The 144,179-nt window shown below is 40.0% G+C and overlaps 1 protein-coding gene across 3 annotated transcripts; it reads right to left on the bottom strand.

Annotated features, from left to right (window-relative positions):
• Nucleotides 1-35,461: 35,461 nt before the first annotated feature.
• On the bottom strand, nucleotides 35,462-127,027 carry NNT (nicotinamide nucleotide transhydrogenase). Of its 3 annotated transcripts, none has more exons than XM_055422085.2 (22): nucleotides 126,803-127,027; nucleotides 121,886-122,090; nucleotides 115,654-115,883; nucleotides 112,570-112,787; nucleotides 107,524-107,611; nucleotides 102,954-103,042; nucleotides 100,097-100,284; nucleotides 80,451-80,584; nucleotides 79,989-80,180; nucleotides 79,077-79,230; nucleotides 75,947-76,108; nucleotides 74,730-74,840; nucleotides 73,693-73,838; nucleotides 72,271-72,466; nucleotides 68,870-69,103; nucleotides 67,186-67,346; nucleotides 65,478-65,657; nucleotides 58,299-58,458; nucleotides 55,965-56,046; nucleotides 39,721-39,839; nucleotides 38,141-38,256; nucleotides 35,462-36,408 (listed from the first exon to the last, which is right to left on the bottom strand). In XM_055422085.2, the coding sequence occupies exons 2-22, from the start codon at nucleotides 122,034-122,036 to the stop codon at nucleotides 36,259-36,261; spliced, it is 3,261 nt and encodes a 1,086-aa protein (XP_055278060.1). In that variant the 5' UTR covers nucleotides 122,037-122,090; nucleotides 126,803-127,027; the 3' UTR covers nucleotides 35,462-36,258. The 3 variants fall into 3 exon arrangements, with proteins under 3 accessions (XP_055278060.1, XP_055278061.1, XP_055278059.1); XM_055422086.2 differs by lacking the exon at nucleotides 126,803-127,027 and adding an exon at nucleotides 126,553-126,637; XM_055422084.2 differs by lacking the exon at nucleotides 126,803-127,027 and adding an exon at nucleotides 126,259-126,409.
• Between the last annotated feature and the right edge of the window lie 17,152 nt (nucleotides 127,028-144,179).

The following is a 144,179-nucleotide window of genomic DNA, read 5'->3' as shown; positions in this document are numbered from 1 at the left end:
AAGAGTCTTCTCCGACAACACAGCTCAAAAACATCAATTCTTTGGTGCTCAGCTTTCTTTATATTCCAACTCTCACATCCATACACGACTACTGGAAAAAAACATAGCCTTGATTAGACGGACTTTTGCTGGCAAAAGAATGTCTCTGCATTTTAATATGCTGTCTAGATTGGTCATAACTTTCCTTCCAAGGAGTAAGTGTCTTTTAATTTCATGGCTGCAGTCACCATCTGCAGTAATTTTGAAGCCAAAAAAATAAAGTCAGCCACTCCTTCCCCATCTATTTGTCATAAAGTGATGGGGCTGGATGCCATGATCTTAGTTTTCTAAATGTTGAGCTTGAAGTCAACTTTTTCACTCTCCTCTTTCACTTTCATCAAGAGGCTCTTTAGTTCTTCTTCACTGTCTGCCATAAGGGTGGTGTCATCTGCATATCTGAGGTTATTGATATTTCTCCCAGAAATCTTGATTCCAGCTTGTGCTTCTTCCAGCCCAGCGTTCCTCTGGATGTACTCTGCATATAAGTTAAATAAGCAAGGTGACAATATACAGCCTTGACATACTCCTTTTCCTATTTGGAACCAGCCTGTTGTTCCATGTCCAGTTCTAACTGTTGCTTCCTGGCCTGCATACAGGTTTCTCAGGAGGCAGGTCAGGTGGTCTGGTATTCCCATCTCTTTCAGAATTTTCCAGCTTGTTGTGATCCACACAGTCAAAGGCCTTGGCATAGTCAATAAAGCAGAAATAGATGTTTTTCTGGAACTCTCTTGCTTTTTGATGATCCAATGGATGTTGGTAATTTGATTTCTGACTCCTCTGCCTTTTCTAAAACCAGCCCGAACATCTGGAAGTTCACAATTCATGTACTGTTGAAGCCTGGCTGGGAGAATTTTGAGCATTACTTTGCTAATGTGTGAGATGAGTACAATTGTGCAGTAGTTTGAGCACTCTTTGGCCTTGCCTTTCTTTGGGATTGGAATGAAAACTGACCTTTTCCAGTCCTGTGGCCACTGCTGAGTTTTCCAAATTTGCTGGCACATTGAGTGCAGCACTTTCACAGCATCATCTTTCAAGATTTGAAATAGTTCAACTGGAATTCCATCACCTCCACTAGCTTTGTTCGTAGTGATGCTTCCTAAGGCCCACTTGACTTCACATTCCAGGATGTCTGGCTCTAGGTCAGTGATCATGTTATCGTGACTATCTTGGTTGTGAAGATCTTTTTTGTACAGTTCTTCTGTGTATTCTTGCCACCTCTTCTTAATATCTTCTGCTTCTGATAGGTCCATACCATTTCTGTCCTTTATTGAGACCATCTTTGCATAAAATGTTCCCTTGGTATCTCTAATTTCCTTGAAGAGCTCTCTAGTCTTTCCCATCTATTGTTTTCCTCTATTTCTTTTCATTGATCGCTGAGGAAGGCTTTCTTATCTCTCATTGCTGTTCTTTGGAACTCTGCATTCAAATGGGTATATCTTTCCTTTTCTCCTTTCCCTTTCGCTTCTCTTCTTTTCACAGCTGTTTGTAAAGCCTCCTCAGACAACCATTTTGCCCTTTTGCATTTCTTTTCCATGGGAATGATCTTGATCCCTGTCTCCTGTACAATGTCATGAACCTCTGTCCATAGTTCATCAAGCACACGGTCTATCAGATCTAGTTGCTTAAATCTATTTCTCACTTCCACTGTATAATTGTAAGGGATTTGATTTAGGTCATACCTGAATGGTCTATTGGTTTTCCCTACTTTCTTCAATTTATGTCTGAACTTGGCAATAAGGAGTTCATGATCTGAGCCACAGTCCACTCCTGGTCTTGTTTTTGCTGACTGTATAGAGCTTCTCCATCTTTGCCTACAAAGAATATAATCAATCTGACTTCAGTGTTGACTGTCTGGTGAGGTCCATGTGTAGAGTCTTCTCTTTTGTTGTTGCAAGAGGGTGTTTGCTATGACCAGTGCGTTCTCTTGGCAAAACTCTATTAGCCTTTGCCCTGCTTCATTCTGTATTCCAAGGCCAAATTTTCCTGTTACTCCAGGTGTTTCTTGATTTCCTACTTTTGCATTCCAGTTCCCCTATAATGAAAAAAAACATCTTTTTTGGGTGTTAGTTCTAAAAGGTCTTATAAGTAGGTCTTCATAGAATCTTTCAACTTCAGCTTCTTCAGCATTACTGGTTGGGCCATAGACTTAGATTACCATGATATTGAATGGTTTGCCTTGGAAATGAACAGAGATCATTCTATGGTTTTTGAGATTGCATCGAAGTACTACATTTTGGACTCTTGTTGACTATGATGACTACTCCATTTCTTCTAAGAGATTCTTGCCTACAGTAGTAGATATAATGGTCATCTGAGTTAAATTCACCCATTCCAGTCCATTTTAGTTCTCTGATTCCTAAAATGTTAATGTTCACTCTTGCCATCTCCAGTTTGACCAATTCCAATTTGCCTTGATTCATGGACCTAACATTCCAGGTTCCTATGCATTATTGCTCTTTACAGCATCAGACCTGCTTCCAGCACCAGTCCCATTCACAACTGGGTGGTGTTTTTGCTTTGGCTTCATCTCTTCACTCTTTCTGGAGTTATTTCTCCACTGATCTCCAGTAGCACATTGGTCAGCTACTGATTTGGGAAGTTCATCTTTCAGTATCCTATCTTTTTCCCTTTTCATACTGTTCATGGGGTTCTCAAGGCAGGAATACTGAAGTGGTTTGCCACTCCCTTCTCCAGTGGACCCTATTTTGTCAGAACTCTCCACCATGACCCATTTGTCTTGGGTGGCCCTACATGGCATGGCTCATAGTTTCATTGAGTTAGACAAGGCTGTGGTCCATGTGATTAGATTGGTTAGTTTTCTATGATTGTGGTTTTCAGTCTGTCTTTCCTCTGAAGGAGAAGGATAAGAGGCTTACGGAAGCTTCCTGATGGGAGAGACTGACTGAGGGGGAAACTGGGTCTTGTTCTGATGGGCGGGATGTGCTCAGTCAATCTTTAATCCAAATTTCTGTTGATGGGTGGAGCTGCGTTCCCTCCCTGCTATTTGCTGCTACTACTGCTAAGTCACTTCACTTGTGTCCAACTATGTGTGACTCCATAGACGGCAGCCCACCAGGCTCCCCCATCCCTGGGATTCTCCAGACAAGAACACTGGAGTGGGTTGCCATTTCCTTATCCAATGCATGAAAGTGAAAAGTGAAAGTGAAGTCACTCAGTCATGTCTGACCCTCAGCGATCCCATGGACTGCAGCCCACCAGGCTCCTCCATCCATGGGATTTTCCAGGCAAGAGTACTGGAGTGGGGTGCCATTGCCTTCTCCACCCTGCTATTTACCTGGGGCAACTACGGTGGAGGTAATGAAGATAATGGTGACCTCATTCAAAAGATCCCTTGCATGTACCGCTACACTCAGTGTCCCCAACCCTGCAGCAGGCCACCACCAACCCACGCCTCCTCTGGAGACTCCTGGACACTCACAGGCAAGTCTGGGTCAGTCTCTTGGGGAGGTCACTGCTCCTTTCTCCTGGGTCCTGGTGCGCAAGGTTCTGTTTGCACCCTCCAAGAGTCTATTTTCCAGCCTGTGTAAGTTCTGGCAGCTCTATGGTGGGGTTAATGGTGACCTCCTCCAAGAGGGCTTATGCCATACCCAAGTCTGCTGCACCCAGACACCCTGTCCCTGTGGCAGTTCTCTGCTGACCCGTACCTCCACAGGAGACGCTCAAACACAAACACAGTTCTGTCTCAGTCTCTGTGGGGTCCCTGGGTCCTGGTGCACACAAGGTTTGCTTGAGCCCTCTTAGGGAGATTTGATTCTAAACATGAATTCGCCCCTCCTACCATCTTGGAGACCAGTCCTGGGTGTTCACTGGAGGGACTGATGCTGAGGCTGAAACTCCAGTACTTTGGCCACCTCATGCGAAGAGCTGACTCATTGGAAAAGACCCTGATGCTGGGAGGGATTGGGGGCGGGAGGAGAAGGGGATGACAGAGGATGAGCTGGCTGGATGACATCACCGACTCGATGCACATGAGTTTGGGTGAACTCCGGGTGTTGGTGATGGAAAGGGAGGCCTGGCGTGCTGCGATTCACAGGGTCGCAAAGAGTCAGACATGACTGAGCAACTGAACTGAACTGAACTGAACTGAACCGTCTTGCTGGGGCTTCTCCTTTGCCCTTGGATGCAGGCTATCTCCTCACAGCTGCTCCAGCACCTACCATCTTACTGGGGTTTTTCTGACCTTGGACTTGGGGTATCTCCTCTCTCCCGCTCACTGCTCCAGTACCGGGCAGCAGCTGAGCATCGCTCCCATCTCTGGTCCCATAACTTCATAGCAAATAGATGGGGAGACAGTACAAACAGTGACAGACTTTATTTTGGGGGACTCCAAAATCACTGCAGATGGTGACTGCAACCATGAAATTAAAAGACACTTGCTCCTTGGAAGAAAAGTTATGACCAACCTAGGCAGATTATTAAAAAGCAGAGGCATTATCTTGCCAACAAATGTCCATCTAGTAAAGCTATAGTTTTTTCAGTAGTCATGTATGGATGTGAGAGTTGGACTATAAAGAAAGCTGAGCACCAAAGAACTGATGGTTTTGAACTGTGGTGTTGGAGAAGAATCTTGAGGGTCTCTTGGACTGCAAGGAGATCCAACCAGTCCATCCTAAAGGAAATCAGTCCTGAATATTCATTGGAAGGACTGATGCTGAAGCTAAAACTCCAATACTTTGGCCATCTGATGCAAAGAACTGACTCCTTGGAAAATACCCCAGTGATGGGAAAGATTGAAGGCAGGAGGAGAAGGGGATGACAGAGGATGAGATGGTTGGTTGGCATCACCGACTCAGTGGACGTGAGTTTGAGTAAGGTCCGGGAGTTGGTGATGGACAGGGAAGTCTGTTGGCTGCAGTCCATGGGGTTGCAAAGAGTCACACATGACTGAGCGGCTGAACTGAACTGAACTGTTTACATGTAATATATCGAAAACTGAAAGGCATAGAAAAGTTGAAAGTAAAATGGTGAAAAAAGATACACCATGCAATAACTAAAGAGGAAATCAAGAGCCAAATTTTGACTTTACATGACATGCTAAGGACTCTGGATTTAAGCACTGTCATGGGTTGGTAGTAAGAGGTACAGTCTAGTTCTTGAGCAAGCGGTTGATGGGTGAGAATTGCAGTCAGGGTGACTGCTGGGTAACAGAGTACTCAAACTGAGATAATAATTGAAAATTTTAATGAAAAGAATACAGCCCATTCAACTGTGAGGTGGCTGGAGTTTATTTTTTTCTGTTTGAATGAAGCCCGTTTATCACTCACACAATCTAGCTTACACAAGGAGGCATTGTGTTAATTCACTTGGTGACAATTCACTAAGTCCAGAATCTTTTTGTTTGTCCAGAACACTTTCCCAACAGTATTCCAGAGTTTATCAGACTCAGTGAAATTTACTCTGACAAAGCGTATCAAATCTTGCTTTATAAAACCAACCAGCTGATTCATTAATATTTAATGAAGATAAAAATAACAAACTTATGGGTCAGGCTGCCTGGCCTATTTTCTTCCTGTACCAGAAGCTGTACCAGAAGATGACCTCATGAACATGAAATTCATATAGTTTTTCACTGCTCCCTTTCCTCACTCCAGATCCATTTTCTGCCCTTCTGTCCTTGGCACTATATCCAGAGAGGCTAGCCTCTATCGCCTGGCACACACACCCCTACTCTCCTAGCCAGAGGCTTTTATTTGGATCCTGCTATTAAAGCACCTTAAAACTCAACATTCAGAAAACTAAGATCATGGCATCCAGTCCCATCACTTCATGACAAATAGATGGGGAAACAATGGAAACAGTGACAGACTTTATCTTCTTGGACTCCAAAATCACTGCAGATGGTGTCTGCAGCCATGAAATTAAAAGACACTTACTCCTTGGAAGAAAAGCTATGACCAACCTTGGCAGCATATTAAAAAGCAGAGATATTGCTTTGCTGACAAAGGTCCATCTAGGCAAAGCTATGGGTTTTCCAGTAGTCATGTATGGATATGAGAGTTGGACTATAAAGAAAGCTGAGCACCAAAGAATTGATGGTTTTGAACTGTGCTGTTGAAGAAGACTCTTGAGAGTCCCTTAGACTGCAAGGAGATCCAACCAGTCCATCCTAAAGGAAATCAGTCCTGAATATTCATTGGAAGGACTGATGCTGAAGCTGAAACTCCAATACTTTGGCCACCTGATACAAAGAACTGACTCTCTGGAAAAGACCCTGATGCTGGGAAAGATTGAAGACAGGAGGAGAAGGGGATGACAGAAGATCAGATGGTTGGATGGCATCACTGACTTAATGGACATGAGTTTGAGCAAGCTCCAGGAGTTGGTGATGGACAGGGAAGCCTGGTGTGCTGCAGTCCATGGGGTTGCAAAGAGTCAGACACAACTGAGTGGCTGAACTGAACTGATTAAATCACCAGCAGGAAATTCAAGAGAGGTAAAAGAGACGGTTGGGATGTTTTTTCCTTGTTCCCTCCTTGCCTGGTTCCATTTCTCTGGCAGGAGCCCCATCCCTCGAGACCACAGCTGCCACTGGGAATCTCATCATCTGTGGTCCAGCTCTACTCTCACCAGGCTCTGACCTGAAAACACCACCTCCTCACTAGGAAGATAATAATTTCCAGTTGTTCTAGTCTCTGTGGGCCACCTCAGTATCCAAGGTCTGTTCTCTCAAACTGCCCACACCTCTGTAAGTGTCTTCATCAGAATTATCTGGGCTGAATTGCATTTCCTGTCATTGGAATGATTATTTCAGATGGAATATTGTTTCAGAAACACCAAGCGTTTCCACTTTCTACTTGGGGTGGCCTATTATCTCAGTTTAAGCAGAACTGAGGAGGGATTCAGAACTTTCTGTTTTCTGGTCATGGTGAGAGACCCTAATCCTACCTGACTTCACCATTTCTACTTACCTATATGATGATTTATTTAATGTTCTCTTGAAACAGGTCCATTTTGTTTTCTTGTTACTTTTAAACTTTCAATCACTGCCCAAAATAGAAAACTAACATCATTTGCCTTTGATTAATTCAAGAAAATATATTATAGAAATAAAAGTAAATGGAAACTAAGCAGTAATATTAAATTTAACTAGAAACTATTACTACTTATGAAGGGATCTGAGCCTGAGGCCTGCTCTGTCTAGACTTAAAAGGAAGATTAGTGAGTATCAGGCATTAAAGACATACTAGCCCCAAAATTAAACTTTCAGCTTGCTGTATCAGAACATCTGGTAGGAATTTTAAGTGGATAACATTCTCACAACAGAAGTCTATGTTGTTTATGAATGTGAATATATTACCGACACCATCTTGATTGTGCCTGGAGTATGCACTCCATCCTCGGGAGACAATAGGTTAAAGGATGGTCAGAAGCTTAATAAAATCAGGACTTTCAGGTGGTCTAGCGGTTAAGCCTCTGCGCCTCAAATGTAGGGGGTGAGGGTTTGATATCTGGTCGGGAACCAAGTTTCCACATGCCAAGCGACAAGCCAAAAAAAAAAAAAAAGTAGCTAACAGAATCTATTCTGACATCCCAATCTTCACAATAGATATAATCAGCAGACTAACTGGATGCTACATTGGCCTGACAGGACCCATTTTATCCATCAGCAGTTGGTTCTGACTTTAGTTCTATGATTCGAACACCTATTCTAATGGACAAAGTTTTTTCTTTAAGTACAGTAATCTTTTTACAAGAAATAGTCAAATATTTTAAACCACAGAACAACTGAGTAAATCTCTGAATATGTGTTTATTACATGTTTTAACTCTTTCAATATAATCTTCTTTCCTTTTCATATTTTTAAAAGGTCATATGCTGTTATATTCATGTTATATATATATAGGTGTTATTAGTTCAGTTCAGTTGCTCAGTCGTGTCCAACTCTTTGCGACCCCATGAATCACAGCACGCCATATTCACCTATAATTACAAAATACTCTGGCACCTTGTTGGAGGGGGTGTACATACATGTATGTGCACAGTCATGCCCGACTCTTTGCGACCCCATTAACTATATCCCACCAGGCTATTCTGTCCATGGAATTTTCCAGACAAGAAATACTGGAGTGGGTTGCCATTTCCTTCTCCAGGGGGAGTGGTAGATATATGAACAGTGGCCAGTCCTAATGTCATAGAAGAAAGGACATTAGAGTTTATGCTATCAAAATGAAGATACTTTCTCTAGATGTAGAGTGGAAGCAAAGTTAATCTAAGCAGGAGGAAGGGCACGGGGAATAATAAGTAATTCTACCTATTTCATAGAGTTGTTATGATGATTAAATTAGATCATATCCTTAGGCCAGAGGTTCCCAACTCATAATTTTGCCCCTCTAAGGTTTCCCTGGAGGCTCAGTTAATAAAGAATCTGCCCACAGTGCTGGAGATCTGAGTTCAATTCCTGGGTTGGGAAGATCCCCTGGAGAAAAGAATGACTACCCACTCCACTATTCTTGCCTGGAAAATCCCATGGACACAGGAGCCTGGCGGGCTATAGTCCACAGCATCACAAAGAATCAGATGTGACCGAGCGACTTTCACTTCAGGGACATATAATAATGTCTGGAGATATTTTTTTTATTGTCATGACTAGGGGTGGCTGCTACTGGCACCTAGTAGGTAAAGATCAGAGATGCTGCTTAATAGTAATATCATACAATGCACAGGACCCACCACCACCACAGAGGCTTATTTGGACCAAAATATGAAAGATGTGGAAGTTGACCAACTCTGACTTATCCTAATGTCTGGCTTACAGTATGCATTCAATTAATGTTCTCCAAAAGAGGAGAAGGAAGAGCAAGAGGGACGATGCTGCACAAAGGAGATGAGGTCACTGCCGCTGCTTTCTGTGAGAGTGACCAAGCCATCATGATCTGCTGTCATCAAGTGCTCTCCCTAATGCCAGCCTCCAGCTGCCTAGCTACATGGACAACTGGTCATAGGTGACAAGATGAGAAGTACAGACCTGGTGGGCCCTGGAGGAGCAGTTAAGCACCAGACCACAATGAAGTTCTATAAAAACAGAGACAGTGATCAAACCTCCCTTTAAACTCTAACACATGGCTACCATCTCCTGTTTTGAGAACAAGTGTCTCCGGCCTGAGAACAATAAATGGCAACACCCAATAACCAAGGTTGGCAATAACCAAGGTTGGCAGTTCATTTGGCCCACTAGCCTTGAAACAGTGAATCATTACAACTCAGATCTAGTGTACCAGACATGTTTTGAAAAGGGACCATAGGGTACTATTTAAATAAGCCTTGCATATAAAATCTGGTGGGCCTAAAGACTTCTGTATATGCATGCTCATTTTCTCAGTCCTGTCCAACTCTCTGCAGCCCCATGGACTGTAGCCTGACATTTTCCTCTGTCCAAGGGATTTTCCCAGCAAGAATACTGGAGTGGGTTGCCATTTCCTCCTCCAGGGAATCTTCCCAACCCAGGGAAAGAATGCACTTCTCCTGCACCTCTTGCACTGCAGGCAGATTCTTTATCACTGAGCCACCTGCGATCCAAAGTATGCTGTGGCAAAGGTAAAAATGGCTGAGAACAAAAAAAAGAGGATGCCCTGCTAAATGTACAGCATCAGTGATAGTGTCGTGTTTTTCAAACTAAGCTTCAGCTAACCACACTTTGGCAGAACAAAATCCAGAAGTGAGACTCTGCCAACAGAGACTGAGCCACAAACCAAAAAGCAATCTGCATGTATACATGATGTGGAAAGAGCTGCTTGTCAGATGTTGGTTTTTCTCAGCCACAGCCTCACATGCAGTGGTATCATCTTCAAATGATGAAGGACAGTTTGATTCTTTAACTGCCCAGGCATGTGGGGAACTAATGAAGGATAATGCCCAGTGTTGACAAGTTAATGTCTCATCAGGGACAACCAATTAGGAAATGTGCCATTTGGGGCACTTCCTATACTTCCAGAATCAACTCAAACAATGTCTTTGTCTGAACTGACATCTCAGCTAAATCCCAAGGCTCTGGAGTCAGACGGAATTGGGTTTGAATACTAGCACCACTGTTCACTGACGGTGTAATCTAGGAAGAGCTATTCAACATCTCCAAACTCCAGTTTCATCAGCTCCAGAATAGAAATGATAATAACAACTACTTTGTGAAATTGCAGTGAGAATTCAATGTAATATTGATACTTCAAGTAGAATTCTTACCACCACACCCAGTACAGAATAACTCTTTGATAAATACTGGATGCCTGTGGCTATTATCTTAAGTTCATATATCATCTCCTACATTTGAGAGCAAAGGACACAAATCCTATCAATTATATCATGTTAATAACTGTGAATTGGGACACAGGGGTCCACATAGACTGAAAATAGAACTGTAAACAAAAACTCTGACCCGTGAATTTGTTCATGATTCTTCCCAAAAGTGGACACAGCCTTTCTTCGATTATCTATTTGAACTCTTGTCTTTCCATGGTTTTTCTCACATCTGTATTGCCATTACTTTGAATACATATATATGTACACATACATATATTCCTGTTCATGGGGTTCTCAAGGCAAGTATACTGAAGTGGTTTGCCATTCCCTTCTCCAGTGGACCACATTCTGTCAGACCTCTCCACCATGACCCATCCGTATTGGGTGGCCCCACAAGGCATGGCTTAGTTTCATTGAGTTAGACAGGGCTGTGGTCCATATGATCAGATCAACTAGTTTTATGGGATTATGATTTCAGTGTGTCTGCCCTCAAATGCCCCCTTGCAATACCTACCGTCTTATTTGGGTTTTTCTTACCTTGGTCATGGAATATCTCTTCACAGCTGCTCCAGCAAAGTGCAGCCGCTGTACCTTACCCTGGACTTGAATAATTTTTCCTTGTGTATTTTTCTGTCTTTTCTGTCATACTGGCCGACCATTGTGACACCTTCAGATATGTGTCAGCATCAGAGCCTCCACTGGGGAAATTTTGCTATTAGTCACAGCAATTATCCAGTCTTGGAAAGTATAATAAGGAAGGAAAACCATCTTTTCCTAAAATTCAGATGTTAAGCTATCCCACACACCACGCATTAGAACATAAATGCCTCTATTGAACTTTAAGCAACAGTTTGCTCCCTAAATAAGTAATTTGATAAAATATAAGTCAGTTTCAGAAACACAGGCTTAGAGAATGAACTAATGGTTGCCTGGGGGGAGGAATTGGGAAAGAAATAGTTAGGGAGTTTCGGATGGTCATGTACACACTGCTATGTTTAAAATAGATAACCAACAAGGACATACTGTATAGCACAGGGAATTCTGCTCAATGTTACGTGGCATCCTGGATGGGAGGGGAGTTTAGGGGAGAATGGATACATGTATAGGTATGGCTGAGTCCCTTTGCTCTTCACCTGAAACTATCACAGCATTACTAATTAACTATATCCCAATACAAAATAAAAAGTTAAATATATATATATATATATATATATATATATATGCCAGTTTCAAGGATACAGGCAGAGTAGGAATAGGTTACAACACTGGAATGAAAGAAAGGAAAGAGTGTTAATTAAATTGGTATTTCCTTGGATTGTTTTGTGACTGGGAACTTATCAGTCTTCATTCAGTTCAGTTCAGTTCAGTCGCTCAGTCGTGTCCGACTCTCCGCGACCCCATGAATCACAGCACGCCAGGCCTCCCTGTCCATCACCAACTCCCGGAGCTCACTCAAACTCATGTCCATCAAGTCAGCGATGCTATCTAGCCATCTCATTCTCCGTCGTCCCCTTCTCCTTCCGCCCCCAACCTTTCCCAGCATCAGAGTCTTTTCCAGTGAGTCAACTCGTCGCATGAGGTGGACAAAGTATTGGAGTTTCAGCTTTAGCATCAGTCCCTCCAATGAACACCCAGGATTGATCTCCTTTAGAATGGACTGGTTGGATCTCCTTGCAGTCCAAGGGACTCTCAAGAGTCTTCTCCAGCACCAGTGTTCAAAAGCATCAGTTCTTCGGCGATCAGCTTTCTTCACAGTCCAACTCTCACATCCATACATGACCACTGGAAAAACCATAGCCTTGACTAGACGGACCTTGGTTGGCAAAGTAATGTCTCTGTTTTTTAATATACTATCTAGGTTGGTCATAACTTTCCTTCCAAGGGGTAAGCGTCTTTTAATTTCATGGCTGCAATCAGCATCTACAATGATTTTGGAGCCCCCACAAATAAAGTCTGACACTATTTCCACTGTTTTTCCATCTATTTCCCATGAAGTGATGGGACCAGATGCCATGATCTTTGTTTTCTGAATGCTGAGCTTCAAGCCAACCTTTTCACTCTCCTCTTTCACTTTCATCAAGAGACTTTTGAGTTCCTCTTCACTGTCTGCCATAAGGGTGGTGTCATCTGCATATCTGAGGTTATTGATATTTCTCCCAGCAATCTTGATTCCAGATTGTGCTTCTTCCAGCCCAGCGTTCCTCATGATGTACTCTGCATATAAGTTAAATAAGCAAGGTGACAATATACAGCCTTGACGTACTCCTTTTCCTATTTGGAACCAGTCTGTTGTTCCATGTACAGTTCTGACTGTTGCTTCCTGACCTGCATACAGATTTCTCAAGAGGCAGGTCAGGTGGTCTGGTATTCCCATCTCTTTCAGAATCTTCCACAGTTTACTGTGAACCACACAGTCAAAGGCTTTGGCATAGTCAATGAAGCAGAAATAGATGTTTTCCTGGAACTCTCTTGCTTTCTCCATGATCCAGCGGATGTTGGCAATTTGATCTCTGGTGCCTCTGCCTTTTCTAAAACCTGCTTGAACATCTGGGAGTTCACAGTTCACATATTGCTGAAGCCTGGCTTGGAGAATTTTGAGCATGATTTTACTAGCGTGTGAGATGAGTGCAATTGTGCGGTAGTTTAAGCATTCTTTGGCATTGCCTTTCTTTGGGATTGGAATGAAGACTGACCTTTTCAGTCTTCATTAGCAAGTGAAAAAATGATAAGAAATGTCATGAAACTTTTTTTTGAGGGCTTACTATGTCCCAGGTGCTGTTCTAAGATTTTTACATATATCAAGGCATAGATATCTTATGAAATGGAAACCATGGCAGCCTAGTTTTGCAGGATGAAGGAAAGGAAAGTTAGAGAGGTAAAATGCCAAGATTACACAGCTAGTAAGTGGCAGATCTGGGGTTTAAACTCAAGCAGAATGAATCCAGACCCTCCCCTTTTAACTTCTACACTTTTAACTTCTAATACCTCTAAACAAAAGTAAAGGAATATTACCTATCAGACACCATTTAAAATCTAGTCAACAATCCATTTCACAAAATAACATTATGAAATCAAATGATGCTCTCATAATATAACAATTTATGTGACTTTGCTTCCTGCCAAATATTAAAGTTGTATTTTAAAGACAGTAGGAGAATTTTTTTAGCTTCCTAGACTTGGACAGTTAGCCCACAAAATGTTCAGAATTTGGTGATTGTAATGATCTTAATGAGTATTTTTTTTCTCCCAAGAACTTAGCATTTTTACCAGAAATGAAGATGAGATTTTTCTCCAAGCAGTCTAACAAATATAAAGGGAGGTCTTAAATTTTTTCTAATTTTTTTATTTCCTTATTCTATTTAATTTACAAATGTCCCTGTTTCCCTTAAACGAATAAAGGAGGAATTCAATCTTTTTTTCTCATTAGCTCATAAGCACCATCTAGTGAAGAAACAGAATAATTGCAGAACGATTCTTGTCGGTGATCAAGATTTAATCTCTATTATGGATAACCAACAAGGACCTGTTATATAGCACACAGAACTTTGTGCAAAGTTATATGACAGCCTGGATAGGAGGGGAGTTTGAGGGAGAATGGATACACGTATATGTATGGCTGAGGCACTTCGCTGTTCACCTGAAACTACCACAACATTGTTAATCTGCCATACCCCAATACAAAATAAAAAGTTTGGGGGGGAAAAAAAGATTTAATCTGCACTAAGAAAGCTTAAACCAGCACAATTTGATATCATTGTTCTCAAACAGAAGGAGATTGGTTAAATGCAAACATTATGGCTAAGCTTTAAAATATGTATTTCAAGCTTTGTTACTGTTTTAAATTTTTAGAAATAAGAATTAGCTTGCTTTGTATTTTCAGCTCCATTGGCCTTTCTACTACTATTGACTGTGAGTCCTCAGACTGCATTTTAAGTGGCACATTTTACTGTATCAATAACCCAAGTTAGTTTTTGGAATGTATTTTTCCCATATCAGCCCATGTTCTACTTTTTCCTCCTTCGTTTCATATCTTAGAAAAGGCAGAGGCACCAGAGATCAAATTGCCAACATCCGCTGGATCATGGAGAAAGCAAGAGAGTTCCAGGAAAACATCTATTTCTGCTTCATTGACTATGCCAAAGCCTACGACTGTGTGGATCACAATAAACTGTGGAACATTCTGAAAGAGATGGGAATACCAGACCACCTGACCTGCCTCTTGAGAAACCTGTACGCAGGTCAAGAAGCAACAGTCAAAACTGTACATGGAACAACAGACTGGTTCCAAATAGGAAAAGGAGTACGTCAAGGTTGTATATTGTCACCCTGCTTATTTAACTTATATGCAGAGTACATCCAGAGGAATGCTGGGCTGGAAGAAGCACAATCTGGAATCAAGATTGCTGGGAGAAATATCAATAACCTCAGATATGCAGATGACACCACCCTTATGGCAGACAGTGAAGAGGAACTCAAAAGTCTCTTGATGAAAGTGAAAGAGGAGAGTGAAAAGGTTGGCTTGAAGCTCAACATTCAGAAAACAAAGATCATGGCATCTGGTCCCATCACTTCATGGGAAATAGATGGAAAAACAGTGAAAACAGTGTCAGACTTTATTCTAGGGGGCTCCAAAATCATTGTAGATGCTGATTGCAGCCATGAAATTAAAAGACGCTTACCCCTTGGAAGGAAAGTTATGACCAACCTAGATAGTATATTAAAAAGCAGAGACATTACTTTGCCAACCAAGGTCCATCTAGTCAAGGCTATGGTTTTTCCAGTGGTCATGTATGGATGTGAGAGTTGGACTGTGAAGAAAGCTGATCACCGAAGAATTGATGCTTTTGAATTGTGGTGCTGGAGAAGACTCTTGCAAGTCCCTTGGACTGCAAGGAGATCCAACCAGTCCATTCTAAAGGAGATCAATCCTGGGTGTTCATTGGAAGGACTGATGCTAAAGCTGAAACTCCAATACTTTGTCCACCTCATGCGACGAGTTGACTCACTGGAAAAGACTCTGATGCTGGGAAGGATTGAGGGCGGGAGGAGAAGGGGACGACAGAGAATGAGATGGCTGGATGGCATCACCGACTCGATGGACATGAGTTTGAGTGAACTCCAGGAGTTGGTGATGGACAGGGAGGCCTGGCGTGCTGTGATTCATGGGGTCGCAGAGAGTCGGACACAACTGAGCGACTGAACTGAACCGAACCCAAAAATTTATCAAAGACATCTCTGTCCTCATGAGTTCATAGACCAGTAGGCACAGACTTCAGGGAGACAAAGTATTACAGGTGTTATGACGGCATATAATGTAATGGAGAATCACAACACTATAATTAATCAATTCTAATCAGAAGGGTCAGAAAAAACTGGCTACCATTCTGTAATTTCCTCAGAGGGCAAGAAGCACGTTATTCTACAGCAGAAGTTCTTTTAATCAACCTCCATTTAACCAATTCATCACATTAACCAAAGCTCTCTATTACATCTATAAAATATATTGACTCACACCCACTGCACAGCGAACACTTAGGGCTAGAAGGCTCTCTAAACACTCATGAACATCTGTTCCTACCAGCTGAGTTGGATGCCTAACAAGAGGCAGTTGGATTTTGTTCCCAAATATGTTTATGCCAGTTTTAGCTGTAGTTACACAATATTAATTACACAACTTAAATAATTACTACATCAATCAAGTGTAAGTTTAAAAATTGGCATCAAATTAGGCAGGAGTGAAACAAGTATAGAAGATTGAAGAGAAACCTAACAATCTAGAAGAATTCTGCATTCAAACTGATTTGAAGATGTTTGCAGATTCTTGCCCTAATTTTTAAAAAAATACTGGTAACCTTAATCGATGGCTGTTTTAAACAAGAAAGACAATGCACAGCATACCTAGAATCTCAAACTCTAAAAGGAGGCAAGGATTCATAATCAAGAACAGTATTACAAAAGTGGCACAGAGGTATAAAAATGGTGTCAAAGAAGGCAAAATATGACATGAGCTCAAGACTGTGGAAGAATAAACCAATAAACTAGGTTCTTTAAGTTATATTTAGAGGAAAATGAAGCATGAGAGGCAAAAGTCTTTGAATCATGGTAGTTGATGCCAACAAGAAGCAGAGACAAAACTGATCTCCTCAAATACTATTCTCCTTTCTTCTGTGTAAAGTATATTGAGATTTAGCTGGAAAAGGTAAAAGAGAGGACTTTATAAAGAAACTCCTAATACTCCTGACCTTCCAAAAATGGCAAGAAGTCAATATTGAAAATGGACTGGGAATACACTAATCATCCTCAACAACATTCTAGAACAAATTATTAAAATCTCAGACTATGAGTATCTAAAACAGGAACAGTGTTACATGTGAATCATGATTAGTTCATAGGAAACAAACCTTACCAGAACTAACCCATTACTGTGTTTATATGTTTATTAGGTTAGTCAGTTTCCTATTTCTGTGTATTTTGGGAAAACATTTGACAAAGCTATTAAAGATACGCTTCTGGACAAAATGTGAAGAAATGTGAGTTCAATAGATTTATTGCTGTTTGTATCTAAAATGTCCTGTTTAACAGATCAAAGTCAGCATTGGAGAAGAGTGTGTAGCATGCGTTGTCCAATTTCCTCCTAAGCCCTACCAAATGAAGAAAATGTTTTTTTCTCAATGACCTCAGTATGAAAATTGATGCCATACTTTCAGGTGACACAAAGTTAGAAGGAACAGTCAACCCTTTGAATGGCAGACTCAAATTCCTGATCCCCAAGGACAGAAAGTAGGCCCAAATAAGTCAAGTTTTAAAAAAAGAAACTATAGAGTATAAGTGGAAGAGAAATTAATCATCAACTGCCCTTGTGAGAAAAGAGCTAAGAATTTTAGTTGAGTTCAATACAATAAAAATAAGTGTCAAAGAGGTAATATGCTCATGGTTGTTGTGGTTTAGTTGCTAAGCCATGTCTGACTCTTGCCACCCATTGACCATAGCTCACCAGGCTCCTCTATCCATGGGATTTTCCAGGCAAGAACACTGGAGTGGGTTACCATTTTCTTCTCCAGGGGATCTTCCCCACCCAGGGATTGAACTCACGTCTCTTGCATCTCCTACATTGCAGGCAGATTCTTTACCACTGAGCCACCACATGACTGAAGTGACTTAGCATGCAGGCACTCTAAAAAGGAGCAGTTGATCAATGGTGTCAAATGTTAGAGATGTCCAAGAAAATGAATTCTCAGATTTATGTTTGATGATAAGGACTCATCGTTGACTCTCGAGATAAGACTGTCTTTGTTGTCTAGTCGCTAAGTCTTGTCTGACTCTTTTGCAGCCCCACAGACAGGAGCCCACCTGGCTCTTCCGTCAGTTAGGATAGGAACCAACAGCAAAACTTTTTGAGGCCTGAAGAGAGTATGAGCTAAAGTAAACTATCCACTGGAGAGCCTGATCAGTAAAGGAAGGAAAATAGCACTGAAATCAGGAGATAAACTAGCATTGGGTTAATTTCTCTTGCTTTAGAGAACTTAGTTAATTTTATGCAATTTCAAGCAAAAGTCAAAACTATAATTAAAACTAAGAAGCAATATGATTAGTGTCCTTAGATTATTATACAGCTTCAGTTATGCTCTGACAGCTTTATATTTTAAATCTATTATATAAACAAGCATATCAGAAAGACTAGCTCTGAAGTAATGTAAAAGAACTAGAATATAGTTTAGCAGATTTATGGGCTAGTATAAAGAAAGAAGTTTAAACTATGGATGGAAAGAGGTTTTTTTAAAAAAATTTGATCAGCTCTACTGTAAAGAATCACCTCTGCAGGGAATCTGGACTATTCTCCAGGCAAGAATACTAGAGTGGGTTGCCATTCCCTTCTCCAGGAGATCTTTCTGACGCAGGGATTGAACCCAGGTCTCCTGCACTGCAGGCAGCTTCTTTACCAACTGAACCACCAGGAAAGCCCCAGCATGGGATAAAGAAGGTCAAAAGATGATGGAGAACCCATATAATAACAAAAAGGAGGACCAGAAAGAAAGGACAGAGAATCTTCCCCCAACCAAACTGGATTACAGGTTTCATAACTTTCAAGTAAAGAAGGTATGGTAGTTAACACCAGAATCATGATGTGCTTTGGTAATCAAATTATTTGTGACCGGTTGTATGGATATGTATGCATAAGTACACAATAAGATCTACAGCTACACTATATATAAAGAAAGAAAGGGAAAACCCAAGAGCAGCCTGCACTTAAAAACAAGCAAGTTCATACTGTAGGAGTGAAGCACATGATCCTTCTCATGGCACCACATCAAAATGACAGATTCTGTATTTCTAAAAGGTGAAGAAATCTTTTGGAAAAATTGACTCTGCCAAACACATGCATGAAGTTAAGCAAATGTCAAACTGGTACATTAAACTGTACTTCTTGCTTCTTTGTTTAGCATCCCAAGGAGTTCACAAATTACAAGTAGTTCCCAACTTACCAAGAAGTTGTTTTCTAAAAGTTAGTTGGCAAGTCAGTTCTATGACAGCATAGTACTGTGGTTCAGAGTGAAGCCAGATGGCTCAGGTTCAAATCCTGACTCCATTTAATTAATTGGACTCTGAGCTCCCATATCTGTACAACAGGATGCCTACTGAAAGGATTGCTCTGTTGTGATTAATGAATTATTACATTGAAAAGCTTTAGAATTATGTCTGGCACATAGTCAGCATTCAATGAATATAAGTATTCTTGCCTGAAGAATCCCAGGGACAGAGGAGACTGGTGGGCTGCCATCTATGGGGTCACACGGGGTTGGACACAACTGAAGCGACTTAGTGGCAGCAGCAACACCAAGCTATTATTATAATTAGAACAGTTTTAGGAACAGGAACAGAGTTATGTAGTTCCTAGAACAGGAGGCTCATAGGGCTGTGGTTAAGGGAAAAGACAGGAGAGAAATACATCACCAGGGATTTGGTAAATGCCTATACCTCTCCTATACCTATGCGTAAGCGGATACTTCTCTCTGGGCTACATCTCCCAAAGTGTTGTTGTGCTTGGTCACTCAGTCATGTCTGACTTTTTGCAACACCATGGACTCTAGCCCGCCAGGCTCCTCTGTCCATGGGATTCTCCAGGCAAGAATACTAGAGTGGGTTGCCATGCCCTCCTCCAGGGAATCTTCCCAACCCAGGGAGCAAACCCATGTCTACCACATTGCAGGCAGATTCTTTACCATCTGAGCAACCAGGGAAGTCCAAAGTGTTTAGTAGAATATATTTAAATTCCAAAGAACATAAACGCAAAAAATAAAGTGCTTAATTAAATTTAAAAATTCAGTGATCAGATGATAATGGGAAATGCTATATATTACATATCTTCTTCTTGGAGATTTACAGTGCATGTTACTAATAGCAGCCCTGTGATTAAAAAGAGAAAAATATTATTGAATTTTGTTTAATCCAGCATTTCCTAAATTTCTGTAATCACAGAACCTATTTTTCTTTTACCTGCCATTCAGTTCAGTTCAGTTCAGTTCACATTTTGGGAAATGTTTCTCCAGGTCAATTACTTCCCAAATATCCTAAACTGAAGAAAAAAGAACAATTATTCCTAAGGAAATAAAACTGCAGGCTTTTGATTCACAACTCTCAGAGAATTATAAACATGCTATTCATAAGTGGAATATTGGCTAAATCATGACTGTGATTCTTGCTCAATTCATTCAAAGTCAGAATAGCCATGTTAAAACAAAATGTAATGCTCCAACACTTCCTTTTTCCTGCTCATATTAGTAAACCCACATTAAGCATTCTTTCTGTTTAATTCTTACAGGCTTTAATGAAGATAAATCTGAGAACTGCAAAGTGTATTAAAGCATTATAGTTCTGACACTGTCATGATCATTTCACAGTGCATACAAATATAGAACCATTGTGTGGTACACCTGAAAATAATACAATGTTATATGGAAATTATACCTCAATTTTAAAAAAGCATTAGGGTTCTTCCTTCATAAATCCAAAATCATTTGATTATAAAAGCAAAAGAAGCTTTAAACTATTATTGCATGGAAAAATAGGAGTAATTTTTATAGCAGCCTAGTGATGTTTGTACAATGCATGCTTGTACTCATGCTAGCTCTTACTTTTCTTGCTTCTGAGAATGTTTTTATCCATGAATTAGGATTTGAGTAAGGGAGCCCGCATTGTGCTAACTCTTAGTTTCCACATTGTACTCTTAGCTTTTATTTCCCCTCTTGAAACATCTCATAGAACTCTGAGAATGCCATGTGCCTGTCCCCTTACCCACAACAGTAATAAAACATCCAGTCCAGGCACAAAAGTTTCTAAATTACAAAAGTAAGAGAAAATCGCATTGTTCAGAATCTCTCAGTTCATTCATTCACTCATATAACAAATATGCTTTGAGTATGTTCCAAGGTCAGAATATATGCTAAATATTGTGGGCAAAAAAAGAAAAAATTTCTTCTTTTGGAGCTTACAGTTCTAGGCAATATAAACATAATTACATATAAGAAAATTGAATTGAAATTTCTCTGGAGATGAGATGTTTGGTTCTATTGAGTTTCAGTTCAGTTGCTCAGTCATGTCCAACTCTTTGCGATCCCAAGAACCACAGCACACCAGGCCTCCCTGTTTATCACCAACTCCCAGAGTTTACCCAAACTCATGTCCATTGAGTCAATGATGTCATCGAACCGTCTCATCCTCTGTCGTCTCCTTCTCCTGCCTTCAATCTTTCCCAGCACCAGGGTCTTTTCAAATGAGTCAGTTCTTCCCATCAAGTGGCCAAAGTATTGGAGTTTCGGCTTCAACATCAGTCCTTCCAATGAACACCCAGGACTGATCTCCTTTAGGATGGACTGGTTGGATTTCCTTGCAGTCCAAGGGACTCTCAAGAGTCTTTTCCAACACCACAGTTCAAAAGCATCAATTCTGCAGCTCTCAGCATTCTTTATAGTCCAACTCTCACATCCATACAACTACTGGAAAAACCATAGCATTGACTAGACAGACTTTGCTGACAAAGTAATGTCTCTGCTTTTTAATATGCTTTCTAGGTTGGTCATAACTTTTCTTCCAAGGAGTAAGTGTCTTTTAATTTCATGGCTGCTGTCACTATCTGCAGTGATTTTGGCACTATTTACACTATTTACACTGTTTCCCCATCTATTTGCCATGAAGTGACGGGACCAGATGCCATGATCTTAGTTTCTGAATGTTAAGCTTCAAGCCAACTTTTTCACTCTCCTCTTTCACTTTCATCAAGAGTCTCTTTAGCTTTTCTTCACTTTCTGCCAAAGGGTAGTGTCATCTTTATATCTGAGGTTATTGATATTTCTCCCAGCAATTTTGATTCCAGCTTGTGCTTCTTCCAGCCAGCATTTCTCAGGATGTACTCTGCTTGTAAGTTAAATACGCAGGGTGACAACATACAGCCTTGACATAATCCTTTTCCTATTTGGAACCATTCTGTTGTTTCACATCCAGTCTAACCTTTGCTTCCTGACCTTCATACAGGTTTCTCAAGAGGCAGGTCAGGTGGTCTGGTATTCCCATCTCTTTCAGAATTTTCCACAGTTTATTGTTATCAACACAAAGGCTTTGGCATAGTCAATAAAGCAAAAGTAGATGTTTTTCTGGAACTCTCTTGCTTTTTGATGATCCAGCAGATGTTGGCAATTTGATCTCTGGTGCCTCTGCATTTTCTAAAACCTGCTTGAACATATGGAAATTCATGGTTCATGTATTGCTGAAGCCTGGCTTGGAGAATTTTGAGCGTGACTTTACTAGCGTGTGAGATGAGTGCAATTGTGCGGTAGTTTGAGCATTCTTTGGCATTGCCTTTCTTTGGGATTGGAATGAAAACTGACCTTTTCCAGTCCTGTGGCCACTGCTGAGTGTTCCACATTTGCTGGCATATTGAGTGCATCACTTTCACGGTATCATCTTTTCGGATTTGAAATAGCTCAAATGCAATTCCATCACCTCCAATAGCTTTGTTCATAGTGATGCTTCCTAAGGCCCACTTGACTTCACATTCCAGAATGTCTGGCTCTAGGTGAGTGATCACACCATCATGATTATCTGGGTCGTGAAGATCTTTTTTATACAGTTCTTCTGTGTATTCTTGCCACCTCTTCTTAATATCTTCTGCTTCTGTTAGGTCCATACCATTTCTGTCCTTTATTGAGCCCATTTTTGCATGAAATGTTTCCTTGGTATCTCTAATTTTCTTGAAGAGCTCTCTAGTCTTTCCCATTCCATTGTTTTCCTCTATTTCTTTGCATTGATCGCTGAGGAAGGCTTTCTTATGTCTCCTTGCTATTCTTTGGAACTCTGTATTCAAATAGGTTTATCTTTTTCTCCTTTGCTTTTCGTTTCTTCTTTTCACAGCTATTTGTAAGGCCTCCTCAGACAGCCAGTTTGCTTTTTTGCATTTCTTTTCCATGGGGATGGTCTTGGTTCCTGTCTCCTGTACAATGTCACAAATCTCTGTCCATAGTTCATCAGGTATTCTATCAGATTTCGTCCCTTAAATCTATTTCTCACTTCCACTGTATAACCAGAAGGGATTTGATTTAGGTCATACCTGAATGGTCTAGTGGTTTTCCCTACTTTCTTCAATTTATGTCTGAACTTGGCAATAAGGAGTTCATGATCTGAGCCACAGTCAGCTCCTGGTCTTGTTTTTGCTGACTGTATAGAGCTTCTCCATCTTTGGCTGCAAAGAATATAATCAATCTGATTTCAGTGTTGACCATCTGGTGATGTCCATGTGTAGAGTCTTCTCTTGTGTTGTTGGAAGAGGGTGTTTGCTATGACCAATGCATTCTATTAGCCTTTGCCCTGCTTCATTCCATAGTCCAAGACCAAATTTGCCTGTTACTCCAGGTGTTTCTTGATTTCCTACTTTTGCATTCCAGTCCCCTATAATGAAAAGGACATCTTTTTTGGGTGTTAGTTCTAAAAGGTCTTGTAGGTCTTCATAAAACTGTTCAGCTTCTTCAGCGTTACTGGTCAGGGCGTAGACTTGGATTACCATGATATTGAATAGTTTGCCTTGGAAATGAACAGAGATCTTTCTATCATTTTTGAGATTGCATCCAAGTACTGCATTTCGGACTCTTTCGTTGACTATGATGGCTACTCCATTTCTTCTAAGGGATTCCTGCCCACAGTAATAGGTATAATGGTCATCTGAGTTAAATTCCCCCATTCCAGTCCATCTTAGTTCGCTGATTCCTAAAATGTCAACGTTCTCTCTTGCCATCTCCTGATTGACCACTTCCAGTTTGCTTTGATTCATGGACTTAACATTCCAGGTTCCTATACAATATTGCTCTTTACAGCATCGGACCTTGCTTCTATCACCAGTCACATCCACAAGTGGGTGTTCTCTTTGCTTTGGCTCCAATCCTTCATTCTTTCTGGAGTATTTCTCCACTGTTCTCCAGTAGCATACTGGGCACTTACCGACCTGGGGAGTTCATCTTTCAGTGTCCTATCTTTTTGCCTTTTCATACTGTTCATGGGGTTCTCAAGGCAAGAATACTGAAGTGGTTTGTCATTCCCTTCTCCAGTGGACCACATTCTGTCAGACCTCTCCACCATGACCCGTCCATCTTGGGTGGCCCCATATGGCATGGCTTAATTTCATTGAGTTAGACAAGGCTGCAGTCCGTGTGATGTGGTTTCAGTCTGTCTGCCCTCTGTTGCCCTCTCTCAGCGCCTACCATCTTACTTGGGTTTCTCTTACCTGGACGTGGGGTATCTCTTCACAGCTGTTCCAGCAAAGCTCAGCCACTGCTCCTTACCTTGGATGTGGGGTAGCTCCTCTTGGCTGTTCCTGCAGCTGGGGGTTCTGGGACACTTCCCTAAGGAAGTATTAATGGATTCAAGAGCCGGAGGAAGAGTCATAGTGAACTAGATGGCAAAACAGGGGAGCAGCAAAACAGGAGTAAGCAAATGTAAGCACATGGGCAAGGTCCTCTGGCAAGCCAGGGCCAGTAAGCAGTCCCTCTCAGCCATTTACTTGGAGAGCAAACTAACAAACTCATCCTGCCTTAATGGTGAATGACGAAGAATAAATGCTGTGTGTCCAGGGATAGCTGCACGTTCATCACTGGAGATGGAAAGTCTTAAGGGAAACAATCATTAATTAAATAAGGTTAAAGATTCAAGTACCAGGACAGACTGATAAGGGAGATATTCTGGGGTAAGCAGGGGTTCCAAGTGTCTCCCAGCTCTTGCTGCCTAGAAAAATGACCTTCCATGCTTCCACAGGAGAAGGGGAAGTGGAGATAGCAGGAAGAAATAAGGACTCTAAGAACGGATAGAGGGAAAACTATGTGAAGAAATAGGGAAAGACAATCATATACATGCCAAGGAGAGAGGCCTGCGATGGAAACATTTCTGACACCTTGCTTGATCTTGGACTTCTAGTCTTCAGAACTTTGAGTAAATAGATTTCGATGATTTAAGTCATCTACTTTGTGGTACTTTGTTATGGCAGCCCAAGCAAACTTGTATAGAAGTGCATGGCTGCCTTAGAAGACATTGCTGTTTCACGCAACAAAGCATATTCATATAAAAAAGACATGAAAGAAAAAAAGGAACCTAAGGAAGGGATAAAAAAAATAATAGAACTAAGTTAATGCATAGTTTAAGGGGAAAAAAAGAAGTCAAGTTTGCTATTAATGCTTTGTCATAGCTTGTTTCAGTCGTCCATTGCTGTATAACAACCATCCCAAACAACAATCTGTTATATCACTGAAATCTGTTTGTTAGGCATGCTGCCAAGGTCCATCTCTCAAGCTGCCCCTCATGACTCAGCCCAGCTTCTTTATAACATAGCAACAGGCTCCCAAGTAGGAACTTTCCAAATGATGAAACCCCAGTGCATAGGCACTTATCAAGACTCTGTCTGCATGTCACTTGTTAATGCCCACTGCCCAAAGTGGAGTCATAGAGCCAAAGAAGAACTGATCCCCACATGCAAAAATGAGTGCTCTTTGAATTTCTAAAAGTGGATCAGTCTTTCTCTGGATGTGAGCATATACTATCACCAAAGCATCACTAAAAATACCCTTCTTCAAATATTCAAACATCATCCCCACACATCTGCACTCTGACACAAAGAAGATAGATGTTAACGAGTGTTTTAAATCTCCTTTTGTGGTCTATCACGTCCTCTAAAAAAAAGGAATCATTTATTAGAAGAATCATTGAATCTATCACTCAATCTGTTTGTAAAAGGTGGTGAAATGTGTCACCTAATTTTAATATGTTAGGAGAAATGGCTGCAGTCATTAAATGAGATGTTTTGATAATCATACCTTCAATGATTTATGTAAGGAACATATTGTGAAAAATCTTAGGAATATTATTTTTATTTTACTTTTGCTTGACAGCAGCATAAGGAAAGGGAGACAAGTCAGTATCAAAAGTGACAAATGACTACTGAAAAGGAGTAAAAAAACAAAAAAAATAGTGACTGCTTCAAATCATGACCTGAAGTCTCTTCCTCACAGTAACCTGGAAGATAGCAGTCCTCTAGCACAAGTTTTATATAAAACATTGATAGCTATTAATTAAAAAGCTATATTGTGTTCCACATTTGAAGAGAATTACTTCCTTTGAATTTTCTTGATCCAGTTAATTTTCATATGCTTTCTCCTCCATTTTAAATACCCGCTCCTTCCTGTGTGCCTAGTCATCTCTGATTTATCTTCCAGAACACTTCTCTGCAAATGCTCCCTGGAATTTCCCACTCTTCCTCAGGCAACAATAGTCATTCTCTTCTCTAAGCTCCCTCCATAACTTGAAAATGGTTTCAATTTTACATTTCCCCCAATCTATGTTCCTCCATGCATCTCACACTTCACTGCAAGGGGCCGTGGCATGTGTATCTGTTACCGGGCACAGCACAAAGTGCACAATAAATAATAAATGGTTAGGCTTTTCATTGCCACGTGATTACCTATTTTACAGACAAAAGAGACCAAACTAAGTCAATGGTAGACTTGAACAGAATTCAGGACATTTCAAATATAAGCAATTTCTCATATCATCTTATAATCTAGAAAATGTCATTACTCCTATCATCAGCCCATTTTATGGTTTCTTTTACTTTGAATTGCAACTTCTTGCTCCACCATCCCTCCCAAAAACCTCATCCCAATGAGCTCTCTGATTCTTCTCTCCTTTGACATCCCCTGCCTCCAATTTGGAATCTACAAGAACCACTGTTAGTTGACTTTCTCTCATCTCATGAAATGCTCCTTGGGTCTCTCTCTTCGCATGGAGGGTTTCCTCCCCCCATCATGTGAATGAGTGGTCTCCTATGCTCAGCAGTGGCCATTGCACTCTTCTCAGCCTCTGTTCCACTTTGGCAAGCTCCTCTCATCCCAGGTACTTCAGGAACATCGTTTATGCTAAGCACTTCCCTATTGCCTCATGTTCTATCTTGTAGTCTATTACAAGTGGTAGCATGAAAATACTAAATCAAGGCAGTTTTAAATAGCCATGATTTAATATCTTATGATTTTATGTCTTCTTTGTTTTATTCAATTTCCTACAATTCCATGGGGGGGAAATATTATTCCAGAGGAGCAAAAAGATCATGCATAAAATAGGAACCATGATATTTATTCAAACAACCAGGTACTCATGATTTAAGAAAAAATACAGCTAAATGGCAGAAGATAAGGTTCTTGCTGCTCCATCTGCCACAAGGTAATTATGGAAAGATTGTGATGCCCTATTCTCCAATTTCTCCAGCTGAAAATTACAATTACCAACATACAGAGAAATTACTATTAAAAAAATATTTCATTGGTACAAAAACAATTTGTTGGGCTAGAAACACTAATTTGTGTCCTTAAAAAAGATAATAATTATCAAAGGAGGTGTGATTTGACCTTGCTTTGTTTCAGAGGTGCTCCAACTATGAATGAATGTTTCTATTAAACTTTTGACTATAGATTTAACACCAAAGTACTGTTAATAAACCAACAGAAATTAGAGTGCACTTTATATTCCACATAAGGAAGGGAGGGAAAAAACCTCCCCTAAAACAACTCCATGTCTTTAAATTTTTAATAATAGAGATTTCTGAAGCAATTCAGGTATTCACAGAATTAAATGACTCCTTAAAAACTTTTTTGCTGGAAGCATTTGGATCAATTCCATTTCAAATTATTTAAACAATAGAGCACCTTCTACATTCTTTGTAGAAATAACATGAATATTCCATTTTTACACAAAGGAGAAAAAAGTCCCCAAATATAAATTTTATTTTGTTTTCAGAGCTTCACCCCAAATATAAATTGTAGGAGTAGGAGAAATATGCCAAGATGTATTGAGATTCTCATATCTTTCACTTGTGCATTTCTTCTTCCCCATTCCATATTGCTTTAAACAATCTTGTAACTTATTTCATTTAGTAGATGACGTCAATAGGCAAAGATGTTACAAACGAGGACTAAGGGGAATAATATGTATTTCAGAGCATTCCAGACTGGACAGATGAAGACCAAGGATCTAACTCAGCCCTCTCAAACTTTGAGGTTATGTAATTCACCTTGCCTCCAACCCACCTTGCCTCAGAAGCAAGGAGTGCCCCCAGGGGTAGGAGAAGGAAATGTCCTGAATTAAAGTTCAAGTTTCCAATTCCAGCAAAAATGGGAAGTCTGAGGAATCCATTTCATTCATGGAAAAACAGTCATACTTTGGCACATCTCAAGTTTTTGACCTAGGGGACAAAAATTCACAGCAAAAAGCTTTGGCCTGACTGGCTGTCAGCTGGAAAGGTGTCAAGAGCCCAAAGCAGGCAAGGAGTTTCAGCAGGTGTGATCCTGGAAAGCAAAGCCCAGAAAACTAAAGCACCTGCTCCAAAAGTTCCTTTATCCTGCTCCTGAGTAGGAAGCATCCTCAGGACCTAGGTGCTTGTGTACGAGGCAAAGGAGAGAATGAGTGGAAGCACAAACCCTGGCTGGATAACCAGTAACTTGTGGAATGCCGTATAAAGCCAGCAGGCAGCTGTTCCACATTTTTTCCTGTAAGAAGTTGGCTTCTTCTGGCTGACATATTAACTGTATTTTTAATAATTTTAATTATTATAATTTTATTTTTAATAATAGTGTATAAGATAAACTTCCCTCCTTCTGTCCTGCCCGGTAAAATATTTATTAAAATGGCTTTGTGCTTAATTTACTGAAAAGCGATACACTCCAAAAATGAAGCATGACCAAAAGTGATTCATTACGTAGAAAACAATAACATCTTTTATAGTGACACCACTAAAAACTATTGAACCTGGGTTCATCGTTAAAACCCACCTTTGGTGCTAATTACACAAACAGTATTTGGGGTGAGATGCACTCTGTGTATGTGTTTGTGTGCATGAGTGTGTGTGTGCATGTGCTTGGTCGTGTCCACCTCTTTGCAACCCCAAGGACTATAGCACTCCAGGTTCCTATGTCAATAGAATTTTCCAGGCAAGAATACTGGAGCAGGTTGCCATTGCCAGCTCCAGGGAATCTTCCCAACATAGGGATCAAACCCATGTCTCCTGCATCTCCTGCATTAGCAGGTTTCTTTACCACTAGCACCACTGGGAAGCCCGAGAGGTACGACAGCAAAGACCAGAGCCAGTAAAGGTACTCAAATTCTTATGCATACAGTAAGCTCATAAGATTTTTCGCTATGGTCTCATTTACAATAATGATTCCAATCTTTATGAGACCATGTTTCCAAGTTACTAGAATTACACCCAACACTAATGAAGCAGTTATCCCCAATCAGACACAAGGGTGTGGACCTGAAGTATGCCTAAGCCGTCATGCCCATATATATCCCAGTGGGACAAAACCACAGAGCTAACTATAATTTTCAAGAACAAAATTTTCCATGAATCAGTAAAGCCCTGAAAGTTTTAAAAGGCCTTCTAGAAGGCGTGACTTCTGAAGCATAATGTTCCAGTAAACTTGGGAGAGTGGTGACAAAACATTCTAAAGTCATGACACTGTCTTATCCCTCTGGGGGAAAAAAACCATCTCCCCTGCAGACATAATACAAAGGAGTTATTTATTTAGTCACACTTTCTCCCATTTCTCTAGAGAGATTTAGATATAATCTTTCAGTTCTAAACGTGTGTGTGCAGGCGAGGACTGGAATCGCATGGTCTAAATAGAATTAACCAGCACAAGACACTGGTTTAGCCACTGTATTGTACTTCTTCAGAAAGTGCACTCCCTAATGGGGGAAAGAAGGAAGAAAAAAACCAAGGCTGGCTGATAGCAACCCACTGGTATTTGGAAAATCAGTTCCAGGAAAGGACTGGTTTAAATCAAAATCCACAGGCTAAATCTAGTCCTACACCTTGTTGTAGAATTTTCCCAGTGCTGCTTTTTCTATTGTAAACCAAAAACAAAGCAGTAGGGTGGGGGGAAATGGCCTTATTTCAATTCATAAATGATTCATTCCATGGGTTTTTTTACTATCCCCTACATCAGATCACATTGCTGCTGTTTTTCATTTTCCCAAATGCCACAGGAAGGAGAATGAGAAAAAGTTATGAGATCCTCCTATTCCATCTTTACTACAGAGGAAACAGGAGCACTCTTGATCCCTTGGTCAACAATGGTCAACACTGAAATCAGATTGATTATATTCTTTGCAGCCAAAAACGAAGAAGCTCTATACAGTCAGCAAAAACAAGACCGGGAGCTGACTGTGGCTCAGATCATGAACACCTTATTGCCAAGTTCAGACTTAAATTGAAGAAAGTAGGGAAAACCACTAGACCACTCAGGTATGACATAAATAAATCGCTTACGATTATACAGTGAAAGTGAGAAATCAATTTAAGGGACTAGATTTGATAGACAGAGTGCCTGATTAACTATGGACAGAGATTCATGACATTGTACAGGAGACAGGGATCAAGACAATCCCCAAGAAATGCAAAAAAGCAAACTGGCTGTCTGAGGAGGCCTTACAAATAGCTGTGAAAAGAAGAGAAGTGAAAGGCAAAGGAGAAAATGAAAGACAAACCCATTTGAATGCAGAGTTCTGAAGAATAGCAAGAAGAGATAAGAAAGTCTTCCTCAGTGATCACTGCAAAGAAATAAGAGGAAAACAATAGAATGGGAAAGACTAGAGAGCTCTTCAAGAAAATTAGAAATAGCAAGGGAATATTTCATGCAAAGATGGTCTCGATAAAGGACAGAAATGGTATGGACCTATCAGAAGCAGAAGTTATTGAGAGGAGGCAAGAATACACAGAAGAACTGTATAAAAAAGATCTTCACGACCCCGATAATCATGATGGTGTGATCACTCACCTAGAGCCAGACATCCTGGAATGTGAAGTCAAGAGGGCCTTAGGAAGCATCACTACAAACAAAGTTATTGGGGGTGATGGAATTCCAGTTGAGCTATTTCAAATCCTAAAAGATGATGCTGTGAAAGTGCTGCACTCAATATGCCAGCAGATTTGGAATACTCAGCAGTGGCCACAGGACTGGAAAAGGTCAGTTTTCATTCATTCCAATCCCAAAGAAAGGCAATGCCCAAGAATGCTCAAACTACCGCAGAATTGCACTCATCTCACATGCTAGTAAAGTAATGCTCAAAATTCTCCAAGCCAGGCTTCAGCAATACATGAACCGTGAATTTCCAGATGTTCATGCTGGTTTTAGAAATTGCCAACATCAAAAAAACCAGAAAGTTCCAGAAAAAACATCTAGTTCTGCTTTACTGACTATGCCAAAGCCTTTGACTGTGTGGATCACAATAAACTGGAAAATTCTGAAAGAGATGGGAATACCAGACCACCTGACCTGCCTCTTGAGAAACCTGTATGCAGGTCAAGAAGGAACAGTTAGAACTAGACATGGAACAACAGACTGGTTCCAAATAGGAAAAGGAGTATATCATATTGTCACTCTGCTTATTTAACTTATATGCAGAGTACATCATGAGAAATGCTAGGCTGGATGAAGCACAAGCTGGAATCAATATTGCTGAGAGAAATATCAATAACCTCAGATATGGAGATGACACCACCCTTATGGCAGAAAGTGAAGAAAAACTAAAAAGCCTCTTGATGAAAGTGAAAAAGGAGAGTGAAAAGGTTGGCTTAAAGCTCAACATTCAGAAAACTAAGATCACAGCATCCAGCCCCATCACTTCATGCAAATAGATGGGGAATCAGTGGAAATAGTGGCAGACTTTATTTTTTGGGGCTCCAAAATCACTGCAGATGGTGACTGCAGCCATGAAATTAAAAGACGCTTACTCCTTGGAAGGAAAGTTATGACCAACCTAGATAGCATATTAAAAAGCAGAGACATTACTTTGCCAACCAAAGTCCGTCTAGTCAAGGTTATGGTTTTTCCAGTAGTCATGTGTGGATGTGAGAGTTGGACTATAAAGAAAGCTCAGCACCGAAGAATTGATGCTTTTGAACTGTAGTGTTGGAGAAGACTCTTGAGAGTCCCTTGGGCTGCAAGGAGATCCAACCAGTCCATCCTAAGGGAGATCAGTCCTGAGTGTTCATTGGAAGGACTGATGTTGAAGGTGAAACTCCAATACTTTGGTCACCTGATGAGAAGAACTGACTCATTTGAAAAGACCCGGGTGCTGGGAAAGATTGAAGGCAGGAGGAGAAGGGGATGACAGAGGATGAGATGGTTGGATGGCATCACCAACTCGATAGATGTGAGTCTGAGTAAACTCCAGGAGTTGGTGATGGACAGGGAGGCCTGGCATGCTTCAGTCCATGGGGTCGCAAAGAGTCAGGCACAACTGAGCAATTGATCTGTACTGAACTTGATCCCTTGGCTAAGTTCTCACTTCCCTTTTCCCTTCTCTCCACTGTGATGGGAAGGAACCAGCCACCATCACCCCAGGTGTTACCTGCATACCCCAAATCCACATCCCCGTCTCAATTCTTCTCAAAATCCATGACAACCACTTCTGGCCCCTGCCATTCCATTGCTGCCACATAGACTCTCCCACACACATCACCCCACATCACAGGCACCCTCTCCATTCCAGCATCTTCATGATTATTTTACTTACAATAACCCAGACAATGCAGCCCAAGCACCCAGTTCTCAGAAGGTCTGGTTTTGTCTTTGAAATTTGAAATATCAAGGGGCAAACTGTGACTCCATATCCTTTAAGCAATCTTTCCATTGGCATTAATTTTCACAAATAGGCTTTTGGAAAGAACTGAAAAGCAGAGTTCAAGGTTATAACCTTTTGCAAGAATATGAAGTACAAATTATTCATATTGAATAAGGCAGTCTTATGCTTTGACGATCAACATGACTGAGATGTAATACACCTCACTTTTCAAGTTCTCCATAATCATAAACTGACCTTTCTCTATACAATATGGTTTTCCACTGTTTCCCCAAATGAATTATCTACTATAATCTAACTATTTTTTTCTACCACTATCTTAATCATTATATGTAACAACTTCAAATATTGGTCATTCTAATTACTGTCTCATCTATATCACTATTTTACCAGCATCCAAAAGATTTCTGTCCAGAATTACAGTATATACCATGTTAAATATCTGTAATTACTTAAATACTATAGTAAAGAAAATAGTTCAATTCCTCAGCCCGTTACATAAAATGTCTAAGAGATAAGAGTTTAACAGCAGCAATCTTGAGTGTTTTTAAATTCAAATGTTAATATTTCTGCTGCCTTAGTAAACCAACACTTTAAAAGTTTCACTTAAAAAAATTTTCTTTTTTCCTCTTTGTTAATTAACCTAATTATTCTTTCCCTTGAGAAGCTAAAGAGCAACGGGGTTATGCAAGTTACCACCACTGGAGTGAAGTTTGGAGTTTGGGTTTTTTTCTTTTTAACCATTCTGCCCTAGTACTATTTGTTGGCAAAGACTCTCAAAAACTGGCAAGAGCTATAAATTAGCTATCTGAACTATTCTCCCCTATCTACACAAAAGAGCTGTCCAACTTTCCAGTGCTAAAATGCTTTAATTTACAAGACTTATGCCTTCGGGGACTAGAAAATTTGCCTCTAAGTCATATAAACATATGGGTTATAAGTTATTATACAAACTAAGGCTTTGGGACCAGATAAATTGAACTAAACCCTAAAGCTGACTAATACATAATAACATAATATGTCCCATATTTGTGTTGGATAAGAAAAGAATAAAATCTAAAACTCAGGGTCATGACTTAAATGGACTCAGAAAGACCAAGGCCCACCTTCCAGATTCATTACCAAATACTTAACTGATATCCACTGGCTCAGAAAAACTGACAGTCTACTGAAGAGATCAGTCCCCTGTCTTAATCTCTCTATTCCAACCATAGAAAGAAGAGCATATAAAATGATAAAAAGATTTATGTACTAGAAAACTGTTCAAAGTTAGATAAATATACAGATAGAATATATAAAAAATGTATACATTTCCTTATATAATAAGCTTTAACTAGATTAGTAACTTAAACACAAACTCCCAAATTGAGACAAATGTAAGAAAATTAAAGGATGGTTAATAAGACTAAAAACACAAATCAACATTACCAATTCACTTCTTTTTTTTTTTTTTTGGTAACAGACTGTAGGATATAATGGATTTTTAAAAATTATTTCTAGTTGAATATCAAAAAGACATACTGAACAATAGATCAATACAGAAAAAATAAGTCATATTTACCAGCTGTATGACTTATCAGAAAGGGAGGAATAGTAAACTAAGAGGAATAAAAATTATTTTGTTGATCTTAGACCTCACCATAATAATAATCCAAGATCAATAATCTTTTAGAGTATTACTTTAGGAAATTATGTATATACATATATTCAAAAATCCCTTAAACAATAAAGTAAAATCAACCAGAACATGAATTTTCAATGAACACAACTGAATGATTAGCTAGTATCAAAGAAATAAGTTCATCCTAAATCTTAAAAATATTTGCTGTAAATGATGGAAATAATAAATCCAAGTATAACTATTTTAGTTTAAATAGAATGAAGGAATTATCTTCCCCCCCAAAAAAACCCCAGATACACCTACAACTACTTTGAGAAAAGGAAAGGGAATGAATCAAGATACTATTTACTTTCTCCAAATAGAACTTTCATGGTATAAATCACTCATGAAGTTACAAATGATCTGAAATCCATTAACAAATACATTGCATTTACCACTTAAAAATTAAAAAGGAGTCTTTGCTGATTTAAACACATGCACACACATGCAAATCTTAATCTCAGGCACAGCCAAACAGAAACTGATGACCAAACCAACAAATACTATGAGTTGTAAACTCAATAAACATGAGCATTATAGTAAAAAATTTCACACCAGTTATTTCTTTTTATGATTTACAGATAGTGTTTACATGTTAATAACTGTCTCAAAAAACAATGCTGGGAATTCCCTAGTGGCTCAGTGGTAAAAATGCAGAAGACACGGGTTTGATCCCTGGTCCAGGAAGATCCCACATGCTGTGGAATAACTAAGCCCATGTGGTACAAATGTTGAGCCTGTGCTCTAGAGTCCAGGAGCCGCAACCACTGAGCCCACATGATACAGAGGCCTGCTGAAGCCTGGGTGTCCTAGAGCCCATGCTCAACGCAACAAGAGAAGCCACCACACTGGGAAGGCTGCACACCGCAATCAGACAGCAGCCACCACTCCACAACGAGAGTAAGCCCACGCAGCAATGATGACCCAGCACAGCCAAAACCAAGTAAAAAGAAACTTAATGCCAAATTAATTATATAGAGAAATAGGTATTCCGAACATTCACCACACATTCAACCTACATAGAACTTTTGGCACACTAGCATAGACACAAAGAAAATTACACTTTTACTGTAAAAGGACAATCTTTACTGGTGCTAAAAAGGCAGAATCTTTACTGGTGCTTAAACAAAGAGGTAGCTAGAAAAGTGCCACCATTTCTCTCAAACGTTATCATTTACATAACACCTTAAAATACACAATGATTTAGGGGGAAAGTCATTCTTCCAAAGAGGTAAGACAAGTTAATCTCATCTATTTCATGATAGCAATTCCTTCCTCAGATGTTAACAGGCAGAATTACTTGATTTTAGCCTTTTGTCACCAGTGACAACTGCCACATCACTATGCAAACATGATGAACTCATTTTATTAGGCAAATAGTAGAATTTCATTCAAGTGCACTTAATACAGTACTACACATATAAACTGAAATTAAAAGAGATCTCCAATTGGAAATGGGGTTTAAAAAAATACAGCTAATACTGATTTCAAGTTACATGTTTCATTGGTATTCTAATGAAACATACAAAGCAAATGATTTGCTTCCAGCATCTCTGAAAGATTATCTAGTCCTTTAATGTATTAAAATAGAAGTGAGAAAATATACCCTTGAAATACAGAATTTAAAGTACAGTTTGAAAAACTGAAACCAATTTGATATGCTTAATTCAGATTACGGTTAAACGGTAAGAAGTCAGCTCAAGAGTTGATAAAAGTTTCAAATTAGTCACACTTGGTGAAAAAAACATAAATGCATGTGGCTGTAATGTTTACACTGTCAGATTTTTTCAAATCCATGTATAATGTAAGTCCCCAAAATCACAGACTTAATTTCTTAAAAAACTGCTTACTATTGAGGAAAATCCAAATGGATTACACCTAAAATGAGACTTTTTTCTTCTTTTGTAAAATACTTTTGGAATTCATAACAAAAAAATATGCACAGAAAGACATTTAGAATTATCAATCCTTTTTTAAAATTGATGGATTGCAAGCTCTTGAAAATTTTCCCTTTATTTGCTTTGCTTCTTCAGAGTCTTCCATTTCTTCCAAGTGTTTTGCTACAGATGTGTATCAGCTGTATACGTTAATAATTTATTTGCCTGTTCCCACAAGTGAAGAGGTGGTTTGATCTTTATATTTTACTTCTGGTAGGATTCTCTAACTTTCGCCTGCAGGGCATCACACGTCTTCTTGGCATCGCCTAGAAGCATGGCTGTGTTAGGTTTGTAGAAGATTGGGTTGTCCACTGCAGCATAGCCAACACCTAAGGACCTCTTCATAACAATGACCTAAGAACCAAAGATTAGGTGAGAGAGTATATTTAGCAGACCTGGCCAGGACGTGTCAGACACACAAACTTTGTCCTGCCCTAACTTTGAACAAAGCATGTACCACTACTGATTCTTTACTGCAAAGACTTTTAAAATACACAAGGAGTATTTTTAAATGCACGTTTACTTTGTATTAACTTGAATTCTTCAAATATGCCCATACTCATATCCACTAGAGAAAAGGTCCTGTTAACAACGGTGTATCGCTGAGTGATAAGTGATTTTCCCCCAGTGCTTTTGTCTATAAAGACAATGTATAACATTTTCCAACAAAAATAATAATAATAACCATCTTTCTCTGAATGAGCTAAGACAAATTTAGTGCATAAATTTCTACTACCAATCCTAAAATAAAAGTAGTTGAGTGGGAAAATGGTATGATTCTTAGCCCATTGATTTAAAGTAAAGAATATCGGACAAGAAAGATGTAAGACAAGGGCCCAAAGAGTCATCCAGTGTGCCCCAGAACAGAGCTAATGACTAACAGAATGCTTCCACAAAGAAAAATGAAGAGGTAAGTCTTTCTCTAACACTGATGTGTTCGAGACATTTACAATTACACAGATTGTAGATGTTGCTATCCTGTTGAATATCAAGTTAATTCTTCAAGAAATAAAAAGCTTTTCTACGTTCTTCTAGGACACAGAGTCTATTCAAAAATGGAAGCAGAGCAAATGTATTCATGTCCCCTATACCATTAATACAGTAAGGTACTGTGCAAACTCTCAAATACTGATGACTGATGCAGTAATTGTTTAAATACATATGAACAAGCGCATGTCACATCTACTCACCCACCACAGATACTACGCTTAAAACTCCACATTTTTACAATAAAGAGAGACAAATTAAAGGGAAATATATGTTATAATGATTCTTAAAATCCAGATATGAGTTGAGAGTGGTGAAAAGAGTTGCCCACAGTTGGGACAGAACAAAATTATAGGGGCTAGATTTCCCTACAATCTAGCAGTGAGCCTTTTCAGAAGTAATGTGCTGTGAGCTTGCTTCCTTATGCCATGTTCCTGTTTGGATTTCTAAATCACCTTTCTTCTGGATACTCCATAACGTACAAGGGAAGTGAAAGTCACTCAGTCATGTCCAACTCTTTGTAACCCCATGGAATACACAGTCTATGGAATTCTCCAGGCCAGAATTCTGCAGTGGGTAGCCTTTCCCTTCTCCTGGGGATATTCCCAACCCAGGGATAGAACCCAGGTCTCCTGCATTACAGGCAGATTCTTTACCAGCTGAGTGACAAGGGAAGCCCAACCCTTTCAAAAAAAATTAAATGAAAAATGTGCTCATCTTCACATGTGAAGGTGATGATATTGACTCACTGTCCCAGAGGGAAGCCATCTGCTTCACTGGACTCGGCCTGGAATTCAGCCAGCCTCATCCCCAAAGCTCACAGCGCCTTTTTCAGTTGTGGCTACAGATTGCGTTAATCCACCCAGATAATCTCCTCTAGTTCTAATTGAGAAGGCATTCAGGGCATTCACTCAGTTTCTCTGGTGACCACAGAACAGACAGAAGCTGGATCTAGAGAGCTGGACCCTAAATCTCCTCTTAACTCCTGAGCCTCCTAAAAGGCATCATCATTTCTCATCAAGTGACCAATGAAAATTTCTGTGTGTGTATCTTAAGAGACCTTTAATTCTTAGAATGAAATGCAAGTCTGAAACTTTACCTGCTTTGATTTCCAGACTTCAAGGACTGGCATGCCTGCAATGATGGAGTTGGGGTCTTCTTGAGCTGCTGAATTAACAGTGTCATTAGCTCCAATTACAAGGACCAAATCAGTGTCTACAAAAGAAAATAAAAATATCACAGTGGTCACTTCAGGCAAATGATGGTGATATGACTTTTTAAAAACAATAGTTGTTATAATAAGCTAATAGTCATAGGATGAAACTTGTGCCAGGCACTGTACAAACAGCTTTATCAGAGAGGTTCAGTAACTTAGCCAGCATCACACAGCTTAAAAGCAACAGGTCCTACATCTGAACCTGAGCACCCTGATTGCAGCTTGTATTATTATGCTTTCCCTCCCCTCCACGGATCTACCCAATCTGACCTTTGTTGTTGCTTTTGTTCAGTTACTAAGTCATGTCTGACTCTGTGACCCCACGGACTGTAGCCCGCCAGGCTCCTCTGTCCATGGGTTTTCCAGGCGAGAATACTGGAGTGAGATGCCACTTCCTTCTCCAGGGCATCTTCCTGACACAGGGATCGAACCTGCATCTCCTGCATTGCAGTTGGACTCTTTACCACTGAGCCACCAGGAAAGCCCAATCTGACTTTACAGCTATTATCTCAAAATGATCTTGCCAGTAACATTAAAGATATGCATTCCATTTTCAACTTTCAAAATGACCACTTAATATGCAATCTGACATCTAAAAGAACATAGTCTGAGAGTCTGTACTATATTAAAGCTGTGTCCATAATTCCTGGAACTGCCAAGTTTCACACATAATTTAGCAACAGTGAAATCTAAAAAGGGGACATAAAATTAAAATGGCCTAAATTCCCTCTTTAAGGACTGTAATTTAAATTACCTTAGAACTTTGCCAAAAATGCCATGTGAATCTAGACATACACACAATTTCATTATTTTTCTCTAATAAACAGTATTTTTTTAAGTTTACAGTGGATACTTGCCAGAGGGAACTGGTTTAATTTTAACAAACATGATTTTGGGTCAAATGTCATTAGCATTCAACATCTAGCCAGTGAAAGCCACCAAGTCCAGCCCCTTATTAGTGAAGTCCCAGTACTTCAAAGAAAACAGGAAAGTACTGACTGACCACGAATTGGTGCAACTGAAAACCAGTAAAATCTCAAGACACTGGCAAGAAGAATCAGATACTAAGTCATCAATGGAAGTGATTTTATAAACGAGAAGCCTGAAGTTGAGCACCAAGTTCAAGGGCACGAGCAAATCAGAGTCAGGACCTGGATTCCAAAACCGGGTCTGTTCCTAAAGCCTCTGCAAGGCATTCCACTCGACCGCACCATCCCCCAAGACTCCCACCACCCTTCAGACCTCCTCGCAGCAAGATGACTACTCACGGTGCTCACAGATTCTGTCTCACTATTTTTCAGTATCATCTTTCGTTGATTTAATTTCAACTGCTTACTTACTAGGAGCAGGTTACTCTTCCTCTGGGAGCAGGTCTGCAGTAATCCCACAATTTATGTCCTCAGACTGGCATTGCTCAATTCATATTAAGAACACTTGAATTTCACCAGTACCCCATCACTTACCTGGGAAATCATGATTGATCTCATCCATTTCCAACACAATATCATATGGCACCCCAGCCTCAGCCAGCAGCACATTAAGCTGACCAGGCATCCGGCCTGCAACTGGGTGAATTCCAAACCTAGACAGGAAACAAATGAACAGCTGGCCTTACTTGATGGGCCAAAATGTACAGGGACCCCAGTATCACCTCCAGACCTGCACACTCTGTTCTTGGCACCTCTGCTTCTCCTGGTACTATCTGATCTCTGCAAGAAGGAATAGAATCAGTCCAGATATATAATTAATCTACAAATAGTAAGGTTGGAGATTCAAGATCTCAGTATAACTATAACTGCTCTCAAGAAAATAAGTGTAGCTTTAGAACCTGACTCTTCCATATATGTTTTAAGTCCAATGAACTCCCAACAACATTAATAAATAATACCACCTTACATTTAATAAGTATTATGTTCTCTCATGATACTTTCTGATATTTTTTTAATCTTTCTGAAGTCAGCCTGGAATTAAACATTTGCCATAAAAATACTGTCATGCACATAAGTTAAAGGCCTACTTTCAAAGAGAAAGTTTTCCAACTATGTTATCCCAATTTTCTATGAGAATGAACAGATTTACAGTGGAAAAAAATTAACTTCATTTAAGAGAAATTAACACTTCATGTTTTTATATTGTGATACAATTTATAAATTTCTTATATATTATTTCATTCTATCCCTAAATCATCTTTAAAAATCTCCATCAAAAATTACAATTCAGAGCACCTGACTCAAATTTAGGACTTCGTTACATAAACTGAGCTATAGAGCTACATTCCTATATCTAAAAAAGAGCGAAAGAGCAAGAATGTAAATAACAGGGGTTGCTTGCATGTATTTTGGCATAATGGCTAATGCTGACTCTTCAAGATGTGCTATGCAACCTGACATCTTTTTTAGTAAACAGGTAACCTGAGATTCAAACTCAGGTCTCCTTCAGAAGTCTGTACTTTTCACTACTATACAACACAGTCAGTATGGTCAGGCAACTTAAGAGGTATTTTTGTTATTAGCTCAAGATAACCAGTTATATCATGTTTGGTAAATTACTAATCAGCTCTCTCGATTTTCCCATAGAGTACTAAGCAGCTGTTATTACAAGCCCACCTCATGCAGAGGGTTATATAAAACCCTGCAAAAAAGGTTTGAGAAATACCTATTTATCTCTGCTTAAATGGGTGAAATAAGGAATTCTAAGAATCCAAATTACAGTATTCTCTGAGAAAAATTGAGAACACGGAAAGTTTCAAATAATAATTTTTTTTTAATTTTTAAATGTTTGCATGGACACAGGAGGGAAAAAAAATGTTTCAGTACAGAAAGTACCTGCAATAGTGCAAAACGTTTACCAGCACCTCTACATGCTGGGAAGTAGGTTCTGAAAAACTGCTAGGGGTGGGAGGTAGAATGAACTGTATAGAATGGACTATTAATAATCTAAGACTCGAGAAAGAACGTCAGGAGCCTGTAACTTCGGGAACGACCACACTGTGTTAAGGCCGTTTTGGGACTATGGAACTTTGTATGGTGGCATACACAACTCTTCAACTATAATTGTTTTTGTCACAGGAATGGAAAGATTGGAAATTCTCTCCTCTCCACTCCACTCTGGGCTTACTCCCTTGGGGGAACTGAGCCACTCTGGGTTCCCTGAGTGCCCGCCCTGCATCTGCTCTCAATCTGGGAGTAGAAGTGGAATCTTTGGGCTATACTCTGTTTGTGGGACAATGTTTTATTATTTGTATGTATGTGTGATGGTACTTACTTTGACTGGCTGAGCTATATTTAATTGACTTAAAGATAAGTGCTTACAAATTAAATCTAAATATATAGAAAAAATAATCCAAGACTTGGATTTTTTTTAATTTTTACTGGAGTATAGTTGATTTACAATCTGTGTTAGCAAAGTGAATCAGTTATACATATATTCATCTTTTTCAGATTCTTTTACCATATTGACCATTACAGAGTATTCAGTAGAGTTCCCTATACTATAAAGTAAGTCCTTATTAGTTATCTATCTTATATGATAGTATTTTATATACAGTAGTGTGTATACTGAAGACTCTGTTGAAAGGCATTTATCATTTCTTTCCTCGGTAAGTTATTTAGTTTTATTTTAGTGAGAATAAAATTAAAGCAGTCATTAGTTTACTCCAGACTGTGGTCACCCAACCTCACCATCTAATAAAGCTTAAATTCTTTAACCACAAATTCTATCATTTTTGGAAATGTAAAAGTTCAATACTTGAGTAAAATTTTTAAATGTTCTCTAAAAACAAGACTGTTAAGACTGTTCTTTTTTTTTTTTGGCTAGACACTGCTGTCCTAGTATCACTGTTTCAAATGAGAGTTTTTAATCACCCTGGAAACAACAGAAATGAGGCAAAATAGTGACAATTCATGTTCACATTCATGTAGTAATATAAACTATATTCGGCACTTTCAAAATATCACAGACTCTTGGGTTGAGATATCTACTCTAAAATTTTAACGTTTTCACAATGGCAGTAAGATAAGACATATGAAAAAAATTTCTCCAGGCACCATAGTATATGTTCATTAAATGGGAGTTATATTACAAACCCTCAAACCTGAAGATAAATGTCACTTTAATACTCTAACAATAATATTCTAAGCATTAATATAAAAAATGGGAGAAAATGTAGTATATTGAATCAACCAAAATATACTCCGAAGCCTTCTGATTGCATGAATGTAGGAAAAGAAAAGATATGATGAATGAAGTTTTAGAGGTGACTGATTTTATAAACAAGCATCACAGTCTTCAATTCAGAACTTCTAAACCTTTCTTCGGTGATGGGAAGGGATGAATAATCCCTTAGGTTCACAAGTAATAACAGAAGCAGAAAGAAAAAATGATAATAACAGACTCAGAAAAGGTAAAGCTCACTTATATGGACCAAAGAATTTAAATTTCATAAAAGAGGAAAGATTCAATTTATATTTATATTTATGTAATCCTCACAAAAACTGAGAAAGAAGGCAGAGCAAGAGAGGGACATGGATGCATCACGCATGACATTAAGGTATATAAAAATAAGAAAGTAATTTGAACATCAAAATAAATAAGGTTAGTAATGGACTACAACCCTCTGGGGGAAAAGGCAATTCAGGAGTCAAGACTGATAACAGCGATCTCCCGGGTGGTCCAGTGGTCAAGACTCTGCACTTCCACCACAGAGGGCACGGGTTCAATCCCTGGTTGGGAACCATGATCCCACATGCCTCTCAGCATGGCTAAAAAATAATAAAATAAAGCTATTAGGAACTTATTTTTAAAAAAATACTGATAACAGATTAGGTCAATAATGAAAGAAAGAAATGTGTTCTACCCTATAGTGGTAGAACACAAACTGATAAATGTAGTGGGTTATAAAACCACCATTTTGCATCAAGATTGGTTCAGATAAAAAATCATCAGCACACACTCAATCTACGGCGTAAAGCTTGAATGAGAAGCAGGATTTTGCTAGGTCTTAAAGAGAGCTCAACAGGAAAAAAAAAAATCAACAAAGACTTTCAGCATGTTCTCCTAGAACTACTTCATTGTAATTGATCAGTAATAGCTAGTTCTTAGACACAAAACACCTGGATACTCTGCTGAATGGGCACCTGGTTAAGTGGGCACAGTCCATATTTCTTTTTCTCCCCAGCTAACAGTTCCTTATAATAGCTAAAAATATATATATTACCAAGATTATAAAACCAAATCTCAGCCGAGAAATTAAATTGAAATTGTAGCTCATTATGTATTTTAATGCACTGTTTGACATGCACAGATACTGATAGAATATTGCAACTTGATGTTCTTCTAAATATCATATAAAAGTGAAAGTCGCTCAGTCGTGTCCAACTCTTTGTGACCCCATGGACTATATAATCCATGGAATTCTCCAGGCTGGAATACTGGAGTGGGTAGCCATTTCCTTCTCCAGGGAATCTTCCCAACCCAGGGATCAAACCCAGGTCTCCTGCATAGCAGATGGATTCTTTACCAACTGAGCCACCAGGGAAGCCCAAGAATACTGGAGTGGGTAGCCTATCCCTTCCCTAGGGGATCTTCCTGACCCAGGAATAGAACTGGGGTCTCCTGCATTACAGGCAGATTCTTTATCAGCTGAGCTACCAGGGAAGTCCAAACAGCATGTGGAAGAACTAAAAGCACAAAGAATGTGCCCACCAAGGCAGAGATTCTGTAATTAAATTTGGGGACCCTAACATGTCATTATTTTTGAATAATAATATAACAAAATAATTTCCAAAAAAACACATCCTAAAATCAAAAATTTTCGTTTGGAACGGTCATTTCACTTCACAGAGGTTCTTAGTAATACAGCTGATATATCAAATAATATTGTTAATCAGCTGACTTTTATTCAAAGTCAATGCCAATTTGTATTTCAACTGTGGTGATTTCAAGTCAACATTCAAAATTAATGCAGGGTTGTTTTCAAATATCAGTAAAAGGTACTCTATCTTCCACCACTGACCAGATCCCATAATAAAATAACTAGATTTAGTTAGGGAGTTGCAGCTTAAAAGGATCACAGGGCACTGGATAAGGTTCAAGAGAAACATAAAATACCTAACAACTGAGAAAATAACCCACACTAAGTGAAAAAGATCAACTGGCTGGCAGAACTGATTTTCAAGCAGACCGAATAAAACAGAAGTTGACCAAATATTCCCCATTTTCATTGAACAGAAGGAAAGAAGAGGGTCTTCAAATGCAAAAGAAAGAACTGGAATTAAATTTTTAAAAAAATACTTTCTGTCAAAAACTTAGGAAGTGAAAATCGCTCAGTTGTATCCAACTCACTGTGAGTCCACGGACTGTCCATGGAATTCTCCAGGCCAGAATACTGGAGTGGGTAGCCTTTCCCTTCTCCAGGGGATCTTCCCAACCCAGGGATCAAACCCAGGTCTCCCGCATTGCAGGTGGATTCTTTACCAGCTAAGCCACAAGAGAACAAACTCCCTAGTTAGGGGAAGTTTCAGGCCTCTTTTCTGTGGATCAGGAAGAGACGGTTTCACTCATCTGAGCTGACGTTCAAACCACCAATTTAGTACAAAAGTGGATTCAAAGGATTTCACAAATAAATGCTAAGGATGGTTGGCCAGCAGTGGACACAGTCAAGGCAGTTATGGCAGCTGAGACAGCTCCTTATTTAATGGTGGGGAAGGGGGGCTCAAAACCACCAGGAAGAGAGAACAACAGCTTTGGTAAAACTTATGATTCCCAGAACAACTGCAAGACACTGTTCTACCTCCGTCCTATGCCACTAACTGCAATGAATTTGTGCTCTTTTGAGATCCTCATGGCAAATTTTGGACACCAAAAATTTCTCCTAATCTCCCAATCCTTCTGAGCATCAAGTGCTTCCTGTTGCACCCCGGTCCATTCCTCTCCCCAAAACCTGATTCGTGAGGCTTGTACTTAGTCATGTCCAACTCTTTGTGACCCCATGGACTGCAGCCCGCCAGGCTCCTCTGTCCATGGAGATTCTCCAGGTAAGAATACTGGAGTGGGTAGCCATGCCCTCCTCCAGGGAATCTTCCCAACTTAGGTCTCCTGCACTGCAGGTGGATTCTTTACCATCTGAGCCACCAGGGAAGCCCAAGAATACTGGAGTCGGTGGCCTATCCCTTCTCCAGGGGAACTTCCCAACCCAGGAATCAAACTGAGGTCTCCTGCATTGCAGGCAGATTCTTTACCAGCTTAACTAGCAGGGAAGCCCAGGTGAAGCTCAAGAAAGACTGAGTCACTGTGCTATAGGACATATAAGGTCTGTATTAGTGTCCTATTAGTGATATAACAAATTGCCACAAATTCAGTAGCTTAAAACAATACGCATCAATTACAGAGGCCTGACATCCAAAATCACCCCTGTGCTAAAACCAAGGTGTCCGCAGGACTGTATTTCTCTTAGAACCTTGAGGAGAAAATCCACCCATCCCTTGCCTTTTTCCCCGCTTCTGGAGGCTGCCCCCTTTCCCTGGCTTGAGGCTGCATCACTGACTTCTACTTCCATTGTCATATCCCCTCTTCTGACACTGACCCTCTTCCTCTCTTTCATAAGGACCCTAGTGATTGCATGGACCCAAACAAATAATTCAGAATCATCTCTCCATCTCAAAATCATCACTGGCTCTACAAAGTTCCTTTTGCCATATAAGGTAACATATTCACAAGTGTGGGGTATTCAAGGTGGGTTTCTCTGGGGGTCATTAATCAGCTTACCCCAAACTCCCTTTCCAGTCCTAAAATCCTTGAACCAGGGATTCCATTTTAGCTGAATAATCAATATACACTTTGTGATTTACTTTTGTATTTTGTAATTTACTTCTGCATCCCTCCCTGATTCCAGTGATTCTGTAAAATGTTACTGCCTTTGCTTATCTTTAATCCATCTGGCTATCATCTTCATGTTTTAACTGAGGTGTCTTGGACCAAATTAGAAGTTAAAGACCTCCAAATGTATTTGTTATTACTGTAATATTTGATTATCTACAGACTGCATAAAGACAACGTTTCTGCTGAGCTAGCTGGGAAGGGTAAATAGCTAACCAGCACGTTATGCTGAATATCCCAAAGGACAGCTCACTTTATATCTGTTTGTATAACAATTTATTACACTAAATTTTAAGACTCTGAAGTTGGAGAGAAACACACACAAGGCTATTACAAGAGAATGCCAATGTTTTGAGAGAAATGACAGAACACACTAAATTTGTAAGAATATATATGAGCACGTTGATGAGTCAATGTGAATTTATAATAATTCTGGCCCATGCAACTGGCTAATCTTCAAAGTATGGATTAAAGCTAATTATATCAGACATTGGTTGCCCATGACCAGCAATTTCCAGGAACTGATGGCTAAAGTTCATCAATGTTCCATCATCACATGAAGAACATCCAGAATTCGGAAATGTAAAGCCTACCAGCCTTTTGGTTCTCCCCTTTAAACCACAAAAACTATCTTGATTGTATACTTGCTTATTAACAAAACAGGATCAGCTGTCCCTGTCCACAACCTAATTTTACAGAAGAGGAATAACTACTAAAATAGGATCACAGGAAAATCATCCAGGCTCTCAGAACTCACTCTTCATGCTCCTTCTCCTTACAAAGCACTGCATTATAGGAACTGGCTGATGACTGTGCTTTCCAAACTGGGAGCAACTTGAGAACAGGGACTGTGTCCTATTTATCAGTTCCCAAAGTACCTGGCACTCTAGTAAAGCAACTCAAATAAAGAGAGGGAAGTAAGGACGGGAGGGATGTAGGGAGGGGAGGAAAGGGTTTTAAGGAACATAGTGTGCCCAATAAAGTGCACTGATTCAATGAAGTGCACACTCACTATATCTCTTTTGAGAAAAAGATTTCAGAGAAGTAGTAAAGAGTAGCAGCTAAAAGCTCTAGGGTGCCACTGCCTGGGTTCAAAACAGTCAGACAATTTACCTCTATGTGCCTCCCTTTCCTCCTGTGTACAATAGGAGTGATAATAAAGACTTTTCAGAGGATTACTGTGACATTTAAGGGAGATAATTCATGCAAAGAGCATTTTATAAAAAGTACTTTAGACCAATACCTGGCACACATGAGCCCTTAATGAATGTAACCTGCAATTATAATACCCCATTGAAACATATTTTTGTGATATCAATGCTCTTCTGTATTGTTCAAATAAATGCACATTTTTAATTATCATTTATATAAAAAGAAAGGCATATTTTCACATTAAAACGAATGCTGATTCGTCAGCATTGTCTAAACTGGTTTTCTAATTTTTACCTTGAAATCCCAATAAATATCAATATGGCCCAATAAAAGCCAGAAATTCTTTGTACTTGCAACTACATGCAAAAGCTAGAGAAATTATATAATCAAAACAGACTGAGGTCAATAATTGTGACCAATGGACTCGTTTAACACTTGGTCGTAGCTAATATTTAAGTTATTTTAATAGCATCAAATTTCAAAAGCCCACATTTAACTCTTCTATAGATACTATTAAGGCAAAAAAGTACTGTTTCCTTAAGTGAAAGATACAACAAATGTCACTGACAAGTCAAGGTAATCTTCTCAATTATCTCGAAGATAATTTAAGAAAAAGTTAAACACTTTTTGCTATTTTCCTCTCTCAAGCATAAAAACAACAGTCTTTTGTGTAACATTATATAATAAAAACTAAGGCCTCCATCACCAGTTAAATACAGACACAGGCACAGTTCCAAAAAGGTGGAACAATACACTCAAATGAAACAACTATCTTCCGAGCCTTTTAATCAACCAAGAAAGAATAAAAACAAAAGTGCATATAAAAGCTATTCATAAATTCCACATGAAATGGCTAAATTTAGTAAAAGAGCAATTTAAAAAAAACTATGAATTGTAAGCCTCTTTTATACTTGTTCCTATTGTTCTGTCACCAGGCTTTCCTGTCCTTCACTGTCTTCCAGAGTTTGCTCAAATTCTTGTCCATTGAGTCGGTGATGCTTTCTAACCATTTCATCCTTTGCAGGCCCCTTCTTTCACCTCAGTCTTTCCCAGCATCAGAGTCTTTTCCAAAGAGTGAGCTCTCTGCAGCAGGTGGCCAAAGTAACACACGATGATATAAGTCCCACTCTTAAAAGTTTTTCTGCAACTTCAAATTAGATTTCAGACATTACATGTGCTAAACGGAACAACATGAGTTCCCATGATCAAGGGCCATGGGGACGATATGTCCTGACCACAGTGTATCACAACAGTTGTTGACTTTTACAGAGTAGAAACCCTTTACTACATGATCCTAGCACAACGTTCAAATAAACTACATTTCCATGCTTGCATTATGGAAATATCCAGATTTAGTTTAGCAATAACACATGATGAAGAGCCAAGCATCCCAACTCAGTCTAAGACAAAGAAACTACAGAGACAACTGGGGCCCGTTCTAAAGTATTTAGTGTGTTTTCTCCATTTTGCAGCCTCTTACTACAAATAGTGAAAAGGATCTCCAGATTTTAAAAAAGTCTTTTTACAACCTTCAACTATTTGGTTATATGTTTTGTGAGACACAATGCAAAATTTATTCTCATACCCAAGATATTCAAAGGGTTAATATCCTTTCTTTTACTGTTTCATATTTTAAAATTGAACTTTATACAGAACAATGTATGCTGATAGCATTTTGAAATTCTGCCTTCCCAATAACATCATTGCACAATTTTCCTAAATATATCATTCTCAGCTCCTAGATGGCTGAAAAATTAACTCGGGAAAAGATATAACAAAGGGAAAATAAAAAGCCTACTTATTCTTTCTGTTTTTAACCATAAATATCTATAAATCAATAAAACTTTAAGAGTTAAAATAGACTTTAAAGTCTCTCTAATACAAGAGAGACTTGTATTAGCGTCCTAAGGCAGGACGCTTTTATTTAGAGTAACAATTACACATACACTGTGTTCTGTCACAAAACAAACCGGGAATTTCACTACAGATGTAATAGAATCCCTGCTAGGAGGTACGCAAAGAGCCTTTGTATTTGTATTTGATGTTTGCATGGAGGAAGGTTCATAGAGGTAATAAAAAGATTTGTTACTATTTTCAATATTTTTTAAATTAAATGTTTAAATATTTAATTAATTTTAACCTTTGAAAAATATGCCAGGATCTGGAAAGACAGGGTTCTTTGGTTTATCACATTCTGACCAGAACTTCTGATTGACTACTGCTGCTGCTGCTGCTGCTAAGTCACTTCAGTCGTGTCCAACTCTGTGTGACCCCATAGACAGCAGCCCACCAGGCTGCCCCGTCCCTGGGATTCTCCAGGCAAGAACACTGGAGTGGGTTGCCATTTCCTTCTCCAATGTGTGAAAGTGAAAAGTGAAAGTGAAGTCGCTCAGTCGTGTCCGACTCCTAGCGACCCCATGGACTGCAGCCCACCAGGCTCCTCCATCCATGGGATTCTCCAGGCAAGAGTACTGGAGTGGCTTGCCATTGCCTTCTCTGGGATTGACTGCTACAGGTCACTTATTAAAAGCACACGGAAAACTTATTTTTTTAAAAGAAATAATTTTAGTAAATGCATTTTAAAGTAAAATCTTATAAAATACAAAGCAGACTAAATGTCACACACAGTATCCTTCCTGGTGAAAAGGCTGGTACCAGCTGTGTGGGGTTAGTCTATCCATCAGAAGAGAAGCATAGAAACACAGTGGGAAAAAAATGTGCCCAGCAATGCAGCTGTCATCCACAAAAACTGATTAACAAGAAAGGTTGTGGAATCAGTGTTTTAGCAAGTCTTCTTAGGCAAAAGGAGAGAAACGCAACTTTTTAAAACTGTGAGTCCTTTTCAGAAGCAATGGTTCAGATAAACACACTCATACAATTCTGAATGAAAAAGAAAATTCTAATTTCCTTGAACTTTCCAACTGCCAGAACTGGAGAACACTAAGTACTTTTCTCTTTTTTTTTTTGAAGGTGAATAAAGGCTGAACTCTGATCTGAATCTGGTATTCATCCACGGCCTCCCCTTCTTCAGGAAAAAAATAATGAATGTTAAAGGGCTTACAAGAATGTCTCAGGGGCAGTTTTTCTAACACAGAACAAAAGAACCTGTTCTATGAGTATGAGTGAAGAAATGTTTGACAGGATGCTATGGTCACATGTTCCACGTGTATACATGGCCCGTGACAATGGGGCCACCCAAAAAAAAAGCAAGAAGTCATCTAAAGAGGACCAGGTCAGATGACTGGTGTGAATGTGAGTGCAGAACCCTGTCCCAACACTTCCTTCTCCACTCCAAGGAGATTATTATAAATTGTGCCCAAATCTGCCTTTTCCTTCGCTGAACCAAATCCAGTGCAGTCAAGAACAGCAGCTGTATGACTACTGACACGGTTTTTATTTCCAAATAACTACTAAAACTATGATATCAGGGGGAAAACTGAAATTCTATTTGCAGCAAAGTTCTAGAATATATATGCTTGCACATTGGAGAGATGTAGTGAAAATTATACATAATTTCTTCTTTCTGACGGAATAATTTTAAGGATGCTGAATGACTCTTGAAATGCAATGGCTAGTAAGTAGCATGAAATGGAAATTATTAACAAGATACTGAAGAACTTGAACATGAAATGTCAAGAGGGCTTCCACTTCTCCTCTGCCATGTTTACATGAACCTCATTGACAAAAATCAGCTCAAAGAGTTTATAATAATTAACAGTAGACCTAGAAGCCAAACATCACTCTGATGGTCAGAGGCACTGGTTTCCATCAATAGTGAGAGTTTCTCCCCTTGACCATTGGAATGCCTGTGATCATCATTTCCAAGGAATGGGCCCTAGAACAGCATGGCTGGGAGAGGCTTTCTAAAGCACCTAAATCACAGCCTTTAACATAGTCTTCTGTTCTTTCCACTATATCAATATGCTGTGGACAGCACGCAGTCAGAGGCAATGTGATCTACAGTCAAGAGTCTGGAGGGACGATGGCCCTTTTCTAGGGCCACAACAGGCACCTTTGATCTGAGGGATTCCTGGACATTTTATACAACAGGTTGGCCAGAGATGTAAGTGAATGCACACACACTGGCTTTCCTCTCTTCTACCAAAAGTTTCACTCATTTGACTAATTACACAAATAATTCCCATCACCCATCCTCCTGTCACCATGTTTTATAAGAAGACAGGCTCAGTGCAAAGAAACACAGCATATTCTTTCAGAAAACCAGAAGCACTGGCTAATTTATCACCCAAGAGTGCCAGTGGAAACTTGGATATAAAGATCAATGCTCCTGCTGTTCTTCATCATTTCAACTAGTGACTGAACTGAAAACACAGTAGGGTTATAAGTGTCAATTCAGAATATCTTAACACCTATTAACTAAGTTCTCTTTAAATGTCAACTCCACATGGGTCAGGAATTTTGATCTTTGTATTCGCTGATGTATTCTCAGAACCTACAACAGTGCCTGGCACCAAGTACTATGCAGTTATTTGTACAGCGAAATGGTCACTGACATGAATAGTCATGGCTAATAAGAAAGTAATTCAAAGCTGGCAAGAAACTCATAAAAAATATCTTTTTCCTTCCTCAACTGCTATACTGGATCTTTTTATCTGGCCTAACCTCTGTTCTCTTCAGAAGCACATACTTTTATTACTTAACAAATCTGCATGTCCTAGGTTTTCCTGCACCCCAAAATAAAACAAATCCAAGATAGCTGAACTCTGTTTATTTGGATTGCACTTAATCCATGAAAAACGGGAAAATCCAGTTAGATCAACAAAATATTTCATCTTCAAGTATCTTCAGAGAATAGATTTCCGAGCAAAAATAACATACATTTAAACTTATAGTCATGTCACACAAGACTGTAAAACACTATTAAACTGCAAATACCATTGGCAGCTAGATATGTTTAGACAGAAGATGAAAAAAATAATTAAATATTTTTTAAAACCTGCAAAAAAGTTTCATGTTATGAGTAGAACAAAAGGTTTAAAATATTCCCTTGACAGCTATCTACTCTTGTCCTTTGCCTGCCTGCCCTCCTCCTACTCCACTCTTCTTAGCATATTAGTACATCAAATGGAATTCATTCACGTGTTCATTTGTTGATCGATTTGTTCTCTATCTATAAACTTTTGAGAGCGGGAAATGAACTTCTGCATTCTTGTATTCTCAGTACCTAGAAATAAATTTCTATCAGCAAATTATTACTAGAAAGACAGAGTTGAACATTAACAGGAAAGCCATATATAACATCAGTTAGCCAATCACAGAAGTTGACAAATTTTAAAGCAATAATGCTTTATATAAAGAAAATCAAGCAGTGATTAATTAATTGCAAAAAGAAAAAATATACATCTTTCTAAGGATTATTTGTTGGAAACACTACCTCAGCTTTATAATGAAAAGCTTGTATTGACCCAAAGACTGGGAAACGAAGAGAAAAAAATGTCTGTGCTCTTGTGTCATAAAATTTTTATAATAAAATGCTTTCAGAGATCAAGCATAAATTAGGTATTCTAGAAGCAACAATATCCTGGCCAGTAAAGATGGCTAAGTCAGTGAACTTCCAGGACATTCTGAAATGAGCTCTTTTCATGAAATGTCATGTGCTTCATTATATAACCTCAGCTCTCTGTGAGCATGTTATGACTATGGCCAAAGTAAAGGAAAACAGGAGTGTCTCTAAATCAATCATGGGCCATGAAGCCAGACAGACTGTATGACAGATGCAATTTTTCTTGGCACCACTTGGGCATAACTAATTGATGACAATCGTATGTCCACACTGGCACATTTCCATGGGGAATGTGTGAGAGTATGTCACCACATCTGGATGCGAGGCATGCCGGGGTCCTGAGGCACAAACATCTACTAACAGCAGAGGCCCAGCAGCTGTGCTCAATGAACACCGTGGGAGCTCCACAGAGTGATGAAAGGACCAAATTACCGCAAACTGTAAATACAGATTTATTTCATTAAAATACGAGGTAACCGCTGCAGCCATCTCTTGTTCAAACAGACATGTGCCTCTTAAGAAAAAGCCAGCACCTAACTTCGTAAAGAAAATCTACATTTCTGCCACAGAAAGACGATGACGCACATAAAGCGAATCAACAAAGCTGCTACGATTCCCTTTAAAATTAAAAAAAAAAACCTCCCATGGAAGCTAGAAAGGAAAAATATGATAATCTACTGTCATGTTAGCAAGAATAGCTCTCCTCCATTTAATACAAATGTGAGACTTACATAACTTACTACAAAGCCCATGTTGAAAATTCATTATAGTAAAAAAAAAAAAAACTTGAACATATTAATATATAATTTCATCTTTAATCTGAAACAGAGTAATCAATATAAGTGGCTAACTCTTCCTAACTCACAAGTAGAAGTTAGGCTGACAAGTAATATCATTCACATAATAAATTATTAGCATTTACTATTAACAAATTATTTTAAAAATTGATGATTATACAAAACTATTAAAAGCTCTCATGAAAAGCCTGATGTTCTGGTCACAAAATTACTTCTTCTTGGGGCGGGGGCCGTGCATGTGGCTTGCAGGATTAGCTCCCCAACCAAGGATCAAATTCGGGTCCCCTGTAGTGGAAGTGCAGATTCCTAACCACTGGACTGCCAGGCAAGTCCCAAAATTATTTCAATTAAAAAAATATTATGACTGAGAAACTATTCATACATGTTTAATTAAATACCTGCCAGAAATCTTAAGTCAAATAGTTACTTTTTCAATGCAGTGTGACAGAAATCCTCCTAAAACAGTACTTTATATTATGTCTTCATGGATAAAATTCTAATTTTAATGAGGTCAGAGGCTAAAATTTCCTTTGTTTTATCGCTTTTCTTTATCCCTGATTTTTTTTTCCCATCTCTCTTAATTCCTTCCCTTTCACATCCTGCCTTCTGTCAAGCTTCCCATCCTTGCACCCACAACCTGGGCTGACCAGTGGGTAACAAGAGAGGTCATGTCGAATTAATCATTCCTTTCCCTAAGAATAACTAAGACAAGAAAGCCATCTTTCTGTTTTATTATAATTGCCACTCATCTCCTAAACATTTATGTGGTGATAGAAGGCATCACTAACACATTATACTTTTTCACATGTGGATCAAATAAAGAGAAAAAATTTCTTTTTAGGAAAATCATAAAAGATTCTGTAACACATCCTTTCCACTTGTAGGTCTGCAAATGCTTTAAGTGGCAAAGACTACAACTGAAAGGGAAGCCCCATTTAATACCCTCTACGAAAAGAAGAATAAGCTACCAAAGTGAGACCTCTCATGTGAAAATTAGAAAACAAAGACAATGCCTTTTCTCGTCATCTATCAATTCATCTTAGACTTTACTAAACATGGAAGCCATCTACATGACAGAAATGCTGGATAAGATAGTATTTTGATTCTGAGTGTTTAAAAAGCACAGGCTCATTATAGATCACAGGAAGGTGGAGAGTGAGAAAAAGACCTGAGAGAAGGAAAAAAGGGTGGGAAGAAAGAAAGAAGATGCAGCTGACATTAAAACTGTTTAGATAACCCTTTGATTTCATCACCTAAGTCTCGTCTACAGCTATTAATAGCGGCGACATTCGAGCTAAAGATTCAGACTCTGCATCTAGTCTGCACAGATAGTCGGACTAATTCTAGGCACTCTGGCGTATTTTCTTATCATCTTCCTCCAGGCAAAAGTGTAAGATTGACATCTCAAAGGAATTTTATTAACAGACATAAATAGTTTTGTCAATATGCAATGACATCTTGGTAAACGAACCAATCCTATTTAACAATAGAGTTATCCTGTTGCCCTGACTTCCATGTCAGTGAAACTGCTAGTGAACCAGTCTCCCCACACGACACGCAGCAGCTATGCTCCCATGGACAACTCCAGCCGGCCCCTTCGCTGCCTCCCAACAGCAGAGTTCCAGAAGGCGGACCCAAAGGGACATACGACAGACATAAAGTACTGCAAGGGCTCACCACCCTGACTCCATTTTCACATACCACAACCCTTTATCCAAGGTCAGGGGGAATAATCTAGAAACGCAGAGTCCTTGACTTCACATTCTGCTTAATAACCATCCACCCAAGAGCAGAGTCCAGGGCCCAAGTAGCACATAGCAGCAACAAGAGCTGTTCTAACTCACAGTTCAAAAAATGTATGGCTTTATTATCTTATACGCAGAAAAAGAAAGTTTTCTGCAGTCTTTTCTAGCCCAAGTGTGAGAGCTAAATCCATCAACTATTAAACAGTCACGGGTTCACCACTCGGGCTCACACCCTTCGGAGACCCTCCTGTTTGAGATGTTTTCCTTCTATGTAAACAACAGAAACCCAAAAGACACAGCTTGATGTGACTCAGATGCCTTGATGACCTCCTTCCCCAAGTCAGACCACAGAGAAACCAGGTTTCCATTTTTTCCTATTGATAAATATCCTGGAATGCAGTACCATAAAAATCTCCTTTTCTAAAATGAGACTATATTGAAGTTGGACGCTATTAGAGACAGTGAGAACTAGGAAGTAAGACTAAGGCTAGAACAGGGTCTGTCACAACTTTCTCGACCTAGTATCACAGGTAAAACCCCACTTGAAGAGACGGTCACCTGAAAGGAAGTCATCCCTCTTCCTTTCCTTTCACACATGCATGGCAAGCACTTACCTGACTTTTTTGCCTTGTTCAGAGAGCATCTTCACCAAATCAGCAATGGGGTACTGAGCTTTGGCTGCGCAGAGACCGTAGCCTACAGGAGCAATGAGGATACAGAAGAATGTGGTTTTATTTCACATTGTATGAACTACAATCTCTCTCTTGATTGAAACGTATTTTTATGCCAAAAAGGGCAATCAGTTAACAGGACTAGAAGTGGAAACAAAAAGCTGACAATATGGACTTTAAAAAATATTGGCCTAAATTCAAAATCTCATGGTCCCTCCTCAGTCCCCTACAGGGTCTAACAGTGCTGGGCACTCCCTCCCCCATCACACACACACACACATGCACGATGTATATGCTCTCGCCTGCTCTCAGATAAATGCTTTCAAATTGTCAACCCTACTTGGCTTTGAAATCATTTCCACCCCTTAGTGACCCTCCTAACTTTTCCTCGATTTCCTTGAACAGATCTTTTCCTTCTATATTCCCACTCTTAAATCCTGACTCTCCCCAGGGCTTTAACTTTGCGCCTCACTCTCTCCCTGGAAAACCTCAGCCGATCCCACAGCTTCAACAACCTCCTGAAAGTAAAAAAGTATTAGTCGCTCAGTCTTGTCCAACTGTTTGTGACCCCATGGACTGTAGCCCGCCAGGTTCTTCTGACCACGGAATTCTCCAGCCAAGAATACTGGAGCAGGTAGCCATGCCCTCCTCCAGGGGATCTTCTCAACCCAGGGATCGAACCCAGGTTTCCTGTATTGCAGGCAGATTCTTTACCGTCTGAGACACCAGGGAAGACCCAACAACTGCCTGACAGCTCCCAATCTGCCTCCAGGCTCCACCCAACACTGAGCTCCAGTTCAGCCTGTCCACTGTCCAGCTCCACTGCAAACTTAATGTTTCCAAATAAGAACTTAAGATTTTCCCCCTCTGCCAAAAACAAAAGTGCTCCTCAGTTCTGATGTTCTTTCAAGTATGACCAAAAACATCAATCATTTCCCTTCTCCTTCAACACCTGTGTTCTGTCCCTCCACCCTTTCCAGTGAATCTCATATCGATCCCCACTTTCCTACCCTCATTTTTTCAAAGACCGATCTCTGCTCAAGGTATTCCCCCTACTTCCCCCACCCCAATAACATCCACCCTCTGGGGTCCAACAGAAAAACTGACTTCCCAACAATCCTTAGGCTCCCCGTGATAGAAAACATGCCTACATTGTCCAATGCAGCCCTTATCATAACCCATCTTGCATTATTTACTGATCTGACTTCTCCACTAGACGGAAAATGCCTAAAGGGAAGAGAATATGTCCTTTACTCTCCACTTTCACACCCCAGGACAGTGTTTCTCAACAGGTAACACCAAGGCACTCTTGCTGGGACAACCCATGCTGCAGGAGGGTCCAAGGCTTATAGCATATTTGGTTTACCTGCTCCCACACACACCAGCTGACAGTAGCAGCCCCATCTTTGAGAAGCCAAATCCCCAAATCCATGTGTTCCAAATACCCAGAGAACAATAATGCTGCCCCCACTTGAGACGACTGTCACCTGAAGTTTCAATTCTGCTAATGTTTGTTGTTCACACCTTAGTACACAGTCAACCAACAAACTACCCACATGACAAAATCAATTGATTTGCTTTACAGAAAACTTCTATGATAGCATGATAGAGTTAAAATCCTAATCTGAAATCAATGTATTGCCTGTAAAAAATGTAATGGTATTCTTTGATGAGTAAAGAAGTACTGGGCTAAGCCTCAGGAAATTGGGAAATTGCAGCCTAGGGAGACGAACTGACTTGGGCCACATGTCAATTATTAGAGGTAAAATGAAAAACAGAAGTAAGGTGTTATGACTTCGAGACCAAGTCCTTTCTACTGGACTTGTTACCTCATCTTGTTGGAAATCACATGATTTTCAATTATTTTTTTAAATATTTACTTTTATAAAGAAAGATATTAACATTTACCAACCTTTACAGGGTGAGTCTAACAAATGAGTTGAACACTTTCATATACTATCTAATCCTGACATAGGTCCAAAATTTATCAATGAGAAAAAAAATAATCAAGACTCAAAGATGATTTAAAAATTTTGTACTGAATCACAGAAAAACACAGGTAGAATCCATTACCTCAACTTATAAAATCTCTATATGATTCCCAAACTATTAACCTAAGCCAAGAATTCTCAGAACTGTTCACTTGGTAATCACAGGGCTGTTTCTAAATTTCCATTACATTTTCAAAAATGAGCAAGTTCCAATTTGATTTTTCCTATTACAAGAAATTACTTTAAGTGATTATAGGTTGTTTGCTTTCAGGTTTTGGTTTTTTACCTGGAGTAATAATAATGCTATTAGCTTCTCGAATCATGTCAATTGCATTGTCAAGGTTGATTTCTGTATGCGTGCCAGAAATTTCCATGGGTTTTCCACCAGCTGTTGAAGTGGTACCATAGCCTCCAAGAATCACATTAGCCAGGGAGCGATTCATTGCCTGAAGAGCAAAATTATCAGCTGTGAAGATTTAATCCACATAAATTTTCTGTGAATACGACAGTCAGAGTCCATTAAAGACATTTACTTGATCACCTAAAACATTTTAACCAAATAAATTTGATCAAGTGTCTGAAAATTATTTCAAAAATTTAAATGATAAAAAGACATCTAGGAAATCACATCATTGTTTTCGACAAAATCAACTTCACACTGATATATTTTCCATCAAAATAAATTTTAGAAAAGCATTTAATGGAACATTACCAGTGACTTTAACATATATATTAAAAAAGTGCTAGTTGCTCAGTCATGTCCAACTCTTAGCGACCACATGAACTGTAGCCCACCAGGCTCCTCTGCCCGTGGAATTCTCCAGGCAAGAACACTGGAGTGGGTAGCCATTCCCTTCTCCATGGCGTCTTCCTGACCCAGGTATCAAACCTGGGTCTCCATCATTGTAGGCAGATTCTTTACCATCTGAGCCACCAGGGAAGGCCTAAAAACTCTGATCCAGTCATTCTTATCTGTGTACTGACTAAGCAAGTTCTATCTCCATATTGGCATGTATTTCACCTGAGTAAAAGAGAATGAAGGCTATAGAAATTTTACAAGGTGACTCTACCTACCGATATCTCACGTGAACTCTGCTACAAGTTCAAGCTGTCAAGAGGCAACAGGGAAGAATCAAGGATAGAGACCCCTATCATTTAGAAGTCTGCTGCCCTCTGCCGTCAAGAAAAAAAAAGTGAAGGTGCTTTTCAAAGCACCTACAGCTCCAAGAAGCAAGAACAGAAGTGACTGGATTCATCATTAGCCTTTTTAAATAGTTCACTTCCAAAAGGTAAATGAGTAAGTTTATACCCTGCTTCACTAAAATTTACACCCACTTTTTAACTAGAAAAATCATCTAAGGAAAAAGTAAGTGGGAGGCATTTATTGGATGCTCATTTATAATCATCCAATCTGGCGTGCTGTGGCTCATGGGGTCGCAAAGAGTTGGACACAACTGAGCGACTGAACTGAACAATGGACCATACAAACACGACTGGACCATGTGACAATAACGGATCTGAAAACTGCAGATCTCGAGAGGTGTGGTGGTTAAAAAAAAAAAATTATAGGAATAAAATACCAGAAGCTGGATGTTTTTAGTAATCAAAAGCATTTTCAGAACACTATATATGATCAAAGGAGTCATCCTAAATGATCATAACTGATATCATTTCATTAAAAAATTCCAAACAATTAAATCTTATTTTAAGGGTTTTAATAAACATATCATTGATCCATCATTTATATTATTTTAAAGCTATACAAGTGTCAAACTATGCTTTTTTTAAAAAGACAACCCTTTATTATTAAAGAGCAAAAAGTATCTGGAGACTTTCAGTGATAAGTAACACATCAGAGGAAAAAAAAAAAAACTCATCCAAAGATAGGCCAGCCTGCTACCACCTTAGGAGAGAGATTTACATAAACTGCTGAAGTGGGACAGAGAGAAGGCAGGAAGAGAAGATGAGCGCCTCACTTATGTTTCAAAAATGTGGATCAAAAAGTCAGAATTTTTAAGTTGTTCCTTTGACCTAACCTCATTTATCAGACACTCACATTTACAGAGCCCAGAGTCTGGTAAATCTGTCTAAGATTATTACATATAAAATAAAGCTCAGAATATCCTTATGCATATTACTAACAGATAAGAGGATCAGAGAAAAATTAAAGTGATGCTTTTAAGTTCTTCATCCTAATCCAACATGAAGTTTCAAATTCTTAACACAACCTCCTCTACTTAAATCCAAGGTTGAATGAAAATCCAAACAGCCATATCTGAGACTTCCCAAACATTCAACATCTGCTGATTCTTATAAATCCTTTCCAGTTTTGAATCACAGGATTTTGAAACTAAATTACTAGAAATACATTCTATCAATTTTTGCCCTTAAAAATGGTTTCAAAGAACAATTTCAAACACTAAAATATTTCTGCTATAATTTTCTTTTAGTTGAAATGTACAAAAAGGGTCTATCACCTGCATCACATAGCCCTATAAACAGATGACAGAGGAATATGATGTAGAAGAATATGACCAATTTACCCTCACTTGGCTTAAAAGGAACCCTTCTTTTCTTCCTATAAAGCTGAATGGAGGAGAAGGAAAGAATTTCTGAGAACATTTAATTAGTGTGTACCCACTTCTGATGGTATCTTACAAGAAAAAATAGGGAACCACACAGTAATTTAACAATCAAAGTCAACTTGTTAAACACATATCCTCAATTATATCACCATTACACTAATTCCACATGGTCTCTTAAAAACTAAATCAATCTTCATCTCTGAACTTACCATTGCAACATCATATTTCCAACAAACGTTTAGGGTTTAGGGCTTTGTTTTGTTTCCTTTTTTTATTTTTTCATTTTTTTTGCTTGCTTGCTTAAGAGACTGATGAGACTACCCTGTGACCACTGATCCACAGCCTGAAGAGTTCCCAAGTTCCAAGACAAAGCATTTGCAACACTGTCCAGGACTGTTCCTTTTAAGTTATTAAGTCCCATAATGAAAATTGTATGCTACATTAAAGAGATCCTTAATTCACATAATTCCAAGCAAACTAAGAAATAAATATGAAAACAAAGGAAGATCATAAATAAACAAAACCAAAGCAATAATAACATGTATACCATTGACTAGCATCCCCTGGTTTCAATGCTTTGTAGGTGCTAATTAGTTGATCACAAGGCAAAAAAAAAAAATTATTTTTGGTTTGGCTTTCATTTACTTTATTCTGCTTTATTTTCATTTGGAAACAAGCAGCAAAGTACAAAAATCAGAGAATTTAGTCTGAGAATGCTGTTGCATTTTTGTAAGCCCTCTACATCCCAAACCCTAATTTGGACACTATCTCAAGTAAATGACCTATAAAATCATAAAGAGGTTAATGTCTCTATGACCTCTGGATATAAAGCAAATCATTCATTTGAGCTGGCTATTTGGACACTTTCGATATTTTCTAGTTTTTATAATATTGGGTGTCGTGTAACCAAGCATTACGCTCAGAGGATACCCAAAAGACTTCTTTGTCAGAACAAAAATTCAATTTTCAGGATGATGGTTACACTTAGGGTCCATTCCATCCCCTCTCACATAATAAAACCACTCTGCTCTGGTTTTGATTTGGATATTTCCTTCAATAAATGATAAAATTATGAAGGTAAACTTACTAGTAATATTAACAGATATTGATAAGAGGTAGTATTTCTGCTACCATAGCTTCTCGAAGATAATTTCAAACTGGGAAATGAGCTAATAAAACATTCATTTTAAAATTGCTATATTCACTTGAATGTGGCAGGTGCGAGGGCAGGCTCCACAAACACAAAGGCAAACAATAATTGGTGTCTTAAAATATCTTCCTTGTAAAATGAGAATATTTCCTACCTCCAGAATTAGTTTGAGAATTAGGAGTTTACATTTGTAAAGCACCCAGCATAGTATACTACATCCAATTACGAGTAGCTATTTCACTTTTACTATTATCATGAACCACTCTAAGGTGCTAAGCACAAGCCATGGAGAAACCATTTCTTATAATAAACTAATTGCTTATTACAAGAAATAAGCAATTTCTTATAATAAAGCTAAGAATCAATGAAGATTAATGTGAAAAGTCAGAGAGCAGGAAAACTGAGAAGGAAAGGAAATTTGTACTTTTGAAATATAAAACACGGCAGGCGTGTTTTTGTTGTCTTGTTTGTTTTGCAAGAAGTCATAGGAATGGACAGTGAGCAGTAAAACAAGAACCCCACACATCACTGGTGGGAGCTTTGACTGGAATGTCCTTTGAAGATCAACTTATCTACAGCGAACAAAAAAATCTTACTCCCTTTGGTCAAGTAATTGTACTCACAGAAATTTGATCTATGAAAATAATCCATGATGCCTAAGGAGGAACACTGCAGCAAAAAATAAAGTTAAAAACAACTAATATCATGGACTTGGGTAAATAAATTATAATATATCTTTGTGATATAATAATATGTAGACACTAAAATTTATTGGTAAGAAAACTAAATGTTAACATAGAATGCATTCAAACATATAAATATGAAAAAAGATAAGAATTAAGACTAATGTTAACAGTTAAGTGGTAATGGGATTGTAGATTATTTTATACACTTATTTATCCTTTTCTATTTTTTTAATGAAAGATGTTTATTAAATATCATTTATTTTTGTAATCGAATAATATTTTTAAAAATTAAAGGTTCAACTGTTCTTGATTCCAAATTACTACAATTTGCTGTTATAGAGTAGCAATCTGACCCAGTGTGATTTCTTTGGTCACAGACAGCTATGAGACCTTGTTAGCCTTATATACAATACAGGTATTAAAAAATATCTGAGGTATGCTGACAGTAAATGACATGCCTGAGGCAGTGAAAATAGAAAAGAACAGCAAAAACGGGTCAGTAAATATGAAAGAATAGATAAAAATTTAGAGAAAGATGACATAATTGCAAAAGTACATTGGAAGGACTGACGCTGAATCTGAAGCGCCAATACTTTGGCCACCTGACGCGACTGAAAAACCAAAGAGAAAGACGATATAATTGCAGAAACACATGTAGAAAAGAGTACTTTCAACAAGTGCCTTTTATACCTTATTCTAGTTAAAGCTGCTGCTAAGTCGCTTCAGTCGTGTCCGACTCTGTGCGACCCCATAGACGGCAGCCCACCAGGCTCCCCCGTCCCTGGGATTCTCCAGGCAGGAACACTGGAGTGCCATTTCCTTCTCCCTAGTCAAAGCTACAGAAGTGCTATTTCAAAAGTTATTATAGTTACTATGACAACAGAAGAAGCTAAGTGAACAAGGGAAAAGAGAGGAAATAAAAGACACAGAAATTTGGGGAACACTGCTGATAAATTTAAGAACCTAACTGTGGTGCTGGAGAAGACTCCTGAAAGTCCCTTGGACAGCAAGGAGATTAAACCAGTCAACCTCAAGGGAAATTAACCCTGAATAGTCACTGGAAGAACTGATGCTGAAGCTGAAGCGCCAGCATTTTGGTCATCTGATGAGGACAGCCAACTCATCGGAAAAGTCCCTGATGCTGGGAAACACTGAGGATAGAAAGAGAAACGGGCATCTAAGGATGAGACGGCTGGATGGCATCACCGATGCAATGGACGTGAACTTCGGCCAACTTCAGGAGATGGTGAGGGAAAGAGAGGCCCGGTGTGCCGCTGTCCACAGAGTCACAAAGGGTTGGACACGACTGGGCAAGTGAACAACAGCAAGGAAAACCATTTAAGAGAAAAAGAATAAAGATTAGAAGATACCCATGCTGACTTTTCAAGAACTATATACAAGTCCCCCCTTCCTCTCCCCACTGGCCTTGTAAAAATTCAAATCCTCCCATTTAATTTTAAAATTAGTATTTGACATTAACCTTAAGTTTAAGTGGGACTTCCCAGGTGGTGCTGGGGGTAAAGAATCTGCCTGCCAATGCAAGAGATGCAAGAAATGCGGGTTCAATCCCTGAGTCAGGAAGATCCCCTGTAGTAGGAAGTGGCAACCACTTCAGTACTCTTGCCTGGAAAAATCCATAGACAGAGAAGCCTGGCATGCTAGAGTCTATGGGGCCGCAAAGACGACACAACTGAGCACACACATAAGTTTTAAGTATTAGTGACGATCTGCTGCCCCCCGCTGGTCATTCAAATTCACCAAATGAAGCAAGAAAACTATTTCTAATACAGCTGAATAAACTTTTCTTCTTTATAAACATTTGCTTTAAAAAAAATACTCCAAAGCCTGACACTCTTCCAATAAGAAACACCTTTCCAAACTCCTTGAACAACTTGAAGGATTTTATTTTTAAACCTCTCAGCTGGTTTTGAACTTAGGCTTTCACATTTTTGAACTTACAGTATGTCCAAAGAAAACTAATTTTTTATTATGAAAAGATAATTTTTGCATTCAATTTTAAATTAAAACATAAAAGAAATTCTGAGTTGTAAAATAAGTGCTTTTAAACTCCTAATAAAAGAATGAAGGTGGAGTCATTTTTCTGCCTGAGTGATCGATCAGTATAAAGGCAATTCTGACTTTACCGAGTTTCATGCTTGTCCTTTCACAGGGATTCAAAACCATTATTTAGAGAATGATATCTATTATTTGAAAAAGTGCTTTAGTCAAAACTTTACATTTGCAGGTTATTTTCTTGCCATTAAGAAGAGAATTAGAAACCAAAAAGAAGCTAGGAAGTATTTGTCTTAATTTTTTTTTTCAAACCATGCTGACCACAAAACTTCAAGATAGGAGTGTAAATTGCAGCAAGCTTTCTGGAAACCACATGACAAAAAGAAGACAAAGCCCAAAAAATGAGCACACCCTTTCACTTCTAGGAATCATCCTAAGACAAAAATCAGAAATGCCAAAAGTGTACTTATGTACAAGAAAGAAATATCAAACAACATTAAAGGTAAAGCATCGGGGAAAAATAAATCTTGAATATCCATATGATAGATTAGTATGAAAACCTAAAAACAGTATTCAAACAGCATTTTTAATATAAGCAACAAGACTATCACTTCGAAGATTAAAAAAGTTAAATATAAATCCTATGGACAGAGGAGCCTGGCGGGCTACAGTCCATGGGGTCGCAAAGAGTCAGATACAGCTGAGCAATTAACACACAATACACAATATAATCAGACAAGTAAACACAGAGATCTGTAATACACAAAGAAAAAATTAAAAAATAAAATCTTAAGTGTTTTAATCACCAGATGAAGTTAGAAGATTTTTGTCTTGATATTTAATTTTGTAAATTATCTACACTCAGGTACTTTACAAGCAGTCTGGCAAACTCATTCAAACGAAACACTCCAATATTTCTGCTAGAGAGAAAAAGAACTGACATGGTCATTTCTACTGCAAATAAAAGAAATAACAGAGAGGTCCTGATTCTCAGAACAGTGTCTCCTCCTCCTCACTGGCTGCTTCCTTACCACACACATGATGTAGGACAGGATCGCGCCCGAGGAGCCAATAAGCGCACCCACGATGGTCAGCAGATTGTTGTTGAGCAGGAAACCCTCTGCACACAGGGCCCAGCCTGAGTAGCTGTTCAGCACAGTGATGACCACAGGCATGTCGGCACCCCCGATGGCAGCCGTCAAAGTCACACCCTAGTACGAAAACCAGAGCGGAATTCAAAATTTACGCATTGGAAAGGAACCTCTGACATGGAGCACTGTGGTTCATTATCATTCCAGTTTTCCAATTAATATATGTACATGTAAATTCCATGCTTGGGAATGACCCCTATCAGACCGACTCTCCTACAGATATAACAAGTGAAAACACTGAACCACGTTTTCCACCTGCAAAAAGAAATCCCCAAATCCCTAAGAGGCACTAACCATGAGCAGGCAGAAATTGGAGAGGGGTCTACACTTGGGAAAAAGTAATAGCACTGAGTTGATGTTACATTTTTATGACTTTAGCTGACGAGCAGGGAGGGTCCTGTTGGTGCCAAGTGAAGCAGCTAAAACTCAAATACAAGCCCAGTCTTATTTGGTTTGAAAATTTGAGGGTAGAGTTTTGGGTGACTAAGCAATTACTCACTCCTGTCCAAACTGTCACGTGACACTTTCATTGCTCTGGAGTCTTCTCACTGGATCAATGTTTTGGTCAATAGGAATTTAAAGAGACAAGGGTTTCAGTTCTGTTCATTGGTGCCTGCTGTGTGACAAGCCCTCTAAAATAATACAAGTGTCAAAGAGACTTTGCCCATTCGTTGCTCTCACACTTGATGGAAGCTCCGATATCAAGCCAAATAATCATATCAAATGAAGGGACAACGGAAGATGAGATGGTTGGATGGCATCACCAACTCGATGGACATGAGTTTGAGCAAGCTCTGGGAGTTGGTGATGGACAGGGAAGCCTGGCATGCTGCAGTCTATGGGGTCGCAAAGAGTTGGACACAACTGAGAGACTGAACTAAACTGAAGCAATTACTATATGTCGAACTTTGTGCTAAGCACCATAGATGATTTTTTAAATTTTTAACATAAACTTTGTCAATGAAATATACACTCAGAGTATACTAGACAAGCATGAAGCAATCCGTGAACGACACAGAGCTAATACAGCAGCGCCATACACTGCTATAATAGAACGCTAAATTGTGACATACAGACACACAGAATACTGTATGTGCCCACCTACTAAATGCAGTAACCAGAGAGGAAGAGGAAGACCAACCTATCCTAGGAGGTTCCCCTGAACTCCCCCACTGAACACACAGGGTTTAATAAATGCATTTCATTTTATATGACTATTTGGCTTGATATCAGAGCTTCCGGCAAATGTGAGAGCAACCAATGGGCAGAGTCTCTCTGACACTTGTTTTATTTTAGAGGGCTTGTCACACAGCAGGATTCCTATTGACCAACACACTGATCCAGTAAAAAGACCCCAGAGCAATAAAGGTGTCACATGTGACAGTCTGGACGGAAGTGAAGAGAAGGGGAATTTTATTCTTACACTTTTCTATATTGTTCAAACTCTATGAAGATGAATACATAACAGCATATTAAAACATTTTTATTCCATCAGGGGTCTTGATGACACAGAAATAAGGTCAGACTGGAACCTAATACAACACTTAGTTCCTCACTAAGAACGTGCTTTCCATCTCTGACCTCTTACCATGACAGCAGAGAGGGCTGACACAGAGCCCAGACAGATGATGCCAGTGGTGAAGCTGGGGTCCATCATGAAGGGGATGATCCCACCCACGCTAGCGGCCAGCAGGCCTGCGTTGAGGAGGTGCCTCCCAGGGAGCAGGAGAGGGGCGGACTTCAGGATTCCTAGGGCAGAGGATGGGGCCATCAGAACCCAAGACATGTCCCAAGAAATCCCCTCAAACACTCTAAGTCATTTAATCATAAGCTATAAAATGTCATCTTAGGATAAAAACATGCCACTTAAAATAGCACTTTATATCACCAGCTACTGAAACATGAAAGCATACATTAGAGTTCTTACATATAAACATTAACGGCAGTGGGAAAAGTATGGCTCAGCTTAACTGTCCTTTGATCATACAAGTTCATTACTCTTTGTCATGGAATCATGAAAAGTAATTTTTCTTCCCCATATGACCAATACAGAAGTTCAGTTCAGTTCAGTTCAGTTGCTCAGTCGTGTCCGACTCCCCGCGACCCCATGAATCACAGCACGCCAGGCCTCCCTGTCCATCACCAACTCCCAGAGTTCACTCAAACTCATGTCCACAGAGTCGGTGATGCCATCCAGCCATCTCATTCTCTGTCGTCCCCTTCTCCTCCCGCCCCTAACCTTTCCTAGCATCAAGTTAAGTGTGGTCTTATTTATTTAAAACTTTAAAACTGAGTCCTAGACCATTTGTTTTTCTGATTCTATCAACTGAGCCCAAGGGAGAAGGGTCCTTGTTTGCTAGCTGCTTTTAACGACAGAGCATATCATAGGCATTAAGCTCGTCTGTGATTTTTAAGTTTCACAATGTTCCCCACTTAATTCTAATGACTTGATTACTGAGAGGCAAGACCAGGTTTTTAAATCACAAACTTGTTTTTCCAGAGACTCGCGTTTTCATGAAAACACTGAAAGCAGCTATGAGAGCTTTTTTTTTTTCCCCTCCTCTTCTATTTTCATGATTGGCTTTAATGGTAGCCAAAGTTGCCACACTAGACCCCTAAAATGTGTATTTGTTTTCAAAGTAAGTACTGTACACTAAGCACACAAATTTATTCAATAAGCCTCTCTCTATTCTGGGAAATGTATAAAGTTCATTTCTGTGAATGCTAAACAGGTATCTCTAACCAAGGATTACGAAGACATCATTTTGTTCATGTGAAGTCGCTTAGTCGTGTCCAACTCTTTGGGACCCCATGGACTGTAGCCTACCAGGCTCCTTGGTCCATGGGATTTTCCAGGCAAGAATACTGGAGTGGGTTGCCATTTCCTTTTCCAGGGGCTCTTCCCAACCCAGGGATCAAACCCGGGTCTCCCGCATTGTAGGCAGACACTTTACCGTCTGAGCTACCAGGAAAGCCCATTTTGTTCATATATATCATCAAACGTCAGCTAGTCCCTGTAGGCAAATTTCTGTACACTAGTTTCCTCCATGAGCTGTCTGCAGAAGCCTTGGCTTCAAAGCTTTGTGAGATTTGTAAAGACCAATTAAGATAAGCCATCTTTATTGAGAAAAAAACTTTCATAGTGTTTCCCAGTCATACAAATACTCTTCGCCTAATAGGTTCTACTACTAAGCCATTTTCTGAAATTGAAATGGACCCCTGAACACCCTAAACAATAGATATTCACCTCCATGTTACACTGGATCACTTACCCTGCAATTTTCCATAGGCAATGAGAGACCCACTGAAGGTGACCCCACCGATGTAAGTACCGAGGTAGGCCACGATCTTGGTAAGGTTGGCTGCCGCATCCGTAGCAAAATGTGGATATTCTACAATGTACTCAGCTATGCAAGTAAGCACAGCTGCCAATCCCACTAAACTGTGGAAAGCAGCAACTAACTGAGGTAAATCAGAAATCTGGATGCGTTTCGCAATTGTCAATCCTGTCAGGAAATGAAAGTCCAAGAAAAATTAAAGCATGACAGACCTTTGAGAAATAATCCATTAAAGCCCACAATTAAATATTACTTGGCTACACGAAAGAAGGAAATTGTGTCACTGGAACAACATGAATAGAACTTTAGGGCATTATGCTAAGTGAAATAAGCCAGACAGAGAAAGACAAGTACCGTATGATCTCACTTATAGGTGGAATCTAAACAAACAAACAAGCTCATAGATACAGAGAACAAATTGGTGACTGCCAGAGGCAGGAGGTAAGGGGTGGGCAGAATGGGTGAATGGGATCAAAAGGTACAAACTTCCCATTTTAAAATAAGTAAGTCCTGGGGATGGAATGTACAGTATGGTGACTACAGTTAATAATAAAGCTATATTGCAGATTTGAAAGGTGCTAAGAGAGTAGATCTTAAAAGTCCTCATCACAAGAAAAAAATTTTATGTATGGTGACAAATGTTAGACTTATTGCAGCAATCATTTTGCAATATATATATATATATATATCAAATCATTATGTTGTATATCTGAAACTAGTGTAATATTATATGTCAATTATTCCTCAATTTAAAAAAAAGACAACACTAAAGTTATCCATCATTGTCATTAATAACTATTAATCTACTTCCTAGCAAAATACTCTCTGACAGGACTATCCAGGCAAGAACACTGGCTTAAATACCCTTTCATACAGCAAGTTCTTTCAACCACTTCACCAATGCCAGCTCCAAAGAACCCAAACACATAGCATCAACTTTTCCTTACAACCTCTGAACATTCCCCTGGACTAACACTTCTTCAGATTACTTAAAGTTCCAACTAATCCCCTTAAATTCTCCCCACTGCATGAACAGCCCAGGCTCCCTTCCCTATTAGGTCATCACTTGCCCCTTAGCACACAAGAAACAGCTGGAATGAAGGAGGCCTAGGTTTTCAGGTGGGCAGAAGGAAGCCAAGTCCAAAGGTAATGAAATGCAAATATCTGAATAGAAAACCACCAAACCAGGAAACTCTGAAGGAATTATCTGGCTACAGGGAGATGATACAGAGGCCTGGGGCTCATAATATTTGCAGAGACCACATCTAAAGGTTTTCCTGCCATGAACCTATAGTACAAGCATTTTCCTTCAAGTGCCTTTCCAGGGACTGTGAGAAAGTATGCACAGTTTTCCCGGAGACGCAAAGCTAAAGCTGTGCTGGTAAGTATTGAACCACCAGCCTCCCAGGAGAAAAACAGGTGCATGTGCCTGGATGGGAGGGGAGTTTGGGGGAAAATGGAAACGTGTATGTATGGCCGAGTCCCTTCACTGTTCACCTAAAACTATCACAACATTGTTAATCAGCTATACCACAATACAAAATAAGTTTAAAAAAATGAATAGATTAGAGAATACTCCTTTTTCCTATTCTCAGAGAAGATTCATGTAAAAGTGGTGTTTCATTTTTCCCTTAACTATTTAGAAAAATTCACTAGTAAAATTGTATGAACTTAACTTTTCTGAAAGAATGCTTTTTGTTTCAATTTCAGTAGATGTAAAACTTTACTATAAATTTTTAAATCTCAGCCTGTATCATTCTTGGGGATATATAGTTAAAAAATTAAGCATAACACTATTTTATTACCATTAATATAGTTTATTAACTTTTTATTACCTTTTTAATAGCTGTAGGTCTAAGTCATTACTGTCTTATTCATTGAAATGATATATACAATTATATATGTATAATTATACATATATTTTTATTACTCTTCCCAATCTTAGAATATTGTCTATTTTATACTTAAATAAACCAACTTTAAGTTTTTTAAAAAACTGTGTGTGTGTAAATACAGGAGTTTTTACTCATAAAAAGGTATGTAGTACACAATTTTTCAAAAAATAAAAATATATACAATTTTCTTTATTGTAAGCTTCATCTAGCCAATTGACTTTCACAGAATGCTTTTGTTGATTTTTGCCAAACTCTGGTATCTGCAGCCAACCTAGTGTTTGCAACTGATGAATGAGTATAGTCCCCACATGAACACTGGTTGAGATTTTTGTTTACTTTAACAAATAAAATGACAGTGAAACGACGAGATGCATGTAAGAACTTCACTCATTGTCAACCATGTGAGTGGGAATTCTGCTGAACCTAAAAATAGTTTCCAAATACTAGAAGAATATTCAACTTTTTTGTGCAATTCACAATATAACAGCTACAGACAAAACACACATTTAAGTTTAAACTGCATTAACATTTTATCCATCACTTTCTTAGGTCTGGACAATCAACAAAACAGTTAAATGAATCCCCAGATTTGTAGCATTTGTTGACTTACATGGTATAAATACAACTGCCATGGCTGATCTGAAGCTACAATGTGATGGCACTAAATATGGATTCAGGAAGAGATGCACAGAAGCCCATAATTACATAGTATTTCTACCCCACAGCCATAAGACACATGGATAATCTCAAAAGTGGAGATAATAAAAGCTAGTTAATTCATTAGAAAGTCATGAGTGTTCAGGATTATTACCTTTGTTTCTAATTTATTTAGTTTTAAGTTTATATAATTTAATTTTTTATAATGGCTGTGTTAACAACCAGTTCAAAAGATTCCTGAAAATTTAACAATCAACCCCAACACATCACTGAATAAAATTAAAACAGTGGTTTGTCTGCCGGCACATGTTTTCCATGTTTTTAACAGGTCTGAAGCCAGATCGTCTGCTGTTATTTAAACCCAGCAGAATAAAACATGAGCCTACAGACAGTGCACACATACAAGGATTCTAATCTCCTATTCTATTATCAGCTAAATGAACAGCCAGTAAAGGAAAACAAGAACTGAGTAAAGGCACTTCTTAGCCCACTTGTGTGACACAGTTTATATTACTCAATGTTTCAAAATGTTTATTTCTGAATGACAATTATAATACCAACTGTGATGACTTTTGCCAAAATATTTACTGAAGCAACTTTCATAACAGGAAACTCAATTCCTTTATCAATATGGGCTTCAAACAGATACATATATATTCAGAAACTGAAGTGCAACTAAAAGTTCTTACTCCTAACAACGTATTCCTAAATCTCTGAGCCTAACTGCCTTCAGGTGTTCAAAGGGCATGGGTTTATATAAAGGCAGAACCCACAAGTGCTTACCAATGGTACCGCCCAAAGCCATTGCTCCAGACATCTGAGCTAACAATTCTGGACACGGTTTTAGGCCTCCGAGGGTGGCTGCCAGGCCTCCAGCCACCCCAATCATGCCCAAGGCATTACCAAGACGTGCAGTCCCCTGCGTGGAAAGCCCGGCCAGGGCACCAACACAGCAAAGGCCGGAGCCTAGGTACATAATCTTTTCAAAGGAAAAGAAAGAAACAGAGAGAGAAGTTATCGAAAACTTTCAGTCCATCAGCTTAAAGAGAGCTTCCTTTGAGGAAACAATTCTCTAAAGACATTTCTAAGGACCATTTTAAAGTCAGACAGTTTTAAAGTTAAAAGAGCCAATATTATCTCTTCTTTTAATATTTCAATATATATTCCTATCCATTGGGGATATTAACATACTAAATAATTTAAATTGTACTTGCAATTAAACCATTAAGTACACTGATTTCTTCTGGACTTGATAGCATACAAATGCATATAAAAGTACCTAAATTTAAATGGTGTTGTTATGGGATCTAGACCTGACCCAGTGTTATAAGGGAGCCAACCCCGTGAGGTTGTAAGTGCCGGAGACCATGCTATATACGTTGCATAAGTTATAACCCAGTCTCATGAGTTTCACGGGAGGAGAGAATCAGCATCCTCATTTTATAAAAGAAAATCAATGCTTAAAGAGGCTACATAATTTTTCTAAGGGCAAATGATCAGTAAATAGCAAATCTGGGATGCTGACATAAATCTCCCTGACTCACTGCTCTAACTCTTCGCAAAGACTGTGTTCATTCAACAAATACATGTTAGAAACAGCAGAAATGAAGGGAGACGTGATTTTTCAGCTGTCAGAGAGGCTGCACTCTACAACAGTCATTGAAAAGAAAGGTATGACTGAGCTCAGAACAAAGCTGAATCCCTCTTATAAATTATATTTAGATACGGAACTTTCAAAGTTCAACTTGATTATTTCTGTTTTCCTACTCAGCATTCATTTCAAATTTTTCTTTTTAAAATGCGCTGGCATAACATCTGCCAGATCCATAGAGGAAGTAAATAAATAGGAAAAGGCCTGACAGTATTTTAATAAAAAATTTTCAAATTCTTAACTGATTATTTCATTGTATCCCCACAACAATCCAGCTAGGTACATAAAAAGGACACTTATAACCTTATGGACTCTTTTTACATGTGGAAAAATATAGGGACAAACAGGTAAAGCCGTACTTGCAGAGTTAGCGGGCAAAGCTGCCTCTAGAATCCAGGGTCCTGATTCTTAGAGGATGAGAATGTTCTATTTGATCAAGATGCTTCAAGAGTTACTATCGTATTTGACTAGTTGAATTAGAATTTTGGTAATGGTAATCTCACTGGGACGAAGACACAGTACCAAAAAAAAAAGCTTTCAAAAGAGATTCTCACCTGTTCAATGTTATAACCACTGTAGAGGGAGGCTAAATATCCTCCAACAAAGGTACCAGCAGGGAGCAGATACAGGTAATTATACTCCGGAGGGTCAGTGGGACGCTTGAACATGTCCAGCATTCTCTGAGTCACCAGAAAGCCACCTTATCAAAGTAAATATAAAACAAAAAGAGGTATCTTAAGCAACATAGTTTTTAAAGTGCTACAATTTTTCTATGTTAAGTATACCTTTATCATCTAGGAATAACCACCATTTGAAGTTAATATTTTAAAACCTCAAAATCAAAAGTTATTCTATCATTCAAGCCAGTTACATTGAAGGGTGAGCCCTAGAGACATTCAGGAAGAAAATCTGCTGTCAGAGCACAGAACGAACTATTTCTGCATGACTAAAAATAAACAAGCTATTTAAACAGCTCAGGAAAGTAAAAGATCAAAAGGCCAGTATTTTTTTTCTTATAGGTTATTCTATTTGTTAAACCCTAGAATAAGTGATTTAAAAAAATACCATATCAGCAGGTACTAGGTCTGCTAGACATATTAAAGAATTTTTAGCTACAAAACAGCATCAAATGAGTTTCATACACAAGTTCATGTGCTAGGCTTTCAGTTTTCAGGAACATGGGACAGTATAAGGCAAAAAGGCTGAAGTTTTATCTAAAATTATACTTATTTAAAGATGCTATGGTGATAGATCTAAGTCAGCCTAATTCAAAACTATGCATGCAATAACCTTCCAGTTAACTTGAAGCAAGACATCATTTTGTTTGTTTTGGGGCACTCAGGGTTTAGGGGTGCTCTTTTATCAAATAGTTTCTAAAAATTAACAATGGGCAAAAATAACCAATTCCCCTTCACACAGAGCATTTATAATCTGAGTGAAACATTTTTTAAAAGGCACAATTAAATTCTTAAAATCAGAATGCTTATTTTATACTTATGTTCAATATTTAATATATATATTTTAACAAATATATATCATTTTATATTTGCTTCTCGTGTCTCCACTCTGGGTGCTTTCCCCGTCCTCATACCTGCAATGTTGACTGAGGATATGAACGTAGCAAGAGCAGCAAGCCCCTGAGAAGTTGTGGAAGGATACAAGTGTCCTCCCATCAGCACCAACCCACCGACTGCGGTCAACCCTGGGAAGAAAGCACAGATGGGGTAAACACAAACAATCACGCTGCCAAAGCAAATGTCATTGGTGAAAAACCTCACAAGCACACGCACCGTAAAGGAGAAAGCTCTCACACACATTCTCACTGAAGTACTTTCGTGGGCAAAGAGTTGACAAAACATTTTCTCTTTTTGCGTAAGAATTTTAACCTTTAACTTTCTGTTCCCCTGATAAAGATACAAAGCAATAACATTATTAGATGACATTGTTTATGGTGAAAAGGGACCTCTGCTGGATACAAAGCATCCGAACTGGAAAATGCTACACATGAACTAAAAATATATGATGGTGAGAGGACAGCTTTGGGCTTTCCTGAGCAGAGTACTTCTTGGAATTGGATTTGTTCCCGGTGGAGATTTCCTGGTGGCTCAGACGGTAGACTCTCCCTGCAATGTGGGAGACCTGGGCTCGATCCCTAGGTTGGGAAGATCCCCTGGAGAAGGGAATGACAACCCACTCCAGTATTCTTGCCTGGAGAATTCTATGAGGATTCCATGAGAATTCCAGAGGCGCCTGGCTGGGCTACAGTCCATGGGGTTGCAAAGAGTCAGACACATCTGAGCGACTTTCACCTCACTGGTGGAGATCCTGAAAGCTATGCCTGTGGCAAGAGATGCTCACCAGGGCCATGCGGTTTCCGAGCCAGGGCGGCTCCCATATCTGTCCAATGTGGGTTTCATTCCTCAGATCTGAGCCATCGCTAGGGACCACAGAGAACGGTCTTGGGAAGAGCCGTGTGCACTACTGCATGAACCATCATGCTCCTGTGAAACACTGCTTCCAAATTTCTTTGGAGGAATCGTTTCTTTAAAGGAAACCGTAACTGAAAGAAGAAACAGTGGCTCTGGCCTGCTTGAAATGGGGGCAGCCTAAAGGCTTGACACACCTCCCTGGCCTCTTACTTCCAACCCCACCCCTCCACCTCTGGGAGCCCAAGTCACCATAACCACCACCATGATGCCAGGCCCTACAATTTGGAAACACAGACTTGATCAACCTCCTGGAAAGCACTCTGTGCGCTGAACAAGCCCTTGAAAACCTAAGGTGCGGGAAAACAAGAGGGGAACACACCTGAGATTGCATTAGTCACAGACATCAGCGGTGAGTGGAGAGCAGGAGTCACTCCCCAGACAGTGTGGTAGCCCACGATGCCGGCCAAGCCGAAAGTGGTCACCATCTGGGAAAAGGCTAAATTGGGAGCCGCGATACCCAAACCTAGTATCCCAGTGAGACCTGGAGGAACAGGGAAGAGTGTGAGCTCACATCCAATTATCACAGGAGGATTAAAAGCACACGTACACCCACACACAAACAAACATGTGGCATACTCAAGGCTTTAAAATTCTACACCCTTGCAAATAATGAGTTTTGGTGTTTTTTTTTTTTTAAGACATTTCATGATTGGGAAGGGAGGTGAAAGAGAGTTAAAGGTATTGTGAGCAAATCTCAACTTCCTGACCACCACCCCCTAAAAGAAATTGTAAACATCTAGTAAAATTTATGAGTCACCTTAATAATAATTTGCACATTTTCCTCTGCATAACTTGTCCTCTTCTCTGCTTTAACTTTCATTGACGATGCCACATGTGTTTATACAAGTGTTTTTATTCCAGAATTATAGGCCTATAAAGGATCTACCAAAGCATTTTCTACTTGGGCAAGACACAACCTTTACGAAACAGACTTTGGGGAGGCCCATTTCACGTCACTCTCAGATTTGGCTGAGGAAGAGGGATTTTAAGAGTAGGAAGGGTTTCATTCACTTCAGCACCTCCCCAAAACATATGGCCTCCACCCACCCGGGACAGAAGTTTTGCAATTGCTCCTGAATCTGGACTGGACTGCTGGCCAGGACAGTCAGCTCCAGCCTCAACACCAAGTCAGCAAACAGGATTTTAGAAAGAAAAAGGGGAAAAAATACAAATTAAATTAAGAATGTGCAGAATACAAACACTCAGCTCTCAACATACATCTTTAATTATCACCTTTCCTAACAGCAAACATGTGGATGACTGTTCTGCAACATAAGAAAGGGTTACCTAGCGGTCAGTGAAAACCAAATGATAATGGGTGACCAGGATGCTGGAATTTAACTTCCTTGAATAAGGTACTTTTTCCCCTTGATATGGACTATTTCTTTACAAGTGGCATAGCTGGAACATTAGCAACTGACAAGTTACTTTAAATTATTCAGTAAGACTGTAGTTTTAAAATTTTTGTTTTGTTTATTGGACACCTCACATGGCATAGTTCCCCATGATCTTAGTTCCCCAACCAGGGATTGAACCAGTGTTCCCTTCAGTAGAAGTGTGGAGTCCTAACCACTGGACCACTAGGGAAGTTTATGCAGTTTTATTTCCCTACCCACATATAAGACTTCCAAGGCTCCCATGAATGGCCTGTTAACCATCTGGAGGGAGAGTTAGACAGAATATTGTTTTGAGCTTCAGTTAAACATCAGAGAATCTGTGCAGGGTTATATTTAAAGACATGTTTTCTTAAGCCAGGCTGCCTGGTTCAAATTCTGGCTCTACTGCTTGCTAACTGTGTGATCTTAGGCAACTTACTTAACCTCTCTGTGCTCCAGTATTCTCTACAACATTATTAATCCTTTCTGTCTTCATCTTAGAAAAAGAAAATAATAATATGCCCAACTCACTGAGTTCTTATAAGGAATAAATGAGCTAAGGCATGTGAAGTTTAGCGTGATGCCTAGCACTCACTAAATGCCCACATTAGTTACGAAGCACTACGTTATCATCACCTGCAATCAACTGTGTTGACCATCTAAGATAGAAACTCCTCAGGTGAAGGCTTTCTTATTAACTATTTAATAAACTAAAGTCTTTTCATTTGACATTCATTAATGTCAGATATGCTACATTCAGTCTCTATGATAAAGGAAAAAGAAAAGAAAAATAGGAAAAAGGAAAAAAAGCAAATCACATTCTTTGAAGAAAGCTAGTTAAATAGACTCTAACATATGATAGAAGTGTTCAAGAAAAACACTTGGCTTTATCATAAAGGAGGAACTTTTAGGGTATGGAAAAATAAATAGAAGGCCATCCCTTTATTCATTGGGATATGCCACTGTTATATCTATTAAAATGCAATAAACTTTGACTGAAACCTAGAAAAATAAATCATTGTTATATCTCACTACATTTCCTTATGAATCCCAAAGAGAAATGGAAATTTACAACCTACTGATCATACTCTCCTTGTACAACACAATAATATTGTTTCTTCGTTTTAGTAAGTAAGTGCAAACAGGGACACTGCTCCATCTAGTCACAATGTTCACAACTAAAGGCTTTTTCAGTCATTTTGCTGAGACTTGCTCTTTATTCAAGGAGAGTTACATATTTAGCTTAAAACATCTGGCCTCACATGGGAATTTGGAGAATGCTGAGGCTACAAGAATTCTGTGTGCTTGGTACCGGTCCTTAATTCTTTATAGTTTGCTTTTGTTTGTATTTTGGCTCTCACAGATCTAAACATTTTTAATTCATTCTATGAGACAGAAACTGACTTAAAATCAAACCTTCATATTTCAAACTCTTAACAATTCATAGCCAGAATGAATATTTATCACTATTTTATGACAATTCTTTAGTGTCTTCATGAAGATTACTTAGAAAATGAAGAATCTATGTTAAACTGTAAAGGAGATAAAAACTTAAAAACTGAATTTTTTTTACTAGGTAACTTACTGTTTATTCTTCAAAGCAAATATTTGGTCCCCCTGTCTTACCCAGAGATGCAGATAATCACAAGTGATGTTTTATAAACCACAAAAAATAAATCATTAAGCACATTTAGATGAACTTTATAACAACACAATCTGACATACATCACTACTCGTTATATTTGGTGCATATATATAAAAACATTAACAATTATATTTTAAATGTTTTTTATAAAAGAAAAGTATTAACCGCCTATGTATTATCTCTCATTTATTCATTCCAGCATTTACCCCAGTGCCTGCATCTCTGAGAGTGGACAATGGAGTCTCCTAGTCCACAGAGGCGGGACAGGTGACATGTCACATGTGAAAACTGCTTCTAACAAGGCCAAGTCCTGAGAATCCAATGAATGACAACTGCATTTCGTTTACTAACTTTGACAGTCAATACATCACGCACATAATGCAGTCACAATTCAAAGAAGTCTAAAGCTCCATAAAAGGAACCCTTACCTGCTGTATAGACAGAAGCCGACGTCATTGTCTTCCTGAAGGGCGTGATAGTAGCTGCTTTTTCAGCCTCCAGCTCTGCCACTGTCTTCTGTTTTACTGGGGCACCTTGAGGAATATTTTTCGGTGTGGGAGCAGGGAAAATCACTTGGCCATCCTAACAGAAATTAGAAAAACAGCACTTTTTAAACCATCTAGCATTCAGTCAATTCAGTGTTGCAGAAAAACTCGTCTCTGAAAAACAATTTTAAATAAATACGGAAATTCATTTAATTTATAACATCACCTTATATAAATATATAACATGTGCATGCACGTTAAGTCACTTCCATCAGTCGTGTCCGACTCTCTGTGACCCTATGGACTCTTGCCCACCAGGCTCCTCTGTCCATGGGATTCTCCAGGCAAGAATACTGGAGTGAGTTGCCATGCCCTCCTCCAGAGGATCTTCCCGACCCAGGGACTGAACCCACTTCTCTTATGTCTCCTGTATTGGTAGGCAGATTCTTTACCATTAGCGCCACATACATTTACATAAATATATAATGGCTGTGTCATGAAAACACACATAGGTGTACAATTAGTATGTGTATAGAACATATAAGGAAGAAAATAGAACTTAAAAGAAGATAGGTGGGGGAATGTTTAATTTTTACTTTATTCAGTTCTGGGGGTTTTGTTTGTTTGTTTTATGTTTTTCAAAAGCAATACATATTTTAGGTGAGTCACATGTATATCTGCAATATTTTTCTTTAAGTTGTTCTGGATTTTTAAATAATTTTTATTGGCATAAACCCAACACACTGATATTTTATTAGCATATACCTCAATTCCAAGATAGGATTCTTCCATAAACAAAAATCCTAGAACAAATGCAGAATGAAAACACAGGAAGGCACAGATCTCTTTACTCACCTTCATCACTACAGTTCCTCTAATGACATGACCCATTGTACCAAAGTCAAAGTCATCTTTCACTTCAAAGTAAAAATTATCTTTGTCCGGGCTGATGGCCTTCAGAAGCTTGGTGATGTTGTTGGAATATAGGGTGCTGGCCTGTGTGGCCATTCGGCTGGGAAGGTCTGTGTAGCCTATGTGAGTAATTCCCTAAATGAATAAAAATACAGTCGGAAAGGTCTCTTACTAAATGCTCACATTCTTTCCAGGACAATTCTCAGCCAAGGCTAAGTTTTGAAATTATACATCTTCATATACATACAAATAAATATTTCAAAAAGAGCTTTAAATGTGACTATTTTTAATTTTAGAAAATTTCCGGCCTCAGTTTCTCTAAATATTTAAAGCAACAAACACCCTCTCACAAATCACTAAAGATGAAGGATCAGGATCATAGCAAGAGGAAGCTCTGAGCTATACCTTATGAACATAAAGTTCTCCTGGCTTGGTGGTTTCAAAGTTTCCGCCAGCCTCAGCAGCTAAATCCACAACAACTGAACCTTCCTTCATGGACTCGATCATTTCTTTATTAAACAAAATGGGAGCTTTTTTACCTAGTAAAACCAAAGAAAACAGAACACAGTATAAAGCACATGGTGAGTTTTTTAAACTCTATATTCTAATTATTATGATAGTCTCTGAGTACTCACAAATTGCACCCTTTCAAGAAACCCCTTAAAGCTCGTAACAAAGGAAAGGCTGGTCACCAAAGGAAGAAACGGGATGAGCATGAGCCGCACAGCCAGTGGGCAGGAAGGAGCCACTGAACTAGCAAACAACTCTTGCCATCTGCTAACCACAGAAACCTCAGAAGCACTGCTCTTCCCAGCTTGTTTACACCCAGCTCCACTCGTGAAAAAAAAAAAAAATCAACATTTTGCCTGTTTCTTGTAAATGCATAATAAATAAGCTAATAAGGAAACTATGTGCATGCAAATTGGACAATTCATAAACATCACAAATGTCAAGGGAATATTCAGTAGTAATCTATGAATTCCAACATAGTATTTCCAGTCATCTGAACCAATGTCACCATATTTTCCCACATACTATATCGTGCTGTGCGTGCCAAGTCGCCTCAGTCGTGTCCATCTCTTCGTGACGCCATGGACTGTAGCCCACCAGGCTCCTCTGTCCAAGGGGCTTCTCCAGGCAAGTATACTGGAGTGGGTTGCCATGGCCTCCTCCAGGTGACCTTCCCAACCCAAGGATTGAACCCCACATCTCTTATGTCTCCTGCGTTGGCAGACAGGTTCTTTACTACTACCACCACTTGGGAACCTTAATTTAATACAGGATAACTTCAAGGAGAGACAGAGGAGTACCATGATATGGAAATGATAAAATACCAGAACTTCAAAAAACCTTAGAAATCACCCATACATTTGTATTCACACTCAACAACTATTCATTCTGTACCTCTGTTGAGTTGAGTTCTGTACCTGATGCTGGGAATTTACTGGTGGATAAACAGCAACCCACTCCAGTACTCTTGCCTGGAAAATCCCATTGGCAAAGGAGCCTGGTAGGCTGCAGTTCATGGGATCGCTAAGAGTCGGACACGACTGAGCGACTTCACTTTCACTTTAAACAGAAAAGGTCCCTGTTCTCATGGAGCATACTCTTCATGAGACATTTCACATTTGAAATCATATACTAATTCTTACATAGAGGATAAAGCACCGAACACAAGGATTTTTCAAGCTAACATACATCAATCAGTATGTCCAACAGGGGCCCACATGGTAGGTATAATATCTTGTTCAAGTTTCACAAAACAATGTAAATATCTAAGCCAAAAGAAAAAGGGCACGAACTTGTGAGATTGACTATCGGAAAGCAGAGAGCTAACAGGCTAATTATTTTTTCTTCTGAAAGTTTTCAACTCTGAGTGAATTTTAGTAAAAACACTGTCAATTTTATAAATTGAAATCAACTAAAACTTGCATTATAATAATCTGTTTTTCAGACTATTTGACTGGAATACATGCGATTTGAAAAAGAAAAATAACCTTTCTTTGTAGCACATGTGAAAAAAAAGTTATTAAGATACAAGTGGGTGTACCTCCTTTTTCGATGCAAACTTAATGATTCCAAGATCAAGTCTCCTATGACTGAAGGCCTTTCTCCCCCAGCTGAAGCACTCTGCCTAGCATTCCTTCTCATTGCTGCTCCACTGGACTGTCTGCTCCAACCATAGTGGTTTGTTAGGGAAGATCTGGGGCTCTCTTCTGAGTCCCCATTGAAAGGAGCAAGAATGAGGAGGTCTTTGCTTCCCTGATAGATCAGTTGGTAAAGAATCTGCCTGCAATGCAGGAGACCCCTGTTCGGTTCCTGGGTTGGGATGATCCCCTAGAGAAGGGATAGGCTACCCACTCCAGTATTCTTGGGCGGGCTTCCCTGGTGGCTCAGATGGTAAAGAATCCGCCTGCAATGTGGGAGACCTGGGTTCGATCCCTGGGTTGGGAAGATCCCCTAGAGAAGGGAAAGGCTATCCATTCCAGTATTCTGGCCTGAAGAAGTCCATGGGGGTCGCAAAGAGTCGGGCACAACTGAGCGAATTTCACTTTACTTTCCCAAAGACAACTCCCAGAAGTCCTGGTAGCTTCACTAATTCTCAAAATTCTCTGGGATTTTGCATTCCTTTCCTCTAGCCTCCAACGCTACAGTCCAACAAAGGCACCCTCAATATTTTAACCTTTACTAGAGCATGGGAATTTGGGGATGCAAACCACACACATCTGAGGGCTCTCCAAAATAAAGGTCAAGCTGCTTAGTTCTGCAGTTATATAAAGCGATGGGTGAGAGAGTCGCTTCCACGTAAGGGAGCAAATTTAAAGGGCTAAATTTGACTGTCATCACTACCCACCTCTGGTGCCTCATCTCTACTAAGTCTCATCTAATAGAACCTCAGCTCTATTAACCAGACTCATGTTTGTCACAGTTTTTCCTCCACCTCTCTTGTGCCCTCTGGTCTTAGGTTGACACGCCTTAAACTACTCTTTTGGCTATAACCAGATTAGATACAGGTCTATCCCCTTTGACTTCTAACTGCACCAACTTTAGAACCATCGTCCTCACCAATTTGATTTGGCATCTAACTAACGTCTCCTGCCCCCAAAATTCTGAATTCCTTCTTCCTTCTGAGATAACTACAGCTACAGCTCAGACCCAGGATCTGTAATGCTGCCCACTTTATTATAAGATGTCAAGCGGCCAAAACCATTTAGGCTTCCTAGAAAACATCTAACGTACCACCTAATTCTCTTCTTCGATTTTACTTATTCAACCTACACAAAGCAATTCTACTGTGGCTCACACACACATATATTTTCACTGCAACAGTGATAACAGGTGTTCTGGATGTATTATCACTCTGAAATTCAATCTCTTTGAAAGAATAGCATTTTCTTTCAGTAAAATATTTTATTATTAAAATATTTTATTTAGTATATAGCCAAATAATGGGAATGTAAGTCAAAAAATTATATTTAAAGTCATAGAGGAATGTTTAAAAATATGGAATTATTACAAGTAAAAAGTACACAACAAAACAGTATGTATAGGATGCTCTCATTTAGTAAAAAATAAAATTACACACATATATGTGAATGTTTCAAGCATACACACACACACACACACACACACAAAATACTCCAAATACTATATAGTTCCTGGGCTTCCCTGATAGCTCAGCTGGTAAAGAATTCACCTGCAATGCAGGAGAACCCAGTTTGATTCCCGGGTCAGGAAGATCCCCTGGAGAAGGGATAGGCTACCCACTCCAGTATTCTTGGGCTTCCCTGGTGGCTCAGACGTGGGCTGCAATATGGGAGACCTGGGTTCGATCCTTGGGTTGGGAAGATCCCCTGCAGGAGGGCATGGCAACCCACTCTAGTATTGCCTGGAGAATTCCATGGACAGAGTAGCCTGGAGGGCTGTAGTCCATGGGGTAACAGGGAGTCAGACACGACTGAGCGACAAGTACACACACACATAGTTCCCAGCAAATTTTATACCGTATGTTTAACAGTATCAGGGTATCTCTGAGTGGTGAGACTAATTTATTTTCTTCTTTATGCTTTTTCTTATCTCCCAAGTTTTCCAGAAGAGCTTGCATTAATGTTATTGCTTTAAAAATTCAATAAGGGCTACAGGGAATACAATGATGAACGTAACAGTGCAGCTGCCTTTAAGAACTCACATGTGGACTAATTTTTTGAAAATTCTGAAAAGTGCAGAAATGCAAATTAAAAACAGAAGGGAAAAAACAGAGCCAAAAGAGGAGCAGAGTAGTACATAAAAATTCCAAATGAGCAAATCCTCAAAAGATTAGGTCAAGAGAGGGAAAGACTGAGAAGGAAATTTCAAAATACTATCTTACCCTCATGGCCTACTGTGACAAAAACGTAATATATGCTAAGTGCGGCATTACAAAATGGAAAGAACAAAAAAATAATAAGATGATTAGTTAGCTTTTCATGAGGAAATCTGCCCAAACCTAACATTTATTTCAAATTAAACTCTGAACTCTATAGGTTAGAATTAATTATAAAAGAATCACCCCACAAAGAGAAGAAGAAAAGATATCCTTGGTAAATCTCTCTCTTTAGACTGAAAAGTACTTCTTAAATATCAGCAATGGGGAAAATTACAAAGGAAAACATCAAGAAATTTAAATATGAAAAGGTATATATTACTATCCTCAGAAGAACATAAACATGACAGAAAGTTAATACAATAAAAAGTTCACGGAAATTCAAATAGAAACAAAACATTACACTAAGATCCTAATAGATAAATGAACAGCAAATGCAAATGGCTAATTCAAAGAGAAAGGTAACAACCAAATGAAAACAGTTCACCCTCAGTAAGAACCAAAGAAAAGTGAGAACAGACATATATATATATACTACCATGTATAAAACAGATAGCTAGTTGGAAGCTCCTATATAGTACAGAGAGCTCAGCTGGGTGTTCTGTGATGACCTAAAGGGGCAGGATCGGGGGTGGGGTAGAAGGGAGGCTCAAGTGGGAAGGCATAAATGTACACATATAAGTGATTTATGCCGTTGCATAGCAGAAACTAACACATTGTAAAGCAATTATAATCCAATTTAAAAAATAATATATTAAAAAAAGAAAGAAAAAGAAATGTGAGTACAAAGAATGAAATATATTTTTACCCTCAAACTGAAAGAGTCAACAAAATCTTGAATACTGCTGAAATGAAACAATTAACTGGATGATCTACTGATGAGATTATGAACTACATAATCTTCCAGGAAAGCATAGTTTATCAAGTGTTTACCAAATTGCCAAAAATACTAATATTCATCTACTAATTCTACTTCCCAAATTTGATTAATCCTGGGGAAATAACTGAAAATACAGATACAGGAATAAAGTCAAAAAAAATGTTAGTATATCATTTTTAATTGACAGAAACTGGAAATACATAAAAAGCTTAACTTTGGGAGAACAGTTAAATAAAATACAGTACATTCAAACAAGAAAATTCTAACAAAACCATTAAAATATATTTATAGGGAGTTGGTGATGGATAGGGAGGCCTGGCGTGCTGTGATTCATGGGGTCGCAAAGAGGCGGACACAACTGAGCAACTGAACTGAACTGAACTGAATGACTTATTATATTAAGGGGGAAACTTAAAAGAGTATTTAGTGGGATAAGTAAGAAAGCTATTTTATCTTCATCTAATGTGATAAAAATGCATGGGAAAAAGGCTGAAAAGAAATGGTAAAATGTTAATAGTATTTTTCACTGAGTAGAAGGATCACAAATGATCTTTATTTTCTACTTTGTATTCTACTGCATTTCCAACAAAAGTCACACACTATTTTAATAAAAATAAATAAACAAACAAAGCATAATCACAACCAGTTTCCCCTTTAAGTAGAGGACAGAGATTAAAGAATTTTACTAGAAGAATTAAAATAATTAAGAAATACCCTTACCCAGTCTGTTCACTAACCAACAGAAAACACTTCACTCAAAATCCTCTGCCCTCCCTGCGACAGCAAAGGAAGCTATACAGTTAGGAAAGCCTTTCAAAGAGTGAATCCAAATACTTACACAGGGAGACAGAATCATAACTAAGGATGGATAACAAACAGGAAGATGCACACGGATTTTTTATATATATATATATAACATATAACATAGAAAAGAATAAATTCAACATTTAGAGATGTCCCATAATACCCCAGTGACAGCCCGGTACAGATCCTAGACACATGGATCCAAATGAGCATATCAGGTGTTTCAGGACAGGCCTGTATAAGGAAGCAGAAAGATTAATAAAAGGAGGCAGATACAAGGGGTTTTTTTTAGAGGCACACTTGGGCTTTCCCCTTTTGACTGCCCTTTTTGTTGATGTTATCATTTATTTGCAGAAGATGGGAAACATAAAAAGATCAAAACTTACATCTCTTCAAACCACCCCCCTCAAAAGAAGAATCACTATGATTGAAAAAACTCAACAAGGAGAAAAAAATATTAATATATTTCCTGGCACAAAACAAACTGTGGGTAAAAGGTTTGGAAAGATGTCCAACTTCATGAACTATTTTTTGGTTTCTTTTGATTTGTGAACATTAAGTTCCTGGTAAGATTACTCAGTTCCCTCCCAGTTGGGAGTTTACTTCCCTACTCTTGCCAAGACAATCGCAGAACATCATGCACTCATAGTCATCATTCAAGTATTCATCTATTCATTGACTCAACTAATACCCATTCAGTGCCTTCCATGTACAGGCTAAATGGGGAAGGAAAGCTGTACTTATAGCTCTGAGGTCTAAGAGTTTAGGACTAAAGGAGGTTGCATTCAAAGATTAGGGAACATTTTTTTAGGAGAATAACTGAGATATTTATAACACTCATCTAAAAATTTTAGTTACAGAGTTTCCCAATTGGATGGCCATTATTATCACTTCATGGGAAATAGATGGAAAAACAGTGGAAACAGTGTCAGACTTTGTTTTTTTGGGCTCCAAAATCACTGCAGATGCTGATTGCAGCCATGAAATTAAAAGACGCTTGCTCCTTGGAAGGAAAGTTATGACCAACCTTGATAGTATATTAAAAAGCAGAGACATTACTTTGCCGACCAAGGTCCGTCTAGTCAAGGCAATGGTTTTTCCCGTGGTCATGTATGGATGTGAGAGTTGGACTGTGAAGAAAGCTGATCGCCGAAGAATCGATGCTTTTGAACTGTGGTGTTGGAGAAGACTCTTGAGAGTCCCTTATACTGCAAGGAGATCCAACCAGTCCATTCTAAAGGAGATCAATCCTGGATGTTCATTGGAGGGACTGATGCTAAAGCTGAAACTCCAATACTTTGGCCACCTCATGAGACGAGTTGACTCACTGGAAAAGACTCTGATGCTGGGAAAGGTTGGGGGCGGGAGGAGAAGGGGACGACGGAGAATGAGATGGCTGGATGGCATCACCGACTCTGTGGACATGAGTTTGAGTGTACTCCGGGAGTTGGTGATGGACAGGGAGGCCTGGCGTGCTGTGATTCATGGGGTCGCGGAGAGTCGGACACGACTGAGCGACTGAACTGAACTGAACTGAACTGAACTGAACTGAAAGGTGCCATGGGCTTCCCTCGTAGATCAGTGGTAAAGAACCTGCCTGCCAATGCAGGAGACAGGGGTTCAATCCCTGGATCAGGAAGATCCCCTGGAGAAGGAAATGACAACCCACTCCAGTATTCTTGCCTGGGAAATTCCATGGACAGAGAAGCCTGGTGGGCTATAGTCCACGGGGTCACAAAAGAGTCAGAATGACTTAGTGACTAAACAGTAACAGCAGACAAGAGGTACCATAGATTAATATAAGGTATTCCTGAATCTCTGTGTACACGCAGAACTGACTTCAAGATGAAAAAATGCCTCACACATGTGCACGGTTTCTTGATGTGTGCCTATATGGCACTGTGTCACACATACTTATTCTGAAATGTGACTGAATTAATAGTAGCTTTTCATACTCTTGTGTTTTCTTATTAAATGAATACTAAGATGCAGTTTTTAAAGTGGCAAATTCAAAAATTTCTAGAAAAGATTGCATGCTAAGTCGCTTGGGTCCGACTCTTTGCAACTTTATAGACTGTAGACCTGCAGGTTCCTCTGTCCACAGATTCTCCAGGCAGGAATATCGGAGTGGGTAGGGAATCCTCCTAACCCAGGGATCAAACCCATGTCTCTTAAGTGTCCTGCACTGGCGCCACCTGGGTTTATAAAAATAGCTTTAACAACTTATTGCTATCTGGCAAAAGAATATACCACTGGCCTCTACAACACTAAATTCAAATAGGGAGATTTAGCTTAAACTAAACACCAACATCTAAAACTTCACTGGAAAGTTCTACAAAATGTTATTTATACCTCTCTGAGTAAATCAGGTCTAACATGATCATATGAAATAATGAATTTTCAGATTCTGTCTTAGCGGAAAAAGAATCAAGCCCTCACAGACAACTTTAATGACACCAAAAAAAAAAAAAAAAAGGAAAATTCAGAGGAAACCACTAAAAATATTAAGAACAACAAGACACCAAGATGAAAAAGGTTTACCACAAAGTTTTATAATAATTCCAAAGAACATTTAGCATTACTTACTGGAATTATTTAATGGCATTTAATCAGATGGGGAAATTCCTAACTTCCTGGCCTGTAAGGCATCAAATTAAGCAGGCTCAAGAACAACTTTCTGCTTTAACAAGAACATAGTATATTCAACAATATAGTAACAAAGAGATTAACAATATAACTTATTAAATATATTTATCCAAACCAAAATAGATTTCTTGTGAACAAGTACTATAAACACAAGGATAATTTTAATGTAACACACTACTGTATTGACTACATGCAAAACAGAGCATGTAAAGATGTTCTGTAGTATTTACGCATTAAGGAATATCATTCAAGAACACAATTTTACATTGAGCACTGGTGTTTATCCAGCATCCTCTTGTCACTACTCTGACTTTCATTTTCTCGACACAGTCCATGAGCTTTAAGGAGAAATGACCTGAAACTACTCCAAAGGCAGGCCTGGCTGGCCTAGGGATAACTTAATGATGACCTGTTCAGAAATCCAGGTGTAAGCTGAGGGGCCCAGCCTACACTGAGTGGTTCAAAAGTGGTGATGTTGGGATTTCTTTGGTGACTAAGACTCTGAGCTCCCAATGCAGGGGGCACAGGTTCAATCCCTGGTCAGGGAACTAGATCCAACATGCTCTGACTAAGACCCAGATAAATAAGTAAAACTAAATCTTTTAAAAAGTGAAAACATTACCCAATCAAAGTAAATAAGAATGAGGGAAAGTGTGCTACGGGCTTCTGAAAAAGAAGTTTCCTTGCTCTTCAAGAGGGAGTCATCAGACTCGGCTTGTCTTGTCCTCTGGTGGTGTAATGTGCTGTGCACACTGAGGCCTGGAGCTACTTCTGCCTCTACCCCTGAGGATGAAACCAACCAGAGAGGGCCAAGCTGACAAGACAAAAGAGCCCAGCAGGGTTCCCCAGAGCACCCCTCTCCAGTTATAACTGGACTTTTTCCCATTACAAATGACAAGTGAAAGTCACTCAGTCATGTCCAACTCTTTGTGACCCCATGGGCTATAGTCAATGGAATTCTCCAGGCCAGAATACTGGAGTGTGTAGCCTTTCCCTTCTCCAGGGGATCTTCCTAACCCAAGAATCGAACTGAGATCTCCCACATTGCAGGCAGATTCTTTACCAGCTGAGCCACAAAGGAAGCCAGTTTTTTCAGTTACAAGACCCAACAAATCTCCTTTCTGGTTTAAGGCAGATTGTGCTGGAACGTCTGCGTCTGGTGGCCAAAGGCATTCTAACTTATATACACCAAAGGCTCTTTTGGAATTTCAAAATCACAGATGGGGTTCAAATATGGAGTCTTAAAATGTAAAAATGTTACAGATCAGGACAAAAGGCTCTTTATACAAATATATGTATACACGAGGAAAAAAGAGATCATTGGTTATGTAACAGACTGGATGTGGCAAAAAACTGCTGAACATTTTGATCCACTGATCTAATAATGAGTCTCTGATTCTGCCAAGTGTGGCAGACAGAGCAACCCACAGATCCAATCCCCCAGCTTTGTTACCACTGAAGGGCTGACAGACAGCTGTGCTTGTGAACAGAAAGAGATCCTGACAGTGGCAGTGCTAGGCGCTCAGTCGTGTCCAACTCTTTGCAACCCCATGGACTGTAGCCCTCCAGGCTCCTCCACCATGGGCTTCTCCAGGCAAGAACACTGGAGTGAGTTGCATGCAACCTCCAGGAGATCTTCCTGACCCATCGGGGTCTCCCACATTGCAGGCAGAGTCTTTATCATCTGAGCCACCAGGGAGTACGGAATGATCCTGACCTAAGCTTAAATAGTCAAGGAGAGTACGTTACATGTGAATGTTATTCTTGGAACTAGACAAAAATTTTCTCTGCCTAATTAATTATTTGTATAAGGAACCAGAGAGAAAGTCAGACTGGCAAAAATTTGACTTTTACAAATTGGATGCCTCAAGATATTTCTAAATGTAATACCTAGCAAAAATTGTAAGTCAACAGCATGTTTTAGCAGATTAGAGAAATCCCTAAAGATTTATTTAAAGAAGAAACCTAAAAACAAGCCTTTACCCAATAACTAGAGAACACATTTATAAAAATTTTTCCAGGATTATCTTAATAATTTACCTGTTATAGCTATAAAATTCTGTATAGATAAAAATTAAAATTAGTCAAGGCTTTACCACAGAATCATAATCTATGGGAATTCTCAAAAAAAGGAGAACAACCTACCAAACTTAAATGGTAACATAAAAAGAAAGCATATATTATATAACATATATGTAAATATATATTACATTAAGCAATAGTTAGTCGCACAGTCGTGTCCAACTCTTTGCAATCCCATGAACTGTAGCCTGCCCGGCTCCTCTGACCATGGAATTCTCCAGGCAAGAGTACTGGAGTGGGTTGCCATTCCCTTCTACAGGGGATCTTCCCCACCCAGGGATGGATGTCTCCTGCACTGGCAGGCAGGTTTTTACCACTGGCATCACCTGGGAAGCCCATTTAGGTGTACATTAGCTACCAAAATCCATAAAAAGATTAATGAGTATTTATTATACACTAATTTATAAAACAATTAGGAAGTTATTTTTTAATAGAAATAATACTGTTTATTTTCTTTTCCATGTCAGAAAACTTAGAATGAGATTGACGAAAAAGCCTTAATGAAACGAATATCTTCAGAAAAATCAGATGAAAAGCAAGTTAAGTCACGGTTTTAAACAGTGAAATCCATGCTAGATTGCCATCTAATGGCAATGGTTTTATAACTTCATGAGTTATGTCCGTAAGCTTGAAGAGTTCAGAGACTATCTCTGACATACCACGAAATGCTCAAGAATGTCCAGACTTTCTACTGCAAAATTCAACAAGCTGTTCAGTCTGGGTACCAACTGCAAGACAAGCATCACCAATGGAAGAAAGGAGATTATGCTAATACTCTATGTGCCAGGCCCTACACTGGGCTTTGTCCCTTAACAAGTCTTCAAAACAGCTCTGTAAGATGAAAATGTATACCTCCTTTTCAGAGATGAGGAATCTGAAGTTAAGAGAGACACATCAGCTGTTAAGTAGTAGAACGAGAATTTGAATCTACTCTGTCTGGTTCTAAATCCACGATCTGATCGCCAGTGAACGGATTAAACATAAGCAGTTATAAGGGACGTCCCCAGTGGCTCAGTGGTAAAGAATCCGCCTGCAATGCAGGAGACGCAGGTTCAATATCTGGGTCAGGAAGATCCCCTGGAGAAGGAAATGGCACCCCACTTCAGTACTCTTGCTTGGAAAATTGCATGGGTAGAGGAGTCTGGCGGGCTACAGTCCACAGCGTCGCAAAGAGTCAGACACAACTGAAGTGGCTTAGCACACACACAGTACAAGGAAGGAGGAAAGCAGCTTTCAGCTCCTCACCAAAATCCACATTTGCTATGGGCTGAACTGTGTCCCCAGAAAAATTCATCTGTGGAAGCCCCAACCCACAGTAACTCAGAATATGTCTATATTTGGAGGTAGAACCTTCAAAGAGATGATCACAATAACTGAGGCCATCAGGGTGGGCTCCAGTCCAACATGACTGGTATCCTTAAGACAGGAGAATATGAGGACACACACACACACACAACAAGACACCAAGACTACACGAGGACACAGAAGCAGAGGCTCTCTGCAAGCCCAGGAGAGAAGCCGCAGAAGAATCCAAACCTGCCGACACCTTGATCTTGGACTTCTAGGCTCCAGACAGTAAGAAAATAAATTTCTATCATTTAAGCAACACCATCACCACCCCCACCCCAAGTCTGTGAGATTTTGTTATGGCAGCCTTAGCAAACTACCACAATGTTCTCTTATTCCTGCGGGCACTGTTAAGACTACAATTCCCAGCTTCCGTCACGGTTAGGTCTGACCATGTGACTAGGTCTTTAGTAAGAGAAATGCTAGCAGAGGTGGTATGTGCCACTTCTGGGCATCCCATGCACACTCCTCCGTGGCCTTTTGCTACTAGTCGGTGGAACAGAGACAGTATCCTGAGTGACTTTCAGAGCCTCATCACCATGATGGTGATACTGTCATACTTGAATCCCAGAGGACTGCAAAGAGAGCTGCCTCCGATGTGTCAACCACCCTATTACTGTAGCAGGAAATAAATGTCTATAATGTCTATTATAAATGTCTATAATAAATAAATGTCTATAATGTCTGAGCTCTGGGGTGAATTTGCTAGGCAGCTGCTGCTGCTGCTAAGTTGCTTCAGTCGTGTCCGACTCTGTGCGACCCCATAGACAGCAACCCACCAGGCTCCCCTGTCCCTGGGATTCTCCAGGCAAGAACACTGGAGTGGGTTACCATTTCCTTCTCCAATGCATGAAAGTGAAAAGTGAAAGTGAAGTCGCTCAGTCGTGTCCGACTCTTAGCGACCTCATGGACTGCAGCCTACCAGGTTCCTCTGTCCATGGGATTTTCCAGGCAAAAGTACTGGAGTAGGTTGCCATTGCTTTCTCTGTGTTAGGCAGCTCAACCATCCTAACTAATACCGAGACACAGGAAAGAAGGAAGAACAGAAATGCACATGGTGGAAGGTGCTGGTTGTAGCTGTAACTCTATTGGGTCCTCCTCACCAAAGCAGCATTAGTCTCCCAATTCTTTTCATCTCAAGGACTGCCAGGGAGGGGAACACGATGCCTCCCAATCTTGCAACACACTTTGGGAGAAACAATAGACCAAATCAAAATCAGAAAGTTCCATGCCATAAATCTTCCTAACGAGATATCTGTTAAATTTGGCCCAGTCTCTCATTAAATGCGCTCAAACATACTCCTATAAACAGTCAAGAATGACACATGATGGAAAGAAAACTTAACAACTTTGGCATCTTCTTCTTGATGACAAGTTGTCCTGCTGTGTTGAAAGTTACAAAGAGGTGTGTAGACAGACTGTGGTTACCAACCTTTGATGTTGCAACATTTAAGTATTTCTCTCTGTCCTTCAAAATTCTCAAAACAAATGAAACTTCATACAAGTAATATTACAAAATTCCACATAATCATACAATGCATTTATTGGAGGGGAAGCTGGTATATGAGTCAGATTAGGAATATTCAATAAAAGAAAGTTAAACCATTCTTCAAAAAAAGTTGGAAATCACTGATCTGTACAGTTCTGTCCACAATACTTACAGAATGAAAAGAATAAATCTGAAAAACAAAGCTTTACTTTAGAGAATAACCTTGAGTAGTTATCGAAACAATAATATCTTTGTGGAATTTCATAAATGAAGAGTATATTGCTGAATCAATTATTCTCCTGCCTAAAAGAACACATTTGAAAATTACTGTGGAAAGTTACTCTTCTGTACTATATTTCTACTCTATATGAAAGATGGATTCCAATAGACAGATGGAGATCTGATGGAGAACCAGTGTTGATTTTCCAGGAGACTGTGAGAGCCCTCAGGTTTGGTCTCATATGTGTAAAGCACTTGCATATCAAGGGAGAACATCCCCTTCCAATTCCCCAGAGTCATGCAAAACTACCACAAAGGTCCTTTGCAGGCGGATTCTTTACCACTGAGCCCCTGGGGAAGCCCCAAAACAAAAAGTACTGTTACCCTAATCTTCATTGTGCCTAAAAAAGGTCCAAGCAGATATGGCCTAAGCCATTATAATTTATAATCAAGCAATGAATAGCCTCCATCCTGGCTGACAGGATACTTCTAACTCCTGAACAGGCCATCCCACTACTTCCTAAGTCTATCTTCTGAGAGGCCTAGCTAATCACCTCAAATTGTAAATATGGCAAGAGTCCTAGTTTCGAAAATTTAAGAAAGCTAGCTTCCTTTCTGAGTTTAAGACTAGCCTCTGCAGTATTCCTACCCAAGAGTATTCTATCTTTCCTTGGATAGTACTGGTAAAATGAAAAGGACTATACCAACTGAGAATAAAGAAGGAACCCACATTAGCTCAGGAACATCTGCTGAGCCACTGTTGTATACAAGGCTCCATGGTAAGCACTATCCATGGCAGAGATAAGCCAGGCACTCTGGCAGCACAGGGAGATGGGACGACAGGGTAGCAAGCTGAGCACTGCTGCCATTCGAGCCACAGGCAAATGCTACAAATGAAGGGGAAAAAAAAGAGAGTGTTCTAGAGTAGGGGACAACAGAAACTATGGAGTAACTACTGAGCTCAGTAGGACTTCAAAAGGCAGAGAAGGGCAGGGACAGCATTCTCAAGAGAAGGAACAATATGTTCAAAGCCTGAAAGTCCTTGGCCTCTTGGTGCAGATCACAGCAGCCAGTGACTGAAATCAGGCTCAGGGAGCGTGAAATTAGTTTAACATGAGGTCCCAAAGCTAAACCGGGACTAGAAACTGAAAGGCAACAAACATTTTACCAAGGGGTGCAAAATTTAGAGCACAGGTAAGGGTAGGGGTGGGGAGGGAGGGCAAGTGCTCCAATCCTGATGACTTTCAGTTCAGTTCAGTTCAGTTCAGTCGCTCAGTCGTGTCCGACTCTCCGTGACCCCATGAATCACAGCACGCCAGGCCTCCCTGTCCATCACCAACTCCCGGAGTACACTCAAACTCATGTCCACAGAGTCGGTGATGCAATCCAGCCATCTCATTCTCCGTCGTCCCCTTCTCCTCCCGCCCCCAACCTTTCCCAGCATCAGAGTCTTTTCCAGTGAGTCAACTCATCGCATGAGGTGGCCAAAGTATTGCAGTTTCAGCTTTAGCATCAGTCCCTCCAATGAACATCCAGGATTGATCTCCTTTAGAATGGACTGGTTGGATCTCCTTGCAGTATAAGGGACTCTCAAGAGTCTTCTCCAACACCACAGTTCAAAAGCTGATGACTTCAGATGCCTTTATCTAACAATGCTGGGAACATGAGCAGTCCAAGTTACTGTCCTTATTAAATAAAATCCCAGGCTTTCCGGTGCCATTACAAAATGAGGGCAGGACCTGAGGTGGGAAAGGGGAGAACGGGAATGTCAAGTGACCCTACGATGTTCATGCTTTGTAAGCAGGTGGCCATCAGGAAAGGTCCTAAATGGAGAAGGCTGTTTCCATCAGGGTGGATTTACTGTGTGCCCCATGGCACTCCTAAGTGTCTCAGGAATCTAGGCAAAATCTGCTTAAACACAGTCAGTGCTAAACCACCGTGAATCCTCCTCACCTGGTCCCTATAAGTCCTAACTTACCAATCAGATTTTCAATCTGATTCAGTCTTTTCCTGATTAACCATTCCAAGTCTATGAAGAGTCTCTCTAGGTACTTTTTAATGATGACCCTAAAGGTCACAAGAAGGTTGGGAGCGCTCCCTGGTGGGTACAGAACCACAAACTGACACTCTCCACTAGGCCCTCTCTTGAAGTTACCTGCCATTAAGTTAAACGCTAGCCCTCATCCATCGCCCAACCCAACTGAGAGGATCTAGAGGATGGTATAAGATACCAGACAGCATAAACCAGATGTCCATTGACAGATGAATAGATAAAGAAGCTGTGGTACATAAATACAATGGAATACTACTTAGCCATAAAAAGGAATGCATTTGAGTCAGTTCTAATGAGGTGGATGAACTTCAAAGTGAAGTCAGAAATAGAAAAACAAATATCATGTATTAATGGCAACCCACTCCAGTGTCCTTGCCTGGAGAATCCCAGGGACAGGGCAGCCTGGTGGGCTGCCGTCTATGGGGTCACACAGAGTCGGACACGACTGAAGTGACTTAGCAGCAGCAGCAGCAGCAACACACATATATGGAACCTAGGGGCTTCCCTCAGAGAAGGCAATGGCAAGCCACTCCAGTACTCTTGCCTAGAAAATCCCATGGATGGAGGAGCCTGGTAGGCTGCAGTCTGTGGGGTCGCTAAGGGTCGGACACGACTGAGTGACCTCACTTTCACTTTTCACTTTCACACATTGGAGAAGGAAATGGCAACCCACTCCAGTGTTCTTGCCTGAAGAATCCCAAGGACAGGGAAGCCTGGTGGGCTTCCGTCTGTGGGGTCACACAGAGTCGGACACGACTGAAGTGACTTAGCAGCAGCAGCAGCAGCAGGGGCTTCCCTGGAAGCTCAGCTGATAAAGAATCTGCCTGCAATGCAGGAGACCGAGGTTGATTCCTGAGTTGGGAAGTTCACATGGAGAAGGGATTGGCTACCCACTCCAGTATTCTTGGGCTTCCCTGGTGGCTCAGATGGTAAAGAATCCACCTGCAATGCAGGAGACCTGGGTTCGATCCCTGGGTTGGGAAGATCCCCTAGAGAAGGGCATCACAACCCACTCCAGTATTCTTGCCTGGAGAATCCTCATGGACAGAGAAGCCTGGAAGGATACAGTCAGTCCATGGAGTCGCAAAGAGTCGGACACGACTGAGCAACTAAACACAACACAGCATGGAATCTATAAAGATGGTACTGACAGTCTATTCATAGGGCAGTAGTGGAGATGCAGACACAGGGAACAGACTATGGACACGGGTGGAGGGGAGGAAGGAGACGGTGAGACGAATGGAGAAAGTAGCACGGAAGCATATACGCTACCATATGTAAAATATATAGCCAATGAAAATTTGCAGTATGAATCAGGGAACTCAAACCGAGGGTGTCTAACAACCTAGAGGGGTGGGAGGGAGATTCAAGAGGGAGGGGACATATGTGTACCTGAGGCTAATTCATGTTGATGTATGCCAGAAATGAAACCTATATTGTAAAGCAATTATCCTTTAATTAAAAATAAACTAAAAAAACAAAAGAGCAGCCAGCATAATAAGCAGCTAGCTATAGAAACATCTCATTCTACCTACGATCCTCCTAAGTACAATGCTATTGTGTGTCCAAGCCCAAAGACTAATGTGTGTCTAGGAGGAATGAAAATGTACGCACTCTACATGATTGCTGCCTGAAGCAAGCTAACTGCCCATGCTCCTCTCTTAATATTCTTATCCTGGCCAGGTCTTCAGCACAGCCGCAAGGATCTCTGTCTAAGGAATTGTTACTTGGGGAACTTCTGACATTTGACTTAATCCCCTTTGGATCCAACTCAAGGAAAACTCCAGAACAACTTATGCTCCAGCAGTCTTCCAGGAGCAAGACACACACCATCAGGTGACCCATGCAAAGGCTTGGGACAAACATCAGTAGGGGTATAATGCCAAGGACACTATTTTTCAAAGGGCACGTGGACCTTTATATAACCTCTTCAATCGTTTTTTTTTTTAATGCTCATACTTTTAAGTTTCAGTCCCAGGGATGTGAAAGATCTTTAGAAAGACCATCTTCCTTATAATATTTGAATTAGCTTTTCTCTTTTGGAGGGCTTACCAAAAAAAAGTAACAGAAAAGTCCTTTTCAGATCAGCTTTATGAGTGCAAGTTCAGGTCAATGGCACTGGTCAAGGACATTGTACAGGTTTAAAGTGCTCTGAGCAGGTTGCTTCAGAAAAGACTGAAAACAGGGAAGACTCAGCAAAACAGACTCATAAAACTTCTTCCTCAACAACTTCTTTTTGTATAGTATAGTGAATATTATATTACACTACCATATAATTTGACCTGTTGCTAAAGTACACTTACTATTGATATTTATATTTTTAAAAAATGAGAGATTAAATTCAAGTCACCTCTTCATATGCCCCTTTTTTAGGTTAAAAAAAAACCCTATGTGGGGTAGGCCCGGAAAGTCCAAATGTGTTTTATAGAAGTCTTGCTTTACAATCAGTAATAATTCTATGCTGTGCAGTAGAAACTAACACAACATTGTAAAACAACCATACTCCAACAAAAATTTTTAAAAATAATAATGCTAATTCTAAATACTACGCCCAAATTATCCTCATTTCTTGATAAAGAATATGGCTTCACTAAAACTACCATTCAAAGCCTCATTTTACTGCATGAGTAAATGCTTTAGCACCCTCTACTGGCCACTTGTTATATCTAATCAGCTCCTAACTCCTCTGGCCAGTAGGTTGCTAACCTTTCAAAGGTCAAATGGTGGCTACAGCAAAGGTTACCTCACCTCCTTCAAAACCTACTATGTAACAGCTGAGCCAGCAGCTACCGCCACAAAAGGAAAGGATGAACCCTAAAGCGCTCTCCGGCCACGGCTCGTCCATGAGTCCTACTGCAGACAGCAGATTTCACAAATAGCAGGCGGAGCTCCTGTCTTGTCTGGTCTGCACCTATCTCCAGTAACCAACCCCAGTCTAGTTTCCACACACAGATTCCTCTAGGGGCCGAGCCCAGATCACCTTCCTGCTATCTGCTTCATCTAGCCAGCTCCAGGGGGATGGAAGTACCTGGAGAGAACAGCTCACCTGTCAGGTACCACATGGGTATACAGAGGACATAACGGAGAGCCTGGGAGGCACAATTTCCCCCACAAGCTCATAGATATGACGCCAATCAGTCTCCTGCTGTTAGGTGTATATTAGCCAGATTTGGCAGGGGGAGGAGTGCCAGAAGAGAACTTCCCGTTTCCCATAACCTCATGACAAAGCAGCTTCCCCTAATCCTCCACAGTCCCCGAGAGAAAGCGAGGCTCCTTTAGTAGGTTCAAACACAAGTAACCTGAACCTGTAAGCTCTCATTATCTGGCCCACTTTCTTTTGGAAAGGGAAAAAAATTAGAGTCAGCTTGGTATTCATTATTCAATAACAGAAGGAAAGGACAGGACAGGAAGTAGGAATAAAAAAGAGGGAGTCTCTTCACACCCAAATCTTGCTAGATCAAGTTACTGTGTACTATTTACTACTGATAAACGCTGGCTGCTTTGATATCAATCATCTATTGAGTGAAAAATATTCTTTAGAAGAAGATACTGCAAAGCACATAAGTGATTCCTTCCATCAAAGAGCTCACAATTTGGGTGCAAAGACCAAACACTTCAAAGGAAGTAATTAGAACGTGACAAAGTATCATATCCTTTAGTAAAAAAAATATATACTGGAAATACCATAAATGCATACACGCAAAGCCGCCTCTCCCTTTCTCTAATGTATAGAAAAACAATCATCAAGATATTAATAATGGTCATCTCTGGTGGAACTTTCAATCTACGCTTTTTCCTTCCTATTTTTTATTAGTTTGGATTTCCTATAATAGGAATGTAGTATCTTAACAAAGAGAACAGAAGTAAATTAAAAACCAATTTTTCAAGGGTGTAAACAGACGAAACTGCTTATAAATCTAATATTGTACATAATCTGTAAACACAGATAAAAATACACAGGAAAAGAAACTGAAGAAAATATATCACATCATGAATGACCATTTTTCTCCAGGGGCCACAGTGATTTTGTCTCTTCTGCCTTTCATGTGCTTTCTTATTTTCTAGAAGTAAAGCAATCTTTCCTTGAATCCTGATGTTAAACTCACGCTCGTTTTAAAATGTCACTCATAAAGGTGCCTGACCAATAACCCCTGATGCAGTGACACACCTGGAATAAGAGCTGTGCTGATAAGGATGTCCACCTCCTTACACTGCTGAGCGAAGAGCTTCATTTCGGCCTCAATGAACTCTTTGGACATCTCCTTTGCGTAGCCTCCTTGTCCCTCACCAGACTCCTTCAAATCCACCTCCAAGGGCTCAGCGCCCAGAGACTTAAACTGCTCCAAAGCTGCGGCCCTGGTGATTATTGAAGGGGAAGCAGTGGTTATTTCAGGTCCTTATACAGAAATTAAGATCATTATTCACAGAACTTATTTACAAAACAGAAACAGACTCACAGACTCAAGAGAACAAACTTAGGTTGCCAAGGGGGGAAGGATCGGGGGAAGGGGTAGTTAGGGAGTCTGGGAGGGACATATTTACACTGCTATATTTACAAAGGATAACCAACAAGGTCCTACTGTACAACACCGGGAACTCTGCTCAGTGTTATGTGGCATCCTGGATGGGAGGGAAGTTTGGGGAGAATGGATACATGTATACCTATGGCTGAGTCCCTTTGCTGTCCACCTGATACTAACACATTGTTAACAGACTATACTCCAATACAAAATGTTAAGATAAAAGGATCATTCACATTGTTAAGAAAACTATAAATTCAAAAGTGGACACCCCTTCTTTTGAGATCTCTGACCAGACTGTTTCCATTTTTTTCTAAAGACAGGTAACATTTTTATGATATTTTTTCCTGGAAAACAAAAGAACTATAGGAAATTCTAATAACTTAGTTAACTATTTAGTTAAGTCACAAAAGGAATTTCACTACTGCCAACTCCAGTCATCAAATTTTGTTTCTTGACAGAGGTCCCACTGTCAATGATGAAGTGAGATCTCATCAGTCAAATCACTTGTAAAGGTTCTGACTTATGGGGACTTTGATCACATAAAGGACTCTTTTACTTAGAAATATTGCTACAAAGTGATTTTTGCCCCTAGTCTTCACTAAACTGTGTTTGAGAAAAGCAATCTATAAATGGCATAAATGGTAACATGTGAAGAACCAACACAATTAACTTATGTAAAAATACATTCAGGTTAAAAATAAATAAACACTAGCCAAGTTCTATGTACTAGCTGGAAAACCAGAGCCAATAAAGCCCTCAGCTCTAGTATGTGTAACTCATCACATCCAGCCCACTACAGTGAATCCCAATCTCCCTGATGACAACAATCACTCCAAGTACTTAAAATTAAAAATTCAAATTGGCAGGCCCCTCTCCAGACCACTGAAATTACCATCTCCAGCAGAGGGACCAGAATCTCTATTTTTGGCAAGAGCTGCAGGTCATTCTTATCATCGGGAAAGTTTGGGAAACAAACTTTCTAAGCCCATCAGCCCCATGGCAACTGCCACGGTCAGGGAGAGGCCACAAACGCAGGATGTAGAAGGCAGGGCAGAAAAGGTAAGGTGGGGTGAACATGAGCTTCTCTCCATTCCTGCCAGCTTGAACAAGGACGCTCATATCTCAGCCAAAGCTGAGGACGGCAGAGAGGAGAGACAGAAAGACCCTGGTCCTGGATGGCACTGATGAGTGATGAGCTGCTGTCTCTAGTGTGAAAAGGGAGTCCTTCCCCTGGATTTTCACTTCAGAGATATAATACATTATCTTTTGAATTATTTTTGGCTGAGCAGCATGCAGGATCTTAATTCCTCAACAGGGATCAAACCCAAGCCCCCTGCAGTGGAATCATGGAGTCTTAACCACTGGACCACAGGGAAGTCCCAATAATCCATTTTCTTACACTTTAAGAAAGCGGCAGGGCTTCCCAGGTGGTTCAGTGGTAAAGAATCCACCTGCCAAGGAGGAAACAAGAGTTCAATCCCTGGTTCAAGAAGATCCCCTGGAGGAGGCAAGGGCAACCCACTCCAGTATTCTTGCCTGGAAAATTCCATGGACAGAAGGAGCCTGGCAGGCTACAGCCCATAGGGCTGCAAAACAGTCGAACATGACTTAGTGACTAAAAAACAACAAAAAAGTGTGTTCTGAAATGAACATTTTTTTTCATGTATTTTTTTTTATTGGAGTATAACTGCTTTACAATGTTGTGTCAGTTTCCGGTGTACAGTGAAGTGAACCAGCTACATGTATACATGTATTCCCTCCCTGTTGGACCTCCCTCCCCACTCCCCCCAACATCCCACCCTGGAGGTCATCACAGAGCTCCAAGCTGAGCTCCCTGTGCTATACAGCAACCTAAAATGAAGAACAATTTTAATCAAACTTCTCTTTTAAAGAAATTCTAGGAAAATGGTGATATGTCTGCTTTAAAGAAATATGCAATGGACATAATCAAGTACTTTCATCTGGGGGCTCTGCTGCTGCCCAGTCAATTTCACCTGCTTCCATCCTCCAACGCAGAGCATGCCTCTCAACCCCCCCACCCTTCACTCCCCCTATTGTTCTCCAAGCTATTGCCCATACGACTCCCCTTCTTCAAATTCATAACACCTATTTTCAAGGCCTACCTAGTACCTAAACACATTTCAAGCAGAAGTAAAACACAGTGGAGAAACACGTTAGAAAGTCAGGAGAGAGATTAGCAAACCCTGCTAATCTGGTCCCATTACTAATCCACGTGAAAATACAAGTCTGAGTGTGAGTTGTTTTCTTTTTTTTTTTTAATAATCTCTGCTGTACTGGGTCTGGATCCTTAAATTTTTTTCCCCACTAGGTAATACATTTTCACTTTGAGTAAACTGTGAAAAAGTAGAAATATTTTTAAATGGAAAGAAGTCATACAGCAGTTTCAATGTACTACTTCAATTTATAAATTCTAAGGAAAACATAATATTCACCTGAAGCAAAATGTTTTTACCTTAAAACAATCACTAGTATAGCACTCACCTTGTATCAAATCCCCTAACAATGGCACCCATGGACTTGGCTGCACCTGCAGAAGCCAGCCCAGCAACGCCACCACCAACTATCAGAATCTAGGAGAGAAAATAGAACCCGCATGTTTTAAATAAAGTTCATGATCAACTACTTATGTAAAATCATCAGCCAGTAACTCTCAGGGCCAGGTATCACACTAAGCATTCACTATTAAACCCAGTGGTGCTGGTGCTGATATTCAGTCCTTAAAAAATGTACTGAGTGGATAGACTACCCTTTAACTGGACCACCACTGTTTTTAAAAAGTTTAAAATAGGGCTTCCCTGGTGGTCTAGTGGTTAAGAATCCACCTGCCAATGCAGGAGACATGGGTTCGATCCCTAGTCCAGGAAGATTCCACATGCCAAGGAACAACCAAGCCCTTGAGCCACAACCACTGAAGCCCACGAGCCCTACAGCCTGTGCTCCGCAACAAGAGAAGCCACTGCAATGAAAAGCCCACACACCGCAAAGAGAAACAGCCCCAGCTCACAACCAAAGAAAGCCCATGCAGAGCAACGAAGACTCAAAACAGTCAAAATTAAATAAATCTTAAAAAAAAAAAAAAAGTAAAGTTTAAAACAACTTCACTAAAATAGTGTGATACCCAGCATCTCACTGTAACAGCTATATAGCATCGGCAGTGTTGGGAATGTTCAAGAAAGACAGGCTCTTTCCCACCACAGCAAAGCTACGTCTAATAGAATCCCCAGTGTAGTATTTCTTTATGCTCATAAAACATCAAAATAAGTTTCAGAGATGGGTACAACTTTGTGAAGCATCTAATCCTATTTTGAGCTCAAATACTTCTACAAGGAAGGGAGGGAACCAAGTGCCTAACTTTGATCCATTGTGAATGAACTGTACCTGAAATCCAAACCAATGTAACTAATCCCCCTAACCAAGGCAGGACTGGAGCCAAGGAAATCAAAGAATTCCTCAGAAACAAGAGTCTCCTCATTCTAAGAAACAAGCTAAGAACCATGTTGTCTAGAGCCTAGAATGGGCCTTCCAGAGAAAAGTCCCTATTATACTTCTGTCAATTGAAGGCAACTCCTTGTTCCTGCTAAAAAAAGAGAGAGACACCCACAGAAACAGTGAAGTTTATAAATTCCCACCCACCCATCATGCCCACTTCTTGCGCCTCTTCAAGAAGACTAGGCTACTGAACTGTGCTCTGGGCAGTGTTTTAGAGGTCTCATTTATCAATCTTCATGGGAATGCTTTGTTTAAGGAGCAGAGGGGATTTACAGGAAGGGAGACAAAGAGGGGCCAGAGGGAATAAGATGCTACTGGGCCCCAAGGCACCATCCCACTCCACACACCGAAGCCCAATCACTGGAAAGGAAGGAAAACAGGAACAAAGAAGGAAGAAGGAAGGGAGAGAGAGAAAGAAAGAAAGAAAAGAGGACTGGGCCAAGTTACCCTGAATCAAGAAATAACAAGAGATCCCATAACTTAAAAGACAGAATCCATTGTCCAGAGAGGGAAGAGAGGCTGGAAATGGAGTAAATACCTACTTACGAAGCCGCCATAAAAATCCCCAAAATACAGGGTTCTGGGAGCTTCCAGGAGTGGGGCCCAAAGAGGGCACTGAAGCCCCACACCCTTTCCCACCTGCCCTGCTCACCTCTCCCAACAGGATTTTCATCTCATCCTTTATCATGTCCTTTCATAATAAACTGGTTAACAGGAAGTAAACTGTATTTCTGAGTTCTGTGAGCAGCTCTAGCAAATTAATCAAACCCAAGGAGGGGGGTTGGGAACCTCTGATTTACAGCCCACCTGTCAGAAGCATAGGTAACAACTTAGACTTGTGACCGGTATCTGAGAGGTGAGGGCAGTACTATGGGCCTAAGCCCTTAACCTGTGAGATGTGACGCTACCTCCAAGTAGACAGTGTGAGAATTCTGTGAAATTGTCGGGTGCCCAGCTGGTGCCGGAAGATTGCCTGGGGTGGGGAAAATCCCCAAAATTAGGTAACAGGAAGTATCAGAAACACGAGCAACAGTAGAGTTTTTCCAAAACAGTCCTAAATCAGACTTTCCCTCATCTGCAAGACAATCTGAATTCTGAAACAAGACCAAGAAGAGAGGAACCACATCACCCAGCCCTACCTTTCCAACATCATCTCAGATCACGCTCCACCTCACTCACCACACCCCAAGACCAGAGGCCTCCTTCATTCTCCTCGGGCACACTGAATTCCTTCCCATCACAGTGTCTTTAAAGGTGCTGCTCCCTTGGCCCAGAATCCTGAACCTCCCTTTCTTTCTTCCCATCCTTGAGGTCCCAACTTAAATGCTACAGGCGCTTTCCCCAGCACCCTAACTACAGTAGCCTGCTCCCATTACCCACCCACCATACCATCCTGTTCATTTCCTCTATATATAAAATGATCTCCTATATTTGTTTGATGGTTTATTTATTTCCTCTCTGTGGCCCCTACTAGAATATAAGTTTCATATGGGAGGGATTTTGTTTGTCTTGTTCATGCCATATTCCCAGCTCCTGCAACAGTGCCTGGCATGTCATAGCCATCAACCGATTGATTTTATCTCATTCTAGACAAGTAAGAACACTCCATGTTTAAAGGAAACTCAAATAAAATATTCATTCTACCCTGAAAAGGCCATCTATTATCTAATTCTTCGATATCAGGGAAGTGTTTGTGACATGTAACTAAAATCTCTTAAGCTGCAGTTTAAATTCTCAGTAAAGAGTCACTTTTCCACCTTTTAAAAGCTGATTCTCCTTCCTTTACTCCTCATCTCCTGTTTCACTTTTTAATCTCTTATAACCACAGCTTTCCTCTCAACTTCCATATAATTCCAGAAACGTTCTAACCAAAACTGAGTAGTGGATTGTGCATCAAAGCATTCAGCCAGTTTAAGAACAGCAGCCAACTTCTGACCACCATGAGGGTTAGACTTTTACTTATGATCCTAAGAAAGAAGTTCGGATGTAATCACTTTACATATCAGGCCTCTGTGTTGTCTCTTTGCACCTTCTTGTTAAGTAGTCTGGCCTCCACCTGGACCACTTGCCATCATCTTCACCTGCTTCACATGGTCTGTTTTGGGGGATTTTTTTTGGGGGGGGTTGATTTTTTTGGCCACACCACAAGGCATGAAGGATCTTAGTTCCCTGACCAATGATCAAACCCCGCAGTGGAAGTGTGACGCTTTAACCACTGGACCGCCAGCGAAGTCCCACCTGGTCTGTTTTTTAAGTAATATACTATATACTAGATTCTATACTATATAATACATATACTACATAGATTTATAGTATATATGCTAGTAGATGTATACATATATCTACTATATATATATACTAATACTAGATATATATGTGTGCTATATATATATAGCAGTGACTTCAGTCATGTCTGATTCTGTGTGACCCTATGGACTGCAGCCTGCCAGGCTCCTCTGTCCATGGGATTCTTCAGGCAAGAATACTAGAGTGGGTTGCCATGCCCTCCTCCAGAGGATCTTCCCAACCCAGGGACTGAACAGGCATCTCTTAAGTCTACCTGCATGGCAGGTGGGTTCTTTACCACTTGCGCCACCCAGGAAGTTATATACTAGGTATACTATACTGTATACTAGATATCTATATCTACCAGTATATGTATTAGCAATCTAGCATATAACTATACAGTGTGTATATATATATTATATAGTATATAAAAACGGATCCAGTATATAATCTATATAATATACTATATATATATATACAGAGAGATATACACACAGCATATATACTAGAGTTCTCAAAGCTGCTGTTGTCTTTTTTCATGTTTTCCAGACTTCTTTCGTGTGAGAGCTCTGGACTGACATTACAAAGTACTTAAGAGCAGAAAGCACCGAGTCGACCTATACCCCACAGAGTGTACTCTGAAGATAGATGACAATGTTTAAGGTCCTGTTTCCTATACTCTGCCAAAGTATAAGGTCCTGTTTCTTATACTGTCATTTTGGATATGTGGCCTTAAAGGTCACAGCATAATCTATTCTCTCACTTAGCCACCCTGACCTCTTATCTCCTGCTCCTCTCTGCTCTAAATATAGATTAAAGAAACTGCAGCCTTTCCCCCTGCCAAATACCCTGACTACACCACCTACTATTTCCTGTCCTCTTGACCCAAAATTTGGCAAAAAGTGAGAAAACCAAGTCTTTCCCAAGCCTAAATGTCACAATCACTGGGAAGTTGAGAGTTTGCTAAATGGTATCACAAAGTTTTAAAAAAAACTAGTAATAAGTCAACCAAATCCCTTTAAGAATTCAAGTTAGAAAGTAAAAACCAGAAAGGAAAAAAAAAACCTTAGAACTTCCAGAAATGTCAAAAATTCTTTTTTTCCCAAGTAATCTTAAGCAACTTTGAAGCGCCACCATATAGTTACACGTGACACAAAAGTCATCACTGCGACATTAACAGAGAACAAAAATTTTTAAATAACTGTATTTTAAAACTGTATATATCCTTGCCTTTAATTAATTCACAGTATGAAGAAACATTAAAAGTTTAACCTACCTTAGCTGGAGGAACTTTTCCAGCAGCTGTGATTTGACCAGTAAAAAACCGTCCAAAATGATTTGCTGCTAGTACAACAGCCTTGTAACTTAGGAAAATAGACAAATAAGTAGATAAATAATTCTATAAAATTAAAGAACTTAAGCTTATGTATCAAAATTATTAGAGAATAACAACTAAAATTTATATAGTAAATACTATCTGTCAAAAACATCCCTAGGTACTGCATATATACTTATACTTTAATCTTCACAACAAACCTGTGGATAAATATAACTATAACCTTCATTTTTTAGGTGAGAAAATTGAGGCATGGAGAGACAAAGAGACTTGACCGAGGTCCCTCAGCTATTAAATGGCAGAACCAGACGTCTGATCCTAGCATCCTGCCTGCAGAGACACACTCTTACCCATGATGCTCTCTGACTTCATAATGAGCGCTACAGAAAATCAGCTAGGATAAAAACAGAAGTGAAGGGAAGACAAGAAAATGGTAACAACAGTTTGCTTTGGCAGCTAGGACTACAGGTACTTTAAACTTTGTTTTACTTTATCATCCAAATTTTCTTTGATGACTGTGTAATATTTATGTAATTTATGTAAGGGGAAAAAAATCTTTAAAATTAAAAAATTAGGTTGGCTATCTGCTCATACACAACAAAATTCCAACCTCATAAGCAAAAATACTTCCCCTGATCTCTAATGGTTGGAACTGTCATATTGTGAGACAACACAATCTCAACTCAAATCTTAGTTCTATCACTAACTAGTTTTGTGACCTCGAGCAAATTTCTTCAATTCTCTAATCCTTGGTTTCCTCATCTCTAAACTGGGGACAATAAGGGTCTCTTAGAGTTGTTGTGCAGAGTACATCATGAGAAACGCTGGGCTGGAAGAAGCACAGGCTGGAATCAAGATTGCTGGGAGAAATATCAATAACCTCAGATATGCAGATGACACCACACTTATGGCAGAAAGTGAAGAGGAACTAAAAAGCCTCTTGATGGCATCTGGTCCCATCACTTCATGGCAAATAGATGGGGAAACAATGGAAACAGTGTCAGACTTTTGGGGGGGGCTCCAAAATCACTGCAGACGGTGATTGCAGCCAGGAAATTAAAAGACGCTTGCTCCTTGGAAGGAAAGTTATGACCAACCTAGATAGCATATTCAAAAGCAGAGACATTACTTTGCCAACAAAGGTCCATCTAGTCAAGGCTATGGTTTTTCCCGTGGTCATGTATGGATGTGAGAGTTGGACTGTGAAGAAAGCTGATCGCCGAATGCTTCTGAACTGTGGTGTTGGAGAAGACTCTTGAGAGTCCCTTGGACTGCAAGGAGATCCAACCAGTCCTGAAGGAGATCAGTCCTGGGTGTTCATTCGAAGGACTGACGCTGAAGCTGTTACTGCAATACTTTGGCCACCTCATGCGAAGAGTTGACTTATTGGAAAAGACCCTGATGCTGGGAGGGATTGGGAGCAGGAGGAGAAGGGGACAACAGAGGATGAGATGGCTGGATGGCATCACCGACTGGATGGACATGAGTTTGGGCAAACTTCGGGAGTTGGTGATGGACAGGGAGGCCTGGTGTGCTGCGATTCATGGGGTCACAAAGAGTTGGACACGACTGAGCTACTGAACTGAACTGAGTTGTTTTAAGGACTAAATAAGATAATCCAGGTAAAGCCCTTACCATAAAACCTGTCACAGTGAGTGCTTGGCAAGTATGTTTTTAGCTAAAGAAACACTCTATACATCAAAAACTAGCAATTTATACCAAGTTTTTTTAAATAGGGTATTTTTATTACACTAAATTACCTATTACATTAATTTCATTTTCATATTATTTTATACTTAAAAGGTACTTTCGCACACTCAGTAACAAACACTCTACCTTAACACTATAATGCAAAGATTATACTCATAATGCAAGCATTATGATGATAAGATCCACTACTAGCTGACGAAAAAGCTACCTGGTCATATTTTTGTAAAAAATTATATAATAATTAATGCAAAAGCATATAATAGTTACTACTATTACTTATAGCGAGAAAAAATATTTTAATGATTATATTATTTGTTAGTTCTGAATCCAAGTGATAAAAAGTTTCAGACAGCAAAGATGATAAAGACTCAAAGGCCACTGGAAGAAATTAATCTTGAAATTAAAGTTTTAAAAGATTCAGTTGCTGTACTGGAAAAAAAGAACAAAACCGAGATAGAAAGGAAATGTATAAGAAAACGTTGGTGGTGGGGAAAAGTGATAAAAGTGGGCCTTTTTTTGATGAGAGCAGAAAGGCTCAGATGAGCACAGTGAACTAGAAGGAGCTTGCCATCACAGTAACACGCCTATGTGTGTGAGTTAGATAATGATTTATCACATATTGTACGGGTAAGTATACTGGATGATTCATCTCTAACTATGCCTTTTGCATATATCAGCTCGGGACATAAGACAGTGATTCTTTAAAACCGTGTCCCTGGATCTCCAAAAGCTCATACTTCAGCCAACTCTTAGAGCATCGTGGGTGGAAAGGAAAACAGAGACAGCGTCTCTGGACATGCTTCTGTCCCTTAATTCAACTGAAGTGAAGTGGTAGTCGCTCAGTCGTATCCGACTCTTTGTGACCCCATAGACTATGGCCCTCCAGGCTCCTCTGTCCGTGGGATTCACCAGTCAAGAATACTGGAGTGGGTTGCCATTTCCCTCTCCAGGGGAATCTTCCTGACCCAGGGATCAACCCCAGGTCTCCTATATTGCAGGCAGATTCTTTTACTGTCTGAGCCACCAAGAAAGCATTAATTTAACTAAGGCCACTTGAATTACTGGATTTGTTTATATTCCCTCATGTTTCATTTGCTCAGAAGATTCTGCAGCTGAAAACCACTGATCTAGAGCTATTGACTGGGATAACCTTTCACACATGTGCAAAGCAACACCATCCTTAAAACTTCACATTGTTCATTTCCTACATAAAGGTTTCCCTGATGGCTCAGATGGTAAAGAATCTGACTGCAATGCAAGAAACTGGGGTTCAATCCCTGGGTCAGGAAGATCCCCTGGAGAAGGGAATATCTACCCACTCCAGTATTCTTGCCCGGAAAATTCAATGGACAGAGGAACCTGGCAGACTATAGGCCTTTCAGACACAACTGAGTGACACTTTCTTTCCTATATAAAATTTTAAGTCCCACACTGCATAACCTAACTCTTTCAGAAACTAATTAAATGTAACAAAAGTTTACTTTGTCCCTCTGCAAAAAAATTCACATCACAAAAAAAATCTTCAAACCAACCATTTGTCATATTACATAAGAAAACAAAATGTGTTCTATTTGTCAATTTTGTTTACTGCGTCTCTTTTACATCAAAAATGAACAGCTGGAATCCACAGTAGAATCTGTGGCACATTTGATATGCTAAATCTAAGATATGAAACCTAAGAAAACTTTCGGCTCCTGGGTCAGCTGTAAAAGTCTTTATTCAGGTTATCTTTCTTCCTGCACCATTTTTAAATTTTTTTTCATTTGTTGGTGCCTCATTCATATTAGCAAGTTGTCACTATTAACAGTTTTCTGCTTAAAATCTAATTCAATTCGTTTCTTAGATAAGCTGATTTCATAAACATCATCTGACAGCCAGATTTTTCCCACTCTCCAGGCAGAGTCAGCAATATACTGCACTTACATAGTTATGCCTATCCCTGCTCTGTGGCAGGCACAGGCAAACATGACTGTTACTCAGAGACACATTCCTCTGAGCTGAATGGGTCCTAGAATTCTTCTCAAAACAGCAGTCCAGGCAATAGATGGGGAATGCATTCAGGTCGGCAGGCAAATGAAGTTTATTGCCATCTTGGCCATAGTTAGCCTTCAGTTATCATGAGTTTTGACCTAAGATGAAACTTCCTCAAGTGCAGACATTTTCCCTATTCATTAAATAATTTATAAATTTCCCTAGGCAAAATCTAATTAAAGTGATAAATCTATCAATATGTACATATTAGATGGGATCATATGAAACTGCTAATGTTCTACCATTTTTGACCCTATGACAACAGTAATTTATGTCAACTAAGCAAAGAGTCGGACACGACTGAGCGACTGAACTGAACTGAAACTTAGTCTGGTAATAATTTCACAATATATACATGATCAAATCATTGTATAAATTTTAAGGTGGAAACAATGTTCTATGTCAATTATACTGCAATAAAACTGTAATTTCAACTAATATATACATAGATAGACACACATACACACATATGAAATACAGTATATCACCATTAAAGTACAAATAAGTTCCAAAGGAAAAAAATTGGAACATTATGTATTCAGAAATCAGAAGTACTTTTAAAGCATAGATTCAGAAGCCTTATAATTAGTAAAATAAAATAAGACTTTCTACATTGTACCCTTTCTCATTCTATATACATAACAGTCTTAAAAACAGTACTGAGAGAAGGAAATGGCAACCCACTCCAGTGTTCTTGCCTGGAGAATCCCAGGGACAGGGGAGCCTGGTGGGTTTCCATCTATGGGGTCACACAGAGACGGACATGACTGAAGTGACTTAGCAGCAGCAGCAGCAGACTTATGTGAATTTTAAACTATTTGTTCTAAATTGTTATCACTACCCTTGCTATTGACTTTAGTAAAATATGAGTTTACTACATTAAAGCTTTTGGATAAATTGCTAAGACTATGGTTTACTTACCATGCAGTTTTTCATGAAAACAGATATTAAGAAAAATAAGCATACATTTCAAAAAAAAGTCATTTCCTTTGGTAGTAAGAAATACTACTTCCCTTCTGCCCATGATGATTAAAAAGTAATGCACAATAGCATGCAAAGTGAATAGCCATTTCCTACTGATGACTGTGGAACAATACGAATCTTAAAAATAACTGAAGTACACTCTCGGAAGGCTGCAATCTCCTAGCCACTACAAGTAAAATCATTCTGAGAGAGAAGAGCTAAAGTGAGCACATTTCTGTAGCACCATTGTGCTTTTGTTCAACTGGAAAAGAATCAACCTACCCAGCAATGTTGGCCATGGAGCTGAGAGCATCATATCCCTGAGCAATTGTGACTCTTGGAACCTGGTCCATTGCCAAAACTGTCGTATTCCTCTTGGACAGTTTATTTAGCAAGTCTGGATTTTGGGCTGGGTAAATAAAACTGATCAGTGTTCCCGATGTCTTTAAAAGATCAGCTTCATGAATACCTAACGTTGGATTAAGCATAGGGGCTCGCACCTGAAAAAAAAAGGTCAAGTCACTGATTAAAAATGTAAATACCTTTATCTTATTTTTAAGTAAACATGACAACTAAAATAATATGCCATTATTGAAATAACACTCCAGAAATTATCTCTCACGAAAAAATTTCTTACTCAATTCCTAAACAAAATAAAGCACATAGCAATCTATGCCACTGATTATCTGACTGAACTTATGACCCAGTCTTGAGTAACAAGCACACATACCTGGAAATAGTGTCAGGACAGGTTTTACAATGACAGGTAGAGGAGTTAAAAAAAAAAATACCTGTTTTTTTGGGAAAACATGTTCTACAACAAATCTGTTCTCCCAAAATCCACTACCCTGGTAAAATTAAGAAACATTAGAATAAACAGACAGTAAGCTTTTGTTGAACGTTCAAAGATTCAATTCTTGTTAATTTGCAAGCACAAACATTTGGAGTGCTTAGAAGTTAAGAACATCATAAACTAAAATCTCCATGTCATGTGTATAGATTTATGTCACCTGAAAGTTTCAGAAAAATCTACAGATGAACACAACTCAAACCAGTAGCCTTGCTGAGTTGGGTTTAAGCAAAAAGCTACAATGTATTCTGTTACACTGAATCAAGTCAATGAACATACACTGTACATGCCTGAAAGTTTCAACTGTCTACTTTTTCAAGCCAAATTTTTAAAACTTGCAATTAAAAAGGTGTTTTAAAATGTGTTTTACATCCCTGTTCAAAGTCAACCTTCAATTAAAGTGTATCATTTCATTAGCTCCCGATCTATAGCAGCAGTGCTCTTGGGCTAGAAAGCACAGAACAAATACAGCTCTGGGACTTCTGTTTTAAAGGAAACAGAAACACAAACACGGGGTAAATACTTTCATTTAACAGCATTTCATCTCAATTTACCTATGAAACACCTTTATCTGTCAATCCCATTTCAGTTGTTGATGTGGTAAAGCGTGTGATTTTAGGCTCTGGACTTTAATTAAGACTCTCTGACAAGGTCTATTTTTTTCCTCAGTGAGAATCTATAATATAGATTTAATAAACATTAGAGGACAACTTTGAATTCTCCTGGCTCCTATCAAATGCTTAGCTGAAACTGTTGACATTTGAGTGAGTGAAGTCAACAGAATGTCTCCCTGAAGATGCTTTTTGGGGTCACGAATTCCTCAGAATATAAACAGGCTTGACTCAAAAGAGAGACCCTAAGGTCAAGTAGTTTATTACTACAAATATAAAATTATTTAAGTTTTCATATTACAGGATTACTCAGTGTCTTTAACATGGCTCATACACATTGTGAAATCTACAAGAAACACAGAGCATGTCTAAAGCTTATGTGCACCCTAATAACCCCTTTTTGTGGGGTATCTCAAAGGTTTTTGATTCCTAAAACATACATTAGAAGGGATTATACTTATTTTTCGATTTTCCCCTAAGCTTTTATTATACTGATATCTCAAGTAACAGTACACCTAAACACTTAACCACTTAAATTACTATTTATTTCCATATCATAAATTTGTTATTAATTTTCTACAGAAAAAGTTTTGTGTCTCCTGCAAAAAACACTGTAAGATCCTATCAAGTTATTCAGTTGACTATGTGTAAAAAAGCCTATTATTGATTCCCCTTTATAAATTAATGTAGGAAAAAAGCTGGTCTATCCTAGAAATGTGAGACTATTTTAACCTGATAAACATGCTTATTTAATCCATACCTCACTACTTGCCTTGGTTGTGTGTTAACACATTTCAGTCTTGTCTGACTGTGCGACCATATAGACTATAGCCCAGCAGGCTCCTCTGTCCACAGGATTCTCCAGGCAAGAATACTGGAATGGGTTGCCATGCCCTCCTCCAGGGGATCTTCCTGATGTAGGGACTGAACGTGAATCTTCTGTGACTCCTGCATTGCAGGCGGATTCTTTACCACTGAGCCACCTGGGAAGCCCCACCTACCTTGGTTATAGAAGGCTTAAGATTTAAGTTACTGTTCAGCTCATCCATGTTATACTCTTGATACAATTTCCCTTTCTCTACATGATTTTTTACTTCAGATTTGTAAAGTTCTTTAGCATATAGCTATTTATTACACATTACCTTTTATTAAAGTAGGTAAGTCTATTCTAAGCCCAACGTTACTTTTTCCAGAATAGTCCTGCCCTCTAGAAATAATACATTAGTTAAATCACTTACCTAAGATCCTTCAAGATATCAGATTATCACTGTGCATTCAGTCCAAGGAGTTCTTTGCCTCTTTACCATTCTCAGTTCAGTTCTACTAGGAGTTAAATACTCACCCGGGGTACTGTGGACATATAGGAACCATATGGTACAAATGTTCCCTAGCCAATAAGAAGGAAATTCCACACAGCAAATGTAAGAAAGAAGATCATTTCTTCTTTTCTAATGCTTAAATATAGCAATATAGTTCACATTGCCTCATAAAAGTTCTGAGTTCCCTGGTGGTTCAGACAGTAAAGAATCTGCCTGCAATGTGGAAGACCCAGGTTTGATCCCTGGATTGGGAAGATCCCCTGGAAGAGGGCATGACAACCCACTCCAGTATTCTTGCCTGGAAAATCCCATGAACAGAGGAGCCTGGTAAGCTACAGTCCATGGGGTCACAAAGAGTCGGACATGACTGAGTGACCAACACTTTCACTTTCATAAAAGTTCTACTGAAACATGAAGAACAGTCACAACGTGCAACCATTTCTTTGAGGAAAAAAGCATCATTTGAAAGTATGAAAACTATAACAAAAGAGAAGGTATTTTAATTTTTGTACAAGAAGTAATCTTTCTACAAGAAGATTTAGAAAAGTCAGCATGCCATAAATGGAAGGGAGAAAGGAATAATTACTTTGACCACCAAATCAGAAGCCAGCACTTCCTTCGTCCCTTGGATCTGGGCACCTGCTGCTCTGTAGTGATCATCTGAGAACTTGGAAGCTTCACCTGCACCAGATTCCACAACAACATTAAACCCCTGCTTGACCAAGGCCTGAACGCCAGCAGGAGACAATGCCACTCGCTTCTCATTTTGGAAAATCTCTTTGGGGACCCCAACAGTTAGTTGCTTATATGGAATTCCTACAACAAAGACACAAAAAATAATTGGTAAGAAACACCAAAAGTCAATGTTTTAATAATGCAGTTCAGAAAATGGAAATGGGAAATTTGTTCAAAATACACTACATGTACAGGCTGCTGTTCAAAGTGATGTTCCTGATTCACAATCATAATTTTTTAACTTTTTTTTGATAGATGATGGAAAATTCTTATACCTACTCCCCTGAAAATCCTAAATATTTAACCAAATGGCTTTCTTCAAGGCATATGACTAGTTTAGCTTATTTTTAGGGAAAAAATGGGTTGAAAGGCCACTCAACACACTAAGTCCACTCATCAAACTAAACGTCTGAGGTTTATGGTCCCCTGGTCCTTATCTTTAAGGAAGACGGAAGTAACTGTTGCTCAGTCATGTCTTGACTCTTTGCGACCCACGGACTGCAGCACACCATGCATCCCTATCCTTCAACATCTCCCAGAGTTTGTTCAAACTCTATCCATTGAGTCAGTGATGCCATCCAACCATCTCATCCTCTGTCATCCCCTTCTCCTCCTGCCTTCAATCTTTATCAGAATCAGGGTCTTTTCCAATGAGTCAGCTCTTTGCATCAGGTGGCCAAAGTACTGGAGTTTCAGCTTCAGTATCAGTCCTTCCAATGAATATTCAGGGTTGATTTCCTCCAGGATTGACTGGTTTGATCTCCTTGCTATCCAAGACACTCTCAAGAGTCTTCTCCAGCACCACAGTTTGAAGGCAACAATTCTTCGGCATTCAGCTTTTTTTACTGCCCAGCTCTCACATCCATATATGACTATTGGAAAAACCATAGCTTTGACTACATGGATCTTTATAAGCAAAGTAATGCCCTTGCTTTTTAATACACTATCTAGGTTTGTCATTGCTTTTCTTCCAAGGAGCAAGTGTCTTTTAATTGCATGGTTTCAGTCACCATCCACAGTGATTTTGGAGCCCAAGAAAATAAAGTCTGTCACTGTTTCCATTGTTTCCCCATCTATTTGCCATGAAGTGATGAGACCAGATGCCATGATCATCATTTTCTGAATGTTGAGTTTTAAGCCAGCTTTTCACTTTCCTCTCTCACTTTCATTAAGAGGCTCTTTAATTCCTCTTCACTTTCTGCCGTAAGGGTGGTACCATCTGCCACCCTATAATATCTGAGGTTATTAATATTTCTCCCCACAATCTTGACTCCAGTTTGTGCATCATTCATTCTTGGCCACAACTTATTAGACCAGGGGGTCAGCAGCTGGGTTAAAGATAACAGTCTACAGGCCAGACAGAAGGAAAACCAGTAGCACATAGAGGAACCTATAAGGAATTTTCAGAGGAACTCTGCCCTGTGGATACTCCATGCCAGCCAATGACTATTCAACCCATTCAGGATCTCTCAGAGAGAACTGGGATGTGAGACCCACCAAAAAGGACCAGGGGAGTAGAATGATGCAGCAACTATTTGTAAACAGAGCCACAAGGTAATCAAAGGGAGGTGGTCAGCAGCCACAGTAGTAGAAACGTTGGTAGTGGGCATGCAGATGGAAAAGAGGAGTGACAGCAATGAAAACCAGAATAACACTCCACTTCTCCAAGAAGGAGAAGAACGGTCTCCTGTGCTCCATACTTCCCAAAAATCCATACAATAAAAATAAAACCTCATCACAAAGTATAACCTGCTATGATTCTGTTCCCTGCAACACACAGAAGAACCGTATAACACTCTTATTTATCCCTGCAGAAGGAAATGGCAACTCACTCCAGTATTCTTGCCTGGAAAATCTCACAGTCAGAGAAAACTGGCATGCTGCAGTCCATGTAGTTGCAAAGAGTCGGACACGACTTAGCAACTGAACAGCAACAAATATATTTATATACAGTTCAGACCAGCCTTAGCTAAAATACACTACTTTTTTTTTTCTGTTGTTTTACTCAATATATGGATAAAAACATTATTTTTAATGAAGAGCATCTGCTTCTATATGTCTTATTAAAGTTTAGAAAACTTACCTTAGCAATCTAAACTTTAAATATATATAATAAAAAGGTAAATCAAAATATCTCTACAGAGTAACTTATTAAGTGAAATTTTATAGGGACTAAATCAACCTAAAAATAGCTGCATTTGCACATACAGTCTTAGATCTCATACTATTTAAGCAGTAATAATTGATAGTAAGCCAAAGGCAAACACATGCTGAATCTCCCTCTCTACTTAAAAGAGAAGAAAATAACTGAAAGATAGCAAATATTTTGGATTAAGGTGAAAAATTAATTATATAAACTTATCTAGAGTTCACTCATTGGACAACTTCAGATTCTCTAGGTCTTACATATCATATGCCAAGGAAGTTACCAAAGACAGATAAAGTCACATCAAAAGGATTTAGGAACCAACCTGGAAGGGCTTCCACTGGCCAGATATGAGACAATTTGAGCATCAAAAAGGAAAATAATTAATTGCAAATGTCATAAAATACATATAAAGATGTTAAAATCCATGTGTTCATTATAATAAATATTTCAAAATTCAAAAATATTCAAAAAATAAATATTTGCTAAAAGCTTCTCAACTTTGGAGAAAGTAATGTGTGGTCAGATGAATAACAGTCTCCCAAATACATCCATGTCTTGATCCTCAGAATCAGTGAGTATGTTCCAGTGTGTGGCCAAGGAGAGTTATGGTAACAGATGGAATTAAGGTTGCTAATCAGCTGACCCTGAAACAGGGAGAATATTCTAAATTAAGTGGGTGGGCTCATTATATCACATGGATCCTTAAATGTGAAAGAAGGGAGGAGAAGAGTCAGAGTCGAAGAAAAATTTGGAGATGCTATCCTGCTAGCTTTGAAGACGGAGAAATAGGCCATGAGCCAAGGAACGCAGACAGTCTCCAGAAACTGGAAAAGGCAAGGAGACAGATTCTCCCCTAGAGCCTCTGGAAGGAATGTGTCCTGCTGACACCAGTGAGAACCATCTCAGGCTTTGGCCTCCAGAAGTATAAGATAATAAAATAAATGTGTTATATGAAGCCAGTTTGTAATCACCTAATACAACAGAAGTAGAAAATGAATACATAAGAGAACCAACTGATGAGCAAAACTAGTAAATACTGAACAATGATCAAACATCTACCCACCTTTCCCATACAGCCTCAGAGTAACTAAATACAGTTGGCCCTCTGTATCCAGACTTCCCAGGTGGTGCTAGTGGTCAAGAACCCACCTACCAAAGCAGAAGGGAGAGACACGACTGAAGTGACTTAGCATGCACGCACTCTGTATCCACAGATTCAACCAACTACAGATCAAAAATATTAAAAATAAATTCCAAAAGTTCTGAAAAGCAAAACTTGGATTTTTTACATTGTATTGTAGCACTAGTGGTAATGAACCCAGCTGCCAATGCAGGAGACATAAGAGACGTGGGTTTGATCCCTGGGTCAGGAAGATCCCCTGGAGGAAGGCATGGCAACCCACTCAAGTATTCTTGCCTGGAGAATCCCATGGACAGAGGAGCCTGGCGGGCCACAGTCCATAGGGTCGCACAGAGTCAGACACGACTGAAGTGACTTAACACACAGAGGCATCATGAGTAACCTAAGAAAGAAAGTGAAGTCGCTCAGTCGTGTCCAACTCTTTCCGACCCCATGGACTGTAGCCTACCACACTCCTCCGTCCATGGGATTTTCCAGGCAAGAGTACTGGAGTAGGTTGCCATTTCCTTCTCCAGAGGATCTTCCCAACCCAGGGATGGAACCTGGGTCTCCTGCATTGTAGGCAGACACTTAACCATCTGAACCACCAGGGAAGTCAACCTAAAGATGATTTAACCAAAAGATAAGTAACTTAAAGATGACTTAAAGTATACAGGAGGATCTGTGTAGGTTACATGCAAATAGTACACCATTTTATATGAGGAACTTGAGCATCCAAAGATTCTGGTATTCACGGGAGGTCTGGAACCAATCCCACATGGATACCAAGGGATGACTGTAACAGAAGGAAAGTTTTTTAATAGAAAAATTCTAGCTAATAAATGAAGATAAAATGATAGGATATTAAAGCTCCTGATAAAATCACACATTTAGCTAACAATCAATCAAACGGCTGCTAGCTCCTCTGAGTGAAAAATCAATGGGAACTTCACGATAGATCACACTGACAATATCTAAACTCACTGGTCAATCTTCCTGATGTAATACAACAGATAGTGCACAACATCACCTACGAAGTACACTAGCTGAAAAAGGCAAACCTGAGTCTGATCAAGGCTCGAGATCCAGCTAAACGTTACAGAAAATACAAGAAACCTAGTTAAACAATACTAAGGGAATAATGTGGGAAATTCTACAGGACAACTAAATTCTTCAACAAAAAGAAAAGAGCGAAGAGGAACATAAAGACTGAAAGACACCGAACAGACAAGGAAGTGAATACAACACATGGACTTTGTTTGGATCGTAATTTGAACAAGGCATCTGTTTAAAAAAAAAAAAATTGAGAAAATATTAAAACTGACTGAAATTACTTTTCAAGCTTTTCAATGTGTTAATGAAATTATGGCTATATTAAGGAATAAACAGAATCCTCATCTTTTAGAGATTAAAAAAATAATAGGAAATAGTCAAGAACAGAAATTAAGCAAACAAAAAAAGCCTTACTCATAGTTGATAACAGAGATCTTGAAGTACATGCTTTCACTTAAAAGGACAATTCCCATTTACTCAGTATAGTTACTGACTTTTGCTTTATACACATTCTTATCACACTGGATAATCTGGCCTTCCAGAACACTTAATCTGAAGATAAGGCCGAGGGCTCTCAGAGGCAGGTACCCTGCCAACAGTGACTTGTCACGTGAGAATAAGAAAAGAGGCTATGAAATCTACTAAAGGCAGACATAAGAACTGAAAACAGTTAGCAATTTAGGCATGTTTAATGCAAACACAGCCCTATAAACAAAAAGAGAATTATTCTATATGGCAAAGACTTCTGATTCCTCCCAAATATCCATGCTGTTCCTCCCCTAAAAATAACGGAATGCTATTTTTATTTAAGTATGTTGCCATCTAGGATAAAAGACTAAATGTCCAAACCTCCCTTAGAGCAACACATTGCCACCTGAGTTCTGGCCAATGAGGTACAGACAGAGCGCTAGAAGGGTCTTTGGGCAAGATGCTTAAAGGGATCTGACACAGCTTAGAAGATTCCCCTTTTAGCCTCTTCTCCTTCTGGCTTGTACCACAGAACAGAAGCATGTGGGAGTCCTAACAGAGAAAGCCTGTAGGCCATTGGAAGACTTCAGCTATAACTCTGTGTGAGCTAGGAAGCTAGTGGCAAATTCTGAACAGAGGAGTAACACGATCTTTCATTTTAAAAAGATTATTCTCATTGTCTTGTACAGAACAGATTGTTGGCAGGGGGGTAAAGCACACAGAGACCACTTAGGAGACTAACGCAATAGTCCAGGTGACGGATGATGGTGGCTTGGACCAGGACAATAAAAGTGGTGATGGTGGATGGAAAAGCGGAGAAAAGAACAGATTCAAGATACAATGTAGAGCTGATCTATACCAATCATAAGCATCAGGAATGACTAAGGTTTCTGCCCTGAACAACTGAGATGAAGCTGCCACTTACTAAATCAAGAAACATTAATGCAGATCAATCAATATGCTTAGTTCCTAATTCTTAAGCATAGTTAAGCCATGTATGGTATGATTCCCCAATACCAACTAGGAAAGAGGAAAAGCTACTAGGAGAAATGGTTACTATGAGCAATGGTTTCCTGGGTATAAACTCAATTTATTTAACATTTTTCTTTTTCTATTGTGTTTTCTTCTCTGTTAGCACTGACAGCCAAGAACTTCCGTACATGGAAAATATAAGAAAGCACTCATTCGGTTTTTTACTCGAAATGACTGCTCACAAGCACTAGGCTGTAAAACTGCATGGTTTATCTATCATCATCAGATCTATTGTTTCTATGACTCAAAGTGAGACTTTACCTGGTTTTACAGGGGCTTTACACCACAGTATCCGATGAGTATGAAATGTTCGTAAAAAATTCTTCTTCCCTGGTAGAACCTTACAGGACCCCAAATTGCTGAGGAAAGGGCATGAACAGCCAGTCACCACTGTTTTCAGTAGGTTCGCCATGTTCACAGGAAGTTCCCGATTTTCTGGATCCCCAATTTCCTTAAAAGTAAATCACTAAAGGAAAGAAAGCAAAAATGCATATGCTGAGAATATAACATACTTTGCCTTTTTAACATCAAAAACATTTTTTTAAAAAAAGCAAATTGAGAGAGGCTGCAAAATAACAGTTAAACATGGGCATCGACAAAGAATTTATTTGCCAAGTCCTTTACTTAAAGATGCTTCAAAAGCTTGTTTCCAATTCAGGTATTTAAAACTTGGAATCCGTTTTCCCACTTAAAATTGTAGTTATAAACAAATTATTCAATTCCAAGCTAGGTCACATAAGTCTAAGTGATTTTTAATGTAGCTGGAAAGTTAAGAAAAGTTGCTATAAAGTCCAGTCACATCATATATGAAAGTTATCATCTCAGTTTGTCCAGCAAAAATTGCACAAAATCAAAATTCCCCTTAACTTTCCTTAGATTGTCTAAATAGTACAATAGTACTTGTTTGGCCACTATACAATACAGAAAACACCACCATCCTTTTTGGTGCAGCAGGCTATACATCCTGAGAGACATACACACCCCCACCCCAAACCCAGCTTCACTGAATGAGATTCATGTTTGCTAGGTGGACATCTCAAGAAAATTTAACATGCACGAAATACAACTCCAATTTAAAAAAAAAAGAAAAAAAAATTCCATAGTTAACTTTACCACATAGGTTTGTGCTTGCATATGTGGGCGTAACTAGGAATTCTGTGAGTGGTTCTCACCAGAGGCCCGCTCTTGCCAGCTCTAAATGACCTAGGTGAAATGGCATTGACCTTTGCTGTCTTGGAGATTTCAGTGGCTATTTTGTCCAACCTCCCTGGCAGATCCCGGGGAGTAAACAGAAGGCTCTCCCACCATCCCCCTGATTCCCAACACTCTCTTTCCTTCAAAAATGTGAAGAAGCAGAGGACCTGGAACTCTTCTCAGTCAACCACAGCTAACTCCACTTACTGTGCCTTTAGGCTCTGCCCCATGGTGCAGGCCCTTCTGGGACCCAGCACCCAAACCCAGCAGCCTCCAAAAACATACTTCCAGCCTCCAGAGGAAGAAGGGTCTAACTCATTTTTCATGTCATAACTACTGCCACAAGTCCTTGAAGCCACTTCCTGCAAATACCAGAAAGCAACACTGGGAAAAGAAACGCTCAATCCAGGTAGTTCTTATTCTTGATGCTCTTTAATTCAATAAACACACGGAGGGCTGAGTCTCAGAGGCACAGCCATTAGGAGCATCTGTAGAATTAAACTGGAATCGGTTACAGACTTGGAGATAAGAAAAGTCAACAAGCAATAACAGAGAAAGCTGAGTAACACAAGTCCAAAGTGCTTCGAGGCATCAAAGAAGATCATACCCTCCTACAGGGCTAAGAAAAGGAAGGAAAAGGCACTTGAGCAGGACAGAATACTATGAACAAAGCCAAGGAAAAGGGAGCCTATAAGATGTGTCCAGGCATGCAACCAAAAATGTGAATAATTCCTTACATGCTGATAGAAGATTTTATATTTTCAGAGTATTTCCATATATGTCGTTTCATCTCAGTCTTTCTAAAGCATTCCTGAATCAATAAATACCCTCCTCGTTCATTCAGAGGTCACTTCTAGAGTTATTCATGGCTGAGAATGGAGAACAAACAAGTTCAAAATTCAGCCACCCACTGAAAACATTCACTGAATCTACGCCAAGAACTGAGGGAGATCCAAAGATATACAAAAGATAATTCCTGTTGAAAGAGAAATTTCTTCCTACCACTATTAAGGACCGAGTCCTAGCCCAATCTCCTCATTTACTCTAGTCTCTCTTTCTGGATCATCCCAGCTCCCCAACAACCACCATTTCTCACTGGTCAGGCTTACCCAGACTTCATCAGCAAAATAACAAAGCTAGTTATAATGCAGCCCGGGTATTGTCTAAACCTGCTTGCTACTCACTCGCTGTTTGGCTGGAATTTCTCGGCACCTCAGTCTGCTCCTCTATAAAAGGAGTACAGGAAAGCTCCCTTGAAGGGCACAAACAGGCTCTAAAAGTTTTATCATTAGATAGAGATTTTGCAGTGCTCTAAAGCTGAAGTCCTGTTTCATGGCCTGGAGTCTGCAAAATTTGCCCTGTCTACTTAAAAAATCATAATTTGATGTTGAACTGAGCCCTTGCATCAGACATCAACATAGCCAAGGCCTTCAGAGACCAATTGCTCCCCCAAATTCCACTTGATTCAAGTTATGAGCATATAAGACAGTTGATAAGGAAGTAGTTTAGTGTCAAGAAAATGTCACTAAGCCTAAATCAAATAAAAATGACCCTGAAAGATATTCAGAGTCTATCTGAACCATGTTATCACAGCCGAGTACATGTTTACAGCAAAGACAGTAGAGGTGACCCTTGAACAACAGGGTTTGAATTTCATGGGTCTGCTCCTAGGCAGCTACTTTTCAATAGTGAATATCAATAATGCAATATACACAGTGTTCAGTTATCTAAATCCTCAGATGGGGAGGAACTGCAGACACGGAGAGCCGTTATTCAAGAGCCGTCATCTGTCTTAATTGTCACAGCTTCCCCTAACTTCACTTGAAAGCTCTCTGCTATTTTATTATTCATGTGCTTCAATGGCTAGTAAGAATTGGACAGCATCTTTACAACTGAAAATTGGGGCATTCACACCACCAGTTAATGTAAGTCATTTTGGTATCTCCCCTAATAGATTAAAATCCTTGGAGGCAAGCACCTGAGAGAGCATAACACAGAGCCTAAGAGTGTGAACTCTTAGTTGGAAGCCCCACCTGCAACGCATTAGCTGTGTCACCTTGGCAAGTCACTGAACTTCTCTGTATCTGATTTCATCACCTTTAAAATGGGGAAAATAATAACAGTACCTTGTAGGGTCACTGTGAAGATTAAAAGGACACAGTATCTTTACTGCTATCAGTATTCACTTTAGTATTACCTCTGGCCCAGTGCCTCGCACAAAATAGAGGAAATCAACAAGTATTGTTTGATTGAGTGAATGTGTAACTAGAGTTAGATAACCTGAAGCCTGGGGTTCTATGAATATATTCTCCAAGGAGTTTCAGGAAATTTCCTTTAAAAAATTTAAAGGCTATGTAGCTTTGTGGAAAAGTGATTCCATCAGCAGAGGTAAGCAGCTTGAGCACACTTGCTTATGAGAAACAATCCTAAACTACCAATTCAATTTTTTTTTTTTTTTTAAACAGCCACAGTTTGCAGAAGAGGGAAACATTTTAAATAAAAGCACAGAACCCTCACTATTCCGAATACATCCTGTTCTACAAGACTCCTTACAGATTCCTTAAGGACTTCCCTGCACCAGAGGACGAATAAAGGGCACCTGCAACTGTAATAAACAAGCCACGCTTTTAAAAGCGAGACATGCCAACCAAGGACACAATACCCTACCAAAGCTTAGACTAGCAAGCAGTGTGACCTCGCTCAAACCCACAGGTTCAAGCTCCTCCCTCGGCAACTGAACTGCCACCGGGCTAGCATCTGCCAGGGACCGCTATTTATAACCTTCCTCGGAAGCCGATTGGTGGAGACCGGCGGCATAATAGTTATTCCGCCTCCGGAGTTCGAATCAGCTCACCCCACTGCACGATCTTTCCCCCATCGCCAGCCCAGACCCCACTCTCAGCCCAATACAGGCTCGCCCAGACCAACCAGCCTGCCCTACCCCCATACACTTAAAACTTTCAACACCACCACCTGTGTCTCCAGCCGGTCACCCACCCCAAACTCTCTCCGGGTTCAAGCACAGTTTCGGGGCGTCCAGGTGCCACCTCTCTGGATGCACCACTTATCGAAAGTCCTCTATGACCTCCCATCCTTTAAGCTGAAAGGACCCCGTAGAACTCCAGCCCCCTCCCCGCAAAGCTCCAAAATCTGCATCTGCACAGCTGACACCTCGTTCCCCACCCTCTGCGGCGGAAACCCAGTTCTCGAACCCACCACCCGCGACGCGCGTCCACGTCGCCCCAGCTTGAGACCAGAAAGAGGGCCCTCGAGGCGGCCCCAGGCTCCCGGGTGCAGCCGGCGCCGCGGTCCCTGCCGCCCCCGCCCCCAGCGGCTCCGTGACAGCTCTCCTTCCCGCCTCGGGACCTCGACCTGCCCCACGCCCCGTCCCCAGCGGCGCCCCGGGCGCCCGCACGGGCTGCCCGCGCCTTGACGCTCACCTTGGCGGGGAGGCCAGGCGTCCGCGGGCAGCGAGGGGACGCCGCGCTGGCAGACCCGGGCGCCAGCCCCGCGGCGCCTGCAACCCGGAAGAACAGCCCCAAGCCCGCGGCTGCGGAGACCACGTGACCGCGGCGCGGCCCCCACCCCGGCGCCCCGTTCCCCCTCGCCCCTTCCTCGCCAGGCCCTTCTTCCCGCCCGGCCCCCTCCCCCAGCCCGCCGCCCGCCCGCCCGCCCTCTCTTCAAGTGACAAAGCGTCCCCACGAAATGCCCCTCACAGCTCCAAGACCAGTTACCCCAAGGGACCCTGGCCTTTTCTCCCGGGGCTGCCAAAACCCTCTTTGTCTCGGGCTCGACCTGCTGCTCCGCCGCCCCGCCTCCGAGCGCTCCCTCCGCCCGTCCTTGTCAATCAAACCTGGAGCCCAGCGCGGGCGCTCAAGTTGCCAATGGCTACGTTTGTCCTCTCCTGGAGAGCCAGGAACGAAGTGGGACTACCTCTAGTGTCCCACCAGAGCAAATAAAGGAATAGAACTCCACTTTTGGTACCTGACTTTCCTCTAGCTCTCCAGGAAAAATCTTCTGAAACAGAAGACCAAAAAGAAAGTCAGAGGAGGCCAGGAGGTGGTGACCGGCGGGAATGGGAGCGTTGTTTTTAATTCCGGATGGAGCGGTGGAGTTCAATGCTTCCGAAACGATGTCAAGGCCCGAAAATTAACACACATCTGCGGACGGGTCTTCCAACGGCCCGCCCACGGAAAGCCGTGTGCTTCTGTGAGTATTAATAGCCGGGGGCTGGAGAGCGCCCTTGGTGGACGTTAAGTGTCCTGACCAGGCCTAGGCTGGTTTTGGCAAAACTGCTAAATGACTTTGCAAGGCGATGACTCCTGTTACTTGGCCTGCAGGTGTCTTCTGATTGAAAGTGGGAGGAATAAGACGCACATTGGTTCACTTATCCAAAGCTGAATCATCATGAAGTGTCAAGATGGTCACTGCTTTTTTACTTCAATTGAAAAATTTAAGATGAGTTAAAAAATTATGAAACTCACAGGCATGAGGCAAGACAAATATTCCATATCCTCAAAAAGAAATAAACTACAGGGAAGCCCTTACTTTGCGAACATTTCTTGTGTTTAAGCATACAGAAGGTCATTCAACTTGAGGTCTTCAACTGCATCCAGACAAAGTAAAAACACTGTTCTTGTCCTGGAGGAGTTCACAGAGGGGAATGGACACAGCCCCAGGGTTTAAAATAATAATGAACCATGGTAAGTGCAACCCTAGAAACAGGTTCAAGATACTGCGAGTACAGTGAGGTATGAGTATTTGATAAGGATTAAAAACTAAGCTCCTTTCCCAATAAATGTAAGTCCCATTGTTATGCTATACTCCTTAAACATACGCAGTACTATGTATCAACATGACACAACTGAGCAACTGAACACACATATGTCAATCATATCCATAAAACTGGGGAAAAACCTAAGGTTGGCTTAAAACACATGTGTAGGTGGGGGAGTGGAGCAGAGGTTTGCTTCTTTCTCTCTCAAGACTTAGAACAATGGTTGGTTCCCAGCTGGGAAAAATTTTTCCCACAGTGTCTGGAGATCTTTGGTCATCACAACTGGAAAAGGGAGGCATCTAACGGATAGCGACCAGGGGTGCTGCTCAACACCCTGTATTACACTGGTAGCCCCTTGCAGCAAAGAATTGCCTGGCCCCAAACGTCAATAGTCCTAAGACTGAAAGTGAAAAGTGTTAGTTGCTCAGTTCTATCTGACTCTTTGCGACCCCATGGGCTGTAGCCCACGAGACTCCTCTGTCTGTGGGATTTCCCAGGCAAGAATACTGGAGTAGGTCACCATTTCCTACTCCAGGGGCTCTTCCTGACCCAGGGATCGAACCCACATCTCCTGCATCTACCTGAATTGGCAGGCAGATTCTTTACCACTGAGCTAACTGGGAAGCCACCAAAACACTGCATCTAGTTAAAACTTGGCCAGAGGACAGGTCAATTTAATGTGTTCATTGTGGTTATTACCTCAAATAGTTATCAGTAGTTTGTTTTTTCAAACGTCCTTATTGTAAATAATCATTAACAAAGTAAATAACTTCAATGAGCTAATATACGTCAATTATGGGGATTTTTAATAATGCAGACACCAGATTCCAAAGCGACCATCACTAACCTCAGTCTCGGTCCTCTTCTCTTAGGTAGACCAAGCAAGAGTGTGTTTGCAGGCTTCCCTGGCAGTCCAGTGGTTAAGACTCCATGCTTCCAATGCAGGGAGAGCAGGTTCATCCCTGTTCTGGGAACTAACATCCATCACTAACACACACATCACTAACATCGGAAGCCAAAAAAATAAAAGAGTGTGTTTGATTGTAGGAAGCAAATAATAACCAACTAAATGAATTTATACTAATCAGCATTAATTGGAAGAGGATAGAGGCGAACTGACTTTAAACGGAAAGCACAAAGTTAAATAATTGGCCATTAGTTTTATAAGCATCGAAAACACCAATTCGGACTTCCCTGGTATTACTGGGTTCGATCCCTGGGTTGGGAAGATCTCCTGGAGAAAGAAAAGGCTACCCACTCCAGTATTTTGGCCTGGAGAATTCCATGGACTCTGCAGTCCATGGAGTCGCAAAGAGTCGGACACAACTGAATGACTTTCACTTCACTTCACTTCACAGTGGATAAAACTCTGTCTGCCAACACAGGGGACATGTGTTCTATCACTGGTCCAGGAGGATCCCATGTACCCCAGAGCAACTAAACCCATGAGCCACTATTACCAAGTCCATGCTCTAGACCCCAAGGGGTTGCAACTACTGAGTACACATGCCACAGCTACTGAGCCCGCGTGCTGCACTGAAGTCTATGTGCCTAGAACCTGTGCACCACAGCAAGAGGAGCCACCGAAATAAGAAGCCCGAGCACCACAGCAAAGAGAAGCTCATGCTCACCGCAACTAGAGAGAGCCCGTGCATATCAACAAAGACCCAGCACAGTCAAAAATAAATAAAACATCAGCTCTAAGCAGACTTTTGTTGTCTCCATGCAGTAAGTGCCAATGATAAAAACCTATGCTTTTTTTAATGAATAACAAAAAATCTGTAGTGGTATCTTTGGGGGCCTGGGAAAATGGTGAGGGATAGGAGCTGATGAGAGTGAAAGAGGAGAGTGAAAAAGCTGGCTTAAAACTCAACATTCGAAAAATTAAAATCAGGGCATCTGGTCCCATCACTTCATGGCAGATAGACGGGGAAACAATAGAAACAGTGGCAGACTTTATTTTCCTGGGCTCCAAAATCACAGCAGATGGTGACTGCAGCCAGGAAATTAAAAGATGCTTGCTCCTTGGAAGAAAAGCTATGACCAACCTAGATAGCATACTAAAAAGCAGAGACATTATTTTACCAACAAAGGTCTGTCTAGTCAAAGCTATGGTTTTTCCAGTAGTCATGTATGGATGTGAGAGCTGGACCATAAAAAAAGTTGAGCGCCAAAGAATTGATACTTCTGAACTGTGGTGTTGGAGAAGACTTGAGAGTCCCTTGGACTACAGGGAAATCAAACCAGTCAGCCCTAAAGGAAATCAGTCCTGAATATTCATTGGAAGGACTGATGCTGAAGCTGAAGCTCCAAAGCTGAAGCTTTGGTCACCTGATGTGAAGAACTGACTCATTGGAAAACTTACTCATTGATGCTGGGAAAAGTTGAAGGCAGGAGAAGGGGCTGACAGAGGGTGAGATGGTTGGATGCCATCACTGACTCAATGGACATGAGTTTTAGCAAGCTCCAGGAGTTGGTGATGGACAGGGAAGCCTGGTGTGCTGCAGTCCATGGGGTCGCAAAGAGTCGGACATGACTGAGCAACTAAACTGAACTGAGGAGCTGCATTAGTATCCTAAGGCTGCTGTAACAAATTACTGCGACCTGGGTAGCTTAAAATGACAGAAATGTACTGGCGCACAGTTCTGGAGGCCAAAAGTCTAAAATCAGAGTGTCACAGGGCTGATTCCTCTGAGGGAGAAAATGTCTCATACCTCTCTCTTAGCATGTAGAGAAAGCTTCTGTTTATCGGCAGTCACTTCTGGTTGTCAGCAGTCACTGGTGTTCTTTGGCTTGTAGACACATTACTCCAATCTCTGCTTCCTCTTCACATTTCTACCTCTTCTTTGTGTCTCTCTGTACCCGAATGTCCCTCTCCTTTCTCTTATGAAGACATCAGCCAATGGATTTAAGGTCCTCCCTAAATCCAGGATGAATTCATCTCAAGATCCTTAACTAAAATTAAATCTGCAAAGACTGTATTTTCAAATAAGTGTGACCACAAATTTGGGGGAGACACTGTTCAACCCACTACAGGAGCAGTCTGTATGTTTAAGGGTACTACAAAGTAGAGGGGTCTTATTTCTTTTAACATGGATAGATTCACCAGTTCTTGAGTTTAAGGTGAAAGTTCAAACTATTTGGGGGAAATCCAGCTGAAAGTTGTTTTGTGTTAATAATTAGAAGAATTTTCATATAAACTTGTATAAAACTCAACCTAGTTGAATTTTTACTTCACTTTATTAAAAAAATATAACTATATGTTATATAACTATTATTATCCAACTACTTGATTGCAAAACTCCATAATAGCAGTTAACATGTTTCTACTTAACTTTTAAATATTGCATTTGATGAAAACTCTAGTTCACTTGCTTTTTAAGCAGTTTTGTGAGCATCATCTCTTTGTAGATCTTTTTTTTTTTTTTAATTCTAGATGATACCTATTACAGTAAAGCAAAAACGAGGTTCTGGTTTTCATCTCACCACTCTCCTGCTGCTGCTGCTAAGTCACTTCAGTCGTGTCCGACTCTGTGTGACCCCATAGACGGAAGCCCACCAGGCTCCCCCATCCCTGGGATTCTCCAGGCAGGAACACTGGAGTGGGTTGCCATTTCCTTCTCCAATGTGTGAAAGTGAAAAGTGAAAGTGAAGTCACTCAGTCTTGTCCGACCCTTAGTGACCCCACGGACTGCAGCCTACCAGGCTCCTCCATCCATGGGATTTTCCAGGCAAGAGTACTGGAGTGGCTTGCCATTGCCTTCTCCCACCACTCTCCTATCTGCTCCTATTTCTTTAACCACTTGTTTTCAGTTCTTACCATTTAAATGTACAAATGTTCTCTTGACCTTCTTTCCCTTCAACTCTAATATTGTCTTCCCTCCGATGTAATGTCAGTTGTGCTATCACAATTCTCAAAGCTTAATGTCCTGCTCAAATCTCTCTCCTAACTTCCAGACACATGCAGCCAAATGCCAGCTGGCCATTTCCATTGGGATATCCACAGATGTCTTAAACTTGACCTGAGAAAATTCCCTCCTGCTCTACAAAGAACTTGTATCTAAAAAATATAAGAACTTCCAAAACTCAACAATTTAAAAAAATCCAAATAGAAAATGAGCAAAACGCATAAAAAGGTATTTCACCAAAGAGCAATAGAAGCATATGAAAATATATTCAATGTCAGTAGCCATTAAGGAAATGAAAATTAAAATCACAATGAAACATCACTACACATCTCTATGAATGTCTAATATAAAACAAGAGTGACAATACCCAATGCTGGCAATGAAGGAGAGAGGATAGATCACTCACATATTACTAATGATGGTGTAAAATGGTACCCGTCACTGGAAAAATTTGGTGATTTCTTTAAAAACTAAACTGTGGACAAAAGAAGATGGCAGAGGAGTAAGACGAGGAGATCACCTGCCTCCCTACAAATACATCAAAAACTCATTAGAATATGGAACAGCTCCTACAGAGCAACTTCTAAACGACAACAGAAACCTCCAAAAAGAAACCAAAGCAGTATTATAAAGCAATAATCCTTCAATTAAAAATAAATAAAATGTTTTAAAACACTAAACTTGCAACTACCGTATACACTCTGGACATCTATCCCAGAGAAATGAAAATTTATGTTTGTGAAAAAACCTGTACACTGGTAATCTCCTGGCAGTCCAGTGGTTCAAACTTGATGCTCTCACCGCTGAGGGCCCAGGTTCAATCTCTGACTGAGGATCTAAGATTCCATAAGCCACATAGTGTGGAAAAAAATAAAAACCTGTACACCAATGTTTATAGTAACCTTATTCATAATAATCCAAAACTGGAAACAACCCAGATATTCTTCAGCAGGTGAACGGTTGAACAGACTATTGTACATTCTTACAGTGGAATGCCTTTCAGCAATGAAAAAGAATAAAGTATTGATACACACAGCAGCTTAGATGAATCAACAGAGAATTACGCTGAGAGAAAAAGGCCAGTCCCAAAAGATTATATTCTGAATGATGCCACACATTATTGAAATAACAAAATTATGGAAATAGAGAACAGATTAGTAATTTCTAGAGTTAAGGAAGAGGGGAGAGTGGATGTGACTATACAAGGGCAACAGGAGGGAATCCTTAAGATGATGAAAATGTTCTGTATCTTGACTGTATCAACATCAATATCCTGGTTGTGCCATTGGACCATAGTTTTGCAAGATGTTACCACTGAGGAAAACTGTGTAAAGAACAAATATTCTCTTTGTATTATTCTTTACAATTGCATGTGCATCAACAGTTATCTCAAAATAAAATATTTAACCTAAAGAATTATCCTGGCAGGTGTAGTAAAATGTTAATGATAGAATCCATTAATAGGTGGTAGGTACGCAGGTGGGTGCTTCCCAGGTGGCAAAATGATAAAGAATCTGCCTGCCAATGCAGGAGACACAAGGGACCTGGGTTTGATCCGTGGGTTGGGAAGATCCCTGGTGTAAGAAATGGCAACCCATTCCAATATTCTTGCCTGGAAAATCCCATGAACAGAGGAACCTGGTGGGCTACAGTCCATGAGGTTGCAAAGAGTCGGACACAACTGAGTGACTAAGCACACAGCACAACAGGTGAGTATAAATTTTTTTCAAATCAGCTGTATGTATTTTTTAAAATTTTCTTAGTAAAATTAGGGAAAAAATTAATATAAAAGTTGCAGAGATTCACTTGTTAGAAGTATTCCTAAGTGCCTCCACCCCTGTGGCATGAGTTTATCAAATGAATTTGCCCACCAAACAAGAAACCAATTCTATGAAATGATTTTTCATTAGAGGGGCTTTTCTGAAGTAGAGGGAAGCAGATGTTGATGGTTCAAGAGGCCATCCTAAATTTGGAAATAAAGATCTTTTTCATCCTCCCACCACACCATCTCACCTTTATTCTGCAATATTTATTAGGCCTGTTAATTTTCAGATTTTCCTCTACTGATCTTTTTTACCATAGAATGGCCTATGTACTCTAAGGAGGGCACTGCTCACTCTACTGCTAGATGATACTTTAGCTGCCATATCATCTCTGCGGTGGCTTTTGAGTAAAGGACCAATGACAATAATTTATGGCATTAGCTCAAACATCTTAAGTAGCTTCAGAGAACAATTTATTTCAGAGCTTAAATTGGCAGACCTGAAAAGTACCAGAAAATCTTTAGCAATGATTCGGGACTTTTGGTTTCTTAATCCCCATAATGAATACAAAAGCATAGGGCATGGCATCTTAGGATACTAAGAACAGTTAAGATCTATGTAACATTTAACAGTTTACATAGCGCTTTCACGTGTATCACTTCATTTGATCATCTTAATAACTCTGAAGTAGGTATTGTTATTCCTGTTTTAAGGTGAAGAAACTGACTTGCGATTAGCTGACACATCTAAAGACACATAAATAAGAAATATTACTGACAGTTAAATATAAATCTTCTGGTTCAATGATTCCTGGTAGAAGTATCCCCTAGGTATGGGGATGTTAAGATGTTGCATTGGAGAAGGAAATGGCAACCCACTCCAGTGTTCTTGCCTGGAGAATCCCAAGGACGGAGGAGCCTGGTAGGCTGCCGTCTGTGGGGTCGCAGAGAGTCGGATACAACTGAAGCGACTTAGCAGCAGCAGCAGCAACAGCAAGAATGAAGATGCCAAGAGATGCAAGGAACCCAGAGAGTCTTTCAGAGACAGAGATGTCTCTGTGAACAGTGAATCCCTCGTATTTCCCCCTCCCCATTCATCTGCCTACTCCTTTATTTCATTTTAGATGATACCTTCTCACAGAAGCCTCTTTTGACCACTCAAGGTTGAGTTCAGTGGCCTCCCATTGACACCCAAGTTTTAACATAATCATAGTGTTTATCATTCTGCATTATTTTTGCCTAGTGATTGCTTCATTTAAACTTCTTGAGGATGGATAGTTCATCTTATTCGTTGATGAGTCATCAACAGCTAACAGACTGTCTGGCTTTACTAGGCAGGCAACAAATATTGGACAAAAGAAAGAAAACCTTGGGACTTTCCTGGTGGTCCAGTGGTTAAGAATCCCCCTCCCAATGCAGGGGATGCGGGTTTGATTCCTGGTTGGGGAGCTAAGATCCCACATGCCATGGGGCAACTAAGTTCACATGCCACAACTACTGAGTCCACATGTTCCAGCTACAGAGCCCACGCACTCTGGAGCCCAGCTGCCCGCAACAGAGATCCCGCCTGCTACAACTAAGACTTGATGCAGCCATGTGTAAAAAGAAAACCGCATTAGCGTCCTCTAGGAGTTGAAACAGAAAGAACACACTGGCTTTTGAACTCGTGCCAACAGAGAGGGCAGTGAATACCAGGGAAGCAGAACATGCCTCTTACGTGACATTTATAAACATTCAGTTCAGTTCAGTCACTCAGTCGTGTCCGACTCTTTGCGACCCCATAAATCACAGCACGCCAGGCCTCCATTGGTGTTCCTTAAAAAAACAAAAAACATTGATGTTCCTAATGGTCTTTCAAATGCCAAATTTCAACTCTGAAAATAGCACCTCCAGTTATTACATTACCTTGCTGCTGGCCAGCAAGCACTTCAGTTCAATTAGTTGAATCATGTAGTTAGTACAATATTGTACAACTGTCTGCCAGAACTTCCTCTAAAATTTTTAACTCACATCTCATGCTCGTATAACCACTTTCTTTCCAACTCCCCTTACTTCTTTCTTTTGATCCCCCTTTCCCTTTCCATCTATCACCTGTCTATTATCTTCAATCCTTCCTCTAGCTAGCTTAAATCATAAACAGCCCCTTCTGTCTTTATTCTTCTGCCTTAACTGCATCACAAAATTAGACTCCCACTAACAGGTTTCTCAGATCTCAGATCAGGTTGGGAAGAGTTGCTTGAGAAAAATCACAAAATTTTTCAGTATTGTCCTTACAAGTCCCTGGTATTCAGTCTCAGCTGGATTTTCTGAACCACCCGGCAGTCCTCCTGTGAGCATGACCGCTTCCTCATCAGCTTCTTCTCCCACAGCAGCTTTTGCAACTGTCGCCACCCTCCTCAAACCCTTCTTTTAAGTCTCCCATCCTCACAGTAAAGACATTTCCTCCTCTTTTACTGAGAACATAGAGATCATTTGAAGTTTCCAGCACCTCCCTTTTTCTGTAATTCATCTGCACCTGGTTCCATTTCTTAGCGACATAGCTTTTCTCCCATCGCAAGTTATTAATATTCCTGTTGTCTGTACTTTGAGTTTGTGACATGCTATCTCTTCTGGTCTTTTAATCTCTCAATTTTCCCCCTTTCCCTAATGTGTTCCCTTACTTCATTATTCTTAGCTAACAAACTAATCTTTCTCCCATCTTTAAAAGAAAAATAAAAGCAACAAAAATGTCTTTAATACACTTGCCTTGCAAACTTCCCAAATCTCTCGTTTATTTCAGAGTCAGGTTTAGATCTGTCTATACTTCCTAATCTCGACAACTGCTTGCACCCAAATCACTCACAGATATATATTACTCCCATTGCTAATATCATTGGAATGTCTGTTTGTTAATTTACAGTGAGAACTATAACCCAAGCAAAACAGAATGTTTGCATCAGTGTCATCCACTTATTCTGGGGATAAAGTATAGCCTACTGGCTCAGTATGTGGACTCTGGGCTTAATAAAACTGAGTTACTCATTAACTATGTGATCTTAGGCAAATTAACATCTCTGAATCTCAGTGTTTTTATCTATAAAGTGGGGTAAGTATCAATAATAGTACCTACCTCATAGGGTTTAGAAGATTAATAATTTAAATAAGTAATACATGTAAAGTGTTTGCCTGGAACAGAGTAGGTGCTAAATATTAGTTATTATTGTTGGTATTGTTCTTCTCAAAATGCAAATTTAGCTAGAAAGTCAAATTATAATCAGAAGATCTCTTGGGGAAGAAGGGCATGGTTCCCAGAGGCGGTTGTTCATTCAGCTGTGTAAATGACCTCGATAAGCACACAGCCACCTGTGAAGAGGTGCGCAAGTTCAGGGAACGGGTGTGCTTTCCTGGATTCTTAGGAATCCTACTTTTACTTGACATTCTGGCACAATTTGACATTCTCAGTTTTAGTTCTATGTAAACAGAGTAAACAGGCTTCTCTTGTGGCTCCACAGTAAAGAATTTGCCTGCATTGCTGGAGACTTAAGAGAGGTAGGTTCGATCCCTGGGTCCAGATGATCCCCTGAAGGAGGGCATGGAAACCCACACCAGTGTCCTTGCCAGGAAATTCCCAGGGTTGGAGGAAACTGGCAGGCTACAATCCATGGGGTCACAGAGTCAAACGTGACTGAAGTGACTTGAGAATGCACGCAAATAGAGTAAACGAGATTCCTCTTTTTCAACCTCGCCATTCAACTTAGTGCTTCTCTTTCCTGCCTCTATGTATCCGATACATTCCTTAAGTGATGCTACCTACCCATCACTAGGGAGCATCACCGACTCAATGGACATGAATGTGAGCAAACTCTCGGAGTAGAGGACGGAGGAGCCTGGCGTGTTACAGTCCACGAAGTCACAACGAGTCAGACACAACTTAGCGACTGAACCACAACAGTACTTTGCTTAAGTAATCTCATTTCTTCCTATGACTTCAGCTATCAGACCTCTAACCCTAGGCAACATTCCTTTGAACTTCAAGTCCATGACTTAACTGTTGAATTAACAATTCTACTTCGACACTCCAGGTGCCAAATGAAATTTCCAAAGTGGAATTAGTGAGAGGCCACTGTTCAGTGAAAGTCTGCTTCCTGCTGGTATTCTCACTCTTAGGGACTAAGGCACCAAAGTTGGAATCCTGGAGTCATTCTTGTCTCTTGTTTTTCCTTACTGCCTTACATGCACCTGTCAGCTTCTTCCTAGCATCTCTTGCATTTGGCTCCTCTCTTCAACCCCTCAACCACTATCTTAGTAGCCATTCTCATTTCTCACCAGAGTTTCTGCCACCCAACTGGTCTTCCTGCTACTAGTTTCATACACTTCATACCTTCTAAACTCACACCTCGGAGTACCCTCAGCACCTAGAACAGCCTGGCACTTAGTAGACATGCAATATTTCCTGAATGAATGAATAACTGAGTGAATTCCTATCCTCATGGAATTTGCAGTCCAGCTAATAGATCATCATTAAACAAGTGACTACACTAAATGTTGGGGGAGATTCCAGACAGCATTCTGACTCTTGAAGATGGACTGGGGCCCTGATCCAGATTAGAGTCAAGTGCTGCCTGGCTGGAGCTACATCTCATAGATGGCCCAAGAGACTCGGAGAGGAAGGAAATTTACACAAATGAGACCCAAGAGAACCAACACATCAGCTAATTCTCTCTGTTAATGAGACCCCCGATAATTTATAATGTTGCCATGATATATAACTTGTCATGATGGGCAGGAAAGAGTGAACAGAATTAGATAGGAAAGAGTTGGGAGTGATGGAACAAAATGAAACAAGATTTATTTATGTGTCTTCAATTTTTTAAACTTTTTACTTAGACATAACTGTAGATCTACATACAGTTGTAAGAAATAAGAGATTTTATTTCTCCTTTATTCAATTTCCCCTGATAGTGATATCATGCATAAATATGCAGAACGATAATAATAAAGGGCTTCCCAGGCGGCTCAGTGGTAAAGAATCCACCTGTCAATGCAGGAGACGTAGGTTCGATCCCTGGGTCAGAAAGATCCCCTGGAGAAGGAAATGGTAACCCACTCCAGTATTATTGCCTGGAGAATCCCATGGACAGAGGAACCTGGTGGGCTACAGTCCTTGAGGCTGCAAAGGACTGCAGGAGGAGTCGAACTCAAAGTGGTGACTAAAACAACAACAATAATACAGTATCACATCCAGAAAACTGGTAATAATCCACTTACCTTAGTTTTACATGCATTCATTTTGTGTGTGTGTGTGTGTGCGCGCGTGTGTGTGTGTGCGCACACATGTATTTAGTTCTATGCAATTTAATCACGTGTCACCTTTTTAATAGCCACACTTAACTGGGCTTCCTTGATGGCTCAGAGAGTAAAGAATCTGCCTGCAATGCCAGAGACCCAGATCTGGTCCCTGGTTCGGGAAGATTCCCTGGAGAAGGGAATGGCTAACCACTTCAGTACTCTTGCCTGAAGAATCCCATGAACAGAGGAAGCTGGTGGGCTACAGTCCGTGTTTTATGCAATTTAATTGCATGGATCACCTTTTTAATAACCACACCTACTTCTCTCCAAACCCCATCGCCCCGCTTACACCCCTGGCAATCGCTCGGCCACGCTCCATCTTCATGGTGGTTATTCAGCCACTAAACTTCTAATCTGGTCATCCTCTGAGCACAGCTGTTGCTGCTGTTCAGTCGCTCAGTCCTGTGTGACTCTTTGCGATCCCATGGACTGCAGCACGTCAGGCTTCCCTGTCTATCACCAACTCCTGGAGCTTGTTCAGACTCATGTCCATTGAGTCGGTGATGCCATCCACCCATCTTGTCCTCTGTTGTCCCCTTCTTCTCCTGCCTTCAATCTTTCCCAGAATCAGGGTCTTTTCCAGTTAGTCTCTTCTTGGCATCAGGTGGCCAAAGTATTGGAGCTTCAGCTTCAGCATCAGTCCTTCCAATGGATATTCAGGGTTGATTTCCTTTAGGATTGACTGGTTTGATCTTTTTGCAGTCCAAGGGACTCTCAAGAGTCTTCTCCAACACCACAGTTCAAAAACATCGATTCTTCAGTGCTCAGCTTTCTTTGTGGTCCAGCTCTCACATCCATCCTTGACTACTGGAAAAACCATAGCTTTGACTAGATGGCAAAGCTTTGATTTGTCAGCAAAATGATGCCTCTGCTTTTTAATATGCTGCATAGGTTGGTTATAGCATTTCTTCCAAGGAGTAAGCGTCTCTTAATTTAATGGGTCACGATCTGCAGTGATTTTGGAGTCCAAGAAAATAAAGTCTGTCATTGTTTCCCCATCTGCTATGAAGTAATGGGACTGGATGCCATGCTCTTAGTGTTTTGAATGTTGAGTTTTAAGCCAGATTTTTCACTCTCTTCTTTCACCCTTATCAAGAGGCTTTATCTTCATGTTCTGCCATTAGAGTGGTATCAACTGCATATCTGAAGTTGTTGATATTTCTCCTGGCAATCTCAATTCCAGCTTATGCTTCATCCAGCCTGGCATTTCGCATGATGTACTTTGTATATAAGTTAAATAAGAAGCGTGACAGTATACTTCCTTGACATACTCCTTTCCCAATTTGGAGCCAGTCTGTTGTTCCATATCTGGTTCTAACTGTTGCTTCCTGACCTGCATACAGATTTCTCAGGAGGCAGGTAAGGTAGCCTGTTATTCCCATCTCTTTAAGAATTTTCCAGTTTGTTGTGATCCACACAGTCAAAGATTTTAGCATAGTCAATGAAGCAGATGTTTTTCTGGAATTCTCTTTTTCTATGATCTAGTGGATTTTGGTAATTTGATCTCTGGTTCCTCTGCCTTTTCAAAATGTAGCTTATACATCTGGAAGATCTTGGTTCACGTACTGTTGAAGCCCAACTTGGAGAATTTTGAGCATTACCTTGCTAGCGTGTGAGATGAGTGCAATTGTGTGATAGTTTGAACAATCTTTGGCACTACCCTTCTTTATTGGAAGGAAACCTGATCTTTTCCAGTCCTGTGCCATTGCTGAATTTTCCAAATTCCTGGCATATTTAGTGCAGCATTTTAACAGCATCCTCTTTTAGGATTTGAAATAGTTCAGCTGGAAGTCCATCACCTCCACTAGCTTTGTTCATAGTGATGCTTCCTCAGGGCCACTTGACTTCACACTCCAGGATGTCCGACTCTAGGTGATTGACCACACCATCATGGTTATCTGGGTCATTAATATCGTTTTTGTACCATTCTTCTGTGTATTCTTGCCTCCTCTTAATCTCCTGTGCTTCTATTAGGTCCTTGCTGTTTCCATCCTTTAATGTGCCCACCTTTGCATGAAAAGTTCCCTTGGTATCTCCAGTTTTCTTGAAGAGATCTCTAGTCTTTCCCATTGTATCATTTTCCTCTATTTCTTTGCACTATTCACTTAAGAAGGCTTTCTTATCTCTCTTTGCTGTTCTTTGTAAATCTGCATATCTATGCATATCTTTCCTTTTCTCTTTTGCCTTTTGCTTCTCTTTTCTCAGCTATTTGTAAGGCCTCCTCAGACAACGAGTTTGCCTTCTTGCATTTCTTTTTCTTTGGGATGGTTTTGGTCACTGCCTCCTGTACAATGTTATGAACCTCCTTCCTTAGTTCTTCAGGCACTCTATCAGATCTAATCCCTTGAATCTATTTGTCACTTCTACTACATAATAATAAGTGATTTGATAATACTGTCATTTCAAGGTTGTGATGTAGGAGATAGATGGCCTTCAGGTTAGACATGTACAACTGGCCTCCTGTTTTTATTTCATGGGTCATGAAGAAGTGGGCTTCAGGTTGGATACTTATTAACTGTTAGCATTTCTTGAGACAAGAGACAGGTGGCCTCAGTGAAGGCATTTACAGTCACCCTCCTGTTTGCCCTCCAAAATGGAAGTAACAACAGAAAGAGGGTATATAGTCAGTGTTTGTCCTTATAAACACCTTAGGGTAACAGTCATGGCAATAGTCAAGGTGATAGTCATGGTAAAGACAAAGAGGGGCAAAACTCTTTTTGAGTAAAGAATTAAGGGATCTCAGCTCCCCCTTCTTTTGGGAAGAGGGAGATACTACACATGGGCAGAAAGTCTCCTTGTGGGTCAGAAGTCAAGGAATAATGCCAGGCCATAATAAGTCTTGCTCCTTCTCGAAGCCTTCATTTCAAGATCCACCTTGGCTGAGGGGTGCATGTGCACCCAGGTACATGTCCTATGATAGGTCAGGTATGAAAAAAGAGACCAGATGATTGGCCTGAAGCAAAACAAAGACCCAGAAGAACTGCCATTATAAGTGACTGTCTCCTTCCTGTGCTCCCCATCACTGGGGGTACACCTACACCCTTTCTGTCCGGGTGTGTATCTCTGCCCTGCTTCTGTCTCAACTAAACAAACCATTTCTCTGTGTGCTCTCCCACTTGTGCTATGTCTCTAATAATAAGCTTAGTACCTGCATTTACATTTTCTGCCTCCGTGATAAATGCATTTGTCACTGGGGCGCACAGATCCAAGGAAAATTAGCTTCTAGCCTCTAGCCCTTGCTGATCTGGTGGCTAGAATTCCTGGTTTTCGCACAGGTTGCCCACGTTCAGCTCCTGGGCAGAGAATTAAGGTCTCACTTCTAGTCACCGCTCACTGCTGTCTCACTGAGAGAAGTTGTACAAATGGAATCATACAATAACCTTTTGAGATTACTTTCTTTTTTAACTCAGCATAATCCCTCAAGAGCCATCACAGTTCTATTTATCAGGGGTTTTTCCTTTTTCTTGTTGAGTAGTATTTTATGGTATGAATACCACAGTTCAGCCATTCATCCGTTAAAGAATTTATATTGTTCGCAGTGTGGGACTATTATGAACTATTATAAAAGCTTGGGTACCAGTTTTTGTGTGGACATAAATCTTCATTTCATTTCTCTGGGTAAAGGCTTAATTTGGGCTGCTTTAATAAAATACCTTAGACTGGGTAGAAACATCACTGAACTGGTGTCACAGGTTCACAGCTGGGAACACCTTTGTGCCATTGTCCGATGACATCTTTATTTCTCTCTGAGACATCATTGGAATCATATTTAGTATCCATATTTCTACCAACACTCTGTATGTGATTATTTGTATTCGCTAAGAAGATGGAAGCTTTCTCTACAGCGCTCCTCTTTCCTTCCTGAGCCGTCATCAGAATTACCTTTAACAGTCCCTTCATGGCAATAGCGACTTTTTCTATCTTGTATAAAATCATTACCAGGGACTTCCCTGGCAGTCCAGTGATTCAGACTCCATGCTACCACTGCCGGGGGCAAGTTCCTTATTCTGGGAACTAAGATCCCACACATTCCATGAAGCCAAAAAAAAAAAAGAAATCACAAGCAACCGCTACCCATTAACCAGTTCACAAGCCACTACCACAATTTTTTGGTATTTGTTACAGCTGCACCCCACTTTTCAGCATCAATTCCTGTCTCAGGGCTTTTCAGAGAAATATAACTAACAGAAGATAGATATAGAGATGGCTACAATTTATAATGCGGAATTGGCTTATGTGATTATGATTATGGAGGCTGAGGAGTCTCATGATTTACTGTCCACAAGCTGGAAACCAAGGAAAGTTCGTAGTGTAATTCGAGCCCAAGTCTGAAAGACTAAGAATCAGAGCAACAGCTATGTAGAAAATTCATTCATGTTTGTCCCCAGGCCCACTTTTCCTATACCATAACAGGGCTAAAGTTACATAACAGTAAATAGGCAGAAGGCAAAGGACAACGCCAAAGCCTTTGACTGTGTGGATCACAACAAACTGTGAGAAATTCTTAAAGAGATGGGAATACCAGACCACCTGACCTGTCTCCTGAGAAATCTGTATGCAGATCAAGAAGCAACAGTTAGAACTGGACATGGAACAACAGATTGGTTCCAAATCGGGAAGGAGTATGTCAAGGCTGTATATTGTCACCCTGCTTATTTAACTTATATTCAGAGTCCATCACGCTCCATGGGCTCCAGGCTGGATGGAGCACAAGCTAGAATCAAGATTGCCTGGAGAAATATCTATAACCTCAGATATGCAGATGACACAACCCTTATGGCAGAGAGCAAGAAAGAACTAAACAGCCTTTTGATGAAAGTGAAAGAGGAGAGTGAAAAAGTTGGCTTGAAGCTCAGCATTCAGAAAACGAAGATCAAGCCATCCAGTCCCATCAGTTCAGTTCAGTTCAGTCGCTCAGTCGTGTCCGACTCTCTGAGACCCCATGCTTCATGGCAAATAGATGGAGAAACAATGGAAACAGTAGCAGACTTTACTTTTTTAGGCTTCAAAATCACTGCAAATGGTTACTGCAGCCAGGAAATTAAAAGACGCTTGTTCCTTGGAAGAAGAGCTATAACACTCCTAGACAGCATATTAAAAAGCCGAGACATTACTTTGCCAACAAAGGTCCATCTAGCCAAAGCTATGGTTTTTCCAGTAGTCATGCATAGATGTGAGAGTTGGACTACAAAGAAAGCTGAGCACTGAAGAATTGATGCTTTTGAACAGTGGTGTTGGAGAAGACTCTTGAGAGTCCCTTGGACTGCAAGGAGATCAAACCAGTCAATCTTAAAAGAAATCAGTCCTGAATATTCATTGGAAGGACTGATGCTGAAGCTGAAACTCCAATACTTTGGCCACCTGATGCCAAGAAGAGACTCATTGGAAAAGACCCTGATTCTGGGAAAGATTGAAGGCAGGAGGAGAAGGGGACGACAGAGGACAAGACGGTTGGATGGCATCACTGACTCAATGGACATGAGTCTGAGCAAGCTCCAGGAGCTGGTGATGGACAGGGAGGCGTGGTGTGCTGCAGTCCATGGGGTCGCAGAGTTGGACACGACTGTGTGACTGAACTGAACTGAA

This window comes from Moschus berezovskii, chromosome 18, assembly GCF_049115385.1.
Source record: "Moschus berezovskii isolate FMDL1 chromosome 18, NW_MosBer_1.0, whole genome shotgun sequence".
Classification (NCBI taxonomy): domain Eukaryota; kingdom Metazoa; phylum Chordata; class Mammalia; order Artiodactyla; family Moschidae; genus Moschus; species Moschus berezovskii.
The sequence above is the reverse complement of the archived record's forward strand: the minus strand, read 5'-3'. Positions and strand labels throughout refer to the sequence as shown.

What these genes read in the sequence shown, in the direction of transcription:
- NNT (XM_055422085.2), bottom strand. Translation starts at nt 122,036, where the DNA reads ATGGCGAACCTACTGAAAACAGTGGTGACTGGCTGTTCATGCCCTTTC. An exon ending in GAGGAACTGTAGTGATGAAG is followed by an intron (nt 79,231 to 79,988) that starts GTGAGTAAAGAG and finishes AATTTCTGTTAG; the next exon opens with GATGGCCAAGTGATTTTCCC. An exon ending in TGCCTATGGAAAATTGCAGG is followed by an intron (nt 67,347 to 68,869) that starts GTAAGTGATCCA and finishes CCTCTGCCCTAG; the next exon opens with GAATCCTGAAGTCCGCCCCT.